Source organism: Microtus oregoni, unplaced genomic scaffold, assembly GCF_018167655.1.
Source record: "Microtus oregoni isolate MIOR12 unplaced genomic scaffold, Mior012 000006F_ref0000085, whole genome shotgun sequence".
NCBI classification, from domain to species: Eukaryota; Metazoa; Chordata; class Mammalia; order Rodentia; family Cricetidae; genus Microtus; species Microtus oregoni.
In genome coordinates this window covers 41,176,303-41,320,481 of record NW_024543065.1, presented here as the reverse complement: position 1 = coordinate 41,320,481, position 144,179 = coordinate 41,176,303, and the positions used below count along the sequence as shown (strand labels likewise).

Genomic DNA, 144,179 nt, shown 5'->3' with positions numbered 1-144,179 from the left:
ATACTATTAGGAGTATTTTTTTCTATGTATAAACAATGGTATTCAGTTTCCCCTATGTCTCCAGCCGTTGGGGACCCTACCCCAACCTCCTCAGTTATGGATGACCCTAGGTAGTGCCGCAGAAATCAGGACACAGGGGATGCAGAGTAGGAGATACAACAGCATACTTTATTGCAAAGCCAGTGTTCTTTTATAATACTCAAATCACAATTCAAACTAGGTTTCCATAAACATAAAAATAGTTTCATAGACTAGTCCCTTGGTTGCAACTAATTTCGAGGGCTTCATGCCCTAGCTAATCTAAACAAAAAGCTCAGTGTTATGGGAATAACTCTTGTTGTAATATAATATGTAAAAACACCTCATCAGAAGACAAACCACAACCTAATCAGAGCCTTTGAACTACAGTGCACATCTGTGTTCTCAAGGACTCTCCCTCTACTGATGGGAGAGGTTTGCCTCCTCCCAACTTGCTTTGCCAAGCCTATCAGCAAGAATGCTACCTCAAGTCTCCCTTGCACAGAGTTTCTATGCAATTCAAAACCAGCCCTCTACATCCGGCCTATGTACTCTTAGGTTCTTGGTCACCAGAGCAGTGTTGGGGACGGTTTTCATTTCATGGAGTGGGCCTCAAATCCAATCAGATATTGATTGATACCTTCACAAGCTTTGTTATTATTGCACTAGTACATCTTACAGGCAGGATACCGCTGTAAGTAGAAGGGTTTGTAGCTGCATTTATGTTTACCTATTGATAGTCACCTTTCTCCTTTGGTAATGTGAATAGTATCTCCCGGTGCCATGAACACTAGGCCATAGGGGTAAAGCTTTACGTAGGCACCAGCTCAACTTCTCCATATGCAAGGAATTTTGTATGTGTTGTCTTCAACAACAGGGCCTTACCATCAATGTGTGGAGAACAACCAATAGCATTGAAAATAGTGTGGTTTGTGCTGGTGTTCCCATAGGACCCCTTTTGCCAACAACTTGATTAGATGTAACACATTTTTGGAACTAGAGGTTTCAGTTGGTTTCGAGAGACATCCAGTTGAAGCTCCAGAAGAAAACCACGATAATTTTAGTCAAAAAGACTGATGAAATCATCAAAACTGAGAAATGGGAAAATTAACAGCTATCAACAGGGGATCAATATGTGTCAGTGGATAAAGACAATCCAGTCAAAGCATTCAATCCCTTCCACACAACCGAAGGAGGGAACCAATACTTGCAAGTCATTTTATGACACCATCCCACACATATAGTCACACATAAATAAATAACTAAATAAATGTCACTTAAAAATTTAACAAACCATAAGTGAAGACAGATATGGTAGTTTACACCTATAATCCCAGAACTTGGGAAGATGAACTAGGAAAACTACATTTGTTTCATGGACATTCTGGATTATCTAGTGAGTTCCATTGCAGCCTGATGTGCAACAAGGGCCAGATGTAGTAGCATACTCCTATAGTTACACAGCTTTGGAGGAGGTAGAGCCAAGAGTACCAGCAGTTCAATACTTTCTTCAATTCCAGACGATAAGAGCTAGCCTGGAGAACACAAGACCCTCTCTCAAAATAAATAAATAAATAAATAAATAAATAAGTAAATAAATGTGAAATTCAGGAATGGTAGTAAGGGCCTGATATACCAACAGAGCTAGCCTCAAATTCTTGTCCTTCCTACTTCTGCGTCCAGGCATGTATTGAGCCACAGTGATTTTCTGAAAGTCTTTTTTTTTAAAATATATGTGTGTATCTGCTTCAGTTTATGTCACTTTTGTGTAGATGCCTACAGTGGCCAGAAGAAGGCGCTCATTTCTGGAGCTGCATTTCCAGGTGGTTATGAACTACCCAATGTGGTTATAGGCACAATTTCTCAGGAAGAGCTGTACTCACTCTTAATGACTTAGCCATCTTTCCAGTCACCTGATATTTACACTTTAAAAATAAAGCATGGTGTCTGGAAGGATGGCTCAATGGTTAAGAGCACAGACTACTATTCTAGGGGGCCTGGGTGTGGTTTCTAGCTTCCACATCAGGGAGTTCACAGCCGCCTGTAATTCAGGACCAGGGATATCTGCACCTCTAGCCTCAGAGGATGACTGCACTCTCTTACGTACACATCCACACCCATATGTGTAACTGAAAATAATAAAAAAATATTTAAAAAGTAGCAACAGAATAGTATGAAGAATTTCATACCAGTGCACAAGGAGATGTAGATAGAAGTGCAGATGCCTCAATGATACTGAAAGTTATTTTTGTTGCTTAATAAATGTAATGTCTGAATTATTTTCCACACACTATCACTAGAAATGTTTCCCATTTGGAAATTCTATTTTTAGAAGTTTTGCTGATGACTTCTTCCAAACATCTGTACAGTTATGAGATTAAACTTTTCAAAGCTAGAGAAAGAAGAAGCACAGTCCGATACAGTTTATCAGACCAGGAAATAAAGTGATAAATAGTTCAAGGAAACCAGAAAATGGCAAAGAAAAAAGATATCTCACATCAGCCTAGATGTTATCTCTTTAAAAAATGAAGTCAACAACATGGAACTTGGAAGATTCTATTTTAGCTGGATGGAGTCTGATAGCCTCCTTCTAGCAATCTAGGTTTCTTTTTTATTTTTAAACTGAAGATACATTTTTTCTCATACTGTATATACTATTTACTCTTTCCCCTCCCTACTGTTCCCACATTCCTCCCCATATTTCTTCCCATTCAGATTCACTTCCTTTCTGTCTCTCGTTAGAAAATGTTACCACATGCTACCAGAGGAAGACTCTCTGATGATGACTGGATAAGACAGTGACCTGCCAGAGTTTGCCCTAGCAGTTCCACAGAGGAGGCAAGGAGTAGATGATGGAGGACTGAATCATGCCATTGGTGGTTGGGACAATCTTGCAGCCTCACTGACTAGCGGTCATGGTGTTTCTTTATTTATACAGGACCTGGTAATCAGGAAAAGATTCATGTTGTTTCAAAACATAGACCATATCATTTCTGTCCCTGGGCACATATTTCATCTGTTCTTGCCCATCTGGGGTAATAAATTTAGTCATCATTGATAAACCATTATAGAACAGGATATCTTTTAAAGTCATTCTTCCTCATCAACCCCATAACCCATATTTTAATTATCTACAAGCATATTTTGCCGAAGCATGACAGCTTGTTGACAGGCTCAAAGCTCTTGCAACTTCAAGGACAGAAAGAAAATCTCCAAACTAGCCGAGGCAAATTAACTGTTAATTGCCAGGGTGTCAGTTGGAAATAGGCCTAAGAAAATCCCCTGGTCAAAGCTGCTGCAGTTATTATTCAATTCCTGGAATAATGCAATGCTTACATTGTATATCTTTATAGAATTTATTTATATGTCTAATCGGGGAATTCTTCTGTTTCTTGGTCACATCATACCATAGTGTCCCTACAGAAGCTAACTTTTCTATGAAAGGGAGGTTCTGATATCTCAATATTTTATCATTTTTCTACACCATTTTGTTCATCAATCTAAGTCCCTGTGGAGGGCAGACGTAACTAAGTCAATCTAACTTTGTTGTTGTATCTTTCCTTCAGGGGGAGTATCATATGCTCAATCTTATGTGCCATGTAATCACCCAAGTGTATAGTAGGAATCTGATCTGTTGCCAGTTTCTCTAGCCCACCGAATTTTGTTTACTTGTACTGACTGTCTTGTTCCTGAGTAAGTACAGGGAAAGATGTTCCAAGAATATCTTGGAGTCAGAGCCTCACGAAGAGATCTCTGGTATCTTTATTCGCACCACAACCTTCAGGGCATAAAGAAGACCTTTGACTAGAGTCAGCTAAGAATATCTCCTACAAGAGTGGGGGGTAATATGCTCAGGACTTTCCTGGGGATGCTTAGAAGCACTATTCTTTGGAGAAGGCACAAATGATTCATAAGAAACTTTTCATCTATTCAATATCCCCAAGTTGTTCAAATATTAAAAGACCCCCAAGCATGCAACATGTGGAGATAAAAAACAAACACTAGCATAGCAGTGATCATTAGGTTCTGCTTTGCTGGATCTTTGTCAAGCAGCTGTGCCGGCTTTATGGCTTTTGCATTTTCCATCAGATGTACCTGTACCACTGATATTGGAGTATAGAAGACTATCATTAAGAAATATTTTATTGATTTGTTTTAGACTCATCATGTTCAGTCTTATCCTAGCTTTCTGGATTATCTAGTCTCTGGTTCTTGATTACCGAAGCAGTATCTGCTATGGGTTCTATCTTGTGGAGTGAACCTATGTCAAATCAGACATTGCTGAGCTAATACCACAAGTTCTGTGCCACCATTGTCATAGCATATTTTGCTGGCAGACAGGTCAAAGTTTGGCTGTTTTGGTGTCCATGTATCTGTTTCAGTATCCTGAAGAGTCCCTTCCCACACTAAAGAGACTAGAACCTGGGCTAAAGTCTCCATTTGGGCACCAGATCAACTGCTCAATGTTCAATGAGTTATAGGGCCCTGCTATCAGTTTGGAGAGAGCAACTCTTAGTCTTAGCAATAGACTGGGTGTTTGGGGATTTCCATGGGAGCACATTGGCCAACAGCTCAACTAGAATGAATCCCACTGCTGCCAATAGAAGGCTTGAGTGATGGATATTCTTGGTTGTCAACTTGACTATTTCTGGAATTAACTGGAAAAATACAGAAATGGATGACACACTTGTAATCCAGATATCGAGGCATAAAGACAGAGGGTTTTGTTGGCAAATTTTGAGGTGAGAAAACAAACACCTTTACTCCAAATCTTGAGGTGGGAAGGCACACCTTTAATCTGGGTCACACGTTCTGCTGGAAGCTTATATAAGGGCAATGGAAGAAGGAAGGGATTGTTCATTTGTCACCTGCTTACCCTCACCTTGTGAGTAGATCTATACCTTCACTGGCATTGGAGCCTATTTCATCAGGATTGCAACATTTACAGAAGAGCAGCTGAAATGCCCAGTCTTACGGGGCCAAGCAACTACTAGATTCTTGGATTTTCCATTCACGGTTAGTCATTATTGGACTGCAGCCTGCAAGTCATGTATGAATACATTGAATATACATTCATTCCATAAGTTCTATTGCTCTAGAGAGCTCTGCCTAATATACCTGTGTGTCTGGAAGAGGCATCCTGTTGGGGCATCATATCCCCCATTACTATGAGTCCTCATTGGGATCACCACTCTCATACTCCCCCCAGTTCCTCCCATCTCTCCATGTACTTTCTTTCTCAATTCCATTGTCTCCCATATTTGATCCCTCTTGATACTGTTGGCACCCACTCCCTATTCACCTATAAAATCTAGTCTACTTTCCCTTCCAAGGGAGATTCATGCATCCCCTCTAGACCTCTTCTCTTTACCTAACATGTCTGCGTCTATTGCTGAAATTTTATTATCCTTTACTTAACAACTAACATCCACTTACACATGAATACATGCCAACTTTGTCTTTCTGGCCATAATTTTTTTCTAGTTAGATTAATGCAAATTTTAAGTCATTTTTTTCTATAGATGTTTATGGTGTTTATAAAATGGCAATTTGAAAAAAAGCCTTTGTTTAGAGTATTAAGATTATTAATGAAATGGAAGAAAATATGAGGCAAACACCTTTATGGACAGGTGTTTCATTAAGTGATTTGTAGAAAGTCCTTAATATATGTCTGTTCTTACAGCAATGTAATGATAATGATTATTTCTATTACTCACTCTAGATATTCTCAGCTAAATTAGGCCACTAAAAATGTTATATATTTATTCTAGTGTTGTCTCCATTGGTTATAAAATTTTGAAGTTACTCTCTTAGAACAGGCTTTGTAGTTAGGTCATGCTCTGAGCACAAATATTACTCTAATTACTTTATAGCTGCTTATCCCTTCAGATAGCAAATAATTATACATTAAGCTTGATAAAATACATCTTTAATTAGACTTCATTCAGTTAAATTTCTCCCGAAGAATGCTGATTGGCAGTTATTAAAACATTCAAATTCTTTTTCTTTGTTTTAAAACTTGATGATAACTAAGGTTAAAAAATTATGTTCAAGTATTAAACTATCTGGAGTAAGTGTTCTTCTTTCTAAGATGAATAATTTGGAATAAAATAATACTAATTTGATGTTGTCAATTCTGCTGCCTTTATTTAAAACTGAATTATTTTAAGGATACCTCTTCATTCTCTTTTAAATCAATTAATTGCTAAATGTAATCCAAAATTACAATGTCATGCAAACACCACTGAAATGACAATAAAGTTTATGTTTTTAAAAAAGTTCAAAATAACATAGACAACAATGAGGACTCTAAGAGAGACATACATGGATCTAATCTACATTAGACGTAGAAAAATGACATGATCTCCTGAGTAAATTGAGAGTATGAGAACCATGGGAGAGGGTAGAAGGGGCAGGGAGAGGAAGGAAGGGAAGCAGAGAAAAATATACAGCTCAATAAAGCAATAAAAAATTTAAAAAAGATTGGAATGAAATAACTGTGTTTGCATCAGCTGGGATTGTCAAAGAAAGCAGGGATATGTGGCAAACTGCTGCCACTGAAACCACACTTTGTGAATTTGTTGTTGGTCAATAAATTCTGACACTGTAGGCAGATGAAAAAAAAGCTCAAAATAATTTTTCCACTATCCTGAAAATGAACTGAAGACTGACAACAAGGAAAGCATGGGATTTCTGAAAGAGTGATTTTTGTGGGATTCTTAACTTGCCTTATTCCCATCCCTTTTTCCTTAGGTTCGTAGTGACTTTACAAATCAATGTCCTGCAACCATAGTAGCTGTATAATTGTCAGGGTTTTTTAGAGGAACAAAAATCAATATATAGTATAAAAGAGGATTTGCTAACCTGTCTCACATGATAGAGGTTCGGAAGTTCAACAATGGCCATTTGGAAACTGGAGAGACTGAGAACTTGGTAAGCTGCCCAGTCCATGAAGTTGGATGCTTCAGCAGTTCCACTCTGGCACTGAAGGTCTGGAAGTCTTTTATGGAGAGCTGCTGGCATTTAATGTATTGAAAGACTGAAGAAATTGGGTCCTGATGGCAGTGGCAGTAGCAAGAGCAATGAAGAGGTCCATGCACTTGCTATGAAGAAGGTGGGCAAGCAGTTCTGCTCCCTCCTTAGACCTCTTTGTGTCCGGGCTACTACTGGGAAGTGTCACCCACTCTGGAGAAGTGTCTTTCTTTCTCGGTTAATTCCTACTGGAAATTCCCACCAGGGCTTGTCTTAGTTGACTCTAGAACACTTGTCACACTGTGACTGAAACACCTGAGCCGTCCTAGAGAGTACGGAACAGATTTATAATTGTCCCCTGTTTCCATAAAGTAATAATCATAAAATTGTGCCTGCTAGATCATGTAACTGTGACTGACCATTGATATGAAAGGTGGAGTATAAAATGGAAGAACTTCAGAAATAGGAGTACTATGTTACTAAATTTCTTAGGTCCAACCACAAGTGTGCAAATAATAAAAAAAATTAGATTTTACCATGATTAAAAGCTTGTTTTTTTTCACATGATACCACCAAGACAGTGACATGAAAGCCCATAAAATGGAAGAAAAACAACCAGTAGACTTGGGGGCAGTTCTTTTTCTATTTATTCTTTTCTTTATATCCCAAATGAAGTTTACCCTCCCCCCTCTTTTCCTGGTCACCCATTTCTTTCATATTCACTCCTCTTCTTCATTTTGCCTTCAGAATACATCAGCTCTACCAGGAATATCAACCAAACATGGCATAAAAAGTGGCAATAAGACTAGGCACATATCCTCATATGAAGGCTAGACCCAGTAGGAGGACAAGGGTCCCAAAAACAGGCCAGGCAAGTGTGTGAGAGTCTGCTCCTTTTCCTGCTGTTAAGAGTCCCACAAGAATACCAAGTTACACAACTATAACACATGCAGACAACCAAGGGATACCTATACAGATTCCCTTATTGTCAGCTCAGGCTCTGTGCACCTTGTGAGCTCTGGTTAGTTGATTCTGTGGGCTGTGTTCTTGTGGTGTCCTTGAGCCCTCTGCTTCCTACAGTCCTTCCTTTCCCTCTTCTGCAGGATTTCTGAGTTTGGTCTAATGTTTGCCTGTGGGTCTCTGCAGCTGCTTCTATCAGTTTCTGGATGAAGTTTTTCTTATAGTTATTGTGTTAGGCTATGGACAATGAGTATAGCAGAATATTAGAATGTTATTAGTAATTATTTCATTCACTTTTTAATTTTTTTTTATTTTAATCTTTTATTTTTTGCAGGTCTTGTTTGGTTCTATCCTAGGTCTCTGGGCTATCCATCCTCTGGTTTCTGACCCTCCAGGCAGTGTTAGGCATGGGCTCCCTCTAGTGGCATGAGTATCTGTAGTTGGAGGCCGCTCGTTCCTTCTGGGCTGCTCAGACTAGAAATAACTACTCAGAAACTATATTAACTAAATCACTGCTTGGCCAATTACTTGAGTGTATTGTTAGCTAACTTATATCTTAAATTAACCCATCTCCATTAATCTGTGTGTGGCCACGTGGTTGCGGCCTACTGGTAAGGTTTAGTCTGGTGTCCAGCATCTGTCTGCTGATGCGGCTGCATGGTTTCACACTAATCCACCTACTTTCTCCCAGCAATCAGTTTAATTTTTCTGCCTAGCTCTATTCTGCCCTATGACAGGCTAAAACAGTTTCTTTATCCATTAACCAATAAAAACAACACATATACAAAAGAACTTCTTACACCAGGTCTCAAATGGTGGGCCACTCCTACAAGTCTGTGCCATTATTACTCCAGCACACCTTGAAGGCAGGACAAAATGTAGGTTAACGTTTTTGTGGCTGAGTTAGTGTCCCAGTCCTTCCACTGGAAACCTTACCTGGTTACAGAAGATGACAGGTTCAGGATCTATATTCCCAATTACTAGGAGACTTTGCTAAGGTCACCGTTGTAAATTCCAGGGAGCTTCCATTGTTTCTATCCCATCCCTCTAAATGCATCCCTAATTCCAGTCATCTTTTCCAGTACTCTCCCCATCCACACTCCACCAGATCTCTCCCATTCCCATCTTTACCTGCCTTCAGTCCATCCACAAAATCTATTCTATTTCTCCTCTTGAGCTCTCCTTGTTACTTAGCGTCTCCGGGCCTGTGAATTGTAGCATGATTATCTCTTATTTTGTAAATAACACCGACTTATAAGTGAGTAAACACCATGCTTGTCTTTCTGGGCCCAGGTTACCCCAGTCAGGATGGCTTTTTCTGTAGTACTATCCATCAATTTGCCTTCAAATTGCATGATGTCATGTTTTTAATAACTGAGTAATATTTGACTCTGTAAATATAGCTTTAAATTTTACTAGAAAGTGCTACATTTGCTGACAAGAGAGGAAAGCAATGAATAGCCCTACCAAGCTGTAGCGATGAAGCACAACGATAACTAACATGGTAAGAAAACTCTAGAGGTGCAATAGCACCACTCATACTAGAGTGGCAGCCAATGACAGCCTACCAGGATTTAAAGCTCACTTAACAGGAGGAAAATCATACCTTGTACTAAACAACTACCCTGGTCTAGCAAGGTAATGCATGTAAGAGGAGAACCTTGTACTTTGATATTTATCAGACCAGCATAATTCCTATCTGCATTCTAAGATGCATCCTTGCATTCACAAATAAGTGGAGCTTTTACCCCTTATCACAGAAACTTCTCTTTGTAGCAAACCTGAAACCATTTCAGAAAACCACAATGAGTCATAATGCACACATCAGTTGATCATGGGGAACCAGACTCATTGTGTCGTGTACAGCACAACTTCTGCACCCAAGGCTCAGGAAAAACCATGAAAGGAAAGGACAGAAAGATTATAAGAGCCAGAGGACTAGAAAATTTGCTGGGATATTGTGTCTCTCAAATTATGATCTGCACTCATGATACCTCAAAACAAAACCAAGTTGTGAACAATGACATTCTAATTCTAAGGAAGAAAATTTCATGGGTCTTGTCTTGGTTAGGGTTTCTATTGTTTTGAAAAAAATCATGACCAGATATTCAGTTTTTTCCTTCATTCTTTTTTTTTTATTTTTTTTTTTTTTGAGATAGGGTTTCTCTGTAGCTTTTTGTGCCTGTTCTGGAACCAGTTCTATGTGTTTGTAAAGCACTGTCCCCCTAAAAGAACACACAAAATGATGTAAGAGGATCAAACACCTGCTTGGGCTTCCTGAAGACCTCTTCTCAAAAAAGGTAACAACAGCAACAATAAAAGACACTGATTTCCCACTTATGGATGAGTTTTCCACAGTCATTTTACCTCTGAATTTTGACAAGTTGCTATTTTCAGTGTTAACTGCTACCCACTGAGCAATGGAGGCTGAAAAGCCTTACTGATACACAGATACAAAGATGAATTTGCAGAGGGCAATTTCAAACTATTTTTATTTAGTTAAGTAATATTAATAGATCCCTCCATAAGATCTATAAACACCTCAGGTATGAGTTCTTGTCCAGATTTATAGTACTAGGCATGAGTTTCCTCTTGTGAAGCTGGCCTTAAATCCAATCAGAAAGCTGTCGGTTGCACTAATAACATCCATGCCATAATTGCATCAATGGGCATATCCTGCCAACCTGAGACTTAATGTTATTCATCTGGCTCACAACTAGCTAGTGAGTGACATGTGACTACCCACTAGTTGCCTGCATTGTACCTTCTGATACTGTGAAACATAGCTGATAGAGAATAAACATTCAGATCATTCATTACCAGTTTGATTTATTCAAGTCTTGTGGCTAAAGTGTCATGTTATCTTAGGGATAAAGTCTTGTGTGATGATTTGAATAAGGATGACCCTCATATGCTTGAGGACTTACTTCCCAGTTGGTGGAACTTTTGGGGAAGGGTTAGCTGGTGTGACCTTCTAAGAATGTGTATGTTACCAGGGACAGGTTATAATGTTTCAGAAGACTCTCAATATTCCCAGTTATCTTTCTCTGGCTTGGTACTTATCTCAAGATGATAGCTCTCAGCTACTGTTCCTGCCCCATGCCTGCCTGCTGCCATGTTCCCTGACATAATTGTCATAGACCAACCCTTTGGAACTATAAACTGCAAGTTAAATGCTTTCTTTTATGAATTGTCAACAGCAATAGCAAAGTTGCTAAGGCATCTTCCTGTCGAGTTATTCTGGAAACCCAAAAGCTATTTTAGTAGTCTGTATTGTCTTGGAAGTCTTTGATATCTGTCTGCCAAATAACTTAAAGGGAGGTATCACATACCTGTGACCATGATTTTTCTTGACAAGCTGTAGCTTCTGGAAGGAACATTATGCCATGTGTTGACTAATTCCATTCAAATTACACACACACACACACACACACACACACACACATTAACCATTATTTTTTTAGAATTTTACATATATACACAATGAAATATGATCAGATCATACATAATCCTGACTTTCCCCTTCCCATTCCTCAGCATATGAAACAGTAGGTTTCCATGAGACTTTTTACAATCTCCTTAATGCTTAGTGTTTTTTACTCTTCCTCACACCCCCATCCTACCCTCCTCATTTTAATCTTCCCCATTATTCTCCTCTACACTTCATACCACCTTTAAACTATCACTTATCCCTTAAGATACTTTACCTTTCTCCTCCCTACATCTGTCCCTTCCTAGTTTTCTAGGCTTTTTAAATCAGGATTTTAAAAAAAAATTATCCATGGTCTTTTGTGCTTTCACATAAAATTTTAAATTATTGTATCTACCTATGTCTGTGATGTGTCACACCCCATGGCCCCCACACGCAGAGAACCTCTCAGGAAAGGTGCATAGGAAGATTGTAAGAGTCAGAATTCAGACTGCTGCATCTCACAGACCTCACAGGGCTGTTGTACTCGGGAACTCACAACTGCTGGAGCTGCCTACAGGAGACTTGAATGAAATTATGCCCATCAATTACCCAGCATTAAGGATAAAGAAGCTGACCAGCTTCATTCCTAGCTCAGGATCTACTGGCATTTAATGACTTCTGAAGGTGGAAGAGTCCTACTTTGTTTAGAGATGTGGCTCCCTGTATTCTGACAAAGCTTCAATGGATAGTTCCGTAACATTTGGATAGCACTAATTTTAGTTTGTCTTTAAAGAATAAATGAAAACATTATTTTTGAATTTTTTTAAACCCAGAGAGCTTGAGGTGACAGAATCTGGAGCCACCAAAGCCACAGTACTGTGGAAACAAGGTGTTACCAGGGGATGCCAGTTTCCTTTCCTGTGGGGCTGTTGAAATGACTAGCTCATGACAAGAAAGAGGACTTACTCTTCAAAGGCAATGTTCTGTGTGTCTATGTGTTTGTAAAGCACTGTCCCCCTAAAAGCTACAATGTTTTAGATATAGAGAAAGGTGACAAGACACTTACCCTCACACCCTTTCTCTGTCTTGTGAGATGTGAAGAGAGGGAGGGGACAACCTTAGTGTTGGAGGAAGCCCTCCCACACAGTCAGGTCCTGACACTTCAGAATAACCTTCAGTAATTCAAAAGGTACTCAATAGGGTAATACATTTGCATATTAAAGGACAACCCTGTCACAAAAAAAAAAAAAAAAAAAAAAAAAAAAACTCTCCAGAGCTGAGCCTGACACTTGAAACAACAGTTCAGGAAAGTGGGCATATATCATGTGTTATCACAGGGGACAAGGTGGCACCTTTGGGAAGAGGAGATAGAAAGGGGACTGGTGTTTGATTGGTCCAGGTCTCATAGCTGGCATGTGATAGGGAATGTCCTAAGACCCAGATGTTGATTTCCTTACAAGAACTTTCCTCAAAGCCACCCTCAGGGATAATCCATAAATTCTGGTCCTCTTAAGGACCCATGTAATCACCTTGTATGAGGGGACCATAGGGATACTGAAGAGTTCCCTCAGTAAAAGTGAAGACTATATCTCTGACACAGCAGATTCACCTGGAGTCTAGGAATAAGGCCATGTAACTGTGTGATAGACCAAAGGAAGCAGGACTCTGGAGTTCATTGACATAGAGCATGACATGCAAAGCAAAGGCAGATGATAATTGCAAACCCCAGGAGATCCAAGACAGATATGTCTTCACCTGGCTCTACTAGTCCTTCTATTCAGGGATCAGTTTAAGTGCAACCTTTACATGATGTGACTTTCTCTGTGCCACTGTTCAAACAGAGCCACTTCGTTTTCACCTGCTTCCTTAGAGGGACCCACCCCAAACCCATCATCTGGGATGAACCCAGTTCTGATTTCATCAGAAAGCCAAGTGGCATGTGATGTTATGGAACTTTATATGTGAAATATATATTCCGCATAAAGAAGAGAGCCCACAATCCTAGGGAAAAAGTGATCTCATTCGATCTTGGGAACAAAACCAAGTTCTTCATGCTATCCATGACATAGCAGCATGCAGGGAGATGCCACGGTTGCTGTTGAGGTCCTGTTGAGTGGTGACAGCACAGTGATGCTCTGGCTCTTGTGCTGTCCTGTGAAAGAAGACTAAGAGGTTTCTATCCAAGGGTCTACCTTCAGGAAATAATTCCCAAGGAAGTGCTCCTCCTGCAACCCATTTCAATGGAAGCAAGTGGGCTGTGTGAGCCCATTTAATAAGCTTACTATTCTCTCTTTGGTGTCTACAGCAAACCTAGCCTGCCTGTCAAGTGCAACCCTACAGCAGCCTGAGGGGAGAATATGACCCTCAAGTGTTCTCACATCAGAAATATAACAAGTTTATTCAAGCCAAAGAAAAATAATCAAACCTCTCTAGGACATTGGAATCACAGGTGACATCCAATGGGCAGTTCTAGGCCCTGTTTCCTGTGGAACCCATGACCCTCAGCTACAGGGGTATATTAAAATATTATGGTTAGTAAAATACAAATCCAGAGCTATGATCGGTACTCACTGACTCTTTCTAAGTCTCAGTTAAAGATTCCATATCATTAACAAAAACATTATTGAGACCCCAAATTCTTTGCCATGGACCCTGATCCCAGAGAAGCTCCAGGAGAGTGTGTATCTGAAGTATGGCACTATAAGAGTCCCAGAGTGAGAGAGAGAGACAGAGACAGAGACAAAAAAATGACACATGTAAGATAGAATTTGAATGAATGAATGAATGAATGAATGTCAGGAACCATCTATCTCCTAAGTCACTGGCAACTTTTCACTATAGAGCTGTTCAGAAAGCCCTCTGTACTAACCCGTCAAGGTCCTATCCTAATCCTCTAAGATAACCTGACCATCCAGTGTTGTTTTCTCTGACATAGGCTACATTGAATTCATTGTTTTTTTTAAAAGGGCAACAGGAATCTCATAATGATTTGGCAAGAATCTCTCTCCGACTGGAATTTTCCTAGGCTCAGCTATGCTATGGACAAATGTGTCCTTCTTGGAGTGAGTTTGGTAATATCAGGGGAAGTATGTCACTGGGGGTAGGCTTTGAGGTATTAGAAGCTCAAGCCAGACCTAGTGGCTTCCTGCTGCCTGCAGATTTAGATACGCAACTCTCAGTTACTTCTCCAGCACCATGCCTGACTGTATGCTGCCATGCTTCCCTCCATGACAATAATGGATTAAACCTCTGAAACTATAAACCATCCCCAGTTAAATGTTTTCCTTTATTAGAGTTGCTATGGGTATGGTATATCTTCACAGCAATAAAAACCCTGAGAGAGAAATTGGCAAAATGAACTGGAGTATTTTGGTTTTTATTACTTTATAAATATTACAAATCAAAATTCCCACTTCCTCCCCTCCTCCCGCTTCCCTCCTACTCCCCCCACCCCCAATAAGGGCAAGGCACCCTGCCCTGTGGGAAGTCCATGGCCCTCTCCTCTATATCCAGGCTTAGGAAGGTGAGCATCCAAAGAGAATAAGATCCCAAAAAGCCAGTACATGCAGTAGAGACAAATCCCAGTGGCATTATCATTGGCCCCTCAGTCTGCCCCAATTGTCACCCACACTCAGGGGGTCAAGTTTGATCCCATGCTTGTTCAGTCTCAGTCCAGCTGGAGTTGGTGAGCTCCCATTAGCTCAGGCACACTGTCTCAGTGGGTGAACCATCCCCTAGTGGTCCTGACTTCCTTGCTCATATTCTCCCTCCTTCTACTCTTCACCTGGACCTAGGGAGCTCAGTCCAGTGCTCTGATGTGGGTCTCTGTCTCTGCCTCCATCCGCCGCCAGACAAAGGTTCTATGGTGATATTCAAGATAGTCATCAGTCTGACTATATTGGGCAAGGTTAGTTCAGGCACCCTCTCCTCCACTGTCCAGGGTCTAACTGTGGATATCCCTGTGGGCTCCTGGGAACCCCTCTAGAGCCAAGCCTCTTGCCAACTCCAAAATTGCTCCCTCAATTAAGATATCTCCTTCCCTGCTCCCATATCCATCCTTACTCCATATCAAACATCCCACTTTCCCAAGCTTTCCCCATCCCCCTTCCCCCCTCTATCTCCCCTTCTCCCTTTCCTTCTACCCCTCCCCTGATATGGGAGGGTCTTCTGTTTTGAGTTGATTTTATTGGTTAATAAAGAAACTGCCTTGGCCTTTTGATAGGACAGAAAATTAGGTATGCGGAGTAAACAGAACAGAATGCTGGGAAGAAGTGAGGCAATCACCATGCCTCTCCTCTCTGGGTCAGACGCCATGGAGCCAGCCACCAGGTCAGACATGCTGAATCTTTCCCGATAAGACACCACCTCATGGTGCTACACAGATTATTAGACATGGGTTAAACAAGATGTGAGAATTAGCTGATAAGAGGCTAGAGCTAATGGGCCAGGCAGTGTTTAAAAGAATACAGTTTCTGTGTTATTATTTCTGTGCCTAAGCTAGCCATGTGGGAGCCGGGCAGGATGAAAAGCAGGCTGGCCCACAGCTCACTGCACTCCTCCACCCCAATGCTCCCAACTTTTGCCTGGTGATCTTGTCTGCTTCCAATTTCTAGGAGGATCTATATATTTTTTAATTTGGATTTACCTTATTACTTAGCTTCTCTGGGATCATGAACTATAGGCTCAATGTCTTTGTTTATGGCTAGAATCCACTAATGAGTGAGTACATATCATATTCATATTTTTGGATCTGGGTTATCTCACTCAGGATAGTGTTTCTACTTCCATCCATTTCCATGTCAAACTCAAGATGTCATTGTTTTTTACTGTTGAGTAGTTCTCTAATGTGTAGATGTGCCACACTTTCTTTATCCATTCTTCCATTGAAGGGCATCTAGGTTGTTTCCAGGTTCTGGCTATTACAAATAATACTGCTATGAACATAGTTGAACAAATGCTTTTGTAGTGTGATTGGGCATCTTTTGGGTATATTCCCAAGAGTGGTAGTGCTGGATCCTGAGGTAGGTTGACTCCCAATTTTATGAGAAACTGCCACACTGATTTCTGGGATTGGAGTATTTCTGTGATAGGCCAGACCTTTTTTTTTTTTTTTTTTTTTTTTGAGGAATGTGTACTTTGAGTTAGGAAAGAAATGGAGTGTTTTCAGAGGAGCTTAATGGGCTGAAAAGGGTGATTTGAACCTGCAGAGGTCTGGCTCAAGCAGTGTTGGAGAAGAATGCTAATATGTGACTTAGAGACTGTTCTTGCAATAATTTGGTGAAGAATGTGGCTGATTTCTGTCTTTGTTCAAAAATATCTGCCTGAGGCTAAACTGAAGAGTTATTGATTAACATCTCTGACAGAGGAAATTTTAAGATAGCCTGATATTGACTTTGTTTCTTGGTTATTAGTGACTATATTTATGCATATTTATAATGAAAAGTAGCAAGAAGAGCAAGGGAAAATACAAAGCATACCATTGAGAAGATAGTGTGTACAAGGAAGTATAAACTAATTAAAGAAAAGCCTTAGGGTTAAGTGAAATTAAGGGGGTGGTGGCCTCAGTGGAAGACCCCACCTTTCTAAACCCTGAAGCACAAGTGCTGAGCTGCTTCTAGACCTGGGACACAGACACAGATGCCCTGCTGAGATGACCTGACCATGGTGACTACAATTTTCTGCAGTTTGAATTCTGTTTGCTTTGGAACTAACATGCAGACTAAACATCCTGTTAGGAATATTTCCTAAGCGAGCTCTCTGATGATGCAAAAATTCCCAATCAAGCCAAATCAAAACAAGCTGACTTAAGAAATATCCAGGTTTAATGGTAGATCTGTGCTCTCGGGTGGCCCCAAGGGGGAAACTGGGAAGCTGCAGGAACACGACCCCCAGGGAGGAAGAAAGGGGGACCACGTGTTCTTCTTTTGGGGGATCACTTAAGTACCCTGGGGAGTGGTCCTGACCCCACCCCCAGGGAGAGGTCAGGATCTGGCCTGCTGGGATTTGAAGTCCAGACCAGGCCTGGGGGCTGAGGTTGATGTCCAGAGGTATTGATATAAAAACCTAGACCCTCTCCTCCCCAAAAAGACATCTGTAACTCTAAAAAGAAAATTCTTCTATCAAGTTGGAAAGAATTTTCCCCCATCAATTAGACATGGGAGGATCAGGCCTCTGTTCCCCTACACACACTGGTTAATGCCTGCTCATCAACCAGATGACCTTTAACTCGCCTCATTCTAATACTTAAAAAGGGCAGACATCTCGAAAGCAAAGGCCTGTATTTTGAAATTTGCATTTTGTTTACAGCCATCTTAAGCTCACAAGTTAAGAAAAGCATTTACCTCTATCCCCTCTGCAGGGTCTACAAAATCAACCTAGCAGAGACTGCAGGAACCAGACTCTGGAACTCATTAGCATTTTCCTTTGTTCGTCGTCAACAATTACAGACCCTCAGTATTTACTTATCAGATAGGGAGGTCTCTAGACCTGAATTCCAGCAGACCTAAGTTTCCTGAAGTCCTTCCCTTCCTCCTGACACCTTTCCCTTCCTCCCTTTGCCCGTTTGCTATATAACAGCTTCTGAGGAAATAATAAACTGGAGGGCTTTATCAGAAATCTTGTCTTGCAGTCATTTCTCATGAAAAAAGAAAAAGAAATCACAATAATATTCAAAAAGCTTTACCAGATTGCACTCCGACACGTAATGCAGGAGTGTTCCCTTTACCCTACAACCTCTTCAGCATAAGTTGATATCAGTGTTTTTTTATTTTGGCCATTCTTACAAGTGTAAGATGGAATCTCAGAGTTGTTTGATTTGTATTTCTCTGATGACTACGGATGTTGAACATTTCCTTAAGTGGTTTTCAGTCATTTTAGATTCCTCTGTTGAGAGTTCTCTGTTTAGATCTGTATTCCATTTTTTTATTGGATTATTTGTTCTTTTGATGTCCAATTTCTTGAGTTCTTTATATATTTTGGAGAACAGACCTTTGTCTGGTGTGGGGTTAGTGAAGATCTTTTCCCAATCTGTAGGCTGATGTTTTGTCTTGTTGAACATTTCCTTTGCTTTACAGAAGCTTTTCAGTTTCATTTATTGTTTCTCTCAGTGTCTGTGCTGCTGGGGTCTATTTATGAAGTGATCTCCTGTGCCAATGAGTTCAAATGTACTTCCCACTTTCTCTTCTATAAGGTTCAGTGTAGCTGGCTTTATGTTAAAGTCTTTGATCCATTTGGACTTGAGTTTTGTGCATGGTGATAGATATGGGTCTCTTTTCATTCTTCTACGGGTTGACATCCAGTTATGCCAGCACCATTTGTTAAATATGCTTTCTTTATTCCATTTGATATTTTTTTGCTCTTTTGTCAAAAATTAGGTGCTCAAAGGTGTGTGGATTCATATACAGGTCTTCAATTCGGTTCCATTGGTCCTCCTGTCTGTTTTTATGACAACACCAGGCTGTTTTCAGTACTGTAGCTCTGTAGTAGAGTTTGAAGTCAGGGATTGTGATGCCTCCAGAAGTTCTTTTATTGTACAGGATTGTTTTGGCTACCCTGGGTTTTTTGCTTTTTCATATGAAGTTGAGTGATGGAGGAAGGTCATTGGTTAAATAAAAAGAAACTGCTTGGCCCATTTCTATCTAGCCTCTTCTAGGCTAATTTTCACATATTAATTTAGCCCATTTCTAATCATCTGTGTAGCGCCCCTAGGTGCACTTACCGGAAAGATTCTAGCCTATGTCCATCCTGGGTCAGAGCTTCATCGCGTGCGTCTGCCTGGGAGCTGGGAGCATGGCATCTGTCTGAGGCGTCTGTCCCCGAGAGGAGAGCTGTGGAGTCTGAGCTCACTTCCTCTTCCTCCCAGCATTCTGTTCTGTTTACTCCTCCCACCTATCTTCTAACCAATGAGGGCCAAGCAGTTTCTTTTTATTTAACCAATGACCTTCCTCCACCAGTTGAGTACTATTCTTTTGAGGTCTGTGATGAATTTTGCTGGGATTTTTCTTGGCATTGCATTAAATCTGTAGATTGCTCTTGGTAAGATTGCCATTTTTACTATGTTAATTTTGCCTACCCAAGAGCATGGGAGAGCTTTCCACTTTCTGTTATCTTCTTCAATTTCTTTTTTCAAAGATTTAAAGTTCTTGTCATACAAATCTTACACTAGTTTGGTTAAAGTTCCTTAAAGATATTTTGTGCTATTCATGGCTATTGTGAAGGGTATTGCTTCTCTGATTTCTTTCCCAGCCCTTTTATCATCTGTGTACAGAAGGGCTACTGATTTTTTTGATTTAATCTTGTATCCTGCTACATTACTGAAAGTGTTTATGAATTGTAGAAGTTCCATGGTAGAATTTTGGGATCTCTTATATAAACTGTCATATCATCAGCAAACAGAGTTTGACTTCTTTATTTCCAATTTGTATCCTCTTGATCTCCTTTTGGTGTCTTATTGCTCTAGCTAGAACCTCAAGAACTATATATTGAATAGATATGGAGAGAGTAGACAACCTTGTCTTGTTCCTGATTTCAGTGGCATTGCTGGAAGTTTCTCTCTATTTAGTTTGATGTTGGCTGTTGGATTTTTGTATACTGCCATTACAGAATCTTTACCTTCTTTCCCTCATGGGATTCGCATATATAAACATTTAAACAACACATGCATGCAGATTCAGTATTCGATATTTACTGAGCTGTCCTCCCAGTGCTATATTGTATCTCTGTATTTCTTTTGTATCTCTGTCTATTCTGCCTAACATTTCTAATCCACATGCCCCTACCTTGGAGTGTATGAATCTATGGAGGCTGGACCCTGACAACTTACTTGGCTTAATTCATCGATCTTCAGTTGTACCTATTTTCTTGCATACCCTGTCTTTTGCTTAAATATGTGTCTGTAATTACTATACAGTAAGTGAACATACATATGTCCACCTGTAAATTCAACACACTATACTTTGATATTATTTTATATTGCAAACCCTCATCCAAATTATTATATCAAGCTAACATGTTTTGATATGTTTATTATTTAGCATTTTTATAGATATATGTTACCAATCATTGGGACAAGACTTTTTTGTGTTATGTGTGTATCTGTGTGTCTTTGTGAGTTGCATTTCCTGTATTGTAGTATTTTAGTTAGTGGATGATGAAGTATTAAGGGAGATAGCTGTGAGGTCAGGGAACAAAGTCCCACTATCACACCTATATTCGCCTGACACTGATGAGCCACTTAGAAGTAGCCTTCACCCAGGTGAACATTTGTAGATTGTCCCTCCTTTCTTCTCTTCCCATGACACAAAGGAATATCCTGTCCTATTAATGAGGTTTGGTTTTTCATCTATTTGCACCTTCTGTTTTGTCTTTACTTCCATGCAGCTTTTTCCTTTATTTTGTCTTACTTTAGTTTTTCTAGAAGGGCTTCTTCATGTAGTTTAGGCTATCTTAGAATTCAATCTGTAGGTGAGGGTAGCCTTAACCTTAGAGATCTGCCTGTCTCTGTCTCACAACTGCTGCTATTAAAGATATTGGTCACCATGCTGAACTTCCTTTATTTTAAATTTTCACATTGCCCTAATATATTAAGATATCTCTCTTTAAAAAATAACAAAAATAAAGAATTTGACTCAAATAAGAAAAACAGTGAGTAAAAATCATATTCTGAATTGCAAAATATCTGAGTGGAGGTGATATCACAAAATGTTCTTTGGGGCAAGCAAACTCTCCACTCTTCAATGTATGTTCCTTGTGGGTTTCTCCTGAAATAAAAAGGCATCTTGATAATACACTTGTCCTAGAAGAAACTATCTGTGGATCTGGCTTTGAAAATATTTTCCTTGAAGACATGATTTTGAATGTTTTCTGGTCACTAATTGTATTTTTCTCATGTTTCCCTCTTAATGTCAGTGTAATACCAAAAGTAAGAAATGTGGAAGTCATATAGGATACATATACACATTTAATGTCAAATTTCACTAGCAATTACTGGTATGCACAAAAGAAATTCAAAAACATGTTACTAGATCTTTTTCTGTGTTCTAATCACTTGTATGTTATAATGGATTGGTTTAATAAAGTTATATTTGAAAATGAATTCAGAATTTCTACATTAACATACATGTTATCTGAAAACATCAAAAGTTCTTCTTTCTATATATGAACTTTGTGTTTACTTTACCGATCTTTCTACTTTAGTTAGAACTTCAAGTACCAATATGAAATTTCATGGAGTAAGGAGACACTGCTGCATTGATCCTATTTTAATGGGAAAGTTTCTGGTTACTCAGCATCAAATGTGTAGTTAATTTCAGTTTTCTTTAAACATAATCTTATTCTGACTAAGGTTGTTCTCTGTTACTATTTACTGTGAGTTCACATGATGAATGGGTGTGGGATACCGACAAATGTATATTCCCATAAATGCTGTTTCTTCATCTACACAAATACCGTCACCATGCATATCATAAAATTACATTGTTGCTGTAATGAATGGGTAAATCCAACTTGTTTGTAGAATATCGACTTTTTGATACATTAAATTAAATTTGTATCACTGGCAACATTATCTTTTCTGATAAATGAACACATAGGCAATACTTTTAATGTGAAAACATCCCATAATGTTCTTATACAAAGTGACAGGTAATGTAGTCTTTTGCAACCATCATCATATATGTGTTCATATGGCAAAGTTAAATTTGTGGAGGACTTTACAGCTATGCTCAAGGCAGATGCTTGTTCACACGTGTTCTGTTACAATACCTTTGTCAGATGTGCTTGGACGATGCTGGTCTTGTAGCTTGGGTAAAGTTGAGGGGCTCATTTTTAAGACCTGAGTTTCCAGCTGCCTAGGAAAGTCCCACTTTCCCTCTAGCATGTAAACAGGGTTGTCTAAGAGAAAGAGAATTCCCCCACACACTCACCCAAACCCCATCACTGGCATGTGAGAAGGTATCTTTTCCAGTTTTGTCATGATATCATCAGTGTTAGGATGATTTGTGCTTTGGCCCCAGAGATGGAGGAGAATTCTGAATTCCTCTAAACTGGGGTCTAGCAAAAACTGAATATTCTGGAGTTCTGAAAATTACATTTCTGGGGAGTTTATGCCAAGAAATGAAGTGGGTCTTTGATTCCACATGAAACCCTACCAACTTAAATAAATGGATCCTGCAGTCTCATTCATAACATTCTTGGAAACATAATCAATCCATGTTGGATCTAAAAACCCAAAATTTCAGGAAGAGGAATCTGACCTTACAAACAGAACAAAGATGTTCCTGACTCTCCAGTGGTGAATTCTCTTTATCCCTTTGGCACAGGTAGAAAGAATGCCTGAAGTGGGGAACTGAGTTCCTAAAAGGAATTTGTTCTGTCTGAAAAGAGAAATGTGCATCTTATTGTTACCACTGCAGAGGCTGAGTTGTGAAATATATGTTTTACTTCCTGCATAGAGTTTTGTATTAAAAAGAAGGAAGTACAAGAGACACCCACACACAGCATCCTCTTAAGCAATGTAACCTCTGAGATCTTTAGTCATCCCCCAACAGTAGTGCAGGCTGGAAAATTGTTGATTCCTGAAACTTAACACTCAGAGTCTATTCCATGGAAAAGGATAACAGGTCACATTTTTCTTCTTGCTTTGAACTTTAGGAGTGTTCCCATATTTTACAGTAATATCTACTCTTAATTATTAGCATAGTACTAAACTGTATTTTAATAATTATTTTAAACTAAAAATTAGCCTTGTTGTATGACAACCAATTGCAAGTCTCCATGAAACCAAAGAAAGAATCAGAATCAGCCTGGGCTGCACAAAGTGTTGTTTTTCTGCCCTGCAGTTCTGAAGTCTGAGCTCACAGGTTTACACAAACTAGGTAGATGCTCAGTCACTGAGCTGTTTACCTATCTTTGACTAAGTGTCATTTCCTGGGAACTTGCTGACAGATATATAACCATGCTCAAGACCGGCAGACCAGCAGACTCCATTGTTTTGGTTTGGTTTTTGTTAGTCAGATATATCAGACGAAGGGGCTTGCGTAGTGGTCAGGACACAAGTAATTCTGTCAAAGATAAATCAACTTGATTTATCTCCTGATAACGTCAAAGATGTTAATTAAATTTCTGGCTATAACTGCCACGTATTCCAGATGTAAAGATACATGTAATTCTCCCCTGCTTCTCTTTATGAAGAAAACATGCAAAGAAAAAAGGCAATGGTCATTCAAGAAGTAATTGTAGTCTTAACTATCCAATATAGCAGCAGTCAAGGAGAGTACCAACTACATTTTCAGATTCATCAACAATCACCAGTTTCCTCTGTGAGTTCGAGACCAGCCTGGTCTACAGAGCTAGTTCCAGGACAGGCTCCAAAGCCACAGAGAAACCCTGTCTCGAAAAACCAAAAAAAAAAAAAAAAAAAAAAAAAAAAAAAAAAATCACCAGTTTCAATACTAAAGCAGTATCATGCTAATTAGTCCTCTTTTTGCTTTTTGGCCAGTGTTTTTCTCATAAACATGTGAGAAACATTTCTACTAAAGTGCTAGTGATAGTTTAATCAATATTAATCATAGTATTACTAACTTATTTATATTTGCCTCCTGTATTGGAACAATGTGAGAGGAAGTGTTGAGTTGTGTCAGCAATGAGAAAGATGTAACTTATGGTCAATATGAAATTTTGTTTTTAAATTACTCCTAATTATCTACAAAAGCCTAAAAATATAGTCTGAGGTAGTCTTTCTTCCCTGTAAAGCATGATGATTTGTTTCCTAAAAAGAAGCATGTGGTTTGCTGTGAACACACTCATAAGATTGTTTTGATTAATCATTTCCTTAGAAATCTTGGCTGCCATTATCTTGTTGGATTTTTTTTTAAAGACATTGTGTCTCCGATCTATTTTTTATTTTCAGTATATGTTTTATGATTTGGTTAAATAGACCTCAGAATCATTGTGGTCTCAGGTGTCCAGATACTGTGGAGATGTGAGAAAAGGTTTTTTTTTTTTTTATTCTGTCAAAGGCCACCTTACCAAGTACCACTATTCCTCACTTTATAAATCCTTTGTGCAAAGAAATTCAAGTATTTTAATCTCCTGGCTTGATAAGGCCTTTGTTTATGCAAAGACTCCCAAGTACATTTCTAGAACTCAGACCCCTTCTCTTTTCCTTTATTTCCTGACAATGGTTGTGACAGCATGCACAAGTCTAATGCAAGCTCAAACATTTCCAAATACTAACATGGGAGGGGAGACGGACATGGAGGCCCACTCCTCGTTTGGGAGCTTCTGGCAATTGATAGCCACTGGGAGAGGAGGGCCAGTTTTATTTGAGAGTGTGGGTTCTGATGGGCTATCTAATACTAAGTGGTCAGCCCTAAAATCAAGTACATGCAAACAACCTAATATGGACTAGGAAGGTTGTGTTTATATATTTAAATATGTGCATGCACACACACATGTATATACATACACATATAAATATACATATTTATGTAATAATTGCTAAAAAAAAGTAGAGGCTATGAATTGGAGAGAAAGCAAAGAACGGTACATGGGAAGAGTTGAAGGGAAGAAAAGGAAAAACAATGTAATTATATTTTAATTTCAAAAAATTAAAAAAGACAGTCTAGCCCTTGTCTTGTCAACCATACTCCAGTGGAGGACCACACTTCCATGAATATATGACCAGGTGAAATTGAACTTGATAGTTGAAAAACAGAGAGATGACACAAAGTTGGATAAGTAGAGAAGTGGTTCGTGTATCCAGGTGGAGTAAGGAGAAGTGTGAACATGGTCAAAATACATTGTTCAAAATTAAAAGAAAAAATTTAAAATATATATAAAAACAATTCACATATTTTCAACAATCTTTCATCAAGGAAGAAGCAAAAGTTACAATCAGTTTGGAGACCAGCAAGTTAGAAGCCAAAGGAGGAGGGATGGGACCATATGAAAATAATTTAATTAAATGTATATAGAATAGTGTCACAATGAAACTCACAAACACAGAAAAAGATAAGGAAGAAAAATATAAAACAGGCAAAAAAGTATTAAGTTTGCTGAGAAAAAACTGGAAATACAACATAAAAAAACATGGGCTAAAGCAGAGGTAAGGTGGGGCTCACTGACAGAAGAGTTGCTAAGAATGCCACCTGGGCATGGTGGCACACAGCACTATCCGCATCAGTCCAGAGTTAGGAGGCAGATTTCTGCAATTTAGAGACTTGCCTGTTCTATACAGCAAGTCCTGGGACATGCAGGGCTTCACAGTAAGACCATGTCTCAAAACAAAGCAGAGAAGTGGTGGTACATACCTTAATCCAGCACTCAGGAGGCAGAAGCAGGTGAATTTCTGAGTTCAAGGCCAGCTTGGTCTACAGAGTGAGTTCCAGGATAGCCAGAGCTACACAGAGAAACCCTGTCTCAGAAGTAACCACAACAAAATGAGAATGCTAGAGGCCCTGAGTTCCATCCCTAGAATAGGACAGATGGTAATAGCAAATCTTTCTTTAAAAAAGAAAATTGAGGGGGTGGGAGGGAGAACTGTGGTTGGAATGTAAAATAAAATTAAAAAAATAAAAATATGGGTGAGTATATATTATATTTGTCTTTCTGAGTCTGGGTTACCTCACCCAATATGGTTTCTTCTAGATTCATCCATTTGCATTTGCATGCAAACTTCAAGATGTCATTGCTTTTTTCCCCGACTGTGTAGTACTTTATTGTGTAAATGTACCACATTTTCTCTATCCATTCTTCAGTTGAAGGACATTTAGGTTGTTTCCAGGTTCTGACTATGACAAACAATGCTGGTATGAACATAGTTGAGCACATGTCCTTGTGGTATAATTGAGCATCCTTTGGGTATATACCCAACAGTGGTATTATTGGGTCTTGATGTAGATTGCTTCCTAATTTTCTACTCACTCATAAGTGGTTTGAAGACATAAAGCAATGGAAATCCATCCTACAGTCCAAAACCCCAGAGAACTTACACAACAAAGAGGACCCTAAGAGAGACATATATGAATCTACATAGGAAGGAGAAAACGACAAGATCTCCCGAGTAAATTGGGAGCGTCAGTCACAATCACAGGAGGGGACAGAATGGGAGAGAGGAGGAAGGGAGGGGAGCGGAAAAAAATGTATAGTGCAATAAAAACAATAAAAAAGTGGCACTGAAGGTTGATCATAGGGAGATGTGGATGAATGAAGTTGCTAAGAATAAAAGGGGGGTCACTCTCTTCAGGGGATTATTCGTCAATCTAAAAATCATGATAACTACACTGTTTCTCTCTCAGTATCCATCCTTCCTCTGTGCTTATTCCCAAGATGAAACTGCACATGAACCTCACAGTCAGGTGTTCTGCTTGTCTCTTCCGCTCTGCATCCACTTTGAAGTATTAACATCTCTCTTGTTCAATACTCCTCGAGGACTGGAGAGACAATTGGTCCTCATAAGGATCCCATGCTGTCGTACAGTTGGACTGATTGAAGCCATGACGGAGATTTCATAAGCAGACTCACTGAGGGAAGATGACTACTCAGGCACCCAAATCGTGAAATGGAGAGTTAAGGTCTACGGATATTTCCTCCTGGATATTGGCATGATGAGGACCAATTGAGCAGAGGTGAATGGAGTCGGGAAATAACACCATCTTTGAAGAAATGACTAGAGAATCTGGAGCCTGTCCAAGCCATAACATTGGGGAAATGAGAGCCAGGCCCTTAGGAAGGGCAGTTCCCCTTCCTGTGGCGATCCTGAAGTGTGTAACCACTTGACGTGGAGCCCCGAGTCTCCAAAAATCACATCACGTGTTCCAGTCCATCTGACCAGGCACTGTGGCCCTCTCCACGCACACAGTTGCCGTCACCGAGAAACTATGCCATGACTTTCACCTTTGCGGTCCTGCTCTGCTTGGGTGAGATGAGAAGAGTGGGAGGAAACTGTGATCCCGAAGGGACTGTATAGCACAGCCCAAGACTTTCCCAGCAGAAAGGTCGAGGGGCACGGGAGGTTCTCTGGAGGGAAGATCTTTCTGAGAGGTCAGGGTGAAATCCTGAACAGGGAACTTTCTTCCAGGATTGAGTCTGAGACCCAGGAGCCCAGTGCTGGGAGGTAAGTGTGTCCACGACTTTCCTAAGACATTCCTCCTTCCTTACGCTAGGCAGTAAGAATAGAGAGCAGCAGATACGGGCTAATCTTTGGAAATGGGAATTGTGCAGGGCTGAGTGCTAGGATCTAATGCAGCATGTCCCAGGACACCTATCTACTGATTCTTTGTAGGAGTCTTACCAAAGCCGACCATCAAAGCTGAGCCAGGCTCTCTGGTCACTAGGGGAATGCAAGTGAACATCTCATGTATGGGGACTTCAGAGGCACAGAAGTACCTTCTTTTTATTAAGAAATTTAAAAATGTCCAACATAGACAATCCTCAACAATACGTGGGGAGAAAGCTGTATTCTCCATAAACTCGATTGGACAATATGATGGAGGCCAATATTACTGTTTCTATGTGACCACTTCTGGCTGGTCAGCACAGAGTGACAAGCTTGAGCTGGTAGTGACAGGTAAGAGGTACCTCCCCAGGCTCTATCTTCAGAAGGCCGGGACTGCTCTCAGGATGTCCCTTTCTTGCAGCCTAGCCTTGCTTGACAAGGTGGGCTTTGTGAGAATGTGAAAATTCTGTTTCTCTCCAAGGGATCTTTGAGAATAAACCCCGCCTATCAGTCCTGCCCAGATGTGTGGTGACCCCAGGAGAGAATGCGACCTTCAAGTGTTTCTCACAGGAGGAATATGACAGGTTCATTGTGATCAAGGAAGGAGAACAGAAGCACTCCATGATCATGGAGTCACAAAAGACATCGGCTGGGCAGTTCCAGGCCCTGTTCTTTGTGGGCCCTATGACTTCTAGCAGCAGTGGAACATTCAAATGTTATGGCTACTACAAGGCAAACCCACAGGTTTGGTCAGAACCCAGTGACCACCTGGAAATACAAGTCTTAGGTGAGTTAGTTCCACGATTGTCCCAATCATATTTGAAACGCTAATCTTTCTTTGAACCGTGCTGGGAGGATTTCTGAACCTTGAGGCAGAGTACCAGAGTGTGAGAGGCAGTTGCACCAACAAGGTAAACTGGGAGAGAGAAAATTTTGGGGATGAACTAGCTCCTTATTCACCTGCCTATGTTTCTTCCAGGGCTATCAAGAAAGCCAGTCCATATCCCAAACCATATCCTGGCCCCTTTAGAGACACTGATCATCCACTGTTGTCCTGATGCTGGCTGTGACAGACTTGTCCTGGACAATGAAGGGGGAAATAACCTCTCCCAGCATTGTGGCCTGCACAGCCAGACTGAGCTCTCTCAGACTAACTATACCCTGGCCCCTAAGAACAGCTTCTGTGAGTGCCAGTAAAGAGACTATGGTATACAGATGACCCCTCATCTGAGTGGTGGGTACCATAGACATCTGTTTGCAGGTTAGAAGCCCTAGAAACCAATTCAGGGACTCAGTCATTATAGGACCTTGTGAAAATCTAAGAAATGATAGACAGGATGAAAGGAAAAGGTCTCAGAAAGGAATAGACTCTGAGACAGGAGAAGGAGGGAGGAAAAAAAAACGACAGAAAGAGACCAGGTCCTTACAGACAACAGAACATGGTAGATTGCTCCTCTGTAGCAAGATCTCGCATCACACAATCCCTCTCAGAGCAGCCTGGTTCAACACAACTCCCAGGAGCAAATGCTGCCCTGGTGTGTTGGTTGATGAACAGAGGACGCTTTCATTCTGTACAAGAAGGGAGCAGTCCATCCACTCCTGCTCATTAGCTCCAGGAAGAATTCTCCATGAGTGATGTGACCTCAGCACTTGAGGGTATCTAGAGATGCTACAGTTGTCAATTTTTTTTTGTCATAACTGTTGTCACTCACTAATGCTCCTGTGGAACTCCTGGATTCAAGTGAAGTAAGCCAGAACTCTATGAGGTGAAAGTGTCACTTGGGATCCTGCTTTAGAAGAATTACTGACGGGGATCAAAATGAGAGACTCTAGTGGGTGGTTGGTTAGTCAGTGGGATATTCATCCTTGATGAGGGTGGAGGCCAATAGGAGGATCGATCAAGGAATACTCACTTACTTTCCCAGCTCCCCAATGAAATCTAGAAGGTTTCAGGTACTCAACAGGAGTTGTTACAGTCTTAGGGCAGTGAGTGACAACAGTTCCAGCCTCTCTCCAGGTCTTTACTGAAAGTTACCACTACACAACATTCTACATGACATTTCACATTGATCTTATATTTTCCACATTAACTATGATAAGAAAAGGGATAGAGAACAACCTATGTCAGAAGGATCTGCTTCCTACCTGACCTAGAGAGAGAGAAAAAAAGAGAAAGAGAAAGAGAGAGAGAGAGAGAGAGAGAGAGAGAGAGAGAGAGAGTAATAGGGATCTAGGGAGCATGTGATATTTGGCAATTCTTAGCCTGATTGATTTGCGTTACTGCAATAATCTCTAGGTACATCCATTTCTTTTTCCAGCTTCAAATACATGTCAGATACTGTATACAGTATACAAATCTATACATGTGCATATATGTATACATATATATTTACATGTCTTTATATTAACAATACTTCAGCCTATTACTATTAGCCAAGTAGTAGTTTTGGAAGTTTATTTTTTTCTTTGTAGATTCACAGCACTACACCTTACAGCATGCAAGCATGGATGGGTATTTTTGAGTCTTGGGTTTCTTTGTAGGTGTTTCTAATCATGTGATAAGAAGTTAATAGGGTATTAACAAATATAAAAAATAAAAAATAGAGAACTAGCTGTGATACAGACAAAAGAGGGGGATCTAGAATGTCCGTTCTATGTGCTATAGACTTCAATAGCCTCCAATGTGCAGATTTCACCTTGGGATCTTGGATACTCAATAGGAAAACCTATTTCATGGGATTATTTTGACATAATCTGGTCTGGTAGTTTGAGCAGAGGACTCAGAAAGTTTTCATTTATTCTGAACTGTGATTTTTCTGACTAATCTTTATCCCTTGGAATTCAGATTAAATTTTTATTCTAAACAGATTTCACAATATACTTTGACCTTAAAGAGCACAGTAAGGATGAGGATTTTTCATAAGAATACCAGAGGGATTCCTATATATCTGATTCAGCAAGAAAAAGACTCATCACAGACCTTCATGAACTTATATAATAAGAACAGCTGGCATTTACAGGAAATGGGAACATGGATCCCAAAGAAAACACTTGGGCCTGTTAAGCACTTCACAATTCTACATCTCTTCTTTCTTAGGATCAGCTATGAACATCAAACTATCAAAGGATGCATGCAAACCTAAAACAGGTAAATCAAAGTTCTAGTACTGGACACAGAAGGTCCAAGTCCTACCCAGGAAAGGCAGGTACCCCAGGTAGACAACTTGTTATTGGGGGGGAATTTTTATTTACCTAATGTCTGTGACTTCTTTACCCAAACCACAGCCTCAGACACCCAGGATCACACAGTGGAAAATCTCATCAGGATGGGACTGGCTGGCTTGGTCTTCATAATTCTTGGGACTCTGCTGTTTGAGCACTGGCGCAACAAGAGTTGGACCTATCATGAAGCTGGGAAGTAATCAGAAGAGATAGAAGTACATCTTTTAAGGTTCTAAGGTTTAAAAAATAAATATGATAATCCAAAATTTCTGTAATAAATCCCTTTCCTTTTATTGAGGAATTGTTCTGAGAAGGTCCAAGGAGAAAATGTGTTTTGGGATGCAGGGGAAGGTGTGGGTGTGGTGATGAGATCCTCTTTCACTAAAAGAATTTCTGTCCCTCCAACTACTGTGGGTATTTCCTGACTGATCCAACTCTATTTTGAATCTATCATATGAGGGAGCATCCTACCTCATCTGTCTGGGTCATGCCCTGACTTCAGAGCATCCTCTGCTTTTCATCCTTTTATGTGCCATTTTCTATTATTATAAATGACCACACTCAATATGGCAATAGCCTCTGTCTTTTGGGCTAGAAATACCTCAATTAAAAAATAATAAATAAAGTCATAGTCTAGACTGCAACATCACTCCATGCCTATGATGATCCAAATCTCACTATTTGAACTCTCAACCTTTAAATCACAAAATCAAAAGATGCCTGTCTGTTCCCTCAGTGGACCACTTATTCTATCACCATGAGAAGGTATTCCTGAACTTGTCATACTTTTTATCAGTCTGGAAGGCCTATGGATAGAGGAGACATCTCTTGGTCTTGATCTATCAAGTCTAGTCCTGAAGGTCTAGACCTGAAGCTCTGACAATGGCATGGGAGGTCAATGAAGAGGACTAATTGATCTTGATTCCCACATGTTGCCACTCACTCAAGGCGTTCTAGATTTTTACCCACTATGTACTCAACACTAGGTCCCAGGATGCCATGCACTATATTGCACTCGGGGGTAGTTGATGGGAAACACGAGCAGTACTCATTGTCCTTGCATCAGCAAACTGATATCCTGGCATTACCCATTGCCAGTGTTTTCCTATAGTCCAGAGGCTGTTGTTGAAGCTCCTGAACCTATGAGAGAAATGGTGGGAACAACAAAGGGAACCAGAAAGAGAAGGGCTGTCTGGATCAAGGTGTGATATTCAGTATTCTGGGAGCCCCAGATCTATCTCCTATAACTTAGATTAACCAACTATATGCTAGGATAGAAGGATGATAGTGCCATGAATCCAAGTTTTTGCAGCCCTGCCTTGTTCTTTGTTATGGAACTTAGACAGCAACCATTTATTGAGGTCTCTCTGTGTCATTAATTGAAAACATCCCGCACTGTCCTATAAGTAAATCTGATAGAAGCAATTTCTCAGGGGAGAGTCTCTCTTCCCAGATGGCACTAACTTGTGTACAGTTGCCAAAAACTAAGTGGCACACTCTTCTTAATCTCAGGAATTATAAACTAGAGTCCATGTACCTGAAATGTTCATCATGCTAACCTGGAAAGGAAAGTCATTGTCATTGTCTTTATATTATACTGATATTTTATATGGAATCAGTTGAATTTCCTCCACGGAGCATTGGTATCTGTGGCATTGAGACACACATAAAACGTCAGATTGAAGATTTGGGAAGGAGAGGACAGAGACTGAGGAAAGGGAATCTAAAAGGAATTAGATGCAGAGATGGCATGGGGAGGGGCTGTCCCTTACAGATGTTGAAGAATTCAGAAGAAAATAACAATTAAGGAAATACAAATCCAGGATGGAAGGAAGATCAGCGTCTCTCAGTGCATCACTTATAGCACTTACAGCGTTAGCACTCTCCCTAAACTTTCCCTGGTACTGGCTGTGTGGCAGTGAGGAGCGAGCCTCAGTTTTTCCTCCTTCTCTTCACATTCCGATATTAACTCCAGATTTCACTGACATGATTTACTCTGTGCTTCAGTCAAGTCAAGGTTCAGTCAAGACTCGATGCATCTATACTGTCACACCACCCACTTCTTTCAGAATTCAAGGTTTCTCACCCATCTCCTTGTCTTCCTTTCAACCCTCCAGATGCCATTCTAATAGTCTATTGTTGTCCATACCCAACTCCATGCTACAGGACTCTGCTTCCTGCATTATCCCGATGTTCACAGTCAACAGATAATCTCTTTCCCAACAAACCTGCATCTTCCTACAGCAAACTCATTCCAGGACACAAGCTACCTCTATCAAACAGACAGAAAGAGAGAGGGGAAGAAAGGAAGGAAAGTGCAGAATCAGTTCCTATCCTAAAACACCTATGTCTTTCACAGTTGCTTCACAGAGACAATAGAGAACAGAAGACATCTATGCACACCCTTCACTCTGATAAGCCTAGAGAAATAGTCATAAATTAACCCTCCCAACTGCATATACATTCATGAACTCAGTTCTATGCTGGAACAATTTGGAAACCCACATATACAATCACATATAGTGATGGGTGCATTGTTTAGGTTTGGATTACTGCCAGAAATTTATTGGTTTTCAATCAGTAAGACCTTCTTCCAGCATCACTCCATAATAGTAATCTACCTAAAGCAGCAACATAGTCATATATTCCTTTGCCTAGAGATCTCCTACTGTTTCGAGATGAAGGTTAACAGCACATTCATTGTGAAAGAGTGAGATGGGGTCACTACACCCTGTTAGAGTTTTACTTCTCAAAAAAGTTGCTGTTCCTCCTAAGTCTGTCTCATGCTCCATTGGGGGTGGGGGGGGGTCATTACCTGACCTTTCTTCAATACAGCCTCAACTCAGAACTCACTAAATTTTCAGTTTTAGGATTACTTAACTTCCCCTTTTCTTTCTTTCTTTTTTTTTTCTTTTTCGAGACAGGGTTTCTCTGTGGTTTTGGAGACTGTGCTGGAACTAGCTCTTGTAGACCAGGCTGGTCTCGAACTCACAGAGATCCGCCTGCCTCTGCCTCCCAAGTGCTGGAATTAATACCAAGCTTCATCTGACTTACCTATCATTTCTACCTTTGCATGTGTTGTCTTTCTCAGTTCAGGGAATGAACCAGTTGGTAAGACCAGTAATTTCCCTGCTTGGCACCAAGTGGATGTAACCTGGGCTCAGTGGACAGTGTTGCCTGTTGGACTGATAGAAGAAATGACTCTTGCATTAAAAAAAAAGTTTGAGAGAAAGGATTTGGCACCACATGAACTGCAGTCAGATGCTCAGCGGGTCTCCAATGCTTTGCCAGCTCTTTGCATGGCTGGCCTCCAACTTCCCTCCACAAAATGTTTAAGGCTAGAACAATAACCAGTTATACAACAAACTGAGTAGCCAGGAGGAGATTTGAGAGAGCAGGAGCAACCCTCACTCATGACATGACTGGCTTGTAAAGACAAAAGTTATGTCTGCAGCTGTTTACGGACAGAGAGAAATGAGACAGATATGTATTGGTTGTAGGAAGACCTTGCTACTGTCTGTAGTGTCAGTAAATGCCTGGTGTTTGTCTCAACCACAATACAGAATAAATAAAAGCCTGTGTACTGAAGGAGAGATTTTCCCTGCCTGAGCAAACAGTCCCATGATATGGAACAAATGTGAATACATTAAGCAGGAAGGACAGGAAACAGTGTGGAGGCATGAAGCAGAAATGTTACTTATGTTCATGCTTATTGTGAAAAAGAAGAAGCTGAGGCTTTTTAACAATAGGACCTATAGGTTTATTATCAGCACTTTTCTTCCCTTTTGCTGGGAGACTCTGAGCATACATTCCCTCAATTGCTATGGGGTTTTTAAGTTCCCTTAGATCAGGAAGGAGACACTTGGTTCAGAATGTGTTCTAATTGTGGGAGTGTCTGGACCACCTTGGCCTTCACCTGCTTCAGATTACATCGGAGTCTTGAACTGAGTTCTTGTACTCAGGACACCTTATTTTTCACATCAAATTACGTCAGTGCAATTTGCATTTGTTAGAAATGAACACTCGGTAGACTAACTACAGATTTTACCTGTCTCATCAGTCTTCCTAGACCAATCTCCCAGTCACATCTCCAGCTCTCGACAAGACCTGTTGCTATTCCTCACTCCCTGGCCCCATGTCAAGGGGACTAACAAAGCAAAGCCTGGTGAAACACCCAGCTTTCCTCTCATTTGCAATGCCATTGAATGCCACCAGCACATCTCTATTTGTAGGTGTTAGCTCCCAATGCCCAGAAACACAATTTACCTGTAACTCCCCACATGCATACCACTCAAGATCCCAGAAGGTTTTCCTACAATCAATATACAGCCACCAAATATAAGTCTCCTAGGAACCAGAGAGGAAATAGAAGCCAAGAAACAAAACACTGACCTAACAAAAACAAGAACAGATATCAGTACCTAGAAGTATAGTCTTGGCACAGAGCACACCAAGAGGTGAGTGATCAGCAACCCAGATGGTCACCACACTCTCTAGGCCCTTGGTACCAGAGCAAAACCTTAGGTCCCTACACCACCTGCCTCAGCTTCATTAGCCAGCCAGCAGGCAAGCTTCTTGCAGGCAGGCTTCTCCAACACCCCCCATTAATCAGACCTCGTAAGCTACAAGTCCCATTCTGCCCCCAAACCCACCCATTCCCCATGACCTCAGAGAAACTCTGTAGCACAGACTGTGACTTCACAGAGCAGACCAAGAGAGCAGGCCAAGAGAGACCTCAGAAGCTCCCTGAGACAAAGACAACAACTTCACAAAGCAGACAAAGAGCAGACACAGACAGCAACTACAAGGATTAGACCAAGAGGCAAAGACACTGCCAGCACCAATTGGACGAAGAGACTGGTAGGTACTCATTCAGCAACCTAAAAAGCAGCATGCTAACACCAGAACCCAGTGATAATAAAACAGGAAAACCTGATCATCTTAACACAGAGAAAGCAGAGTAAAATGACCTTAAATATAACTTTTTAAAGATGGTAGAGACTCTTAAAGAGGAGATAACAAAAACCCCTTAAAGAAATGGAGGAAAACACAAACAAAACATTGGAAGAAATCATTAAACCCCAAAGAAAACCAAGAAAACATGATCAGATAGATGAAGCAAACAGTTCAAATGGTTCAAGACTTGGAACCAAAAAGAAGCAGTAAAGAAAACAAAAACTGAGAGAATTTTGGAAATGGAAAATCTTGGTAAATGAGCAGGAGCTACAAACACATGCATAACCAACAAAATACAAGAGAGGGAAGAAAAAAATCAGGCATTGAGGATATGATACAAGATTCATGGGTCAAAGAAAATGTTAAATCCAACAAATTCTTAACACAAAACATCCAGAAAATCTGGCACACCATGAAAAGACCAAACCAAAAAATAATAGGCATAGGAGAAGGAGAAGAACTCCAGCTAAAAGGCACAGAAAATATATTCAACAAAACCATAGAAAAAAACTTTCCCAACCTAAAGAAGGATATACCTATTAAGGTACAAGAAGATTACTGAACACCAAATAGACTGGACCAAAAAAATTTCCCTTGCCATATAATCAAAACACAAAACATACAGAATAAAGAAAGAATATTAAGAGCTGCAAATGAAAAAGGTTAAGGAACATATAAAGGCAGACCTATCAGAATTAGACCTGACTTCTCAATGGAAACCATGAAAGCCTGAAGGTCCTGGACAGATGTGCTACAGACACTAAGAGACCATGGATGCAAGCCCAGACTACTATACCCAGCCAAGCTTTCAATCACCATCAATGGAAAAAGCAAGATATTCCTTGCAAAACCAGATTTAAACAATACCTGCCCACAAGTCTAGCCCTACATAAATTACTGGAAGGAAAACTCCAACCCAAGGAAGCTAACTGCACCAACAAAAACACAGACAACAGAATACCTCATACCAGCAAACCTTAAAGAAGGGAAACACACAAATATTATCACTGAAAAATAACAGAAATTAAAAATCACTGGTCATTAATATTTCTTAATATTAGTGTACTCAATTTAACTATAAAAAGACACAGGAAAAGAGAATTGGTACAAAAACAGGATGCATCCTTCTGCTATACACAAGAAACACATCTCAACCTCAAACACAGAATAAGGGGTTCGGAAAAGAAAAATGAACCTAAGAAACAAGCAGGGATAGCTATTCTAATATCTAACAAAATATATTTCAAACTAAAATTAATCAGAAGAGATGGAAAAGGACACATAACAGAAACAATCCATCAAGATGAAGTCTCAATCCTGAACATCTATGCCCCAAATACAAGAACAACCTCATATGTAAAGAAACATTACCAAAGGTTAACTCACATATCAAATCCTAAATAAATCACACATCAAACCACTGAAGAGAAGACTTGAATAGAAGACTTCAACACCCCACTCTCTCCAATGTACAGATCAGCCAGATAAAAACTTAACAGAGAAATAAGAGAATTAACAGATGTCATGACTCAAATGGACTTAACAGACATCTGTAGAATATTTCACCCAAACAAAAAGAATATACATTCTTTTCAGTACCTCATGGAACCTTCTCTAAAATTGACCACATAGTTGGTAACAGCAAACTTCAACAGACACAAAAACTGTTGCATGAGGAGGGTGGCCCTTTGTTCCCTCCCAGCTGCCTGGCTAGCTTACACCCAAAATAATCACACAGAAACTGTATTCATTTAAACACTGCCTGGCCCATTAGCTCTAATTTCTTATTGTCTAACTCTTACATATTAGTTTAACCCATCTCCATTAATGTGTATTGCTATGTGACTGGGGCTTACCCACAAGATTCTAACCAGCGTCCGTCTCAGGCAAGAGATCCATAGCGTCTGACACTCTGCCCTTCTTCCTAGCATTCAGTTCTGTCTACTCTGCCTTCCTAAATTCTGTCCTATCAACTAGGCAAAGGCAGTTTCTTTATTTATTATACTATGAAAGCAACACACAAACAGAAGGAACTCCTACATAAAAAACATCGGAATAACCCCTGTATCTTATTGAATCACCATGGTTTAAAGTTAGACTTTAACACTAACTGTGGAAAGCCTACAAACTCATAGAAATTGAACAGTGCTCAACTGAATCATCCCTGGGTCAAGGAAGAAATAAAGGAAAAAATTAAAGACTTCCTAGAATTCAGCAAAAATGAAGTACCCAAACCTATGGGACACTATGAAAGCAGTGCTAAGAAGAAAGTTCAGAGCACTAAGTACCTACATAAAGAAAGTGGAGAAATCTCACACTAGTGACTTATCAGCACACCTGAAAGCTCTAAAACAAAAGAAACAGACTCACCCAGGAGCAGAAGACAGAAAATAATAAAATTGAGGGCTGAAATCAATAAAATAGAAACAAAAAATACAAACAATCAATGAAACAAAGAGCTCATTCTTTGAGAAAATCAACAAAATAGACAAACCTTTATTGAAACTAATCTAAAAACAGAGAGAGACTATCCAAATTAGCATAATCAGAAATAAAAAGGGAACATAACAACAGACACTGAGGAAATACAGAGAGTCAATGGGTCATATTACAAAAACCTGTACTCCACAAAATTGGAAAATGTAAAAGAAATGGACAGTTCTGCGGACAGGTACCACATACCAAAATTAAATCAAGACCAGGTGAACAGTTTAAATAGATTTATAACATGTAAGGAAATAGAAGCAGTCATCAAAAACCTTTCAACAAAAAATGTCAAGGGCCTAATGGTTTAAGCACAGAATTTTACCAGTCTTGGACAAACCAGGAATATAAGAGATATGCCTAAACACAATAAAAGAAATATGCAGGAAGTTGATTGCTAACATCAAATTAATTGGAAAGAAACTCATAGCAATTCCACTAAAATAGGAACAAGACAAGGTTGTCCACTCTTTCCATATCTATTCCATATAGTACTTGAAGCTCTAGCTAGAACAATAGGACAAGTAAAGGAAATCAAGGCATGCAAATTGGAAAAGAAGAAGTCAAAGTATCATTATTTCCAGATGATATGATAGTATACAAAAGCAACCACAGAAACTCTATCAGGTAGCTTCTATGGCCAATAAACCCCTTTAGTTAAGTGGCTGGATACAAGATCAACTTTAAAAAAATCTGTATTCCTCCTATGTTCAAATGGTAAAGGGGCTGAGAAATAAATTATGGATTAATATCCCTTACAATTGTCTCAAATAATAAAAATATACCTTGGAGTAACTCTAATCACGTAAGTCACCTATATGACAATAACTTCAAATTTTGAAGAAATAAATTGGAGAAGATATCAGAAGATGGAAATATCTCCCATGTTCATAGAGCGGTAGGGTTAACATGTAAATGGACATTTTACCAAAAGCAATTTACAGATTCAGTGCAATTCCCATTAAAATCTTAACAAAATTCTTAAAAGAACTTGAAAGAAAAATACTCATCATCATATGGAAAAATCCCAGGGCAACAAAAACAATCCTGTACAAGTAAAAGAACCCCTAGAGGTATTAGCATCTCTGATTTTAAGCTCTACTACAGAGCTAAAGTAACAAAAACTGCAAACTATTAGCATGAGAACAGACAGGTGGAACAATAGAATTAAATCGAAGACCCAGATGTAAATCCACAACCCTATGGACACCCAATTTTCAAAAAAAAAATCCAAAATTATACAATGAAATAAAGAAATCACTTTAACAAATGTTCTGATCTAGCTGAATGTCAATATGTAGAAGAATGCAAATAAAGGCATATCTTTCACCATGCACAAAGCTGAAGATTAAGTGGATAAATAAATATAAATCCAAATACTTTGAGAGTAATAGAGGAGAAAGTTGGGAATAGCCTTGAGTGCATTGGCACAGTAAACAGCTTCCTGGACGGGACACCAAAACTCAGAAACTATGATCAACATTTAATAAATAGGACATTATTAAACTCAAGTTTCTCTAAGGTGAGTGAAAGACACTGTCAATAGGACAAAAAGGCAGTCTATGGGATGGAAAAATATCTTCACTAATCCCACATCCAACAGAGAGCTGATTTCCAAAATACATAAAAAACTCTAGAAACGAGACATCAAAAAAAATTATGAAACGAAAAAAATTACAGACATGGTTACAGAGATACATAATCCCAATCCCTGGGAGGCTGGGAGAGGAGAATTGTTTTTGTTTTCCTGCCAGCCTGGGCTACAGAGGGAGATGTATTTCAAAGGCCAGATGTGATGGTACATACCCCAAATCCTAGCACTTTAGGTTGTAGGCATGAGAATCCGCAGGTTGTCAAGGTCATCTTCAGTTATATAGCATATGAGTAAGAGGCCAGCCTGGAACATACTAGTCTCTGTTTAAAAATAAATCAATAGGTCAGGATTGGTGGATCATGTCTTTTATATCAGTTTTCAGACATACGATCAGCATAAATCTGTCACTCTGAGACCAGCCTGGTCTGCATAGTAAGTTCCAGGTCAGCCAAGGTTATATAGAGAAACCTGTCCCAAAAATAAATAAATGAGATAGGGGTAGTGCTTTGTCTCAGCAGGTAGAAGAACTTGCCACCAAGCCTGATATCTTAAGCTCAATCAGGAGGACACCAATAGAGGCAGGAGAAAACTGAGTCCCATTTCCAGGAGTTGTTCTTTGATCTCTGCCTAAGTCCTTGGTTTTTCTCCCCACACTCAATAAGTAAATAAAGCACCTAAAAATTTCCAAGAAAAACACAATTGACAACTGTGTATGGTGGTGTAGGCTTTTAATCCCAACAACTCTGACCTCATACTTGTCTTCCTAACTCTGCTCCTGGCATGTATAACAGTATATTCACTATGTTTTCTTAAGGAGTTATTTCCTTTTATCTATATGCATTTATGTGTATCTGTGTGAGTATATCCCATGCATATGTGGGTGCCGATAGAAGCCAGTGTGGACGCTGCTGGGAACTGAGCTCAGGTCCTCAGCAAGAACAGTGCAATTTCTTAATCACAGAACCATCTTTCCAACCTCCTCATAAGAATTTGAAAAGTGGTAACTGCAGAACACAATAAACAACTTTATACCAACATATTAAGGGCTGTACATAAAACCCTTTGTTGTTATTAAAAGTTATTTATACTTCTTAATAAATCCAAATCTGAGTGGCTTTTCATACATTGAACACAATGTCACTAGATAACTTCCCCTCTGGAAATTCTCATTCTAAATGCTTCCCTGGTGAATTTTTCCAAATGTTTGTGTATTTGAAATAAAGACTCAGTGATCACTAAGTAAAAAAGTAAGATAATTCAAGATCAGAAGAGAAAATAATCATTAACAAAATGTGACAAGGAAACACGAAATATTAGGAAGAAAGCTCTCTCTCATCACTCTAGATCTGATCCCTTTAAATTAATTAAAAATAAGGCTCAATAATAATTTTAATAGAATATTACCACCATACTAGTGGTTTTATTCTGTTTTCATCTTTTTTATTTTGGTTTCAAAGATAGTGAGTGCCTAAAATTTAAAAATTTTCAGGACCTAGACTCGCACATTCCTGATATCCCAGCTATCTTGGAAACTAAGACTAAGGATAGACAGTGCTAAATCCTACTCATCTACTGAGTGAATTAAAGACCATTCCATACAGCTTTGTCAGGAGCCAATTTCCTCCTAAAATCATTACAGGAACCATCACCCTGGGGAGTCACAGAGAACCCCACACCCATAATTGTGTTAGGAATCGTTCTATTGACAGAGCCTACCCCACACCCAAATTGGCTGTTAATGGAGAGCTATCTGTTAGCGGAACCCATCCCACATTCCAAACTATTTAGAGAACTAGGTGAGTCATCTCCTAGTTGTGACTTCCTGGCCTACGTGACCAGTGAGGACCATGTGACCAAGGTGAACCACCCGGCAAGAGCCCAGGTCCCTGTGCCCACCCCCCAACTCCTTACCTTATATAAACTGTACCCCATCTCTAATAAACGGAGGCTTTGACAGGAACCCCAGCTTAGTCTCCTTCTTGTCTCCTAGCCCATTATCTTCCAGATAGTGCCTCTCCGTGACCCTGGAATAACTGACTGCAGGGTGGGTTACAACCCCTAGATTGAGTAGCCCACCCAAAAGTGATTTACACAACTTAGTGAGATCCTATCCTAAAAATAAAAGTTAAAAGAAGATCAGGGATGTAGCTCAGTGGTAGAGCACTAACCTGGTATTCAGGACTCTAAATTCATCCTTGGTATGTTCCTTTCTGAGTCCTCTGTTTTTTCTTCTTTCTTTTTTGTTTATTTCATAGTTATATGTGCTGTAATTATAGATCTGCTGGCCTTCACTGTCTCCTGGGTATCCAAGTTCTTTCTGCATGGCGTATCTGCCTGTCTCCCACCCGCTGTGGCCCCTTGTGCGACTAGCCTCAGTTCACCTGCTCCATAAATCATATCATTGGTGCATGACTTGGCCAGGCTCTCTCCATGTTCCTTCCCACCCATGGGTGGTCAGGCTAAAGCACACAGGAATTTTGGACTCGAACTTGATACTCCACACAACACTGACTAAATGGTAAGGTCCCCTTCTCCAAGTCAGCGTTTGCTGACATTCATCTCTGGTAATTCCCCATGACTAAGGACTGGGATTTCATTTTTTATCTTGGACTGTTGTCCTTTGGGCTACTTGGAGTGGTGCTAGTCACCATCCTCTGTGCTGACTAGTCTTAGGATAGTTTGAACCAATCATTTGACCCTTGCTCTGTCTCAAAGACATTTGCGGATAGCTTAGCCTTTGGGTCTTGTCTTTTTCTTATCCTTGGCCATGGGAAGCAAACCTTCCAATACTATCCGTCCAATCTCCTCCCGGCATGTCTTTTTTTGGCCCTAAAACCTCAAAGCTTGATGCTTTCCTTATAGATTCCTAAGCTTATCTGCCTTTGCACTAAAAATGGCCTACATACCGCTTAAATAACAACCTAAATCGGCCATCTACCAGCAGACACCAACATGGCAGTTTTCTAATTTCTATCAGTGACCAGGCAGATGGAAAAGTTTCTATCCAGCCACGCTAAGCTCTCTCCAGCCAGCATCTCACACCTGTCTGCTTTTCCCTCTACTGGGCTGCCTCCCACTACTGCTGAGTCTGTCTGGTGCAGGTCCCACAGGAACCAGATACTGCCATGGGTCCTGCAGGAACTGAAAAAAACAGGTCGGATGGCGAGGATCCAGTACCAGCCCTCACTGCCCATGGCCGCTGTTGTTCTTAATTCCTGCGGGTTAGACGAGGGTTACGCTAGAAAAGACACAGACATGCGGCGGTACCACGTGGTACACTTTTTAATGGGAGGGGAAAACACACTAGGAAAAGTAAAAGGAAGGGACAAAGGGAAGGGACAAGAAAGGGAAGGGAAGGGAAGGGGCGAACTCGTGGCTTGTCCTTGCTTTTAAAGGAGGATGCAAAGGCTTCTGGGAAATGTGTCCCGCGCTTACATGTGCTGGAGTCCAGAGGGATGCTGGGAGTTGTAGTGTTGCAAGGGAACAACAGCCGCTGCCACTGGGTTGGCAATGCTGAGTCATTTTTCTGTCTACTTCATGTACAAAAGAATGTGTGAATGGTTTGGCCACATGGATGTGATTCTGATTTAAATGTATTTTCTACGAGTCCTCTATTTCTTGTTATTTGTATCTGTTTGAAATTCCTGCTGCAGCTCTGAAAAACATGTGATTTCTCCATGTAACACATGACTGCCATTGTCTCGACTAAGGGTAAAAAGGGTAGGTCAGATGACCACCACCATCTTGGCTAAAAACAGGCCATGTAACTTAGTCATCATCTTGGCTTCTTCTTGGCATTTACTTAGGTTTTTGTCTCTAAGTTCCTCTTCCTTACTCTGTTACATGTGTGTTTTTTGCAGTGGCATGCTTTACCCAACTCCTGTTTAACACATGTGTGTGTGCATGCATGTAACTTTTGATTTAACTTTTTGTGTAAACAGCTTTAACTCTGTGTGTGTATATTGCATGAAACTAAATTCAGCTGCATATATTTGTGAATGTATTTACTGTTAAAACTGTTTCAAGCAGTCCTAGTGAGCTCTGTTCATTGTATCATTCTAGACTAAGAAGACAATAAATCTCAAATATTTTAAATTGGTATGTACTTTTAAATCTGTTACAACATACTGTATATGAAATCCAACTCTGCTTTAAAATATACTGAGATTTTCTTCACTATTGTCGGTTTTACTGCTAAACTTCTATTGCAAACAATTTTTTCTTCTTTGTCTTTTACAAGTATAAATTTCACCTGTTAAGTTAAAAACCAGTACAGTCAAGCTTGGAACAGCTCTCCAGGCAGATCCTATACTGTAGCTGTAACTTATCTATAACCAATAAACAGCCCTCAAGTGTTCAGAGATCTGGGGAATGTGGCATTTAAATGTTTGTTTGCTAAAAGGCTTCTTGTGACAGAAAGAAGGGTTGGTTCTAGTAGCAGTACCCTATTTTCTCTGGGGAGAACGGAAGACAGATGGACACAGAACAATATTCATCTGCAACTTACTTCATCAGGTGAGGGTATTAACCACTGGGCAGGACTGCCTTTCATCTAAACTCGTGAAGATCTCCAGACAGAGGACAGAATCAACTGTAATGGGTGGCCTGGATGCTAAGAGAAGGGTAGGCTTATCTTCCCACAGATTCCTAACACATAGGAACATTCCTAACATTCTGGAGCCTGGCATTCCACACCTGACACTAGGATTTTAGTTGTCACCTATGGCTTCTGGGAGAAAGATTATCCCATGTGTAATATAATTGCACTCAAATTATTTTAGATACATATATACATTCATACATATATATGCAATATATACCACCGAATATTAATATATAGAATTTCATAGATGTACACAATGAAATATAATTATATCATATATTATCTTGATTTCCCCACTCCCAATTCTCAGAATATGAAATAGTACGTTTCCACAACACTTTTTGAAAAATCACTAGGAGTTTTAATCTTCCTGCTTCCATCCAACCCTCTTTATTTAACACCTCCGTTATTCACCTTTAAGATCTTTCTTTCATTCTTCTTCCCTGCATTTGAAAATTTCTAGTTACCTGAGCTTCTGAGGGTACTCTAAATGTACAAATCTACTGATTCAAAACTAGGTTCTATATATGAGAAAGCAAGGCAGTTTTGTCTTTCTGAGTATGGATACATAATTCAGTATATTTTTCCAGTTCCATCTATTTAACTACAAATGTCATAATTAAGCTATATATATAAATAATATATACATGTATATATGCATATATATTCATATATATAAACAGGTTTTCATTATTTATAAATTTATGAACATCTGGCCTGGGTTCAATTTTCTAGCTAATATGAATACACACAAAGGCTGTTGCCTAGGCAACCAGGTGCCTGGGCTCAGGTCCCGCCCGCAATCTGGCAGTCAGGTAGGCCATGAATTAGCATCTCTATAAGACATCCTCCAAATTACAAAAGGAAGGAAGCACCAAACATCTAAACTCTTAAGACATCAGCTTCAGTCAACATCTCTTCTCAGGTCATCTACATTCTAACAAAAGAAAGCTAGGAGCAGCACATCCTGGCTTTTGTTAAGGCAGAGACAGTTTGTCTGCAAAGCTACGTGATCAGCTCAGACCGAGCTAATAGCTTTTGTGTCATATCGAAATATGGGCCCACAATCCATTCTCTCTTATTAATTTTAATAAACCCTGTGCTTCTGCAACAGGACAGATAAGTCGTGCCTGTTTTGGGCAAAGTCCTCTTCATTTACCCAAATTTTCCTGTCATTGGAACAGGCATCTTTTATGCAAGCCCCTGTCTTAGGCATCTGGGGAGAAGAAGCTTTAAACCCGTCATTGACTGCCGACCTCTGTAAAGAGAAGAGATTAGTGGAGAGAAATATACTTTTTAGGCCCTGTGTATCAGCCATATCTTGTCAGGATGCATCATAATGCTTTATGTATAATTATGCTCCCAAAGACTATATTCTCCTATCTTAAAGGAGAGTGGAATCACCTGAGTTGAAAATGTTTCTTCTGCTGGTACAGAACATCATTCAGAGTTTACATTCTCAGCATGAGTATCAACTCTCAACATTCATCGTCACAACCTCTCTTTCAGCCAACTGTCAATCGCAGCAACTCACAATCGTGATTTTTCCACATTATCGGTCAATACCGATCTTTAAATTTTTAATACCATAATTACAAAGAGTGTAAAAGCCAAAGGGGATGGAGGATATCAAGAAAATAAGGCCCTCTAAATCGACATGAGCAAAGCTCATATGAAGTCAATGAAACCGAAGCAGCATGCACACGGCCTGCACGGATCTGCATCATGTCTTCTGCACTTATATTATGGATTCTACTTTAGTGTTTCTATGGGACTTCTGAGTGGTGGATAAATGGCTCTCTGATTCTTTTGCCTTCGATTGGGATCACTTCTTGCTGTTGTTGTTCAGTTCTGTCTGACTTTGAAATGAAAATTGTTTAATCTTTTATATACTACTTTGTGTATTTTATCTAATAAATGAATGAAAGAATGTAAATCTAGCCACTAGGGTAAAAGTTAGCAACAAAATCTACCATCATTTATACCTACTAAGGGGGAAAAAATCAGTTTTCTTCATCAGATTGAACCTGGGTGTATCAACTACACCAGGGTAGGTCTGATTTAAGAGATGACCAATGATTATTTTGTTATAGTTTGGTGAGTTTTTCTGTTATTGCTGTTGTTTAGGTGATACATATTTTTTTCTACATTTGGGGCTTTTATTATTTTATTGGCTTGTTGATTTGATTTTTGTCAAAGATCATAAAAGTGCATGGGTAGGGAGCAGAAGACAATCTGGAAATGCTTGGCAGAAGAAGGTCATGATCAAAATATATTTAAATAAGCATATTGTTTTAAACAAGAAAAAGTGTTTAGAAAAACAAAAAGACATCTTACTGCCACCTACTGAACATGTACTGTAATAAACATACAAACCCGAATTCTTTTTTTATTACATTTAAAAAAATACCAATCAAAATTTCTACTTCCTCCCCTCCTCCCATCCCCCCCCATACACACACCTCACCTCCTCCATTCCCAAGAGAGGGCAAGGAAGCTTGCCCTGTGTATGGTCCAAGGCCCTCCCTACTATATCTAGGCTGAGTAAGGTATACATCCAAAGAGAATAGGATCCCAAAAAGCCGGTACATGCAGTAGAGATAAATCCCAGTGCCACTGCCAGTGGCCCCTCAGTCTGCCCCAACCATACACTTGTCAACCACATTCAGAGTGACCAGTCTGGTCCTATGCTTGTTCCTTCCCAATGCAGCTGGAGTTGCTGAGCTGCATTAGCTCAGGAAAACTGCTTCGGTGGATGAACCCTTGTGGGTCTTTGTTCCATCTGTTGTTGGACACAGGTTCTATGGTGATATTTAAGATAATCATCAGTCTGACTACAGGGCAAGGCCAGGTAGGCCCCCCTCTCCTCTATTCCTTAGGGTCTTAGCTGGGGTCATCCTTGTGAATTCCTGGGAATTTTTCTAGATCCAGGTTTCTTGCTAAACCCATAATGGCTCCCTATATCAAGATATTTCTTTCCCTGCTCTCATATCTGTCCTTCCTCCATCTCGGCCTTCCCAATCCCTCAAATTTTCCTCAACCTCTCCTTCTCCTCAACCTCTCCACTTCCTTCTGCTCCTCGCCCCCACGTTCCCAATTCTGTCAGGTGATCATGCCTGTTTCCAATTTCAAGGTGGGTTTATATATGCTTTTCTTTGGGTTCACCTTATTACTTAGCTTCTCTAGGATCACAAACCACAGGCTCAATGTCCTTCATTTACAGCTAGTATCCACTTATGAGTGAGTACATACCATATTCATTTTTTTGGGGTCTGGGTTACCTCACTCAGGATAATGTTTTCTAATTCCATCTATTTGCATGCAAAATTCAAGATGTCATTGTTTTTCACTGCTGAGTACTCTATTGTGTACATGTACAACACTTTCTTTATCCATTCTTCAGTTGAGGGGCATCTAGGTTGTTTCCAGGTTCTGGCTGTTGTTCTTAATTCCTGCGGGTTAGACGAGGGTTACACGAGGAAAGACACAGACACGCGGCGGTCCCACGTGGTACACTTTTAATGGAGGAGGGGCAACAAACAGGTGGGGAGGGGCGTGCAAACACAGAAGGAAAAAGGGGCAAGAAGGGAAGGGAAGGGGCGAACTCGTGGCTTGTCCTTGCTTTTAACGGAGGATGCAAAGGCTTCTGGGAAATGTGTCCCGCGCTTGCGTGCGCTGGAGTCCAGAGGGATGCTGGGAGTTGTAGTGTTGCAAGAGAACAACATTTCACCCTTTTGGTTACACCTAAGGATATCAGGCTCCTAAAAGCTACAGCAGCCTCCTGTCAGATCTGCCAAAAGTCACACTCTCCCATTGTTACAGCAGCCTCCTGTCAGATCTGCCAAAAGTCAGATCCCAGGACCAAATATTCACTTAACCGTTTGTCTCCACAGCTCAAGATAATCCTTCATACACGGTGACCCAAACCGGACCCTGTTCTCTTAGCTTCCAAAGGACGCCGGATTCAGTTCCCTCTGCTACAGTCTAAGGAAAACAATGGTCCCGATCCGTCGCTGTGTTAACATACCCTCCCTTCTTTAAATTCATAAATAACCATCTAGCTGTCGTTACAGGTACCCCCATCAAATACGAAGTCAAGTGGTAAGCAGATTCTCCTCTACAAAGCTCTTTAACGTAACAGGCCAGCCGCTGACTGCAGCAGTGGCCCCTGAAATGTTAAGAGATGTATGGTTAGAATCTATTTCTTTTAAGACAGTTTCCTTAAGCTTCAAGATGCCAGCCCAATGGATCAAACACAGAAGGAAAAAGGGGCAAGAAGGGAAGGGAAGGGGGCGAACTCGTGGCTTGTCCTTGCTTTTAACGGAGGATGCAAAGGCTTCTGGGAAATGTGTCCTGCGATTGCGTGCGCTGGAGTCCAGAGGGATGTTGGGAGTTGTAGTGTTGCAAGAGAACAACACTGGCTATTACAAATAATGCTGCTATAAACATAGTTGAACAAATGGCTTTGTAGTATGATTGAGCATCTTTTGGGTATATGCCTAAGAGTGCTATTGCTGGATCCTGAGGTAGGTTGATTTCCAGTTTTCTGAGAAACCACCATACCGATTTCCCAAGTGGTTGTACAAGGTCGCATTTCCACCAGTAATGGATGAGTGTTCTCCTTACTCCACATACTCTCCAGAAAAAGCTATCATTAGTGTTCTTGATCTTAGCCATTCTGACAGGTGTATGATGGTATCTCAGAGTTCTTTTGATTTGCATTATCCTGGTAGCTAAGGAAATTGAACATTTCCTTAAGGATCTTTTGGCCATTTAAAATTCTTCTGTTGAGAATTTTCTGCTTAGTTCAGTACCCCATTTTTTAATTGGGTTATTTAGAATTTTAATGTCGAATTTCTTGAGTTCTTCATATATTTTGAAGATCAGTCCTTTGTCTGATGTGGAATTGGTGAAGATTTTTTCCCATTCAGTAGGCTGCCTTTTTGTCTTATTGACTGTGTCCTTTCATGATAAAGGTATTGGAGAGATTGGTGATACAAGGATCATATCTAAATATAATAAAAGCAATATTCAGCAAGCCGACAGCTAACATCAAATTACATGGAGAAAAACTCAAAGTGATTCCACTAAAATCAGGAACAAGTGGAGAACGCTGTCCACTCTCTTCATATCTCTTCAACATAGTTTTTGAGGTTTAAGCAGCAGCAATAAGAAAACAAAAAAAAAAATCAAGGGGATTCGAATTGGAAAGGAAGAAATCAAATTTTCATTATTTGCAGATGATATGATAGTTTACATAAATGACCCCAAAAACTCTACCAGAGAACTCCTATAGATGATAAATACCTTCAGCGATGTGGCAGGATACAAGATCAACTCCAAAAAATTAATCGTTCTCCTATATACAAATGATAAAGAAGCTCAGAGGGAAAACAGAGAAACATCACCTTTCATGATAGCCACAAATCACATAAAGTATCTTGGGGTAATACTAACAAAGGATGTGAAAGACCTATTTGAGAAGAACTTTAAGTCTTTGAAGAAAGAAATTGAAGAAGACACCAGAAAATGGAAAGATCTTTCATACTCTTAGATAAAAAGGATCAACATAATAAAAATGGCAATACTACCAAAAGCAATCTATAGATTCAATGCAATCCTCATCAAAATATCAACACAATTCTTCACAGACCTTGAAAGAACAATAATCAACTTCATATGGAAAAACAAAAAACCCTGGATAGCCAAAACAATCCTATACAATAAAGGAACTTCTGGAGGCATTTCCATCACTGATATCAAGCTTTATTACAGACCTACAGTAAGGAAAACAGCTTGGTATTGGAATCAAAACAGAGAGGTTGATCAATGGAATCGAATTGAAGATCCAGATATTAATCCACACACCTATGAACACCTGATTTTTGACAAAGAAGCTAAAAGTATACAATGGAAAAAAGAAAGCATCTTCAACAAATGGTGCTGGTTTAACTGGATGTCAACCTGTAGAAGAATGAAAATAGATCCATATCTATCGCCATGCACAAAACTCGAGTCCAAATGGATGTAAGACTTCAATATAAATTCGACCACACTGAGCCTGATAGAAGAGAAAGTGGGAAGTATTCTTCAATGCATTGGCACAGGAGACCACTTCCTAAATATAACACCAGTAGCACAGATACTAAGAGCAACAATAAATATATTGGACCTCCTGAAACAAACCCTAATTCTCAAATTAGTTTTCCTCAACTGGCAACATCCGCATAGACTTCCGGGTTTTTGTTTGTTTGTTTGCTTATTTGTTTGTTTGTTTTTTGAGACAAGATTTCTCTATGTTGCTTTGGAACCTGTCCTGAAACTCACTCTGTAGATAGGTTGGCCTCGAACTCACAGAGATTCACCTACCTCTGCCTCCCAAGGGTTGGGATTAAAGGCATGCGTCACCACCACCTGGCTAGGTTTAACACAGAATTCACAATATTAAAGGACCTAGGCCATGTTCCTTGTAAATCTGTCTCACCATGGACCTCTGTTGACAGTGTTTGTCTACTTCATTAACTTCACTTTCCCAGTGAGCACCCAGGATTTTAGGCTATCATAAATAAATCATGCTGTCAAGGTGACCAGATCCTCATCCTACATACTCAGACCTCATTCAGGGTAAAGAGGTATATGGAACAAGATGGAAGAAGACACAAATTCAACATAACAGTAATTATGAAGATACTCCATGATAGAGATCCTGATCAGGAATCTGAAATCCATGCCAACACAGAATACTTTTACTCTGTGTTTAGACTAAAAGAGATAATGGATCTACTTTATAAAGTGTTAGGAGCCAATTTCTCCTAAAATCATTACAGGAACCATCACCCTGGGGAGTCTGCAGAGAACCCTGCACCCCTAATTGTGTTAAGAATCGTTCTATTGACAGAGCCTACCCCACACCCAAATTGGCTGTTAGTTGAGAGCTATCTGTTAGCGGAATCCACCCCACATTCCAAACTATCTAGAGAACTAGGTGTGTCATCCTAGTTGTGACTTCCTGGCCTACGTGACCAGCAAGGACCAGTTGGTCATGTAGGCAGGAGGTTATCTTCGGTCAGGTCACTGTAGGCCAAGAAGTCACGAGTTGACACACCTAGCTCCCTAGATAGTTTGGAATGTGGGGTGGGTTCAGCTAACAGATAGCTCTCAACTAACAGCCAATTTGGGTGTGGGGTAGGCTCTGTCAATAGAACGATTCTTAACACAATTAGGGGTGCGGGGTTCTCTGCAGACTCCCCAGGGTGATGGTTCCTGTAATGATTTTAGGAGGAAATTGGCTCCTGACACTGAGTAGCGCTTGAAGCTTAAAAGAATCTAAGTGAGGAGGGACAAAACTTCATGGAGTTCACAGATAAAGAGGGATATGGTCATGATCTTGATCTCCACGAGTGCTACCTCAACTACATTAACCAGATGGCATCTGAGAAACTGGATTGCATCATATACTTGGTAAATTTGACAAGTTATTTGACATTCCTAAAGGAAGAAAGGCTGCAGAGAATAGGAAATACCTGGAGACGCTGTTGGAGTACATCCATTATTGCGCAGAAAGGGAGAAACCCCTTCGGGATATAAATTTGCTCTTTGGGAAGATTAAGACTGACCCTGAGAATTTTGGGATAATGGTACCTCTCAAGGATGGCTTAAAGAGACAAATAGTGTCTTGACCCATGCTAGAACCTATCTTGCCCTCTCTAAATTCTCCTTCTAGGGGGAGTAGTTGCTTTCCTGGGTCTGGAAAAGTTGAAATCTGCACCGGTAACTTTATGTATGAATTGCAGTGAGACCTTAGAAGAGCCAGTTCAGGCTAAGCAGCACCAATAAGAAGTCACTGGAGTCACTCTATACCACTCTTGAGAGCCAAAAGTCCCAAACCAAAGGGCACAAAAAAGACACTGAAAGGAACAAAGACACTGCTTTTCTGGAAGTTCAAATTATGGATACGTGGAGATTTGGGGGGAATAGTGACAGCTCATTCATGAAAATGTACAGCAAAAGTAAGCCGAGAAAGAAGAAGAGCAAGAAGAAAAAGAAGAAGCCACTGAGAACTGAAGAGAAGATGAAGACAAAGAAATCATTTACAACATCCCAAACCTGCCCTAGGCTGGAATGTCAAACCCATCCCCCACTGTCTATATAATCTTCATGGCCCGAATATCAATTACAACTCTGAGATTTGTGGAAACTACACCTACCAAGTTCCAAAGGCCTTCCAGGGGCACTTTGCTGAATAGTGTCATGCTCTAGGCATGAGGTGTGTGGGTAGCCCAAACATGGCTCTCTTTGCAAATATGACAAGGAGATCCTGTCTCCTTAGGGGCAAAGCTGAACCTGTAAAAGACTTCAGAAGAATGGCAGGCTGAGACGTAGGAAGAATATGAAGACTCCAGAGGATATCTTGTGAACAGGAAGCCATACTAGAATCTGAAATGACAAAACTCTAGTGGTTGGCTTACACAGGCTTCTCTGAGATTTCCTGTTTTCTATTTACCCCAACCAAAGACTCATAAAGACATTTTACTATGTAATCAGTCTAATGTTCATCTTGTAGAAACATGACATGTTGGCATATTTCAGAATTGAGATGTATTAAAAAGAACTGTGAGAAAATAAAACTAGCCTTTAGTCTGGAAAAAATAAAGACACATACACGGAGAGACACACACAGACACATATATTCTATAACAAAGTGTCTTACTCAATTCTAGGAAGAAGCATTGTATGCTCTCTAAATTTGCATCATAGTAGTAATGTATTAATGTTGTGTATGCAATTCATCTTCTCTTTTCTTGGGTTCTGAGGGAAGTTATTTTATCCTAATTTCCAAAGGAATTCATTGGCTCACTACTGACAGGAGAAGATACTCCGGGAAGGAAAGCAGTGACTTAGGAGAACCAACACTGACAAGTGAGACGACACTCAGTGGTCCCATAGGACCCCCAGGGGGAAATGCATCATTTTCTCAGGATTTCCCTGTTAGGAGCCAATAGTCACGAGTTGACACACCTAGATCTTTAGATAGTTTGGAATGTGGGATGGGTTCCGCTAACAGATAGCTCTCCATAAACAGCCAATTTGGGTGTGGGGTAGGCTCTGTCAATAGACCGATTCCTAACACAATTAGGGGTGTGGGGGTTCTCTGCAGACTCCCTAGGGTGATGGTTCCTGTAATGATTTTAGGAGGAAATTGGCTCCTAACATTTCCCAAACTGCCAAGGTAGACTGTAAGGACAAACATGGCCAGGCCTGGCGGTGGTGGCTCATGCCTTTAATCCCAGCACTCGGGAGGCAGAGGCAGGCGGATCTCTATGAGTTCGAGACCAGCCTGGTCTACAAGAGCTAGTTCCAGGACAGGCTCCAAAACCACAGAGAAACCCTGTCTCGAAAAAGAAAAAAAAAAAAAAAAAAAAAAAGAACAAACATAGCCATCATAGCCAGTATCAAAGAGAGTTTCCAGAGAGTTTTACACACCCTGGGTGACTCACTGTGGATATCTGACCTACTTTTGATCGAAGGTTTGTAATTCATAAGTTGGTAATTTGCTATTTTCTCTGAATTCTTCTTTTCTGTAAGGGACAGCCTCTCTCCCTCCAATCTCTGCAGCTAAACCACTTCAGAAATTCTCTTTCCTCGACTTTCACCCTTTCCAGCCACAGACCCTCATCTTACACTTCAGATTCTCTCTTAATGACTTAGACACCAGTGCTCAAGGGAGGAAATTGAACTGATTTCATATAAGATAGCAGAATATTTATCATTGTTCATCCCAAGCAGGTAGTAATACTCCCTGAAGTATAGAAAGCTGCAGTTGATGTGCTGCCAGTGTGTCTTGCTCAGTCCGGTCAAGGAACCAGTGGGCAACATTAGTCAGTCTCTGGTCTGGGACCAAGTGGCTGTGATAAGGACCCAGTGGACAGTGATGTCTGCATGGATGATGAAGGAAGGGACAATGCCTGTGCTGAAAAGAAGTATGAGCAAAAGAACTTACTGCTCTGTGAGCTTCAGTCATGCGCTCAGTGTGTATCTGCTGCTCTGAAAGCTCTGTGAAGCATCAGTCTGCATCATCCACAAGGTACCTTCAAGTCAGAAAGATGACAAGTCATGGAAAGGACCCAAGTGCTTTGTAAATAGACAGGATGAAAAAATAAAGGAGACCCATGAGGAGGCTCTGAGAGTGTAGGAACAGCCCTCCCTCATACTCACTAGAAGTTACTGGCTGAGAAAAAGAGTTTCATTTGCAGCTATTTTTGGCCTCCATAGAGTAAAAAATAATGAACAGAGAGTGCATGGATTTTAATGATATTTGTTACTGTCTATTATGCCAGTTAATACCCGATTCTTGGTTCAGAACCAAGGTAAAGCAAATCCTGTCACCTGGAGGAGAGATTTGCCCAGTCTGACAGAACAGTCCTGTGACACAGAACAAATGTGAGGACAGCACTGGTGTGATTGGTGTCCTTGCATGAACTGGAATGTGGCTCATGACCAGGCTTACTGTGGAAATAGAGAAGCTGGGCCATTTTGCAACAGGATCTAAGTTGCATTACCAGCACATATCTTCCCTTTTGCTGAAAGGCCTTAAGCATGTACCCCTCACCTACACAAAGAGTTACTAAGTCACCTCAGATCAGGAAGGAGACTTTCAGGTCGGAGTAGTTGCTGTACAATACTGTCCTGCAAACTTAGTTTTCAAGATGGTTGTGATACTGTATTCCTGTAATACCAGCACTCAGGACTCAGACAGTGTTGTAAAGTAGGATCATGCTAGAGGCATTTCTTTCTGATATTATTATAACTTAGGTATTATTATAACTTGGGTATCTTAAAACGTTGAGCTAAGAATGCAGCCCAAATGTCTCTGCTTTAAAGTTGTGAGCACATTCAGAAGTGGATTTATTCAATGAGGAAGCTGAGAAATAGGCAGATCTCCCAAGTATCATGTCCAGAAATCCCCTTTGCTCCGCTGTTTAGGGAAAACATTCCCTTGGAAATGGCTCCCATGTTCTCCATGCCCACCACAGGTAAGAGATCTCTCTCAGCTCTTTAGTCTTGGATGTTGCTATAGCTATTCAACTTGACCATATACGGAAACAACTAAAATCCTGACATTAGAATTTAACTCTCAGAGATTTTTGAAAATTAAATCATGTGAAGTAAGAAAATCCACCATCAATCCAGGTTTGTCACGGTGAAAAGATACATTTTTTTTTAAATCAGGGCCCCAACTTCTTCTGGCAACCTAAATATATAAAGGACATTGAAAAAGTAATCTCTCAATCTCTCTCTCTCTCTCTCTTTCTTTCTCTCTCTCTCTCTCTCTCTCTCTCTCTCTCTCTCTCTCTCTCTCCCTACTTGGCCTAGATCTGACTAGCAGTTCTGTCCTTTACTGGCATTAGATGCTATTTCTTAGGAATTCCTGGGAATACCTTTGCACACAGAAACATCTGCTGACTAACAATAGGGCTCCTCACCTTATTTGTCTCTATGTACTCTGGTAACTTGGAGACTATACTCTGCATTAGTATTCATTTTCAAGAGAGTGACTTGGATTTCAGGAAGGAAACTCCTACGGGAATGGAGCCATCATCCAGCCCAGACTAATCACAGTGTTGTGCTCTGGCTCCTACTTTTTTCTCAGTGTATTCTGAAGACCCTGCACCTGCTAGGTAAAAAGTAAGGACAGTTTGCCTAAACTCAGCATGAAGCCACTCTTGTTTGGAGTCCTAAAATCTCTTTTAATTGTTAATATTCCAGGCACATTAATACCTGTGGTACAGAAAAAAACACTCCACTGCACATTTTGCAGTGAGCTGTACAAACTAACCACCAGGAGGAAAGAGGCAAAGTGCTTAAGGAAAGCTGGAAGAGGAAAGTGTCAGCAATTGGAGGCCCCAAGTAAGTACAAATGAAATGCAAATCACTGCAGTTTGGGAAAGGTCTGGGCCTTTCCAGAACCCAGTTTGCTTAGTCCTAGAGTACAATCTAACACTAAGGGAGGTGCTCTTGTCACTCAGACATCAATAGCCAATCAGGATCTCGAGGCAGACCGCCAGTCAGAAGGTGAGCGGGTGGGCTCTTCCAGACTTCCGGTGCAGGCTAGTATCCGTACCTGAGCAAGCGCGTGCGCTGTGGTGTTGTGCTGAGAGCAGTGCTGCAGGGAGCTGTGTGGGGCCAGGGAGAGCTCGGAAGCTGCGACATGGTGAGTGAGGTGCTGCTCTGTTCAGGCGGGGAGGAGTGGATGCCTGAGCCTTGGGAGCCACGTGGTTAGCTTCTGCCCCTTCCCCCAGCGGGCAGAGGCAGGCAGCCAAAAATGGCATTCTATAAAGTCCTTGCATCTCGCTGGCCAGGGTTGTAGCCTCTGAATAACATTCCATCTGGGTCTCCATCTGCTTAGAGCAGTTGGAGCAGGGTGAATGAAAGCGGGTGCAGTTGTGAAATTGAAATTGCTGCTGTTTGGGGAGAAAGGGAAAAGTTTATTTGAAACTGGTGTCAAGAATAAAAAGGTAGATGCACGCATTACAACAAAAGTTGTATTTTATTATGCTAGGGTGCTCATACAAGGTTCACGTTCTAAATTCCCAACTGAAGGACAAAACCTTTCTCCCAAAGTCTGCTATCCTCTGCCATTTTTCTAACCTGAAAGTCAGGTCCTGTCTTCACACAAGTCTCTGATCTGAAAAAGGAAGCATCAGGATCCAGGGGTAGACTCTCCAGCCCTGAGACAGATCAAGGTGACCTCTCACCAGATGACCAGAGCATAGCATTGCTCTTGACCTCTGCTTATATACTGTCCAGTGGGTGTCATGGGGTTCAAGGACTATCTTGTTATCCCAAGTGAATGGGTCTCTGAATTCTGTTTGTCTGGTAAAGCCTTCCATGCAGTGGGGCTCTTGACTAAGCTGTTTTTACATGTCAGAAAGCCAGTTTTTACTATGCTCATTAGAGATGGGTGTTTCCAGAGTTAGATAGGAGCAGAAAAAGAGGGTTGTTAGCTGAAGTGGGCCTTGTAAGCAGGGAGCCTAGAGGCTAACATTGGCCTTGACAAGTTAATAGGCACACAATCACCGTTCTGGCAGAGCCATAGACCCTCTAGCCAGAGAGGAGTTGTGTGATTTGAATTTTTGTTTCAGGTAGGCACTTTCTTCAATCCCCTGAGGAAATGACGGCATTTGTCTAGGTGACTGACCTTGGCAAAAAGAATTTCTTGGGGTACCAGACACAGGGGACTGAGTATTGACACAACCTGGTTATTAATGTCACCATGCTTTGGGTATCTAAAAATCAAGTTGCCATACTCAGAAACGCCTAGTTTCTCTAAGAACTTCTAGAAGCGATTCACATTTAAAATATACTTGTAAAATCCATTTGGAGTTATTTTATGGATGTTATACACATGTCCTGGGTTGGATAAGGCTCCACTATTGTGCTGTGATGTAGAGAAGTGAAACTGAAGATAGAAGGGATTTACCAAAGCTTAGAAGAAAGAAAGTCACACTAAATAGGATCGATTCGTAACAGGTCTGCTTCCAATCTGTGGCAAAGTTAAGTCATATGCTAACCAGGCCTGTTAGAGATTAGGATGTTAAGATGTAAGTATAAATACACCAGGATGTAACTGTATGTTCACTAGGATGAACCAGGCATGTGATTGCAAACTGTAACAAAATAGAAAACTCTGGTTTATTACCAGCCACTAGTTCCATCCTATATCCAAGAGCAAGCCTATGAAAAGCCTCTCAGAAGAGCATTACAGGGTTAGAACACCCATTAAGGTGTTCCTTATACCTCCATTCATGCAAAAAAGCATAGTTGTGCCGATGGGGAACAACACTGTGCATAACAATATTAGAAATGGATGAAGTGGTGTGTTGAGGGCTGGCCTGCTCGGTTGCTGCTTTCCACTATGTAGAGAAGGAACATAACTTCTCAAACTTTGGACCATACCTCCTAGAGCCAATAACAGCCTGAGGCCTAGCCCTTTCAGCTTTGCATAAGTCCCCAAGGTGTAGAGCAAAAAACAGTTCCTGCTTTTAAACCAGGAATGTGCTTAGGAGATCTGATAAAGGTCTTTAGCCAGGGCCTTAGGAGAGAGGCTGCTTCAGATCCTCCGAATCTTAACTCTCCCTAGCACATGAGTCTGATTATGAATTCCATGACTGCTGTGGACTTGATCAGAATACATTTGAGACACCCTAGGTATCCCTTATGCCACCTTGTTTGCTCTAGCTCTTCCTGAAGGAATTCCATTGTGTTAGAGTTCCTGTTGCTTCATGGAAGCTTCCCATTTCCTAAGGTTTCTGCTCTGGAAGTAGTTGACAAATGCTGTTCTTTTTAAGAAGCTTCCTTGGCCTAAGATTGATTGTGCAAGACCTCCTACCCCAGATTTTATCTTTTCTATCATCCCGTCTTCCTGGCATCTCCCCATCAGGACACAGTCATTGAAGAAAGGCCTGCTGTTTCAGCTAACTGGAGGACTTAAGAAATCCTTCTGGGAATATCTTTGCTGTGTAAATCTAACATCTGCCTGAGTGGCAGCCTCCTTACAGTTCCTGTCCCTGTTTAACATGCTCCAAATATCACTTGGGACCTGAACCTAAAGGAGCTTTAAGGAGGACAGCATAGGTGAAGCGCACAATCTGATCCAGGCTGGCTCCTTGTTGAGCAGTAGTCAGAAGGCCATGCACAGTATTATTACAGAGATTCTACATTATTATCTCTGAAGTATGCGCAGTGTTTTCTTCCTGTAAGCACATGTTAATCTAGCACAGTTGCAACTCGAGCCTTGTAGAAAGATATTTCTGAGACAAGCTCTGTTACATTGACTTATGTGATCTTGAACCCAGTCTGTTGCTCCTCAAGGACCAACCTTGCTGTCTGCGCATTTAAATTTCTCAATTCTTCAAGAAAAAGGCTGTCCTCTTATATTTGTAAAATTACCAATTTGAATCATGTAGTGGAGTGTCCCTTGAAGAAATAGGAAAAGGGCTTTCATGTGGAGCATGGTTTCTGCCTTCAGAGCAGAATAGAAGGAATCATTTGTTGTGTGGACTACAGGAGGCGACAGGTTAGGTAATTGCGAGAGCACAGAGTGAAGGTTAAGGCAGTCCACTACGGACTCACCATTGTGAAGAAGGATCTCATTGGGTCAGACTGAATGATCTTCTGTGTAATTTTTCAACATTTGTTAATTCGTGCCCTGTGAATGAAAGCAGACCAGATTGAGGGGTGTACAATTTGATGAGAGTAGCTTGAGCTAATGAATATAGTTTCCAGTTATACATCTCTCTGATGGGGGGTATGAGCAATTCAGGTTGAAACAGTTAACCAGGCTGAGAGGTTTGAGACACAAGTCGCCCATTGGCTATTCCTATGTGTTAGGAAACAGATCACAGCAGCCAACATTGCAAATAGCAGCAAGGTCAATCAGAAGGTCCAGTACCTATAGGTTACTCACATGGGGAAGCTCACCTCCCTCCTGCCCTGAACATATTCTCCTGTCACTGGTATTTTCTTCTTCCTGAGTTCTTCATTTTTATAAGTGGCAGAAACTCCTACTTCCTACTCTGCAACCAAACCTCCACAGAGGTTATCCTACCTCAGTTTTTCTCATCTCTAGCTGAAACTTTCTCATAACATACTACAGACCCAGTCTCAATGACCCCAGACTAATGGTCAGGGTGGCCAAGCCACAGTTTTTTATTTACGGTGCTAACACAGCCAAACTGCTGATAATAACTATCTTTTCAGGGTTAGTGTGAGGATCATACAGTCCAGTGACATAGAAACATTGAAGTCTATATTATAATTTCTGAGAATGAGAAAGAGAGGTGGAAAGTGTATTGTCTTGTAGGCATATTCCAAAATTTTGGTACACTTAAAGTTAGATTAACAGCATTATTCCTCATTTAATGTCCATAAGCCTGTAGTGGCCTGAATTAGAATGTAGTCACTTGATTGAAAATCCTTACAGGTATATGAAGCACTTTATTTCTTATCTCACTGGTGGGTTACTATAGGGTGCTTATTGATATTTTAGTGTTAGGAGCCATTTTCGACGATGTTCCTCAGTAGGGATCTGATTTTTTTGTGTCTGTAGCCTCACCCCATAGCCTTTTCTTAGTGTCTACTTTCTTGTGGTCAACATTTATCACAATCCTTTTTTCTTGTGTTCTTATGTGTACACCACCATTATAGACGATATCTGTGAATTACCAAAGATACCCCCGGAACAATTACTTTTTATTCGTAAGTCATTTTGCTAGCTTGATTTTTTTTTTAATCATTTTTTTATTCTTAAAGTACATACTTTTTTTGATCACAAGGATTCTTTTGTAGTCTTGTCTTTGTGTTTTTTGAGGCAGTGTTTCCTTGCACAGCCTATACTGTCCTTGAAATCAATTTGTAGACCAGGCTGGATGTGAACTCACTGAGATCCACTTGCCTCTTTAAAAGTATCTCTGTAGTCTAGGCTGTCCTGGAACCCAAAGGTCTAACTGCCTCTGCCTCCACAGGGCTGGGATTAAAGGTATGCTCCAGCACACCTTGCTTTTTCATTTTTAAATTATTGGCAGATTGGCCTAGAATGTATGGTTTTGTATATGTGAAGCACATACTGTTCTGCTGTGCTTTACCAATATCTTGACCTTGAACATTCTCAGAGTGTGTAATTCTTTATTCCAGCGTGTCTTACATAAATGACCTTAAGACTGTAGGAGCCTCCAGAGTCTTGGGATGACAGGTGTGTGACAGTCTTACCACCATTCGTGAATTTTTTTTTTAAATTATTTATTTACTTATTATGTATACAATATTCTGTCTGTGTGTATTCCTGCAGGCCAGAAGAGGGCACCAGACCCCATTACAGATGGTTGTGAGCCACCATGTGGTTGCTGGGAATTGAACTCAGGACCTTTGGAAGAGCAGGCAATGCTCTTAACCACTGAGCCATCTCTCCAGCCCCCATTCGTGAATTTTTAATTTTGTTTTAGTAAATATGAATCAATGCCTGCATGCACAGATATACATGACACTGCTGACTGATACAACAATCAGAAGATGTCCGCAGAATCCCTAGACTTGGAATTATGAATACTTGGGAACACCCATGTAAGCACTGGCTATTGAAACTCCCTCTTCTGAAAGACCAACAAGCACTCTTAGCTGCTGACCCCATCTCTCCTGTACTGTGCTATTTTTTCATGTTCAATGTTTGCATTGCTTACATTGGAAACTGTAACTGTTTAAGCATGTACGCAGTTTTAGCTAGATCTTATTATTCTTACAGTTTATTTCTTTTAGATTAGCCTTTTTTTATAAAAAGAGATTTTAAAAAAATACCAATCCAAGTTCCCACTCCCTTCCTGCCTCTCATTCCCTCCACGCACTCACCCACCCCACCCCCATCCAATCCTAAGAGAGGATAAGGTACCCTGCACTGCGGAGGGTTCAAGGCCCTCCCTACTTTATCAGGCAGACCAAGGTATACATCCAAAGAGAATAGGTTCCCAAAAAGCCATTACAGGTAGTAGGGATAAATCCTGGTGCCACTGCGAGTGGCCCCTCTGTCTACCCCAGTCATGCAGCTGTCAATGCATTCAAGTGTACTTCCCACTTTGTTTTCTATAAGGTTCAGTGTGGCTGGCTTTACGTTAAAGTCTTTGATTCATTTGGACTTGAGTTTTGTGCATGGTGATAGATATGGGTCTATTTTTATCCTTCTACATGTTGATATCCTGTTATGCAAGCACTACTCGTTAAATATGCTTTTTCCCCCCTTTTGATATTTTTTGCTTATTTGTCAAAAATCAGGTATTTGAAGGTTTATGGATTAGTATCCGGGTCTTCTATTCAGTTCCATTGGTCCTCCTGTCTGTTCTTATGCTAATACCAGGCTGTTTTCAGTACTATAGCTCTGTAGTAGAGTTTGAAGTCAGGGATTGTGATGCTCCAGAAGTCCTTTTACTGTACAGGATTATTTTGGCTATACTTTTTTTTTTGTTTTTCCATATGAAGTTAAGTACCATTCTTTCAAGGTCTGTGAAGAATTTCTCTGGGATTTTGCTGGGCATTGCATTGAATCTGTAGATTGCTTTGGGTAAGATTGCCATTTTTACTATGTTAATTCTGCCTACCCAAAAGCTTGGTAAATCATTCCAGTTTCTGTTATCTTCTTCAATTTCTTGCTTTAAAGATTTAAAGTTCTTGTCCTATAAGTCTTCCACTTGTTTGTTTAGAGTTACTCCGAGATATTTTATAGTATTTGTGGCTATTGCGAAGGGTGTTGTTTCTCTGATTTCTTTCCCAGACCTTTTATCATCTGTGTACAAGAGAGTACTGATTTTTTGTTTTTGAGTCAATCTTTCATCCTGCTACATTACTGAAAGTGTTTTTGAGCCGTAGAAGTTCCTTGGTAGAATTTTTGTGATTGCTTATATAAACTATCATATCAGCAAACAGTGAGAGTTTGACTTCTTTTCCGATTTGTATCCCCTTGATCTCCTTTTGGCATCTTATTGCTTTAGTTTGGACCTCAAGAACTATATTGAATAGATGTAGAGAGAGTGGACAACCTTGTCTTCTTCCTGATTTCAGTGGGATCACTGTGAGTTTCTCTCCATTTAGTTTTATGTTGGCTGTTGGCTTGCTGTATATTGCCTTTATTATGTTTAGGTATGTTCCTTGTATCCCTGCTCTCTCCAAGACCTTTATCATTAAGGGATGTCGTATTTTGTCAAAAGATTCTTTAGCATCGAATGAGATGATTACATGGATTTATATTTCAGTTTGTTTCTATGTTAGATTATGTTGACATATTTTCATATGTTGAACCGTCCCTAAATCTCTGGGATGAAGCCAACTTGATCATGGTGATTTTGTTGATTTCAGTTCTCAATTTGATTATTTCCTGCCATCTTGTTCTCTTAGGTGAGTTTGCTTCTTTTTGTTCTAAAGTTTCTACATGTTCTGTTAATTCACTAGTTTTGGATTTTTACAGCTTCTTTATGTAAGCATTTAGTGCTGTGAACTTTACTCTTAACACTGCTTTCAATGTGTCCCATGAATTTGGTTATATTGTATGGTTATTTTCATTGAATTTTAGGAAATTTCTTTCTCAATCCATTGAACATTGTTTAATTTCCATGTGTTTGTGCATTTTCTGGTATTAGGATTGCTGTTGACTTCTAGTTTTAAACCATGGTTATTTGATAAATTAGATTGAGTTATTCCAATTTTTTGTATTTGTTGAGATTTGTTTTGTTACCGAGTATGTGGTCAATGTTTGAGAAGGTTCCATGAGGTGCTGAGAAGAAGGTATATTCTTTGTTGTTTGGATGGAATAGTCTATAGATGTCTGCTAAGTCCATTTGGGTTATAACATCTGTTAGTTCTCTTATTTCCCTGTTCATTTTTTGTCTGACTGACCTGTCTAGTGGTGAGAGTGGACTGTTAAAATCTCCCACTGTTAGCGTGTGAGATTTAATGTATGATTTAAGCTTTAGAAGTGTTTCTTTTACATATGAGGGTACCTTTGTATTTGGGGCATAGATGTTAAATATTGAGATTTCCTCTTTGCAGATTTTTCCTGTGACTAATATAAAATTACTTTCTTTGTCTTTTTGACTGATTTTAGCTTGAAGTCTATTTTGTTAGATATTAGGATAGCTACACCCACTTGTTTCTTAGGTCCATTTGATTGATACATTTTTTCCCAACCCTTTATTCTGAGACAATGTCTGTCTTTGAGGTTGAGATGTGCTTCCTGTATGCAGAAGAAGGATAGATTCTGTTTTGATATCCAATCTGTTAGCCTGTGCCCTTTTATAGGTGAGTTGAGTCCATTTACAATAAGGGGTATTAACAGTGGTTGCTATCTTCTGTTAATTTAGTTTTCATTGTTGGTGATGTTAATTTGTGCATTTTTCCCTTCTTTGGGATTTGCTGCTATGAGACCATCAATTGTCTCTGTTTTTGTTGCTGTAGCCAACTTCCTTGGGTTGGAGTTTTCCTTCTAGTATTTTGTGTAGGGTTGGGTTTTTGGCTGGGTATTGATGAAATCTAGATTTGTCATGGAATATCTTGTTTTGTCTTTCTATGGTGATTGAAAGTTTTGCTGGGTATAGTAGTCTGGGCTGGTCTCTTAATGTTTGCATATCGCTTGACCACCACCTTCTGGCTTTCATTGTCTCCTATTAGAAATCAGGTTTAATTCTGATAGGTCTACCTCCATATGTTACTGGCCTTTTTCTTTTGCAGCTCTTAATATTCTTTCTTTACTCTGTATGTTTAGTGTTTTGATTATTATGTGGTGAGTGGATTTTTTTTATCCAGTTTATTTGGTGTTATGTAAGCTTCCAAACATTCTCTTGAAATTATTTTTTGGTCGTTTTCTTTTGTTTCATCTATATTTGGTTGTTCAGGTCTTGCTGTTGTAGCGTCTTTAAGTTTTACTGGTGTTGTGTTGCTCTTTGTGGCGTTGTATGTGTTCTTACCTTCTTATCCTTTCCTCTAATAGATGTGGTTGGAGCTATCTGAGATTCTGTTGATTAATATTCTAGGTGCCAGTGTATCCAAAGCCCAGATGGTTGTTCCTTGTGATACAGTCAGTGCCACAGTTCTAGTTACCCCATTGGTTACTCTATGTTCCTGGAGATAGCTCAGTGCTCCTGTGCTCTGCTGCTCCCTTGGAGTTTGCTGTCTCAGGCTTACTTTGGTTTAGGTTCCTGGATTTGACCTGTTTCTGTAAATCTTGCTCTGTTTCCACTCTTGCAGAGAGGTCCCTGGCTTGGAGTTGGTCCTGCAAAGGTCTCTTGCTCTGGTCTACTGCCTCAGATTTTCCAGGCTCTGGTGTACCCATAACTGCAGAGGGCTTGGCTCAGGTATACTCCCTGGAGGTCCCAGACTCATGCTCAGACCTGCAGAGGTTCCAGGTTTCTGCCTGTTCCCTTTGATGTCCCAGATCAATGCCTGGACCCACAGAGGTCCTGGCTCAGTCCTACTCCCTCTGAGGTCCCAGATTCGTGCCTGGCATTGCAGAGATCTCTGGTTTTTGCCTACTCCCTCGGATGTCACAGATTCACACCCAGACTGGCAGAGGTCCTGGCTCAGGCCTAGCTCCTGGGAGGTCCTAGACTCACACCCAGACCCACAGGGGTCCTTGCTTAGGTCTATTCCCTGGAAAATTCTAGATTCAAGTCTGGACCCTCAGCAGTCTCTGGCTCTGGCTCACTCGCTCAGTGTACCTGTTCCAGTGGAGATCACTGTCTCTGGCAACTCTATAACTTATATTCGGCATAATCTTATCTCTGTTAGCTACGTAGCTTAGTACCTTTTTCAGCTAGTCAGTGACATCTTGCGCCCTCTGCGTTTGGGTGGCAACTGCAGACTGAATTCTTGCTCTTTCCAGGATTCTCCTCGTTCTTGTTGCCCCACCTCTACTTTCTACATTTGCCATGCCTCTACTTCCTGCCTGGTTACTGGCAAATCAGCATTTTACTAAATACATACAAGAAACAAGTCTTCACAGGTTAAACCATTGTCCCACAGCACGTTGTACCTTCATTTTCATGGAATTCAAGAAAGTCTTTAATTTCTTTCTTGACCCAGGGTTGTTCAGTAATTCACTGTTCAATTTCCATGAGAGTAGTCTTATTGTGAAATTCTAAGTTTAAACCGTATGATGAAATACAAGGGATTACTCCTTTTTTTTTTTTTTTTGTATCTGTGGAGGTTTGCTTTGTTACCAAGTATGTGATCAATTTTAGAGAAGGTTCCATGAGGTGCTGAGAAGAAGGTATATTCTTCTGTGTTTGGGTGGAATGTTCTATAGATGTCTGTTAAGTCTATTTGATTCATAACATCTATTAGTTCTCTTATTTCTCTGTTAAGTTTCTGTCTGGTTGACCAGTCCATTGGCAAAAGAGGAGTGTTAAAGTCTCCTACTCTTAGTGTGTGGGGTTTGATGTGCAATTTAAGTTTGAATAATCTTTCTTTTACAAATGTGGATGCTCTTGTATTAGGGGTATAGATGTTCAGGGTTGAGACTTCATCGTGGTGGATTGTTCCTGTTATGAGTTAAAGTGTCCTTTTCCATCTGTCCTGATTGATTTTAGTTTGAAATCTATTTAGTTAGATATTAGCATAGCTACACCTGCTTGTTCCATAGGTCCATTTGATTGTAAAACCTTTTCCCAACCCTGAGTTAGTCTCTGTCTTTAAGGTTGAGATGTGTTCTTGTATACAGCAGAGGGCAGGATCCTTTTCAATGTTTCTTTGACCAATTAGTCTATTTCCTCTATAATATCTTCAGCACCTGAGATTCTTTCTTCTATCTGTTGTATTCCGTTGGTTATACTTGTCTCTGTAGTTCCTGTTTACCCAGATTTTCCATATCCAGAATTCCCTTGGTTTGTGTTGTTTTTATTACCTCTCTTTCAGTCTTGAAATGTTTGCTTTACCTGTTTGTTTTTTCTTTCTTCGTTTCTTTCTTTCTTTTTTTTGGTTTCTTTGAGGGATTTATTATTTGTTTTCAATTTTTTGTTTGTTTTTCCCTCCATTTCTTTAAGGGAGTTTTTCATTTCCCCTTTAAAGGTCTCCATCTTTTTCATAAAGTTATGTTTAAAGTCATTTTCTTCTGTTTTTTCTAAGTCAGGATGATCAAGTCTTCCTGCTGTGTGACCACTGGGTTCTGGTGTTACCATGTTGCTTTTTAGGTTGTTGGAGGAATTCTTGTATTGGCGCTTATCCATCTCTTCCTTCAAATGAGGCTGGCAGTGTCTTTGCACCTTTGTTCAATCCTTGCAGTGACTGAGTATTTGGGAGTTTTTCTTGGTCTGCTCTGTACTGTCAATATCTGTCTCAGAAAGCCTCTGAGGTCTCTATAAGCCTGCTCTCTTAGTCTTCTCTTCTGGTTTGCTTACTTGGTCTTCTTTCTTGTTCCCCTCAGTGTTGTAGCATGCTCTTGGTCCCCTTACTATTGCAGCAAGCTCTCAGCTCTTAGGCATGGTGTGACTAGTAGCTTGGAGTGCCCAGTGGATGAGGCTGGATTTTGGGGGAGCCTTCCCACAAGAAATTCTCTGCTGACTGGCTAGAAAAGCGAAGGGAATTGCAGGAAGGGCCTGGGGTTTTGGCCCACTGTCGAGGTCCTAGAGAGTCTCCCATTGTGTGCTGTTCACTCACCTCTTAAGTCTTCTCAGTATTGGAGCAAGCTGTGTTTCAGAGTTCCACCAATATTGCAGGTGAATAGGTGGGTTTGGGGCAGAAACTTTAGAGAGACTTGAGTTTTGTCTATTTCATTTCTATGTTCATTTATTTTATTTTTGTTATAGACATGCTCTTACTATGTAACTTTGACTTTCATGAAATTAATTGCAGTCTTAATGACTCACCTGCCTCTGTCTCCTGTGCTGGAATTAAAGGCTTGAGCCAATACACTCTGCTTACCCATTCTTTTTTTTTTTTTTGTAGTTAGCAATTATTAATACAATTATCTCATAGAAACTAATTCTGTTGATCTCTTTGCTTCTTTTCTCCTTTTAGCACACACACACAACACTTTCTCTCTCTCTGTCTCTCTGTCTCTCTCTCTCTCTCTCTCTCTCTCTCTCTCTCCATGCCTATCTGTGTGTTGATATTTTTCTTGCAAATATAAATATTGTTCAGTGGGCTCAGAAATGGCAGGGGTAAACCTTATTTTTAGATTCCTTCTAATTGACTCAGTGATTAGATTAAAACTTCTGTTTCATGTAATCACTCAGATTTATGTGGAAATCACTCAGATTTATGTGAGTATGATGTCAATGAAGAATACAAATCCAATGCTGTCATTACTAGAATTTCTGTAACACACACTTATGGAATATTTTAGGATGCAGTGACCTATGAGGATGTGCATGTGAACTTCACTAGGGAAGAGTGGACTTTGCTTGCTCCTTCCCAGAAGAGTCTCTACAAAGATGTGATGGTAGAAACCTACAGAAATCTCACGGCTATAGGTAATACTGAGTATTTTTTCAATTTTTAAGATAAATGGACAATTTTTTCTGGTTTTTTGATGCTGCGCAGTGATCTTGATCATGAAAGAGGAAGAATGTAAATAAGTCAGGCATTGTTCTAAGGTTTGCCAAGGATTGTATTATATTTTGCGTGTATTCCAATAGTATATCATAAAATTTCTGTTGGTCTATTTTAGGCTACAAATGGGAAGATGAGAATATGGAAGAATATTATCAGCATTTTAGAAGAAATGGATGGTAATTTTCATGGGAAAATTGATATAAAAATATGTATCTGACTTCATGTTGATGTGTTATTCAGTTTTAATGAAAAACAAGGAGGGAAATAAGCATAGTCTTTTTAAAAGATTTATTATTTATTTATTATGTATACAACATTCTGCCTCCATGTATGCCCTCACGCCAGAAGAGGGCGCCAGATCTCATTACAGATGGTTGTGAGCCACCATGTGGTTGCTGGGAATTGAACTCAGGACCTCTGGGAGAGCAGACAGTGCTCTTAACCACTGAGCCACCTCTCCAGCCCCAATAAGCATAGTTTTGTTTATAAATTATTATTAAATTTTCATAACACTATTTACTTTAATGTCAGGTAGCTTATCCATGCTTTCAAAGAAGTATTCTAAGTAACAAGTAATGGAAGCAATGGATTAACAGATATAATTATTTATTATGTCATTTGAATGCTATGTCATAAAACTGTCCACTCGTTCGGTTTTATATCATGCAGGTGTTAAAAAATGATTGGATATTGATCAGGTCATCACTGTATATACAAAAAATTCCAAGAAGGAAGTAGTCTATCAAAAGCTACTGTTATATAGCTACTCATGTAGTGACTTACAAAAATATTGAGAATTCAGAATATGAGAGTCAAGAGGGTTGTTGTCTGCTGGAAGTTTAATCTCTATAGTTCATCTCAATGAGGAGCAAAACTAATGTTTATAAATGAAATGTATTTCATTTATATTTCATTTGTTGTTTACTTATAGGCATATCATATGCCAGTCTGGATACAAGCCTCGTGATCCTTAGGGATATGGACGGCAGTAAAGTATCTATATCTCCCAATCATTTAGAAGTTCTGTAATCCCCTCTATGAGCAGCCTTATTGAATGTGATAATTTGGTTTCCTGACTTCTTTTGGGATTCATCAAAGACCATACACTAGTGTAAATCCATATGAGCACAAGAAATGTGGAAACGGCTGTGTTTGTCTTGATTCACACTGCAAATGTATCGTGACTCCTACTATAGGATTACATTATTAATGCAGTCAGGGTAGTAAAGGTGTGAATTCTTACAGTTTACTTCAAGGATGTAAAGAAACTCACCTGGGAGAGGGACACAATAATAAATGTGAATAATGTACTAAATGCCTGAACTACCACAGGTATCTTAGCACACAGAAAACAGCCCATATTAAAGTTGAACCCAGTGAATCAAAAAATTTAATAATTTAATAAAATTTAATAATACCCATAGTTCTGATTCCTGTTTACACTTGCAGTAAAGAACTTACATGGAAGGTAAGCCCTGTGGTAAATCTCCAGCATATGAAACTTATTGATTATATGGTAGACTTCAAAAGAAAAAAACGATGCATCAGTGTAATGATTGTAGTAAGGAATTTACTCATGCCAGCTTTCTTCACAGGCACAAAAGAAGTCATCCTGTAGAGAATCACTATGAATGCAAGCAGTGTGGTAAAACCTTTTCATGTCACCATGAGGATTATTATAATCTTCCGTTTCAAGACTCAAGTCATACGGGACAGACATCCTATGAAGGTATTCAATGTGGCAAAGACTTTGCACATCGCAGTTATCACCAAATACCTGAAAGAACAAAAAGTGGAGAGAATCACAATGAATATAAGCAGTGTGGTAAAACTTTTAGACATAACAATCATCTTCAAAAGTATGAAAGCACTCATACTGTAGAGAGACGCTTCAAATGTAAACAATGTAGCAAATCCTTTACACTTAATTTTAATCTGAAAATGCACGAAAGAATTCATACTGTTGAGAAACCCTATGAATGTGAGCAATGTGGTAAAGCCTTTATACATGTCAGTCATCTGAAACTACATGAACGAAATCATACTGGCGATAAACCCTACGAATGTAAGCAATGTGGTAAAGCCTTTACATGTAACAGTCGTCTAAAAATACATGAAAGAATTCATACTAGAGGGAAACCCTTTGAATGTAAGCAATGTGGTAAAGCATTTACATGTAACAGTCATCTGAAAATACATGAAGTAATTCATACTAGAGTGAAACCCTATGAATGTGAGCAATGTGGTAAAGCCTTTAGAAATAGAAGCTACCTAAAAATACATGAACGAAATCACACTGGAGAGAAACCCTATGAATGTAAGCAATGTGGTAAAGCCTTTACATGTAGCAGTTATCTCAAAACACATGAAAGAATTCATACTGGAGAGAGACCCTATGAATGTAAGCAATGTGGTAAAGCATTTACATGTAATGGTAATCTGAAAATACACGAAAAAACTCATACTGGAGGGAAACCCTATGAATGTAAGCAATGTGGTAAAGCCTTTGTATGTAACAGGTTTCTGAAAATACATGAACGAAATCATACTGGAGAGAAACCCTATGAATGTAAGCAATGTGGTAAAGCCTTTGTATGTATCAATTATCTGAAAATACATGAAAGAAATCATACTGGGGAGAAACTCTATGAATGTAAGCAATGTTATAAAACCTTTTTTTGTAATAGCCATCTGAAAAGACATGAAAGAATACATATAGGGGAGAAACCGTATGAATGTAAGCATTGTGGTAAAGCATTTACATGTAATGGTATTCTGAAAGTACATGAAAGAATTCATACTGGGGAGAAACCCTATGAATGTAAGCTATGTGATAAAGCCTTTTCATGTACCAGTCATCTGAAGAGACATGAAAGAATCCATACTGGAGAGAAACCCTATGAATGTAAGCAATGTAATAAAGCCTTTTCATGTAAAAGTCATCTGAAAAGACATGAAAGAATTCATACTGGAGAGAACCATTATAAATGCAAACAATGTGATAAAATCTTTAAATGCAGTAGTTACCTGAAAAAACATGAAAGAAAGCATACTGCATAGAATCCCTATTAATGTTAGCAATGTGGTAAAACCTTTATAAATAGCAGTCATCTGAAATTTCATGAAAGAAATCCTACTGGGGAGAAACCCTATGAATCTAAGTGATGTGGTAAAAAAACCTTTTTATGTTTCCATAATCTGAAAAGATATGAAAGAGCTCATCCTGGAGAGAAACCCTATGAATGTAAGCAATGTTGGAAAGCCTTTTTAAGTAACAGTCATCTGAAAAGACGTGAAATAATTCATACTGGAAAGACATACTATTGTTGTAGGGTGTTCGAAGGTGTGTGGATTAATATCTGGGCCTTTTATTGGGTTCCATTGGTCCTCCTGTTTGTTGGTCTGCCAATACCAGGCTGTTTTCAGTACTCTAGCTCTGTAGTAAAGTTTGAGGTCAGGGATTGTGATGCCTCCAGAAATTCTTCTATTGTACAGGATTGTTTTGGCTATACTGGTTTTTTGCTTTTCCATATGAAGTTGAGTACTGTTCTTTCAAGGTCTGTGAAGAATTTTTCTGGGATTTTGAGAGCATTGCATTGAATCTGTATATTGCTTTTGGTAAGATCGCCATTTTTACTATGTTAATTCTGCCTACCCAAGAGCTTGGGAGATCTTTCACTTTCTGGTGTCTTCTTCAATTTCTTTCTTCAAAGATTTAAAGTTCTTGTTATAGAAGTCTTCCACTTGTTTGTTTAAGACTTTCTCCGAGATATTTTATGTTATTTATAGCTATTGTGAAGGAAAATCAGGTATGTTTTTGGAGTTTTTTCTACCATCCTTTTCTGGATTCTGTGGTCATGTACAAGTTAATGGCCTTTTCTTCGTGAATTTTTCCCTTTGTACCATCTCACCTGTGCAGTGATAAGAATTGTAATAATATTGTATCAATAAGAGTTTAAAATAATTAACAGTATTTTCATCTAAATATATTGGTACACAGGACAACCGAAAGAATATGTCTATTTACATGTGAAAATGATAGTCATGTACGTTGTGTTTTATTTCCTGTTCATTCTGAAGTATAAATGTAAACACTTGTTGATAACAGTTTCATTAACATTGTCTCAGAAATAAAGTATATTTCAGAGAGATGACAGTATGTTAATGGTGTTTGCTACTAAGCCTGGTGTATTGAGTTTAATACTCGAGACTCTTGCTACTAAGCCTGGTGTATTGAGTTTAATACTCGAGACTCTCTTGAGTCCCACGAGTTTTTCTCTGACTTCTACCTACTCTTAGATTATGGCATATGTGTGCCATACTCCACCACTTAAAATTTAAATACATCCTTTTAAACCCAAAGAAGTGACAGTATGTTCTCTTACTGAGGTTTTGTTGCCGAAGTGCTTGCTTCCTCTTTAGACATCCCTAAAACTTAGGTCCCTAAAACTGAAATGCAGGATAGAGTGAACAGATACCTGATCTTTCGCTTCTACATGTACACCATTGCACATGTGTATACTAATAAGCACACATGTCCTTTAAAGAAACAAATTAGCAAATCACAGAAAACAAATGATGACCTGATATTCAAGTTAGAATTTGTCTATGAGGCAATGACAAAACATTGTTAGTGTTTGAAAAACAATATGGTTCCTGTGTAAAACTTATATTGCCCTTTTTCTCTTTGAATCAAAGCTCATTTTAGGAGCACATTTTAGAATATTGAACTTTCCTCACTGTAATCTGAACATTCTAAAGAATCTGAGTAATTTTGAGTATTGTTTTGTGATGTTTGCTATATAGTGATATGTCTCTCTGAGATAATAGTTATGGAGCTTTTTCGCTAATGTTTCAGTTTCTAGGAACAAACCATGATATTTTCAGAGACTGTGCCAATAATACTTCATATCTGTTATCTCTGTGAGAAAATATGTGATCTAAGAAATGCAAGACATGTATTGCCCCCTGGTTTCACAAATTTCATTTCATTCTATAAGATAAAATTTTTCTCTGCTTTGTTTTATTTTTCTAATTTGTATGTATACATTCATATACATATGTCAGCTTCCTCACGTTTCCTATTTATTTGCATCCTTGTGTGAAGATATGTGCTTAGTGAAAGCAGGAGATGGTATTACACCATTAGAGCTAGAGTTATAAACATTTGTGACCTTGAGGGCTGATTTCAAACCGATGTCCCTGTGATTTCACCAAATGTGTTTATCTGTTAGCCATCTCTAGCCATAACATTAGTTTCTAGTGTCTTGGCAATTTCTGCAACTGATTTCCCTGCTATATGACAACTCCAATGCCTGCGGAAAGTCCTTTTATTGTGCTGCAAACAGATAAAATCTCTGGAAGAAGGATCTATTCAATGATCATTCTGATATGTTTATTGATGAAATCATGGAAATTTGCTTTATACTCCAAAAATTAGTGAATTATAGTATATTTATATCTATAGTTACTTGTAGAATGATTTAAAATGCATAGTGATCTCATAAATTTAGAGATGTTAGAAATTCTAGAGCTCAGATTATGAAAACTTTGGTTGACAATCTTTGCTGTTGCAGTCATACAACTAAGATGTGTGGAAAACAGAATCCCTAATCATATAATTGACTGATCATTAATTCACTTTTAAACTTTAATCTGGATATTATTCAGGAAGGCAGTGTCACTCTTGAGTTGAATTTGAACTAAAAATTTAACTTCCATCTTATCAACCAAGAAAGGCATCACTGAGCCTACTTTGTCCATCTAGAGTTGGCAGATATTTCCTCCAGCAAAGAATGAACACCAATCACATAAAAGGATTAAAAGTATAGATTGATAAGTATGGTGGAACATCCCTTTAGTCCACGTACTATGGAGGCAAAAGCAGGTATGTCTCTGAGTTTGAGGCCAGTCTTGTCTATGTAGTTAATTTCAGGCAATCCGGTGAAAACTGGGAGCAGCACTGATGCTAGGAGTCTGGGCTATCCAGTATCTGCTCCCTAGAGCTTTTAAAGGATGAAATTTCTAAAATCTATGGAATTTAGGGAATTGAAAGTGTTTGATATTAAATTTAACATGAGCATTGGTGACCAGGAATAGACAGGTATGATCTGTTAGAGATTTTTCTGGTTGTGTGTCAAGGACCAAATTATGGAATTTGCTAGTTAATTTTAAATGTCTTTTTGACACAAAGTGACATCACTTGGAGGTTGAAAGATATATGTAAATCTGGGTGCCCTGTATTCACATTGTGGTACATTCTCTTAAATGTTAACTTATATATAATAATTAGGCACATCTGGGTATCACCATGTCATAAGCTCGTCTTAGAGAGGCTGTATAATAGTAAAGAATGCAGAAGAGAGGAAAGGAAGTATGTGTTTATTCTCTTTATTCATTTGACTGTGTGAATGTCTGTGAGTGAGTGAGTGAGTGTGTGTGTGTGTGTGTGTGTGTGTGTATGATGCGATTAGTCCCTTGAGTTTCAATGTTTAGTAAAATAAATGTGTTTCCCCAATGTTGCATTGGGTCACATTCTTTGATCAGCTTAATGTGACTAAGGCAGTCCCTGAGAGTTGCTCAAAATGAAAAGATTCAGGATGTTATTTTATGGGACATCTTTAAGGTATCCTATTGAAACATACTTTGGACAGTTATCCTTGACTTTTGAGGCTGAGTGCTCTTCTGTGTCACTAATTTATAATTCCCATAATGCTTTCTAGTGCCTTTTCATTCTCATGTTTTTAACTCTGCCAGTGCACATGACTCTCAATCAGCAGGTATTGAGAGAAAAACAAGAGGTTGTAGATTTAATATCTTTCAGTAAATATGATGAAATAGAACAGGAAAATGACTTTAGTTGAATGGAATTATCGATATCAAGAGTTCAGAAGAGGGTAGTTCTATAATTGAAGTAGAAAAAAAATGAGCACAAAATTGTACCATTAGTACTTTCAGTACATCTCAGTTACAATAAGTTTCATCAAAGATAAAACTATTCTAAAGGTCATGTATGCAATAAATGGATATCATATTTGATGTGAAGATGGAGAATTTTTCTTATGTCACTTCCTTTAGTAAATCTAATCCAGGATTTCAAAGGAAATGACCACATCATGCTACAAAACACAAATACTGTCAGTAAATTCCTAAATTTGACTTCAGATATTCAACTAAAAAACCAACATAAATCCTGAAAGTTAGAAGTAATAATATTATAACTACAAGAACAAAGATAACTCATAATCTGAGACATAGGAAATAATACATCTTCCTATACAGGTTTAGTATTTATTAATGTACTGAACCCCAAAGCTAAAGAGAGGATTCAGTAGGGGCAGTGTTGAGAACTATAGCAATCATATCTTTCAAAATATAGTACCCATAATGGAATACTAACACAGAAATGGAATTCTCCCTCTGCAGGAAGGGAGAACAGTAATTAAGGAAAGTGTTGGAGAATATTATTTTAAGGTAAGTTACTTTTGTTTATGTTGTTTTTGTTTAACTCTATAAAACTGTGTTAAGTTGCCTGTTTAAAACCCAATTTTACTACAGCACTGCATGGCCAATAGAAAAGCAAGAGAAAGTATAGGCGGGACTGGAAAACAATATATAGAAGGAGAAAGCTGGGAGAAGAGAAAAGAATAGCCAGAAAAGAAGGATCCAGCAGCCAAAGACCTAGCTACACAGCAGGCCAAGGAGTAAGAAACAGGTATAGAGGAAAAGGAAAGGAAATGCCCAGAGGCAAAAGGTAGGTGGGATAATTAAATTAATAAAAGCTGGAAAGAAACAAGATGAGCTAAGGCATGGCATTTGTAAGCACTAATAAGCCTCCATGTGCGATTTATTTGTGAGCAGGGTTACAGACCCCCAAATAGACTTAAAGCAGTCAATAATAGTAATGTCTTAACTAATGTACAGGGAGGAATAACCTTCATGTTGAATTACAGCTCCCTTCCAAAAGGATTTTTCCAAGATTGGTAGATGGCATACCCATCAAGCAGTTATAGATGGGCAACAAATACACTTTGTGTGTGTGTGTGTGTATTTATAATATATATAAAACATGCCTCTGTATGTTTTATATTGAGTGGGAGCAATATCTCACAAGTGAAGTTCAGAGCACATTTTGTTGGATTCAATTTTCTTCCATAGTATGAAGACCCTTTTAAAAAACTTAGTTTAATCAATCTGGGTGGTGAGTATGTTTACCAACAAAGCTATCTGATGACCTCAGAAGTGACTCAACATTAAAGGCAAAATGAGTGACTTTATTTTTAAATTGGATTCTGTTCTCTGATATAACTGATAAACCAGATTCCTCTCTAAGCAAACGTATGTTGCAACCAGGGTTGAGAGGTATAACCCATCAGCTGGCACAACTGTTATAGTCAGGGATAACCATAATAATCTGACATAGAGCAGCTCTCTCAGTATACGTAGCAGAAAGACATGATGTGACGGCAGAGGTTTCACTTGAAGTCACCAAGTAGAATTCAGGATGATAAAATCAATTCTTTCCAATCTGTAGCACCTTACAGACCAGCACTTTGGATATTCATGTGGTTCTGAAACCTTTTCCTCGAGATGGAATGCAAGGCTCTAGGGGTTTAATGGTGTATGACTTCTAGAAAAAGTGTTTTTCATTCTTGTTATTTGTCTTTATGAAAATTCATCAAGGTCTGCTACTTTGTTAATCAAGATGTGAGAATTAGCCAATAAGAGGCTAGAACTAATGGGCCCAGGCAGTGTTTAAAAGAATACAATTTGTGTGTTGTTATTTCGGGTATAAAGCTAGCCGTGTGGGAGCCGGGTGGGACGAAAAGCAGGCCTGCTTGCCTCACCACTACAGTTAAAGCCTTAATTATAATATTCCTATAGGAGACTTTGAGCCACTAAGTAAAATTCTTAAAGGGAACAATGAGCTAATTTCCAATAGATGGCTCATAGAAGCTGCCAAACTCAGCAGGTAGAGTATATTGATTATGTTTTAGCTATTATATATATATATATATTATATATATATATATAATATATATATATATAACAAAACTTATTCTATAACAGTTTTATGGAAAAGTGGTACACTTCATATGGCTACTCCTTCCCATTTTTCCAGGTAAAATATTAAACTCTTAATTTGAAGCAGTAGCTTGTTTAATACAAAAGAACAGTATGGAATCTAGGAGATGTTTTAACAGAGTTTTGACTATGGTCAGTGTTTCTTAAACTAAGCAATAAATTAATTGATAATTTTAAGATGGTAATTCTTGGATAATTGTGTTTTACTCAATTTAAAGGCCAGAGTAATAACATTTTTCCCAGCTGATCATTGCTGCTATTTGCACAACTATATTATGCTAATGTCACAACTAAAGATTCTTTAAAGTATGTTAGGCTAAATTTTACAAATGGCTCTTCCAATGGAAGGACTGTATATATGGTTAATAATGGAAAGGAATTGTGAGTGTGCCATGGCTCATTAAAAGCAACTTAAAATGATGACAGCCGCAGACAGGTCTGCCATAAACATGGTGACATGGTGGCACTAAGGTGAACTTTCTTAAGACAAGGTGAAAAAGACTTAGCACTGGATATAAAAAGACATAGCCCTATATTAATTTGGAGTTGAGGATGTGTTTGTGCTTTTTTCATTAAAAAAAAAAGCTGGATGAGGTGACGACATGTACAAAAATGGAGTGGCTGTCCCAATGATATTGGAGCTGCAAATGACCCCAATGAGGAGCAGGAGAGATAACCCTGGTCCAGTCTTCCCTGCTCCTATGGAGAGGAGTGCTTGATCTGCAGGACCTGCTGCCACCACGCTTTGCTGCAGGATGCCATTCTGCTCTGTGGGATGCTGAACTGCTTCCAGATACTTGGGATACACAGTCCTAGAGGCCCTGCTGCACAATGACTATAGCTTGTTTGCAGCCTAAATCCAGTTTACTTTGGATCCAAATTAGAAATGCAGACTGAGCATCTGACTGTTTTAATTTTTGGGACACTGTACTCATTTTGATTAAAATATTGGACCTGAGAACTAACACCTAAGTATCCCCTCAGGGGAAGAAAAAGTCAAAATAAGAAATGATTAAACCGCTCTTCACTTAAGAGGTTTTAACTACCGCTCACAAACTGAAATTGGTATTTGATAACAGTAATGTCATTATACGCTCACGTATCAGAAAAAAGCTTTTCTTGTCTTTTGATTAATACAGATTTAAGAAGATTGTGATATATTAAATTGTGGGTTTATTGTTAGTTCCCATTCTAGAATTACGGTATTGACCTAATGTTTGTAACTGCTTATAAGATGTTGAGAAAATTTTGACATGCCCTGCAAATATTTGGATTTAATGCAAGTGTAGTATAGGAGGCCCTTTTGTATTTATGTTGCTTTTATTGGTTATTAAAGAAACTGCCTTGGCCTAGTTGATAGGGCAAAACTCAGGTAGGCAGGGAAGACAGAACAGAATTCTGGGAAGAAGAGCAGTGTGGCAGATACCATAAATCTCTGGCCTGAGATGGACGTAGGTTAAAAACTTGCCGGTATGCCACAATCATGTGGTGATACACAGATTTAATAAAAATGGGTTAGTCAAGATGTGAGAGTTAGCCAATAAGAGGCTAGAGATAATGGGTCAGGCAGTAGTTTAGTTAATACAATTTCTGTGTGGTTATTTCGGGTGTAAACTAGTGGAGCGGCCGGGACCAAAAGCAGGCCCTCTCTCCCTACTACAGATGTGTTAAGAACTCTAGATTTTGATGCAATATAAAATTGTTAAGTGGTTCTCTAGAGCAGCAGAAGAAACATTTTCAACTCAGGTGACCCTCATCTTTTTTTTAAATAGGAAATTATAGCCTTTAGGAGCATGATTATTCATAAAATATTTTGATCTCTCCTGACTAGAAAGTATAGCTCCAGGACACAGAACCCAAAGGTATTTCTCTCCCTTAATCTCTTTTGTTCACAGAGGTCAGCAGTCAGAGACAGGTTTGAAGTTTCTTCTCCCCAGGTGCCTAAGACAGGAGCTTGCATAATTATCATACTTGTGTCTAATGACAGGTAAATTTGGGTACATGAAGAAATCTTTGCCTATAGCAGATATGATCATTTGTCCTATTGCAAAGCATATGTTTTATTAAAATTAATAAGAGAAAGTGGATTGTAGGGTCCATATCATACCGGCCCATATTTCTACATTGCATGGTGGCCAGAATGCTAAGCAAACTTCAGGGCATAATTGTACCTGCTAAAAGGTGATGACCTATCCTTTTGAGATAACCTGATGCCAACCTAAGAAAAGGGCCAGGATATATTAATGTTGTTTTGCTCCTTCTACTGTAATTTAGGAGGTCACCTAGGGAAGAAGTGTTAATTCAGTCTAGATGACAGAGCAGCCATAGTTGTGTATATGACATAAGTCATTCTCCTCTGTTACCCAGGAAACAGAATGTTAATGAACATCCACACTCAGTTTACATTTTGATATAAAAACTTTAAATAATAAATGGGTAATCTTCAGAATTAGAATAAAACCTGAGATGCCTTCCTCATAGTGCCATGTGATCTATGCCTCAATTATACCCATGCCTCCACTCTGGTTTGGGAAATAATTTATGTTGGTTCTGTACCTCAAGCCCCATGAATGTAACCAATGTGGGAAAGTCTTTACATTTAACAGTTTTCCAGAACCATAAAAGAATGCATCATGTAGAAAAGCCTTTCAGATTTAATCTATGTGATAAAGGCTTTTTTAAAGTTAATTCTTATTACTTAGCATTTTTAAATGGATAGTTTATCAATTTTTCTTTCTATTTTTATTACATTTTTATTTTTCTAAAAGAGAAAGCAAACTATCTTATTTATCATTATGAATACCAATCCAAATTCCCACTACTTCCCTTCTTCCCATTCCCTCCACAAGCCCTCCCACCCCATCCATTCCTCAGAGAGTGGAAGGCACATTGCTTTGGGGAAGGTCCAAGGCCCTCCCTCCTGTATCTAGGCTGAGCAAGGTATCCATCCAAAGAGAAGTAGAGATAAATCAAGCAGTAGAAATAAACCTTGGCATCACTGCCTATGACCCCTCAGTGTGCCCCAGTCATGCAACGGTCAATTACATTTAGAGGGATGAGGTTGATCCTATGCTTGTTCCTTCTCAGTCTGGCTGGTGTTGGTGAGCTACATAACCTCAGGTAGACTGTTTGAGTGGGTGGACCCATCATGGTCTTGACCTCTTTGCTTATATTCTCATTTCTCCAACTCTTCAACTGGACTTCGGAATCTCAGTTTAGTGCTCCAATGTGGGTCTCTGCCTGTTTCCATCAGATGCTTGATGAAGATTAATTGTAACACCCGATTTTGTGTTACCCCCCCTCGGGGCCTGGAGGTTGAAAGAACACACAAAGAGACCTGGGTCATTCGAAAGGAGATCAGCCGAATGCCATTTATTCAACCTTGGGGAAATCCTTATGTACCTAGCTGCTGTACAAGGATTTCTGCCCAGGCAGATTGGAAATTACTACATCAAAGATGGAGTCAACAATGCCCTACAGCTAATCACCAGGTGGGGCAGAGGGAGCACAGGAACAAACAGATGTTTTAGCTGGCTGACCAGAAACTGTCCTTAAGATACACCCCAGGAACAACGGTAGACCTGGGCCCTTCAAAGATTCTATGATGATATTTATGATATTCATCTGTCTGACTACAGGACAAGACTTAAGAAACAAGCAAATGGAGCTATCCTAATATCTAACAAAATAGTTTTCAAACTAAAATCAATCAGAAGAGATGGAGGAAGATACTTAATAGTCATAACAGGAATAATCCATCAAGATGAAGTCTCAATCCTGAACATCTTTTCCCCTAATATAAGAGCATCCACATATGTAAAAGAAAAATTATTAAAGCTTAAATCACACATCAAACCCCACACACTTCAACACTCCAATCTCACTTATGGACAGGTTAGCCAGACTGAAACTTAAGAGAGAAACGAGAGAACTAACAAATGCCATGACTCAAATGGACTTAACAGACATCTATAGAACATTCCACCCAAACCCAAAAGAATATACCTTCTTTTTAGCACCTCATGGAACCTTCTCTAAAATTTGCCACATACTAAGTTACAAAACAAAACCTCCACAAATACAAACAAACAAACAAAAAACTGGAGCAACTCCCTGTGTCTTTTTAGAAAACCATGGTTTAAAGTTAGAATTTAACAACAACACTGCTTCCAGAAAGTATATAAACTCATGGAAATTTAGCATTGAAATATTTAACCACCCCTGGGTCAAGGAATAAATAAGCAAAGAATATAAAGACTTTCTATAATTCAACAAAAATGAAGGCACAATGTACCCAAACCTATGGGACACTATGATAGCAGTGCTAAGAGTAAAGTTTATAGCATTAAGTGCCCACATAAAGAAAGTTGAGAAAGCTCACACCAGTTGCTTATCTTCATACCTGAAAGTAGACGAAAAAGAAGCAGATGCACTCAAGAGGAGTAGAAGACAGGAATTAATCAAATTCAGGGCTGAAATCAACAAAATAGAAACAAACAAAACAATACAAAGAATCCATGAAACAAAGAGCTGGTTCTTTGAGAAAATCAACAAGATAGACAAACCCTTAACTAATCAAAAGGCAAAGAGAGAACATCCAAATTTACAAAATCAGAATAGAAAAGGGGTACATAACCAAAGACTCTGCGGAAATCCAGAGAATCATTAGATCATACTACAGAAACCTGTACTCCACAAAATTGGAAAACAAAAAATGAAATGGACAATTTTTGAATTAGATACTGTATACCAAAATTAAATCAAGATCAGGTAAACAAATTAAATAGGCCTGTAAACTGCAGAGAAATAGAAGGTATTATCAAAAGCCTGCCAAACAAAAAAAGTCAGGAATTGTAAGGTTTATTGCAGAATTCTACGAGAACTTTCAAAGAGAGCAAGTACCTATATTCCCTCAGGAGGCTGGGGCAGGTAGATCTCTGTGAGTTTGAGACCAGCCTGGTCTAGAAGAACTAGTTCCAGGACAGGCTCCAAAAGCTACAGAGAAACCCTGTCTTGAACCCCCCCTCCCACAAAAAGGAACATTGCCAAAGTCTTGTTATGAGGCTACAGTTACTCTGATACTAAAACCACACAAAGACTCAACCACGAACGAGAATTATAGACCAGTCTCCATCATGAACAAAATGCAAAAATACTCAATAAATACTACAAACTGAATCCAAGAACCCATCAAAAATATCATTCACTATGATCCAGTTGGCTTCACTCCAAAGATGCAGGAATGGTTCAACATCTGAAAATCTACCAAGTTAATCCATCATATAAATAAACTGAAAGAACAAAACCACATGATCACTTTATTAGATGCTGAAAATCCAACACCTCTTTATGGTAATGGTCTTGGAGAGATCAGATATACAAGGAACATATCTAAATATAAAAAAAAGCAATATAAAGCAAGAGAGAAACTCAAAACGATTCCACTAAAATTAGGAACAAGACAAGGCTGTCCACTGTCCATAACTCTTCAACTTAGTTCTTAAAGTTCTGGTATAGCAGTAAAACAACAAAAGGAGATTAAGGGGATGCAAGTTGGAAAGAAAGTAGTCAAACTTTTGTTATTTGAAGATGATGTGATAGTTTATATACAAGACCAGAAAACCTCTGACAGAGAACCTCTACAGCTGATAAATACCTTCAGTAATGTGGCAGGATACAAGATCAACTCAAAAAAATTCAGTAGCCATCCTATATACAAATGATAAAGAAACTGAGAAAGAAATCAGAGAAATGACACCGTTAATTAATTTTAATTAGTGTTTCAGTTTCAATTACCAAACCATGACATTTTCTGGGATTATACCAAAAATAATTAATATCTGTTATCTTGGTGAAACATATATGATCTACTGAATGTAAGATATATAGATATTATTCCTTGGTTTCAGAGATTTTATTTCATTCTATTAGCTAAATTTCTTCTCTGCTTTTTTATTTGTATATGTACATTCATATATACCTGTGATAGCATCTTTGTGTGAAATTATGTGCTTAAGGAAGCCAGGAGATACTATTAGACCACTAGAGCTAGAGTTATAGACATTTTTTACTGATTGCCTTGAGGATACCAACCAGAATTACAAACAGAATATACAATATCAAGCAAGAAACATGTTAAATGTTTCAATAATTATCCTAAAGTGTCTAAATATTTAATAAATAGCTTGACCAAGTCATGAGAAGAAGTATCTACAAGTATCTAATCTTCAACCACATCAAGACCTGAGAAGGAAAATAAGACTACTTGAGTAGAAATGAAGTGCAATCAAGCAACTTCCAAAATGGGCAACAAATGACAAAGACAACTGGCTACCTAGGCAATCACCCAAAATTTCATTTGCAATCTTGGAGCAGCCAACATTGGCTGAGGCCTTCAGTCACTGACAGACCAGTTTCAGAAGCAGGGCTGTTTTTAAAATTGTCTTACCTTGTCTTGGCAAAGTTTGGCAGTCTTTTTTCTTATGTCCTGTTTGTCCTGTCTAGGCATCATGCATTTTTTCAGTGGTCAAGGCATGGTCAGTTCATTGCCAAAAGGCCTGTTTTGCCAAGAAGAATATAAGTTCCAAGTGGAGTGTGTTTGGTGCTCAACATTCTCTCCAGATTAGATTGGTGCTGCTAGAGGCAATTGTCTATCACCTCAACAGAACCCTCAGTTATTTAAATGCCATAGTCTACAGTACTTTGAAGTGATTGAGGATTACCTGTCTATGTAGAATACTATCTCTATGTATCTAAAGAACCTGAGTATTCTAACAATAAGTACGAGAAACATGATTGGGATGAAATCTACTTGATTGTAATGGATTATTTTTTTATGTGTTCATGGATTTGGTTTGCCAATATTTTATTGAGAATTTTTGCATCGATGTTCATGAGCGAGATTGGTCTGTAATTTTCTCTCTTGGTTGAGTCTTTGTATGGTTTTGGAATTAAGGTAACTGTAGCTTCATAAAAAGAGTTTGGCATCTCTTACTTAGTAAAGTGTTTCCTATTTCCACCCATTTGCATGCAAAATTCAAGATGTCATTGTTTTTTACTGCTGAGTAGAACTCTAAAGTGTATATGTGCCACATCTTTATCCATTCTTCTATTGAGGGGGCTCCTAAGTTATTTCCAAGTTCTGGCTATTATAAATAGTGCTGTTATGAACATAGGTGAACCCAGACCCAAAAAGAGGAATATGGTATGTACTCACTCAAAAGTGAATTCTAGCCATAATCAAAGGACATTGAGCCTATAGTTCATAATCCTATAGAAGCTAAATAAGAAGGTGAACCCAAAGAAAAATATATATCTATCCTCCTGGATATTGGAAGTAAACAAGATCCCCGGGCAAAAGTTGAAAGCAAGGGGGTGGGGCAGATGGGAGAAGGGGAGATGGGGAGAGAGAAGGGAGAAGGGGAGGATTGGGGAGAGCTTGGGGGAGCATGGTTGAGATGGAGGAAGGGTGGATATGGGTGGATGGGAGCAGGGAAGAAGGTATCTTAATTAAGGGAGCCATTTTAGGGTTGGCAAGAGACTTGACTCTAGCGGGGTTCCAAGGTATCCAAGGGGATTTCCCCAGCTAGGTCCTTGGGCAGCAGAGGATAGGATGCCTGAACTGGCCTTATCCCATAGCCACACTGATGAATATCTTGCATATCATCATAGAACCTTCATCTGGTGATGGATGGAGATAGAGACAGAGACCCACATTGGAGCACTGGACTGAGCTCTCAAGGCCCCAGATGAAAAGCAAGAGGGAGAATATGAGCAAGGAAGTCAAGACCACGAGGTGGTCCACCCACAGAGACAGTGTGACTGATCTAATGGGAGCTCACCAAGGCCAGCTGGACTGGGACTGAATGTGCATGTGATCAAACCAGACTCTGAATGTGGCTGACAATGAGGGTGGACTAAGAAGCCATGATAATGACACCGGGTTTTGATTCTGCTGCATGTACTGGCTTTTGGGGAGCCTAGTCTGTTTGGATTCATACCTTCCTAGACCTGGATGGAGGGGGGAGGGCCTTGGACTTTCCACAGGGCAGGGCACCCTAACTTCTTTTAAAACTGGAGAGGGAGGTGGAGTGGCATGGGGGGAGTGGGAGAGAAATGGGGGGATGGGAGGAGGCAGAAATTTTAAATAAATAAATAAATAAATAAATGATTTTGGCAATGACTCTTCTTTTTCTATTATGTGAAAAACATTAAGGAGTATAGGTATCAGTTCTTCTTGAAAGTACTGGTAAAATTATGCATTAAAAACATCTGGTCCTGGGCTTTTTTTGGTTGGGAGGTTTTTGATGACAGCTTCTAATTCCTCATGACTTACAGGTCTATTTAAATTGTTCACTTGTCTTGATTTAATTTTGGCATATGGTATTTATCTAAAAACCAGACTGTTTTAATTACTGTAGCTCTATAGTGTAGTTTGAAGTCATGGATGATGATGCCTCCAGAAGTTGCTTTATTGTTCAGGATTGTTTTGGCTACTCTGCATTTTTTTGTTTTCCCACATGAAGTTAAGTATTGTTCTTTCAATGTCTGTAAATAATTTTTCTGGAATTTTGATGTGCATTGCACTGAATCTGAAGATTGTTTTTGGCAAGATTACAATTTTTACTTTGTTAATCTTGCCAATCCAAGATTGTAGGAGTTTTATGGTGTTCCATTTTATTTCTTATTTGATTTCTTTCTTCCAAGATTTAATGTGGTAATCATATAGGTCCTTTACTTGTTTGCTTAGACTTACCCCAAAGTACTTTATACTATTTATGTTGATTGTGAAGGGTAATGTTTCTCAGATTTATTTTTTTTTCTCGGATTTATTTTTATCCCCATTTGTCATTGCTTATATGATGGCTACTGATTGTTTTAGTGAATTGTGTATCCTGCTATGTTACTGAAGATGTTTATGTATACTGTGTATGTTTAGTATGGGCTGAAGAGATGGATAAGTAGTTAAAAGCACTGCCTACTCTTCCTAAGTTCCTAATTTCAATTCCCAGCAATCATATGTTGGCTTACAACCATCTTTAGTAAAATCTGGTGCTCTTTTGAGGAAGAGTTTTGGTCAGTCATATTCATCAACTTAGACCATGAAATCCAATAGGTACAAGTTCAACTGAACTGCCATATATGGGCTGCCTACGCATAATAAAAATACATATTTACTATACTTATGTATACTGTCATATCATCCGACATAGTGAAAGCTTGACTCTTTCCAATTTGAATCCCCTTGATGTCCTTTTGTTGTCTTATTGCTCTATCTAGAACATCCAGTACTATATTGGACAGATAGAGAGAGAGTGGACAGCCTTGTCTTATTCTTGATTTCAGTGGAATCACTTTGAGTTTCTCTCCATTTAGTTTGATGTTGATTGTTGGCTTGCTGTATGTTGTTTTTATTAAGTGTAGACATGCTTTTTGTATCCATGATCTCTCAAAGACCTTCATCATAAACAAGTGCTGAATTTTGTCAAAAGCATTTCCAGCAATTAATGAGCTGATCATGTGTCTTTTTCTTTTAGTTTGTTTATATGGTGGATTACATTGATGAATTTTAGTATGTTGCACTATGCCTGCATCCCTGGGATGAAGCTGACTTGGTCATGGTGAATGATTTTTCTGATGTGTTCTGAGACTTGCTTTGTCAATTTTATTGAATATTTTGCATCAATGTTCATGAGGGAGATTGATCTGTAATTCTATTTCTTAGTTATGTCTTTCTATGGTTTGGATATTAATGTAACTGTAGCATTGTAAAAAGAAGTTTGGTTGGCAATGTTTCTTCTGTTTTGTTTGGAACAATTTGAGGAGTATTGGTATAAATTCTTCATTGAAGTTCGTTGAAATTCTGCATGGAAACCATCTGGCCTTGGAATTTTATTTTTATTTTTTTAGGTTGGGAAAGTTTTAATGACTGTTTATATTTCCTTAGTGTTTATAGGTTTACTTAATTTGTATATTTGGTCTTGATTTAGTTTTGGCTTATGGTTCTTATCCAGAAAACTGTCTACTTCTTTTTTCCCAATAATGTGGAGTACAGGTTTCTAAAGAATGACCTGATGTTTGGCTGGATTTCCTCCATGTCTATGTTATGTTCCCCTTCTTATTTCAGATTTTGTTAATTTACATTTTCTCTCTCTACCATTTGGTTAGTTTAGATACAGGTTTGTCTATTTTGTTGATTTTTCTCTAAGAACTAACTTGTTGTCTCATTGATTCTTGTATTGTTTTCTTTGTTTTTATTTTGTTAATTTCAGCTCTCTAATTGATTATTTTATGTCATCTAGTCCTCCTAGGTGAGTTTGCTTCTTTATGTTTTAGAACTTTCAGGTGTTCTTTTAATTTGCTAATGTGGGTTTTTTCCAGTTTCTTTATGTGGGCATTTGGTGTTGTAAAATTTCCTATTAGCACTGCTTTCATTGTGTTCCATAAGTTTGGGCATGTTGTATGTTTAGTTTCATTGAATTATAGAAAGTCTTTAATTTTTTTCTTTATTTCTTCCTTGACCAAGTGATGATTCAGTTGAACATTATTCTGTTTCCATGATTTTGTAGGCTTTTTGCAATTACTTTTGTTGAACTCTAACTTGAAGCCTTGATGCTCTGATAAGACACAGGGGGTTATGGGTTATTCCAATTTTTCGCATCTTTTGATATTTGCTTTATTACTGAGAATGTGATCTATTTTAGTGAAGGATTCATGAGCTGCAGAGAAGGTATATTCAGGCTGTGTGACTAAAAATGCAAGCCTTCAAGGATCAGCATGTCAGAGTCATGAGGTAGAGGTACCCAACAGCCAAGAAGAAAAGCAGGAAGCAGTCACATAAGCTAGTAAGGGTCCTTGTCTGTAGGTACATCCTGGTAACATCCCTTCTGGAAGCAACTTTCCTTTCTCTCCCTCCATGTTCTAGCTTTTTAACCTCACTCCATTGTAAAGTACACAATCAGAATGCAAGTTACCCTACATGAAAGTTTTTTTTTTTAAAAAAGAGTATAAAGGTAGAAATGATTTTGTTTCAAATATTTGGTTTTCGGACTTTGAAGAGAAATATCACAGATTATTCTAGCACACAATGAAGACTGCTTCATGCAAAGAAAGCATCTCTCTTTTCAAAATAATTCAAAATTTCTTGGGTGCTCTGAACAGAGATGGTAATTAATCATATCCCTATTAAGTGGCACACTGGATTCTCCAGGATGCCAGGAGTAGTGACTCACCTGGTGCCTTCAGATTGATTAATCCATAGAAGATTACTCTTTTCAAAAATCATGCAAAATTTGTTGGATGCTCTGAACAGAGATGGCAATTAATCACATCTCTATTAAGTGACACACTGGATTCTTCAAAGTACCAGGAGTAATGATTCATCTGTTGCCTGCAGATTGATTAATCAATAGGAGATTTCTCTTTCTGACATCCGTTGGCAAGAACCCCAGGAGCAAAGAGATCCTAGCTAGGCACAAGAATGAGTTCAGAGTGTGTTGCACATTAGATCGTCCAGGAGTGAGGCTTATTTTGGTTTCAATCTGCCTACCCTGTAGATGAAAGTGAAGGTTTATCACATTCCAATGTCTTAGACCTTTGGTGCGGGAGAATTGTCTGTATTCTGTCAATCATATTTTAAATAAACGCTGATTGGCCAGGCAGGAAGTATAGGTGGGTCAACCAGACAAGAAGTAAAGGTGGGTAGATGAAAGCAGGAGAATGCTGGAAAGGAGGAAGCCCATTCCTCCTATTCCAGCCCAGACCACCAAGAAGCAAGATGTAACCTGCCTGGCTGAAAGGTACCGAGCCATGTGGCTAACATAGATAAGAATAATGGGTTAATATAAGCTACAAGAGCTAACAAGAATACTGAGCTAATGGGCCAATCAGTTTTATAACTTATGGAGATCTCTGTGTGATTTTCTTTGGAGCATGCCAGCTGTGGGGTACTGGGTGGGACAGAAACCCCAACAAGCAGGCCCTCATTGTTACAGACCTTGAGTAGCCTCAAGGCTAGCAATGGTGTGGAACTGGGCTGAATAGAATCACACATAAATATAAATAATAAGTATGACAAAGAAGCTAGGCAGTTATAGTGCATGACTTTAATCTCCATAGTTGGGAGGCAGAAGCTGGTGGATCTCTGTGAATTGTCCAGCCTGTTCTATAGATAGCACCAATTTGAAAAAAACAAATAAACAAAAAGATGTTTTACAAGAAAGACTCATATATGAATCATGAGTATATCCAATTCTCTTTGTCATTCTTTGTGGCATATCATGTTATAGTAAGAATAAGCACCTCACTTTGTATTAAGGCTAGGCAAGGCAAGTCAATGTGTTGAATAGGATCCCAACAGCAAAAGAATAAGGGACAGTCCTGCTCCCACTACTAGGAGCCCCTTAAAAAGAACAAACTACACAACTGTCTCATAAGCAGAGAATCTAGGTCAGTCACAAGCAAGCTCCCTGGTTCTCGATTCAGTCTCTGTAAACTACTAGGAGCCCAGGTTAGTTGATTCTGTCTGTTTTCTTGTGAAGTTCTTGCCTCTCCTGGCTCCTACAATCCTTCCTTTTACCCTACGTAAGAATTCTCTGAGCTTGGCCTAATGTTTCAGTGTGGGTCTCTGCACCTGTTTCCTTCAGTTGCAAGATGAAGCATCTCTGATGAATATTGGGCTAGGCTCTAATCTATGAATATAGAATATCTTTAGGCATCATTACATTGACATTTTTTCCTCTGGTTTGTTTGCTTCTATTCTAGGTCTGTGAACCACTCTGTGAACTCACTCTGTGAACTCACTCCCTCCAGACATTGTCAGTGGTGGCCTCACTCTTGGGGCAATGTGTTTCAGTCTGGACCATTCACTGTTTAGACACTGTGACAATCTCTGCCATACCCTTATTCCAGCACAAACCATGTGAAGGTCAGACCCGAAATTGGAAGTTATGTGGCTGGGCTTGTGTGCCAATCTTTCTCCTGGTAGATTTGCCTGATCAAAGGAGGTGGCTGGTTTAGGCTATTTATCCCCTATTGATACAAGTCTTAGCAGTGTTCATCTTCGTTGGTTCTTGGGAGTTTTTCTGTACCAGTTTTTTATCTGTCCCTAAAATGAACCCTTTCAAGTTGACATTTTCAGAACTCCCACCCCTCCTCACCCATACCTAATTCCTCCCTTTCTCCAATGAAGTCCCTTATATTTCTCCTTCATCTCAATATCCCCTTTGAGTCCTCCTTCTTGCTTAGTGTGTTAGTTAGGGTTTTATTTCTGTGAAAGGACACTATGACCATGACAACAGTTATAAATAGAAATATTTAGATCGGATGATAGCCTGCAGTTTCAGAATTTCAGTCCATTATTTTCATGCCGGGGCACATGAAAGCATGCAGGCTGATGTGGGAATGAAGGAGTAGCTGAGTGCCTGCATCTTGTATGTAATAAGAAATCAACCAACACACGGGACAATATCCTAGCATAGTAAACATTAAATCCATCCCAACAGGAGATACTTTCTCCAGCAAGGCCATACTCTCTCCAAAAAGGCATATCTTTTAATCGTACCACTCCCTATGATATTATGGAGGACAATTGCATTCAGACTACCACATGTAGACTCTCTGTGTCTATGGATTTTCACACGGTTTTTCTTTACTTTACAGCTAATATCTACTTAAAAGTGAATACATACCAATTTTGTCTTTATGGGTCTTTGTTACTTCACTTAGGATAATTTTTTTATACTTCCTTCCATTTGCCCGCTAATTTCAAGATGTCATTGTTTTTTACTGTTGAGTAAAAAACATTTTACTCATTTACTCAACATAAAATTGCCATATTTTCTTTATCCGTTCTTTGGTTAAGAGGCGTCTGTGTTGTTTCCAGGTTCTGAATATTAAGAATAAATCTGCTATGAATGTAATTGAGAAAGTGTCCTTGTGGTATGATTGAGCATTCTTTGGGTTTAAGAGTGTTATAGCTGGGTCTTGATTTAGATAAATTCCCAGTTTTCTGAGAAACTGCCATATTGATTTCCAAAATTGTTATACAAGTTTACACTCCATCAGCAATGGAGGGGTGTTTTCTTTGCTCCACATCCTCTGTAGCATAAGTTGTCACTTGTGTTTTTGATCTTAGACATTGTGACAGGTGTAAGGTAGATTCTCAGAGTCTCTGAGATTTGCATTTTCCGGATGGCCTAGGATGTTGAACATTTCTTTAAGTGTTTTTTAATCATTTGAGATTGTTCTCTTGAGAATTCTGTTTAGATCCATACCATATTTTTAATCAAATTATTTTTTGTTATGTCCACTTTTATTGAGTTGTTTCTGTTCTTTATTTGGATGTTAGCTCTCCGTCAAATGTGGGAATGGTAAATATCTTTTCCATTCATTAGGCTACCATTTTGTCATATTGAGGGCATTCTCTGCCTTCCAAAAGCTTTTCAGTTTTATACAATCCTATTAATTAATTGTTAATCCTAGTGTCTTCATTCTTTGTGTTCTATCCAGGAATTTGTCTCCTGTACCAATTCATTCAAGGCTATTTTTCACTTTCTTTTCTGTCTGGTTTAATCCATCTGGATTTATGCTGAAGTTTTTAATATATTTGTACTTGAGGATATTGCAGGGTCCTAGATACATATATATTTGAATTCTTCTTCATGTCAACATATAATTATGCCTGCACCATTTGTTGAAGATATTTTTCTTTTTTTTTCCATTGCATAATTTCTGTCTTCTTTGTTGAAAATCACATATCACTAGGTGTGTGGATTTAAGTATTGGTATTTGCTTTAATTTCATTGTTCCACCTGCCTGTTTCTACGCCCATACTTTTCAATATTTATTAATATGGCCCTGCAGTAGAACTTGAAATCTGAGATGGAACTCTGAAAGGTCTTTTTTTTTTTTTTTTTTTTTTTTTTTTTTTTTTTTTTTTTTGTACAGGATGATATTATCTATCCTGGGTTTTTGTTTATCCATGCCAAGTTTAATATTTTCTTTCAAGGTATCTAAAGAATTGTGTTGGAATTTCAATAAGGATTACATTTTATCTCTAGATTGCTTTTAGTAAGATGGCAGTTTTTGCCATGTTTATACTACTGATCCTTGAGTATGGGAGATCTTTCCATCTTCTAGTATCTTCTCCAATTTCTTTCTTCAGAAACATGAAGTTCTTGTCGTACAGTTCTTTCACTTGCTTTGTTAGAGTTACACCAAAGTATTTTGTTTTATTTGTAGCTATTGTGAATGGCTATTCAGTGGTAACAGGAACCACGGAAATCAGTATGGTCTCAAACAGGAGGCTAGACCATTGACACACAAATACCCTCCGGCATAAGCACAGACAACAAATACCATTATGGCCCTCAGTTGCAGTAGAGTTCACAGATAATAATGTACCCTCTGGCATCACAAACCAGTCATCATATCTCAGTACCATGTGAAGCTTATGGTTTTCAGAAGCGCAAGTCTGGCTCAGTGACCCCCTGACTCCTTCTGCTCCATTCAGACCTAAATGTAGAACTCTCGCTGGAAGCTACCATGATTCCAACCATGTTTATAATGGACAAGACATCCAAACTGTAAGCCAGTCCCAATTAAATGCTTTCTTTTATAAGAGTTGCTGTGGTTATGGTGTATCTTTATAACAATAGAAACCCTAATAAAGACAACAACCTTGTGTTTGGAACTATAAGAACCCCCTGGGCTCACTGGTTGTAGCACAACTGAAGACAAATCTCCACCCGGAATTTATCACTAGTAAATAACTCACGATAAAACCCTGTGAACCCTTACCTGACCCTTTGTTGCCTAGTGGGTAGACCCAGTCTTTTATAACCCCAGTGCAGGCTCCATAGTTAATGCTTAAAATGGCCACATATGCAAAAGATGACATTTGACTTTCTTTCCCAATGTTCTTGCTCTTATAGTCTTTCTTCTTCATCTTCCATGATGTAAATATATTGAAAACCCACTGTAGACCTCAATTCATGCCTGTAATGTCATCACTCATAAGGTCATTTATCATACTGTCATTTGTTCCTTCATGTCTTCATACGATTGCCACTAATAAACAATTCAAATGTTTTTTGAAAGCATACATCTCATCAAATTCTGGTACATGTACCATAGTATACACAGAGATAAGCATTATTCATTCATGGTGAGGGATTACTTTGTATTTTTCTAAAATACATTTTAATTGAAAGAATTAAATAACTTCTCATCACTTTCTACGCTTTAGACCCTCCCAGACAGCCTTCCACCAAGTTTTTACATGCCTCCACTCTCAAGTTTGTAATAGATTTTACTTTGGTTATTATTGTTACTATATATTTGAGCATGTGAGTTCTCATATATAGAAGAACAGCCTGCTGAGTCAGTCTACTTTTTCTGTGTATATGTATTTCTTTTCAGAGTACAAAAGTCTCATCTAGAAAGCTTCATATTACAGTCACTGGAGATCTTAGCAGAAAACCACACTTTGACATAATGCAGTGATCAATAGATCACAGAGATTCCAGCCCCAAAAGATACATCTACATCATGCTCCTGAATCTATGACCCAAGGGACATAGCAAAAGAAGAAAGAGGAAGAATATAAGAGCAAAATATCAGGATGTCACCAAGAAATGGCTTGACCATATTTCCATAAATGAACAAGTTCATAACAATGCAGTTTCAAAGAACATATTAATATGGAAAAGAAAACTTTTCATGGTGTCCCTTGCTTAGACAAATAACTACTGTCAACTAATGACCACTAGAATTAGTCTCTCTAAGGAAAATTAATTTCTCTAAAGCATGAGCCTCTGGAATTCTTTAAACACATTACCATTGAATATGCTATGCTAGTCATCATCTTACTACTACAGGAAAAAGTATTATCTCTTAACCTATTAAATTCTGTCATCAATGTAATATTATATTTTCTTATTTTTTGTGGTCAGAATAGTTGGGATTAAAGGTCTACATCAACATAACTAGATTTTATTTGTGGTTATTTATTGGTTCTTAAATTAGTTTATTCACTTATTGGATGTAGGGAGCTAACACTTAGGAGTTAGGTGGAGGTCAGAGAAAAACTCATGGAAGTCAATTCTCTACTTCCACTATGTATGTCCTGCTTACCATACTTAGGATAATGAACTTTGTGGCAAGTAATTTTATCTTTTGAGACATCTTATTGGCCCTAGTTTATTCATTTTTTGAGATAGGTTTTTCTTTATAGTCCGGGCTTCCCTTAAGCTAACTATGTTGGCCAGGTTGGCCTCAGACTCACAGAATTATGCAGTTACTATCTTTTAAGTGCTTAGATAAAAGGCCAACTTCCCCCTCTGCCATGTTGCCCCATGGCTGCAGGAAGTAGCCAGACTTAAGCCAACACCCCTTTATCCAAGGAGTATGGAATGTTTGATTGGAAGCATCACCTCAGACCCTAACATCTTTATCCCCCAAAAATCTGGAATGTTTGACTGGGAACTTCATCCCAGCTCCTGGCTTCCATTTTGGAATGTTGAGTGGAAAGCTGCACTTCAAACCCCATCCCATGGGAGTTGCCTCAGTCCAAACTCCACCTCCAAGAAAGCCTCCCAAATTGTGACCCCTTTCCAGAGACGGTCAAGACCACTCCCACAGGATATTTAAACTGCCCCCCCCCCAACAAACACGTTGTATTTCCGGTTCTCTATTCTTCTCGCTGGTGGTTTCCAGGCCTTCCTCCCTGGGGGGTCTGAAGGGCCTCCTGGAAGCGCTGGCATTCATTAAATTCATTAAATTTATTAAATTCATTAAACCTTGCCTTTAAAATATTTTTTTCTGCTCCTCATTTGGACCTTGGGAGCTCAGTCCAGTACTCCACTGTGGGTCTCTATCTCTACCTCCATCCATTGCCAGATGAAGGTTCTATGGTAATATGCAAGATATTCATCAGTGTGGATATAGAATAGGGTCAGTTCAGGTACCCTCTCCTCAGCTGCCCTAGAACCAAACTAGGGACATCTCTTTGGACATCTGGGAATGCCTCTAGAGTCAAGTCTCTTGCTAACCCTAAAATGGCTCCCTTAATTAAGATATATACTTCCTTGCTCCAATATCCACCCTTCCTCCATCCCAACCGTCCCATTTCCCCAAGCTCTCCCCATCCTCCCCTTCTCACTTCTCTCTCCCCATCTCCCCTTACCCCCACCCCACCCCACCCCCCAAGATTCCAATTTTTGCCTGACAATCTTGTTTACTTCCAATATCCAGGAGGATAACTATATGTTTTTCTTTGGGTTCACCTTTTTATTTAGCTTCTCTAGGATCACGAATTATAGGCTCAATGTCCTTTATTTATGGCTAGAATCCACTTGTGAGTGAGTACATACCATATTCATCTTTTTGGGTCTGGGTTACCTCACTCAAGATAGTGTTTTTGTTGGACTCTAGCGTCCAAACACCGAGGAGGAGTTGCTCCCAGAGACCACCTCTCACACCACAGCCAATGCAAAAGCATGAGGATTTTATTAATTCTGTCATGACAGGGTCCCTCAGCATTTCGGAAGCAGAGAGACCTCAAATAGCTGGTATTGGCTTCTTTTAAAGGAGAAGGCCACAGAATCAAGGGGGGTTGTTCTTTGACTGTTATGATTGGCTTATTCAAAAGGGCTATTACCAATAATTGGCTGGAGAGCTGTTGCCAGATCAGATGAGGTTAAGAGGTCATTTTGACTCCGTTTCCCAGGGGACTGAATCAAAACATACGTACATGGGTGTAGGGATAAGTCCCGCCCCTTAGGGGGCATGTTCACCTCGGGCTAATGTTTACCTATAAATCTGGCAAGCGTGCTTGCAGCACTTGCTTCTGCTTTCCTGGTCTCCGTGGGAACGGTGATTCTATAAGTCTATTTCTCCATTAAAGATATATATATATATATATATATATATATATATTTACAATCTGTCTGCATTCGTTTACGCCGTTACACATGGGTAATTGTTCAGGAACTGAGCACATGCATGTGTAGCTATTAGGTCCTTGGTTCCCAGGGGAGGAGGGGAAGCACTATGGCATGGAGGCTGAGAGGGTTCAGAATTGTCATAAATGGCTTCAGAATTGTCTTAAAGTCTTACATTCCCTCCTCTTATTTGGTCAAATATCTCAATCTTGAGATATTAGTAAATTTGGAGGACTAATTGGGTCTGTACACAGAAATTAACAAACCAGTGTTGTAGGCCCATCATAGAGAGCACCAGGTCCTGTTGTCCTGGGACTTGGGAGAGTTAGGTTTGTTCCCAATTACAGGACATATAATAGCTGATATGGTTGCTTAGGACTAGGAGTAGGGCCCAGGGCCCTGGCAAGGGGGGCTACCTTGGCAGGGGCTAGCTGGCCCTGGTCAGCTAATACTGGATTGGGCCCTAGTACTATGGTTATGGGAGGTGTTACAACTCACAGGGTGAACAGAATCTCTATGTCTTCCCTTCCTGGATCATACAACCCTAAACCCCAAGTATTGCCAGTTAACCAGTTAGCTCTTTTTTCTCCTTTTCAGTGAAAATGATTGTGATTTCAGATTCCCCTGGTGTGGTGTGGGTGAAAGAGACTAGGTCCTTTTTGCTATTTCCCAACCAGGAGACATTGACATGGGTTTCACATCCCCAGGCAGCATAATAAAATACTTTAGGCCCCCCATACTGCAGAGTTTGCTCCCCCCCCCAGACAAATATATCATTCAGAAAAGTTTCTGGGGGTTTTCTTAGTATCCTCCCAAGAGTCTTTTGCTAAAACACACAGGTCAAAAGTTAGCTGGAGGAGGTAGGCGGATCTCTGTGAGTTCGAGACCACCCTGGTCTACAGAGCTAGTTCCAGGACAGGCTCCAAAGCCACAGAGAAACCCTGTCTCGAAAAAACCAAAAAAAAAAAAAAAAAGTTAGCTGGAGGAACCAGGTATCCAGGGGACGAACTCCAGTGGCTAGCCTTAAGGCTTGTTCAGTCTCAAAGTTAGTCAGAGTCCAGGTTAAGTCCTAAGGTATAAACATCAGGGCAAAGATCAGCAAGCCTGACAGAATCAGGCCTCCTTGAGAGGATTTTGGGTACACTGAAGCTTTCATTTGGAAGGTCCTGGGTTATCCTGTGGAGGTGTAGGCTTGACATGAGATGCGTGGATCCAGGCTGCAATACCGTCCACTGGAACAGGTGCAAGATTTCCGGGTGCCCAGGCTTAATGGTGAAGGTGGCACCTAAATCTTGCTGCTGTATTCTGTTTGGGAAATACTATTGCATGCCCCAAGTCCTTCCTGACACCCATGGAGACAGTCCTGCTGCTCGCCCCTAGGAGACAAGTGGTGGAGATGTCACAGGTCCCTATGATCCACATGGAGCATTGTTTTGGGGAAGTATAATGTTTTACGGACAGTTTTCAAGTGGCATATGTGTTCTGGACCCCTGCACCGAAATATCTCCTCCAGGGGAAAATCTTCTGCCAGCCTCCAGGGGCAGCTGTGGGGGATATGTATCTCAGATAACCCAGGAGGCTAACCCGGCCACTAGTTGACATAAATCAGGGGTGAAGGCAGGGGTATCAAAGCAAGGGCTTGAGGAGGCGTGGATTGCAGGTATGAGTGGGCAGCTGCTGTTCTGGCTGTGGGGTGCTGCAGCTTTCCTTATGTCCCTCTGGATATACCCCAGGTGTCAATTCTGGAACGAATGTGAGACTTCCAGGTGCCAGGGTGGCCAGGGGTCTCTATGCCTGGGCTTGGAGATCTGGAGAGCCTTCAACCGCGCCTGCAGATCAGGTTTGTGAGAAAGTGGGTCAGGAGGGGCCCTAAAGGAGGCCAATGGGGGAGGCCCCCCATATAGGATCTCATAGGGGGTAAGTCCAAGCCGAGATGGGGTGTTCTGCACTCAGAACAAGGCTAGAGGAAGAAGCTGTACCCAGTCTCCAGTGCCAGATTCTAAAGGCTAATTTGTTTAGGGTTTTTATTTATCCTTTTTATCTGTCCTGAACTCTGGGGTCTGTATGCACAATATAATTTTCCTCAGTCTTACCCATGCCCTGACTTTTCTGGGCAACAGTGCAGTTTTACCATCAACCCTGATTAACTTGGGCAGGCCAAACCTCAAGAAGATTTCTTCTTTGATCTTTTTAGTCCTGGTAAGAAAAAGCTTCTTAAAAGGGCATGTGTCCCTTTAAGGTCAGCCACTGTTGTTACCCTGCCTTCTTCAGCAAATCCTACTGGCATGTACCACCAAAACCAGCTCTGCTTGGGCATTGCTGTACCCCAAGCTTCCCACAGCTGCAGTCTGGGAGCTGGGGGCAGTTGTTCTCTGTGAAACTTGCAAGCAGCTCAGGAAGGCTGCTTGGAATTGGGCTCCAGCATCTCCCAGCCCCTCCTCGCTTCAGTCAGTCGCTACCTTGGGGGCGGGCAGCTGTCAGCAGAGTTCCCAGGCTTGGGCTGTGACCAAGGCAGCTGGGAGGAGGATTCAGCTGGCAGTGGCTGCAAAGCCTTCCTCAGGGAGGTGGGCGTGGCAAAGGCAGAGAGAAGCCTGCTTGCTTTACAGCCCTGGAGAACAGTAGGGGAGTCAAAGTCTCCAACAGGTCTTTTTCTAATAAAAGTGTGGGACACTCAGGAATAATCAGCAGTCCTTGTGTCCATAGTCAAATGCTTTAGACACAGCAAGGGGGAACCCTTCCCCCTTTATCCCGTACACCCCAGAATCAGACACCTGGGTACACAGCATAAGCAAGGGGGGGATTTCAGTACTGTCTCTGTGTCCACTGTGTAGGCCTCTCAGGTGGGCAGAGTGCCGCTTCAGTAGCCGGCTGTGCTCGGCGCCATTCTCCGACCCACTTCTGCTCAGCAGCTGCTTTGGGAGGTGTCTCAATCCCAAAGTCCTGTCAGGCCATTCCTCCTCACTAAAGTCCACATTCAGCTACTCAGGGGCTGCTCTGTCTGAGGTGTGCAGCTGTCGTCTTCTGTTGCCTCCCTATCTGTCTATTTTTTTTTCCCTTTACTAAGTCCTAGAGGGAGCATCTCTGCAGTCCCTCCATTCTCTGCAACTTGCTATGAATGTCTGATGCTGACTGGCCTATAAAAGACATTGGTTTGGTGATCTGCTGCCATGGGATCAAAAGGGGTGTACATGCTGTACCCCTCCAATAGTCTTTTTTAAATCCTGCAGGAGTACTATCAGACCTTTGTACTCCTGCTCTTACCTTAGCCAAATTATCAAATTAGTGGGGTGCTTTGCAACCCCACTGTTTTTAGACCCGCCAATCAGAATCTGGCAATAAAGATGGAGCTGCTCCCTACCAGCTGGAGTATTGAAGTCCCATTCGGGTCAAGTCAAAGGGAAGGTGTCCCATCCTCTATCTCGTTCGGTGATTGGGTTGGCCTGCTGTCAGCTCCTGGGACATTCATTTGAGCTTCAAAGAGAACTCACTGTTTTTCCTCTGTGGTTAGGAGCACCTGTAAGAGCTACTGACAATATCCCAAGTAGGCTGATGGGTAACCAGAACAGAATCTATAAGCCCGGTCACGGCCTAAGAGTCCCAAGAGAAGGAAGGGTTATAAGTAAAGATTAGAGGCAGAAAAAGGCAGTATTGTAATTGGCCTGCTACTGAGCAAAGGGGAAATGCTTGGGAGATCATTCTCTCCCTAGGGGATGTCCCTCCCCTGTCCCAGCTTAGACACTGAGTGCTGAAGTTTTCAGGGCTAGGGCCTGACCAGCGGGGCTCCTCAGGAACGAAGTGCTTCCTCTGGGGGAGGAGGAGGGAGAAGTCTGCCATGCCTGAACGCTCGCCTGGATATTGGCTGGATATCAGGAAGAACCGGAGGTGCCTGGATTCTGGGTATCTTTTGCCCCTGTACAGGAGAGAAGACAAAAAGGCTAGGGGAGGAGCAGCCACCGCCTCCTCCAGCGGTGGGGCTGCTTTCGGAATCAGGGAAACTGATGATGGCCAGGGGACTGGTGCCAGGTTCTGAATCTGCAGGTGGATTTTAACAAAGACAAACCGACATACAAAAACAAAAAGACAAAGAGACAGACACAAACTCAAAACCAGAAGCTGGTGCTCTCACCACCGCTCTGGTGTAGAACTGAAAATACACAAGAACAAAAAGACAAGGACTGCTGAGAAGTCAAGAAGAATGGCACTGAGTTTTGATCCTACTGCACGTATTGGCTTTGTGGGAGCCTAGGCAGTTTGGATGGTCACCTTACTAGACCTGGATGGAGGGGGAAGGTCCTTGGACTTCCCACAGGGCAGCGAACCCTCACTGCTCTTTGGGCTGATGAGGGAGGGGGAGGGGGAGGGAAATGGGAGGCAGTGGAGGGGAGGAGGCAGAAGTCTTTAATAAATAAATTAATTAATTAAAAAAAAGAAAAGAAAAGAAAAAAAACAAAAAGACAGACATGGACTCAAAATCAGAAGCCGCACGGCAGTAGATCTGAAAATACAGATGGAGGATCATGCCTCCCCTGGAGAATAGGGCGAAGTGGTTGCCCCTCCCTCCCATAAATGCATCTTTCAGGACTAGGGCAAGGGATCTCAGGACACATCTGCCTCCTCCCTTAGCCCCGTTTTAATACTGACCCTGTGCAGGTACAATTCTCAAATTACTGATTCACAATTACACAAAAACAGAAACACAATACACAAACAGACAGACATAAAAATGAGCTCATTTCTTTATACCTCCAACTGGGTTTAGAGTGTTTCTGGGAATGACTCGTTTCCCAGTCAGGGAACCAAATGTTGAACTCTAGCGTCCCAACACCGAGGAGGAGTCACTCCCAGAGACCACCTCTCACACCACAGCCAATGCAAAAGCATGAGGATTTTATTAATTCTGTCATGACAGGGTCCCTCAGCATTCGGGAAGCCAAGAGACCTCAAATAGCTGGTATAGGCTACTTTTAAAGGAGAAGGCCACAGAATCAAGGGGGGTTGTTCTTTGACTATTATGATTAGCTTATTACCAATAATTGGCTGGAGAGCTGTTGCCAGATCAGATGAGGTTAAGAGGTCATTTTGACTCCGTTTCCCAGGGGACTGAATCAAAACATATGTATATGGGTAATTGTTCAGGAATTGAGTACGTGCATGTGTAGCTGTTAGGTCCAGGGGAGGAGGGGAAGCACTATGGCACGGAGGCTGGGAAGGTTCAGAATTGTCAGAAATGGCTTCAGAATTGTCTTAAAGTCTTACATTTTCTATTTCCATCTGGCTGTGCCCTCCTACTGAGACCGTGGGGCTGATCTAATGGGAGCTCACCAAAGCAAGCTGGACTGAAACTGATGGAGCATATGTGATCAGACCGGACTCTCTGAACGTGGCGGACAATGAGAGCTGATTGAGAAGCCAAGGACAATGGCACTGCCTTTTGATTCTACCGCATGGACTGGCTTTGTGGGAGCCTAGTCTGTTTGGATGCTCACCTTCCTAGACCTGGATGGAGGGGGGAGGACCTCGGACTTCCCACAGGGCAGGGAACCCTGACTGCTCTTCGAACTGGAGAGGAAGGGGGAGAAGAATAGAGGGAGGGGTAAGGAAATGGGAGGCGGGGAAGAGGCGGAAAATTTTAATAATTTTTAATAAAATTTTTAATTAAACTTTTTATTTAATTTCATCTGGTTTGGATTATTATGTCAATGGAGAGACTTGTCAGGCTGGAAAAACTTTATACCCCTTATATTTAATCTCATTTCACTTGATAATTGAGAAATCTCCTGCTTTATTTCCAAAATGTGTAAATTTATTTAAAGTGCAGACAGGTTCCAAAAAACTGCCACCATTCTTAAGAGGTCTCTGTTAAGCATGCTTGCGTGCAGAGGGTCATGCATTCTTGTTCTTGGGAATAGCCTATGGATTAGTAGCTACGAGAGCATCACGTACACTGGCTCCTCTGACATCTGCCCTGCCTGAGAGGGAGGAAGTGCAGCTGTCTCCTGTCTGAATGTCCTGAGTGGCTGGGCATAGGCCATATCCTGAGGTTCTTCAGATGGTACGACCTGGAGTGGGAAAAAGTAAGACGGAAGTATATGGCTTGGAAGAACCTTCAGGGCTAGGGAGAAACAGGATGGACCTGAGTGTCCATCTTCCTGCCCTCTTCTGCTTGCCCTTTACTGTCAAATAATTCTCTTGACATCAGAGAAGGTAAGATAGCTCCTACCCTCCTGAGCCTAGAGGATTTCGTCTTGGTGGATATATCTCCCAGGTGGCCTACTCCATTGGCCTCTGTAGCACAGTAAACAGTGAGATATAGTGCCTCTCTGTTCTGCTGTAGATCTTCTCTGGACAGTTTTCACTGCACGGCCAGATTGAACTGTTTTGACTTCCTTTCTACAGTTCTGGTCTCTTATTCTGACACTCTAACCCTTGCTGTCTTGCCTCCAGCCACACAGTCAAACTTCTTAGAACAGAAGCTTCTTGGGGCTGGAGAGGTGGCTCAGTGGTTAAGAGCACTGGCTACTCTTGCAGAGTAACCAGGTTCAGTTCCTACTACCCACATCATTACCTAAAATCATTTGTAATTCCAGTTCTTAGGAGTCTGATATGATCCTCTGATCTCTTCAATAACAGTAAGACATGTGGCATACAAATATATATATATATATATATATATATATATATATATATATATGCAGGCCAAATACCCTTACACATAAAATGTACTACAAAACAAAACCCCATGTTCCTGCTCAGTTTCCTTTGTCCCACTGTGTCCCTTGCTGAAGTTGCTGGTTCCTTAGATATATTTATGAACTTGTCCATGTGAATTTTCTCCTCAAAAGACACCTTTCAGAGTTCTCCATTGTAATTCACACTGGCCCTTTCTGCTCTCACCTTCTTGTTTTGCTTTGTTTTTCTGAAACAGTTTGCACCTCTGCATTTATTACCACATGGCCTAATTCTGATTGGGAGTGCGCTCTTTGCTCTAACTCTGATCCATGCAGGAAGACCCGGTTAAAAAAGGGATTTCATGTCACAGCTGGGTGAGTGGATGTAATGGGGCCATCTGGATTCATTTAGTCCGGTGATCTCTGAGCTCCCAGTGCATGCTAACAACCAGAGAGCTGCTGAGGAGCCAGAAAGCGGACATGAGGGAGGAACCAGGTGGTCCCAAGAGAGTCAGGGGAGAGTGAGGCCAGAGCATATAGGAAACAGAGTGCTCGCTGAAGGGAGTGGTCAGCTGTGGATGTTGCTGAGAGCTGAGAGAGGAAAAACAGGGACTGCTGGAACAATCTGGGCCCTAATTTCTTAGCACTGTAGATAGGGAGAGGGACCTCACCCAACTTCGCAGTTCCACACCATCCTCAAGTTGTATGTCCTCCACTGAAGCATCTGTCACAGAAGAACAAACAGAATATCTTCAGAACTGAGTCTAGGGATGACTCAGGCCCTAGTTTCCTGCATTGCCCCAGTTGGGAAGAGAGAAAACAGGGCATGTTTCGATATCTTTGGGTTCATAGTGTGAAGTTCAGACCAATCAGCAAAGACCCCAGAGCCTCTCCACCACCCCTACAATGCTGAGTCTTCAGATGTCTCCCTCCCTAGGACCCTCTTTCTCTCACAAAGGCTTTCTTCCTGGGTGGCAGCGGCTCTGTTTGATCTGTAGAGACAAGAAAATGTGAGTTGGCAGTGAGTTGTGTCAGACAGGTGTGGGTCTATCTATGCCTCTGACCATGAGTTACCTCTCCTGGGGGCCCCTATCTCTGGTTACTAGCTCTGCAGCCTCTGCAGGAATGTGGGATTCTGTTCCTTTCTTGGCTGAAAGAAAAAAAAAATGTGTCTGAGATAAGAGTGTAGTAAGTTCCTCACCCCAGGCATTTTCAGACAAGGAAGAAATGGGACGTTATAACACATGGATGAGTTAGCAAATGTCCCAGGACACAATAATGTCCACAGAACAAGTAAAATCCCATACATTCTGATATCAAGTGCTATCTGATCTGAGATCTACAAGTATTTCTAAACTTCTCTCCTTGAATGGTCTATAGGGGAACCTACAATTCCCTGAGACCCAGGTCAGCCACACCCTACTTACCTTTCTTTCTGAATTTTCCCTGTTGCCTTTGTAGGAGAAGGAGGAAGATGAGGAAGAATGGTAACAAGAGGAAGGCCACAGACACTCCAGCCAGAGCCATTAGGCAGTTTTCCAGTCCTGAGGCACAAGTGACATCATGAGTGGAGAATGTTGGTGCTTATCTGAGCACCTATTGTGTGACAGGCCCATGCTGGATCTTTAACCTGTCATCTCCCATTTCCACAGTGCTGTAACATGGACTTGTCAGTTTTCCTATCCAGTCAGTTCTCCTGCCTCAGAACCCCTACTTGAAACTGACAAAGCTGGGGTTTGAACCCAGGACTCTGACTCACAGCCCGGTTCTCCCCACCAGAGTTGAGCCTCATGAGATGGAGGGAAGGAGGCTAAATGTGCTGTCATGGTCCTGTGCCCCACCCTTTCACATACCATTACCATTGTGGAACAGACACACTGGACGAGCAGCTTTGCGAGAGGCCTCCTCTGTCAAGAGGGGCCATAACCAAAGCCAGAACTGGGGAAAAAAAACAATGCTTGTGGGCAAGGCTTTTCCCCTTTGTACTTAGAAAAACAGCAGCCAGGTCAGAAAGGGAAGGACTTTTCCAAGTCAGCATCTATATATAGTATCTCCTGTATCAAGTCCATAATTAGCAGTTTCCAACTGGGATCCCCACCTTCCAACACAGTGTTTATTAGGCTTCTGGGGCCTGACTCCATGCAGGTGAGTGGTTTGTTCTTAGAGCCTTTGAGGTAGAATGTGGAGGTGAGTGTCTGGGTTCCCTGTTCTCCATCTTACTCTCTTCCCTCATTCTCTAGACTGAGCATAAACATCTCTCTCTGGATGTCACCTTCAAACTAAACTCTGGGATTATGGGGTCTCTGTTGTTTGCCTCCCACACTCACAAGCTGAAGTGACAGAGAAATGAGGTCTTCAGTGGAGTAAGAGTAGTGATGCAGCCTGGGGATGAAGCATACTTTCTAAGAGAGGTGCCCGACACTCACCAGGTGTTGGCATGGGCTGCGATGGTGGCAGGGACTTCGATGGTGGCAGGCTGGATGCTTCAGTGGGTTCTAGGAAACAGAACAAGGAAAGGATGAGGGTTAGATGCTAACCCAGAGATCCTGTGTTTAGTGTCTTACATCTGCCCTGTAACCTCCCCATGATCCTCATGCTGTCTACCCCAATTCTAGATTTTAATAGATTATGAAGTGGAAATTAACTTGAGGGAATACCTCTGGTATTCACTTCCCTACTAGGGAAAGTGCCTTCTGACTAACACCTCCTATTGACCAGCAAGTCAAAGGTTCTCCTAGTGTTTGGATTGTGTGTCAGTCCAACAGTTCAGGGTCACCTCACCTGAAATGATGAGCTCCACAGGGGCACTGGCATATGACAACAGGTATAGCGATGAGTTTTGAGAACCATAGCACCTGTAGCTTCCTGAGACAGCAGAGGTCACAGTACTCAGGGTGAATTCTGCCTGGTACTGCGAATCTTGGAACATTGCTTTTTGTCGCTGAGGTTGATGGACTTTTCCCTCCTTGTACAAAATGAAAGTGTCCATGGGGTTTCTTGACCAACACAGAAGTGTCACATAGTATCCTGGGTGTACTGTTGAGTTAAGTTTCACTGAGAGAACAGGAGTGACAGGAAAGTTTCCTAAAGAGGAGAAGGATGAAGAGAGGTTGCCTTCATGGTTCTGAACTGAAACTGCACCTGGATATTCACTGAGCATTTTGTAACTCTGTCTCTTCTCTGACTGAGCATCTCTCCTGTTCCCCTGCATCTGCACCTGTTCCTGTGTTAGTTCTCTGTCCCTTGTCCCAGCCATCACCTCTCAGGCTCCCTAAGAAAGCCTATGGAGAGACTTCCATCTAAGAAATCTCATTGGTTCCTCACCTGTGATCAGAATGTCCAAAGGGTCACTGGAGGCTGACCACTCAGAAGAGAGGTTGTGTGCACCGTAGCATCTGTACTGGCCTCCAGTAGAGTTAGTCACGGAACCCAGTGTGAAGTTGGCAAAGGAGAGACCATCCTGAGTCCACTGGCCATGGTGCTGGGTGAAGTCATTTCCCCCCACCTTGTACAAAGCAAATCTGTCATAGTTGATATCGGAGCAACACTGCAGGGTGAGACTCTTTGAAAGATCCAGGATATGGCCTTGGTGAGTCAGCAAGGTGGGCTTCTTGGACAGCCCTAAAAGAAAGATGAGAAGATCAAGATAAGGACTGTTGAGCAGGTTTTAACCAAATGCACAATTATCACCTCCCTTCCTGCCCTACACACGTCACTGTTTCTCCTCTGCTGTGGGGCTCTGGTTTAGTAAGCAGATTATTCCTTTAGTCACCTCTCCTAGCAACATTCCAGGACTTTAAGGTCCTGGTAAAGGCTTAGGGCTTCCACAAGTTTGGACAATGATGGGAATGGCTCACCTGATATGTTTATTTCTAGGGGCTCACTGGTACTGACCACAACTGTGGGGTATCCTTGTAGTAACCATAACATCTGAATATTCCTCTGTGGACTAGGGTCACTGGACAAATAGAGAACAAGGCTTGGTAGTGTGCATTAGTGTAAAGATACTGTGAGTCCAGGGAGATGGAGAACTCATCTTCCTTGATGAGAATGAGCTAGTCATATCTCACAAATGAAACACACTGCAGAGTCATGTTCCCTCCTGAGGTTGCTACAGAGCCTGGTATGGATGACAGGCTGGGGTTATCTTTTTAGATTCCTAGGAGGGGAGAAAAACACCTTCTATTACACGGGCACATATAGCAAAATTATTCCTCAGGGATAGGCTGTGGGAAGGCAATACTCCTGAGAGCAGAGCCTGACCCTGAGACCCTGACTATCCCCTCACCTGTAACCACAATCTCCAAGGTGTCACTGTGATCTGACCAGCCTGCCATGCTGTAAAAGTAACATTGATATATTCCCACATGTTTCTCTGTCAGAGAAGGGATGGAGAAATTGGTCTTTTTGTCTAGGCTTCTCTGGGGACCTTGTGACCCAGGGCTTTGGGATTCCCTGTTTATGAAGAGCATACAATTCTGCATCCAGGCTCCCCTGACACAAGATGGTCATGGCACTTTTGTAGGCAATCACAGTACCTGGCTCAACCTTGATGGTGGGTTTGTGGAGGGTCCTTGCAAAGAAGTAGGAAAGAAGGAGAAGGTTCTGTTTGAAGGTGGCACAGAGAAGTTCACACTTGTAGGTGGTACTTCAGCTGATACTGTGTAGCGTAATATCCCATGGAGATTAACCTCTCCCCTAGACCACCTGTGATTTTCTGTTAGTTTCTCTCTTGGACTCTGTATCTTGGATCCCTCTGTCTCCAGTGATCTGTGTCAATGAACTAAAGAGCCGGATCTGCTCACATACACACACACCAAGGCCTCCCTCAGCACCAGTATCCTCAACACTATTCTGTGGAATGTTTTTGGTTCCTCACCTGAAACCAGGAGTTCCAGTGGATCACTGGGTTCTGACCACACCAGTGGTCTGTTTCTGTCAAAGCTGTAGCATCTGAATGTCCACCTTTGGTTGGAGGTCACAGGACCCACAAAGAACAGGGCCTGGTATTGTCTAGCAGAGAAGTTATACTGTGAGTCCAGTATCCACGAGAGCTTCTGTGGTCCTTCCTTAATCAGAACAAACCTGTCATGTCGCTGCCGTGAGTCACACTGGAGGGTGACATTTCCTTCTGAGGTCACCACTGGGCTGGGCTGGGCTGACAGACTGGGTTTACTGTGTTCTCCTAGTAGAAAAAGGAATCAGAAACATTTTCTTCCAGAGCTGTAAAGTACAGGGTACCCCTAAGAGCAGGCTCGCACTTGACAGAGAAACCTGAGGATAGCAACATTTTTGTCCTCTCACCTGTCACCACCAGCTCCAAGATGTCACTGTGGTCTGACCATCCATCATGGGTCTGATAGCAGCACTGATATCTCCCTGCATGGTTCTGGTCAATGTTTGAGATCGAGAATTCAGCCTTGTTCTCAGGCTTTAGTAGAATCTGTGTGAACTGAGTATACCGAACTCCATCTCTGTAGATATGGAACTCTTTGGCTCCTTTCATACCCTCACATAAGAAGGTCACATTAGTCTGCTTAGAGACCACAGTATCTGGCTGTGCTCTTAGTATAGACTTAGGCAGGGTTCCTGGAAGAAAATGAACAGCTAGAACAAAAGGCTTCCATTCTCAGATTGAAAGTGTCAACCCCACAACCTTCCATCCAAACCCTGGATCAGCACTCAGGATTTGTTTTCCATCCTCATTTCCAAGGACTGGTTCCTGGGTATGCCAGGCATGGCATGTCATGACAGCTGCATTTACTCACCTGTCAGCACTGGCGTCCCAGGGCACAGAGTCATTCCTGGAAGAGAGTTACTGTGTGATGTCCGTCCCAAACCTTGAGCAAGTCCTTCCCCTCCACAGAACCTCCCGAGACCCTGGGTTTTCCTGATGGGACAGTGGTAGGCTTGCGGCAGGGCCATTCCCAGGTCACAATGTATCTTTCCCCATCTTCATATCTTACCCAGACAGAGCAGGGCTATGAAGGTAGACATCCTTTCATCTCTTCCCACAGGTTGCATCTGCTCTTATAGGCAGAACTACTGAGACTGGAGGGACAGGAAACACAGGGTGTGGCCTCTGGAGGCAAACACTCCTCCTGACAAGGGTGGACTTCAGCAGCCCCACAATAAGGAGAACCACCCTCTCGGGCATCTAGCTTTGACTTCTGCAGAATTATGTCTAGCCCAGGAACTAGACCTGTTGTAATCAATTCTCACACAGATAGCGTTTCCACATCACTTTCAATGTCTGCCTCATCTGTCCTCATAATTCTCAAGTCCATATTGTAGCAGACATGTATGAATATTTCAAATAGCAATTACAAAATTTAAGTGTGTTTTTGTTTTCTTAATTTCACATTTTTACTTAAAATTCTTCCCTTTCAATATTTTTAATGTCTTTTAAAATGGTGTCAATAATACCTAAACTTGCATAGAATAAAATTTATAATCCTCTTCTTCATAGACTCTTGTGCTGGGCAGAAAAGGTGCACCTCTAATTCTGGTTCTTTGCTTTTTTTTTTGGAAAGTATACATACCATTACAACTTTTAAATTACATTGGTCAATTTTCTATTCATTCGTGTGTTGTAGTGATATTTGATTTGTATTTTAATAAATAAAGCTTGCCTGAGCATCAGAGAGTAAAACAGACACACTAGTCAGCCATAAAGTACAGGAAGTGGTGACATGCACAGTTGATTCCAATAGCCACATTGGCTGATCATAGAAGCCAGGCCATAGTGGTGCGTGTCTTTTATTTCAGAACTAAAGAGGAATATAAGATGCAAAAAGACAGGTCTCAGCAGAGTCTCATTCTGAGGATTCCTGGAAGCAGGATTGCCACTTTGGTTGAGGTAGAAGTAACAATCAGTGGCTGGTTGCTTTTTTTTTCTGATCTTCAGGTTGAACCTCACTATTTGTCTCTGGGATTTATTACTCGTGCTATAGTGTGTGTGTGTTCTCATGAATTTGTGTCACAGGTCATGTATGGAGTTCAGAAATCAGTTTTCTCCTTACATAATGTGGATCCTGTCAATAAGAATCAGGTCTTAATGTTGCCAGCAAGCAGCTATGCACTGAGCCATCTCACTGGCCCAACACTGACCATGTCAACTTTTTTCAGTCTTTTGCACTTGATCAAAAAATTTATATCATCCCAGGAGGCCTAGGCCAAACAGGGGTCAGAATTACTTGACTTTTTTAGGGTGCAGGTTGTTGGTGTGGACTGTCAACCATACAATGGTCCAGGGATGGGCAGCACTTATGAGCAGCATTGCATCATCTTGTCACAGCTGTATGCTTGGAGAAGCTGGGGAAGGGATGGCTGCATGACGTCACCACACAGTCACAGCACTGGGTGCGTGGTGGAGCCCCCCAAGTTGTAGTAGGTCAAGGGGAAGCCGCCTCCCTCTGCTAGGGGCAAATATCTGCAGCTCCTGCTTTCTTAATCCTGGAGTTTGGCTTTCTGCTTCTCAGGGTGTTCCTTAGTTCCACCTCAAAGGTAATGAGCTAGCTCTTCAGTGTCTTGCTGAAGATCTGTATCATAATTCCTGTTCAGTGGTCCGCTTTCAGAGAAAGACACCTCGGTAAAAACAATTTACTTCGCTTTATCTTTGGTGGCAGGGATAAATGACACGGCCGCCAGTATTCTCAGAATATACTTTACTTGTGAGTCACACCCAGTTTTGTTTTCTGATTTTTTTTTTGTTTTTTTTTTTGTTTTTTGTTTTTTGTTTTTTCGAGACAGGGTTTCTCTGTGGCTTTGGAGCCTCTCCTGGAACTAGCTCTGTAGACCAGGCTGGTCTCGAACTCACAGAGATCCGCCTACCTCTGCCTCCCGAGTGCTGGGATTAAAGGCGTGCGCCACCACCGCCCGGCTGTTTTCTGATTTTTAATTTCAGGATTTTTTTCCTCTGTTATCTTTTATTTATGCCTTTGGATGTGTTTCTATTGTTATTTTGAGACAGGCTCTGTTTATATAGTCCTGGCTCTCCTGGAGCTGGTTATATAGATCAGTCTGTGCTGGACCTCATAGAGATCCTCCTGCCTCTGTTCCCAAACCGTGGGATTAGAAGTATGCGGTATCACACAGAGGCTTGGGTTTACATTTTTAAGTGTTTGGATATCATACCTGTATATATTGTATTTTGAGTGAGTCTTCCCTCTCACCCCTCCACTCACCCTCTCTTGCTAGTTTACCCCATTCCTGACAAGAGCTTCTTTTTGATCCCTTCTCTGACCCGATGGCTGTTTTAAATGTGCTTATTTTTCCCGTGAACTTGTGACAGCTACCATTTCTCCTTTCATTTTTTGAATTTGAGTTTCATGCCACTGTTTTTGAGCTCATCTCTGTAATGCTGAGACCTGATCTGTGACCAGTAGTCACATATCCCGGACATCCTTGTGGGTCAATCTGGATTGTAATATTGTTACATGTTTTGAGGCATTTGGTCTGCATTATTGCTTTTGCCTGCTCCTTGTTCACTGATATTCTTTCTGAATGTTGTGCCCATATTAAAGTGACCAGAAAGGAATGTGTATTTCTTGTTCTCTGTCTCTTCCTGAATGCTATTCAATGTGTGGTTTTATGTGGTGGTTATGTCTTCAAGATTGAATTTTAGATTTATTTATTTTTCAGATATGAGTATTTTACTTGTACGTATATCTGCGTCCCATGTTTGTGCCTTGTGCCTGTAGCATTCAGAAGAGAATATTAACTTCCCTGGTACAGGAGTTACTTGTGATTGATAACATTATGGGTCCTAGGAGCTGATCTTGGGTCCTGTGTAAGAGTAATATATTCTCTCAAACACTGAGCCATTTGCCCATTGATTAATAAATCCAAAGTTTTTATTTGTCAGTTGGTTGAATTTTTGTCCTTACCAAGAGTGGTAGATTAAAAGAAAATGGCCCCAAAGAATTGCACCTTTTGGAATTGTGCTCTTATCGAAGTAAGTATGGTTTTGTTTGAGGAAGTGTGTCACTTTGTGGGAGAGCTTTGAAGTCTGATGTATCCTCAAGCCAAGAGCAGTGACACAGTTTAGTTCCTTTTGCCTAAATATCAAATTTGGAGCAGCTACATATCCAGCACCATGTCTTGATTGCATGTCCCCATGTCCCATAGTGATTATAATGGACTGAACCTCTGAACTGTAAGTGAGCCACCACAGTTAAACACTTCATTAAGAGTTACAGAGCTCATGGAGTCTCTTCACAGCAATAGAAAACCTTATTAAGACACTGAGTACATTCTTCTGATGTAACAAGAGTGTTACTCCAAATTCTTACTCAAATCAAGTTTATACTTAGCTTCAGTCTTTTGCTACAATATCAGCTGCATCTCTTCCTCCCTTTTATAAATTAGTTCTCTGAGAATTTTAAACAATGTGTTTTTTTTAACCCTCTCTCAAACACTTCCTGAATCTACTGCACTTCCTTATACACCTAAGATTCTGCTCTCACCTCCTTCTATACGGTTCTAATTTTGCTTTCCTTTTATGGTTGGGCATCCTATCCATACCTACACAATTAAATAAAGCTGACTCTCCCTCTCCCAGGACCTATCAGATGCCAATAGCTGGATTTTGTCTGTAATGAGCTTTTGTCAAGGCTTATAGATTCTGTCTCAACACTCTGCTCTCAGATGTGTAACTGCTTGGCAGTGTTCAATAGAGTTTTCTTGTAGTTACCCAGCACCTGAGTGTCTTACAATTTTTATCAACTTCTCCTGTAATGATTCAATGCTAGGAACGTTTCACATCAGGAAAATTCTCTAACTCCGCAACACTTCAAAGGATAGGCCCATGGCACATGCATGTCTAGTGTACCACATGGAGAATGACGTAAAGGTCACAGATTCCAAAAAGAAATCATTCTGAATAGACCCAGTTTACAGAATTTGGCCAGGTAACATGAGGATGTATGTTTTTTCATCTATGGACAGAGTTAATTAGTAATAACTGATATCAGAAAGACCCTTGAGTGGCAATTTCTCAAGTGGCCAGGACAGATCCTTTCTGGGATGCTAGTGATAAATTCTTAGATAGCACTGTTGGAATAATGGAAAAGGGCCAGTAAGTTCATTCTTTCTCTACACCTGACCTCTCTGATACAAGAATATCTTCCACTCACACTCAGAAAAAGAAGAACTCAGTTATAATTCTGTGACATTCCATCTGTAGCTCTCCTCAGTACATGGTTCATGGGAAGATATTCAGGTCTTAACATGATTCTTAATCATTGAGACTTCCTTATCTTCAACCTGGAGTTTCAGGGTATTACTGGGTTTTGACCATGTCTGTGGTTGTATTTTCACAGTAGGAGGAGCATCTTCATGTGGCTATGTTGGTCAGAATTTGTGGTCCCAGGATGAATAAGCAATGCGTATATGGTTTTAGTGTGGGTCTAAAGTGCAAAAACACTTATGATGTATTATCCTTTTTTTGGACAGAATGAGGTTCTCCAGACTGTATGTAAGCAACACCAGAAGGTCACAGTCTTTCTCCAGGTCACCAATTTGCTGGACAAGTCAGGCAGGCTCAGTGTACTGTGGAGTTTTAGAAGGAAGCAACATCATCCTGGATTGAAGTGTGATGGTGACTCCTAGAAACAGGACCCTTTTTCTCTTGATGGTAGAGTTGGTGATGGTACCCATGAGTGTGTTCTCATTTGTCCTCTTCAGCAACAGGTGTCAGTGCTCTGTGATAAGACTAAGTGTTTCTATGATGGAACATTAATGTATAATCATGTCTTGTGAAAAAGACTATAAAGTAACTTTTGGTCCTAAGATTCTTTTGTGGTAGTCTTGTGCAAACTCTTGAATTCCTTCTCTAAGGAGTGAATGTCTGTGACCTGCACAGATCCCTGACATGACATGATCATCATTTTCATCCAGGGTATCACTGCAGGTGGCTAAAGCAGAATGATGGGTTTGGAAGTTGTCTGATATGAACTCATATGTGGGCTCCTTGGACCTTCTCAAATCACATTCATTATCTTAAGTTTTCCTTAACTGCTCTTTTATCTGGCTGCCATATGAAGTTCCTGCCTACACTTATAGTAGATCTTCACATTTTAAATCCTGATAAATGGCTGGAGAGTCATATAAGCAGTTTAAAGTGTTTGCTGCTCTTCCAGAAGACATGGTTTCAGTTTCTACCACCTGCACATTGTCATACTACCATCCATAGCAAGAGCTTCAGTGGATCTGAAGTCCATTTCTTAACTTCATGAACACCAGAACGTACATTGTGCAGGATATACATTGAAGTAAGTCACCAGTGTATGTAATATGAAATAAATTAGTGTTTAAAAAATCTGATGAATATTCAGCATAGATGCACCCAGCTTAATTTATTCCAGACCCAGTCAAAATATTAACCTTGATGAGCCATCATATCTGGCCAGTATTCTGTTCAAAATTTTATTGACTTTGGAATAGTGATACATCATTGCAAATTCTCCCTGAAGGCCTCTTGTTGAATAGGAGAAATTCAAATAATAAATTGTTTTTCAAAATAAATGTACGGTTTTATTTGCTAACACAAAATATTTTAAGAAGTCACAGCTACTTGTCACACTGAAAAGGTTTCAAGTCTTGGCATTAATGTCAGTTGTCCTATCCTACAGCTCTCCTACACAGAGCACCTTTTCCTACCTATAATTGGCCCTGGATTCCCTTTGTAAAATAAGGCAAGGAGCTTCTCTGGGCACCCACAAAAGCAGAAAAAGTAAAGTGCACATGACCTTAATATATTATTATAATGATACAAATTTAGCAAGCACCAAATGTTACTTGCTGAAACTGAGTAAGAACCTTGCTAATATTAATTCGTTCCTTATAATATATGGAGTTTAAGGGGCACAAACCAGATATCACTGAAACTGAGATGCACGCATGGAGCTGTCCTGGGTCTAACAATGAAGCATTCAGATTATCTTTATGTCATTTATGTGTCATGTGAAGTTGAAACTTCATATAGGAAGCTTTTGCATCAGAATTTCATAATGCTAATCTTCCATAGTTAAAGATAAATTCTACAGATGGTAATAGCTTAAAGAAGAGTGAATATTAGACAAGGATAAGCAATGAGTAAATTTGGATCAAACTTTTAGATGAGAGAAATATAGGGAATAATGTGTTTGTGATCTAGAGAAGCCCCAAAGTGAAGACACCACGGGAGGGACTACATAATAGTGGAGTGAAGTGTCAACCATATAAATCTGAGAATTTCAGGTAAAGAATGAAAATTATGACTTTAAATTTTTAATGATGAAAGTAACTTTATATCTCCCCAAACATTCCAGTTTTTCTTCCCACAATTGTCATTGAATTTTCTCAAACAATCCTATTATCCACAATCAACTTATAATCTACATAAGACTTCCAACTCCAAATGGTTTTGAAAGCAGATACATCTTTTGCTTGAACAACCATTAGGTTGAGGACAAGTTTACAACAATCTGTGTTTGGCTGGACGTTGACTGATGGTTGGAATTTCTGTCAATGAGTGGCCTCAGGTCTACAAGTGGGTTGGATGAGTGCCTTCTTCCATTTTCTCTTCTTCATCTGCCTGAATTCTGCACTGTCCTTGCTGCAACCAGAATGAGGATCTGATTACCTTGACAATGTGTTTCTCCCACAATTGCCTACACCTCTCCTTGCCTACTGGTTATACAGTGTTAATGAGTGAATAGAGTCTGTCATCAGAGGCCAGTTGTGTGGATGGAATCATAATGAATGTGGATAGGATCTGTGAGTCCCTGTAAATTCCCTGCTAAAAGGTAGAACTTGCCGAAAAACTATAAAGATTATGTACTGCTGAGGAGAACCACATCAAGAGCCTTGTAACTTTTGTATTTTTGATAGTTTAAATTAGTGTTTCCCCACTTGAAGGTCATGACCCTTTGGGGGGAACCAACAACTACTATAGTCACCTGAGACCAGAAATATCAGATATTTATATTATAATTTATCTTTTTATCTTCATTCTGACCATAATTGTCTGTCCCTCCTCCCCACCTTCATTTTCCCTCCCTATAACTCTTGTTTGCTTTTCCCATTCATTCTGCTCAGAATTCATTCATTCTGCTCAGAATTCTGTTCAGAAAAGTGCAGGTATCCCACAGATATCAGCAAAACATGACATATCAATTTACTGAGTAACTCCTCTTGTGTTGAGGCTTGGTATGATACTCCTGTATGATGAATAGAGTCCCAAAAGCCAGCTAAAGGGTTAGAGATAGCTCCTGATCACATTATTAGGAGTCCCTCAAGAGAACTAAACTACAAAACTGCCCCAAATATGCAGATGACGAGTTCAATCCCAAACAGGTTCCCTGATTGTCCTTTCAGAATCTGTGATTTCCTATGAGTTCACATTAGTTGACTCTCATGGTTTTCTTGTGATGTCCTAGATCCCTGTTCTTCCTATGATCCCACTTCCTTCTCTCAGTAGTTTCTTCAAAGCTAGGCCTAATGTTTGGTTGTGGGACTCTGCATCTTTGTTGTTGGGGGGAGCCTTTCTGATTACAATTGGACTAGGCACCAATATATAGCAGAATATTATTAGGCATCATTACATTGACAATTTTTTTATTCAGTGACATTTAGCTCTATCTAAATGTGGTATCTGAGCCATCCAGACCACTCCTTAAAACTCTGCACCACACTTACACAAGCACATCCCATAGGCAAGGACAGTCTGTAGACTGAAGGTTATGTGGATGGTTTGGTGTACCAATCATTCCACTGTAAGTCTTGCATGGTCACAGGAGATGGTCAGATAAGGCTGTGTATTTGTTCTGTCTCTGATTCTTAGTTGGGGTCATCCTTGTAGATTCCTGCTGTTTTTGCTCCCACTGGGTTTCTAACTTCCCCAGGTGCCCCCTATTTCTAGTCTTCTCCTTGAGTATTTTCCCCCTTCATCAGTGACTCCCAACTAGACCTTCATGTGCCCATTCATAACCACTCCTAGTTCCCCAACAAATTCTCTCCTACTTCTCCTTCACAGGGAGATCCAAGCATTCTCGCCTTGAGTCCTCTTTGTTACCTAACTTCTCTGGGATTGTGGATTGTAGCATAGATATCCTTTACTTTAGAGGATAATATCGACTTACAAATGTGTATATTCCATGTCTTTTTTTGGGGGGGGTCTGAATTGTATCAGGCAAGATTATTTTCCCTAGTTCTATCTATCTGCCTACACATTTCATTATTCCATTGCTGAGTAATACACCATGGTGTACATGAATGACATTTTATCATTTCTTTAGTTGAGGGACATCAGCATAGTTTCCAGGTTCTGATTATAATAAATAATATTGCTAGGAACATAGTTGAGCAAGTAATCTTGTGGTATGATTGAGCATCCTTTGGATATCTGCCCAAGAGTCGTATATCATTGTCTTAAGGTAGATCAATTTCCAATTTTCTGAGAAGTCACCATATTGATTTCCAAAGTGACTTTACAATTTTTGCTCCCAACAGTAATGGAGGATGGCTCCCGTGTTCCACATTCTCTCCAACATAATGTCTCACTTTTGTTTTCAATCTTAGCCATTTTGACAGATGTAAGATGGAATTTCAGACTTGTTTGATTTGTATTTCCCTATGACTAAGGATGTAGAACATTTCTCTTTTCTGTTTTTTATTTATTTTGTTTTGATTGAGCTATATATTTTTTCCACTCCTTTCACTTCCTCTCCATCTCCCTCTATGCTCCGCTATGATACCCATGCTCCCAGTTTACTCAGGAGATCTTGTCCTTTTTCCATGTATATTATATCCATGTATATCTCGATTAAGGTCCTCTTTGTTGTTTAGATTCTCTGGGGTTGTAAATTACAGGCTGGTTTTTCTTTGCTTTATGTCTAAACATCACTTATGAGTGAGTACATATTGTATTTGTCTTTCTGGGTCTGTGTTACCTCTCTCAATATGATGTTTCCTAGATCCATTCATTTTCCTGCAAATTTCAAGGTGCCATTTTTCCCACATTTTAGTACTCTATTGTGTAAATGAACCACAATTTCTTCATCTGTTTCTTGGACAAAGGGCATTTAGGCTGTTTTTAGGTTCTGGATATTTCAAACAATGCTGCTATGAACATAGTTGAGTACATGTCCTTGTGGCACAATTGACCATCTTTTGGATATATACCCAAAAGTATAGGGTTTCAAGGAATGTTGTTTCTTAATTTTCTGAGAAATTGCCACACTGACATCCAAAGGGGTTGTACCAGCTTGCATTTCAACCAGTAATGCAGGAGTGTTCCCTTTTCTCCACAACCTCTCCAGCATAAGTTGTCATCAGTGTTTTTGATCTTGGCCATTCTTACAGGTGTAAGATGGAATCTCAGAGTTGTTTTGATTTGCATTTCTCTGATGACTAAGCATGTTGAACATTTCCTTATGTGTCTTTCAGTCATTTTAGATTCCTCTGTTGAGAGTTCTCTGTTTAGGTCTGTACCCTATTTTTATTGGATTATTTCTTCTTTTGATAACCCATTTCTTGAGTTCTTTGTATATTTTGAAGATCAGCCCTCTGTCTGATGTGGGGTTAGTGAAGGTCTTTTCCAATTCTGTGGGCTCTTGGTCTGTCTTGTTGACCATGTCCTTTGCTTTACAGAAGGTTTTCAGTTTCAGGAGGTCCCATTTATTAATTGTTTCTCTCAGTGTCTGTGCTGCTGGGGTTATATTTAGGAAGTGGTCTCCTGTGCCAATGAGTTCAAGTGTACTTCCCACTTTCTCTTCTATAAGGTTCAGTGTGGCTGGCTTTATGTTGGGGTCTTTGATCCACCTGTAACTGAGTTTTGTGCATGGTGATAGATATGGGTCTATTTTAATTCTTCTACATGTTGATATCCAGTTATGCCAGCACAATTTGTTAAATATGCATCCTTATTTCCATTTGATTTTTTTGCTTATTTGTCAATTATCAAGTATTTGAAGATGTGTGGATTAATAGCCGGGTCTTGGATTCAGTTCTATTGGTCCTCCTGTCTGTTTTTATGCCAGTACCAGGTTGTTTTCAGTACTCTAGCTCTGTAGTAGAGTTTGAAGTCAAGGATTGTGATACCTCCAGAAGTTCTTTTATCATACAGGATTGTTTTGGTTAGCCTGGGTTTTTGCTGTTTCATATGAAGATGAGTACCATTCTTTCGAGGTCTGTGAAGAATTTTGCTGGGATTTTGATGGGCATTGCTGTAAATCTTTAGATTGCTTTTGGTAAGATTGACATTTTTACTATGCTAATTCTACCTACCAAAGAGCATAGGAGATCTTTCCACTTTCTGGTGTCTTCTTCAATTTGTTTCTTCAAAGATTTAAAGTTCTTGTCATACAAGTCTCCCATTTTTTTTTGGTTAGAGCTACTTTGAGATATTTTATGCAGTTTGTGGCTATTGTGAAGAGTGATATTTTTCTGATTTCTTTCCAAGACCTGTTATTATCTGTGTACAGGAGGGCTACTGATTTTTTGAGTTAATCTTGTATCCTGCTACATTATTGAAAGTGTTTATGAGTTGTAGAAATTCATTGGTAGAATTTTGGGGGCCTTTTATATAAACTATCATATCATCAGCAAATAGTGAGAGTTTGACTTCTTTTCCGATTTGTATCTGCTTGATCTCTTTTTGGTGTCTTATTGCTTTAGCTAGGACCTCAAGAATTATATTGAATAGATAGAGAGAGAGTAGACAACCTTGTATTGTTCCAGATTTCAGTGGGATCACTGGGAGTTTCTCTCCATTTAGTTTGATGTTGTCTGTTGACTTGCTGTGTATTGACTATATTATGTTTAGGTATGTTTCTTGTGTCTCTGTTGTCTCTAAGACCTTTATCATGAAGGGATGCTGTATTTTGTCGAAAGCATTTTTGTCATCTAATGAAATGATCATGTAGTTTTTATTTTTCAGTTTACTTATATGGTGGATTACGTTGACAGATTTACATATGTTGAACCATCCCTGCATCTCTGGGATGAAGCCGGCTTGATCATGGTGGATGATGGTTCTGATATGTTCTTGGATTCGATTTGCCAGTATTTTATTTAGTATTTGTTCATGAGTGAGATTGGTCTGTAATTCTTTTTCTTAGTAATGTCTTTCTGTGGTTTCAGTATCAGGGTAATTGTAGCCTCATAAAAAGAGTTTGCAGTGTTTCTTCTGTTTCTATTGTGTGGAACAATTTGAGGAGTATATTGGTATTAGTTCTTCTTTTAAAATTTGTAGGATTCTTGGATGAAACTATCTGGTACTGGGCTTTTTTTTTTTGGTTGAGAGACTTTTGGTGACAGTTTCTATTTATTTAGCAGTTATTGGATCATTTAATTTGCTTATATGGTCTTGATTTAATTTTGGTAAGTGATATTTATCCAGAAAGCTGTTCATTTACTTTAAGTTTTCCAATTTTGTGGAGTACAGGATTTTGAAATATGACCTGATGATTCTTCGTATTTCTTCAGGATCACATATCTGAGAGAGTGGTGATTTTCAAAATATATAGAGAACTCAAGAAACTATACATCAAAAATCAAATAATCTAACTAAAAATGGTGTATAGATCTAAACAGAATTCTCAAAAATTATGAAAAATCATAAATAGTGAAGAAACACTTAAAAATGTTCAACATACTTAGCAATCAGGGAAATGCAAATCAAAACAACTCTGATATTACATCTTACACATGTCTGAGTGGCTATGATGAAAAACAAAAGTGACAGCTTATGCTGGAGAAGATGTGGAGCAAGGTGAATACTTCTCCATTGCTGGTGGTAGCACAGACTTGTCAAGTCATTTTGCAAATAAATATACAGGATTCTCAAAAATTTGTGAATCAATCTACCTCAAGAAACAGATATACCACTCCTTAGCAGATATCCAAATGATGCTCAATTATACCATAAGGACATTTGCACAACTGTGTTCATAGTAGCTTGCTTTGTAGTAGTAAGAAGCTGGGAGCAACTTAGATATCCCTCAAGTAAAGAGTGGATAAAGAAAATGTGTTACATTTACTCAGTGAAGTATTACTCACCTGTTAAAAAAATAACATCACAAAATTTGCAGGCAAATGAATGGAAAGTTAAAAACTTATTCTGAGTGAGGTAACCCAAACACAGGAAAACAAACATGGTATGAACTCACTTATAAGTGGGTATCACCTATAAAGTAAAGGGTAATCATGCGGCAATCTAAAACTCACAGATTCTAAATAACAAGAGTGATCAAAATAGGGGCACATAAATTTCTCTGAGTGGTGGAAACAGAAGAGATTTCAAAGGTGTACCAGGGCAGGTGGGAATGGGAACAGGATAGATTTTGTAAGGAATGGAGGGAAAGAGTACTGGCAGAGGTTACAGAAATGTGGGGATATTTGTGTGGTAAAGTAGAAATGTACTCCTGGGAATCCACGAGGGTGACAATTGGAAAGTCTTCTAGCAGTGGAGCATCTGGAATTTAAACCAGATGTTTCATGTAACCAGAATGGTGACTTACAAACATAACCAGATCATCACCAGAGATACTTGAACTAGCAACTGATGTGAGCAGAAACAGACCCACAAAAATATATCATTAGGTAGAGGTCTGGAAAGTGAGCAGAAGAGACCAAGAAGAATTGCATGAGCCAGAGGGGTGACGACACCTAATAAAATGACTCAAAGAATCAACTTAACAGGGCCCCCAGAGAATTACAGAGACTGAACCAACAATCAGGGAGCCAGTATGGGTCTAACCTATGTACTCTGCAAATATATTATGGTTGTGTAGCTTGAGAAGAAAGACTAATAATAGTGGGAAGAGGTGTTGTTTCTGATTATTTTGCCTGCCTTGGGGAACCTTTCATCCTACTGGGTTGCCTTGTTCAGCTTTAATACGAGGGAATGTGCTTCATTATATTATAACTTGATACACCCTGTTTAGTTGATATCACAGGTCTTTGTGTTGTATCAGCTCAGAACAAAGTTGGCCTGCCTTTACCTATCCTATGTAGCACAGTTCCCTGGCACTGCCAGTCAGTGCAACCAGGACTTATGGAATCTTCAGGTATGTAACCATGCAGTTTCAGTCATGGCATCTGGTAGACACTACTTATGTCCAAATAGGCAACACCCTAACTTCTTTGTATCTAAGAACAGAATCATAATATTCAGGTCATGAACTTGGGACCTAGGACCTCAAATGGACCAACAGATACTCTAGTTTTCAAGGTTCATACACAAACCAATTTTTATATCTAAGTGCCACATGAAGCTGATTGTCTCTTAAAAGGTGCCCATGTCCTTTTCTCTCTGAACTCAGATGTCACTTGGCATACTTCCTACCAAGATTTTCTTATTCTGGAAATAGTGGGTGATCTTTAGGGATGGTCATTCAGAAAGGTATTCACAATTCATTGAGGTGAAGGCTAATGAGTTTGTATTCAGAAATGCCCATTCAAACAAGGTCATTGGAATCAGGAAAATGACAGAAGAATGTTGTTTGGAGCATAAATATTCGTGTGCTTACTGATAGCACTAGAGAAACTAAGACTATTATAACTGCAAGGGTGTCTTTTCAAAGATAGAATGCATTGCTGATTTTCCACCCAGAAGTCTAGCAATGGAGGTGGCTAATAACCTGGTGATTTATTCTAACTTTTGTCCAGGCCATATCAAGCTCCCACAAACAGGATGAATGTGGCTAAGGGCCTAGGTGACCTTTGCATTATCTGTGTATCCAGGACTTTCCACAAGCTCCCACAACAAAGACCACTGGTGACTAATAGCTCAAGTGACTCTGTGCTAGGTGTATGACTGAAACTATACCAAGTCCTTCCCTAGACCCTAATACAATACATGCTAGAATCTATCTTCTTGAAAAAAGTGACTTACACTTTGATTTCAGTTTCAATATGAAGATGCCACCTTCTGAATAGAGGATTATACTACACCAGAGAGTTTGTTTTTCCAAATTGTACTGTGCTTAAAATGTTTACAGTGAGGCACCAGCCTGGTCTACAAAAGCCAGTTCCAGGACAGGCTCCAAAGCTACAGAGAAACCCTGTTTCAAAAACAAACAAACAAACAAAAACAAAACAAAACAAAAACCGCTTAGAGTAAACAGCTTAGCGTCAGGCTCTAGAGATGTGAAAAAGCACTCGTCAGCTAAGCGATGATGAGCAGGACTTCCTTCTTTCCCCATGCCAATAGCTCCTCTGCTGGACATAGCAGTTTCAGGGACCCACACAGAATAGCAACATGTTTTGAGTATGCTGCAGTGGAAATGAAGGGAAAAAAAAGAGCACATACCAGTTTTCCTCCCTACTGTCCCCACTCTCAAGAATTTTAGTACAGGTCTCTCTCGGTGTAGCCACATCCCAGAGGATCCCTTGTGGAAAATGTGCCTGAATCTGTTAATCAGCAATCCTTGTGGACAGCATCCTTACACAGAATAGTGAAGTAGTTTACCACCCCTCACCATGAGTAAAACACAGAATTTTAGTTCAACCATATCAGCAAGAATTCTCTGTGAGTTTTATGAGCTCAGCCTTCAGAGTGAGGTGAGAGTCATGGGTGCCTCTTTCCTCCTGTTCTGGATGTCTGCTCCCACTTAAATAAGAAGGGTTTTATGGATGTGACCTCTAAAGAATCTTTATTGCTGGCATTTGGAAATTCTGGATTGACCAGATCCTAGACCATGAGAGTCACTAGACCTCTCAGTCTTGTCACACATCTCTCATAGCTTTGACTTAGGAGAGTTACAAATGTGGTAAGAGAAAGAACATTGAAATTACCCATTGACCTTGGGGCCTGAGTTAAGTATGAGGAAAGAATATTGCTGAAAAAGCAAATATATGAAATCCTAGCAAGTTAGAATCTATTCATAAACCCTTTTGCTTTAATCAGCCTTTCCAAGTTTCTATATAAAAAGTACTTGGAAGCTGGGTGGTGGCACACGCCTTTAATCCCAGCACTGGGGAGGTAGAGGCAGGTGGATCTCTGTGAGTTCGAGACCAGCCAGGCCTACAGGAGCTAGTTCCAGGACAGGTTCCAAAGCCACAGAGAAACCCTGTCTCGAAAATCCAAAAAAAAAAAAAAAAAAAAAAACCCCAAAAACACTACTTGGGAAAAAAAGAACAGACTTTGTCAGTTAATTTTAATAACTATCATTTGGACATGGGAAGATTCTGGGTTTGATCATTGCGAGATGTGACTGGGTCTAATAGAGACAAGAAAGAGGGACTCTCCCTGAACAAGTGTGTCTTTTTTGAGAGCCTCTGAGCATGGAGCCTCATACTCACAGCTGCATGGTTCCTGATTTCTCCCCAAACAGGGAGAGAGACTGCTGAGATCAGAGAGGAGTCTGAATTTTAGGAAGCTGGTGCCCTTAGCAGCCACACTCCTTTAGAAAGAAGTATCCTAGGCTGTGAGTACCCATCCACATGGCCTCCTGAGATCACTTGGGCATGCATATTCAGTGCATTTTGAGAGGGGTAGCTATGTGCCTGCTTACTACAGCGACTCTGAGCATGACTGGCTGAAAAGTCTCCAGCAAACCAATCTGCTGCCACTCTGAAATTCTTGGTTATGCTGTTTATTGTTGCTTTTTTGAAATTTTCCCTTTTAAAATTTCCCCACAAACAATAATTCCAAAATATATATTCATTTGTTTTTATATTATATGCATTTCAATAGAAAGTTTTCCTGCCATCAATATTTTTCAAATGTATATACATTTAATTGCATAAATATATAGAGGTTCATCTCTAATTCCACATATTATGTATGAATGTGTTCTTAGAATTGCAAACCTTACCTGCTTCAATATATCAAGGTAAAATATTTTATACATGTTTATTATTTACTAATTATCATAGGCATACACTATAATGCATTAGAACAAGTGTGTGTGTGTGTGTATGTGTGTGTGCTGTAAGTGTAACTCCATGTCTCTGTGATGTGCACAGTGGGTATTTTACTTTAGGAGATGGAAAATGAATTGTGACACATTTTGAAACTAGCTTTGGTGAATGCAAGCAAGAATGTCCCAGAATGTCATGCCTTTGTGTTTCTGACATTCAGGTGCTCCTGGGAGGAAGCCATTCCTCCTCTATTCTAGATCCTCAGCTGGTGAATCAAGGAAAGTCATGTCTAGGAGAATCATCTCCCATCATCCTGTATCCAAGGCTGAGCAACCAGAAAGGAGGCTCTGTTATTTATGAACTCAGAGAACAGTCTCTCACCCTGAGTTCTCAGATCTAAGATAGCTACATTCAAAGAAATCCAGACATAAACTCTGAACTCACATGGCATCATAGATTTGAAAAATACATCAAGAAGACTGGAGCGAGTTGTATTGCAGCAGAAAAGTGGGTTGTTTTGGGTTTTGTGAAGTTACATGATGATAAAAATATACATTCACATGTAAGAAATTAAGTGACTAAGACTGTACAACCCAGGAGGAAGTTTAGGACCTCTTAATTACTTCACATTCCCTACGTCTCTCTTGTTTCTTTGAGCATCTGACAACTTCAGTCTGTCAGAAGCCAAGAGAAGTGATAAGGAGAATCTTAGATTTTGGGCTGGATAGAGAGAGTCAATTGCCCTGGGTTGAGATCTAGTATCTCTAGGTGACTTTGATCTGTTTTAACATTTTTGGCACAACACCTGCCTCCAAACCCCAGAATGACACATTGGAGAATCTCACCAAGTTAGGTGTAGCTGGTTTATTTTTTGTGGTCCTCAGGATTCTCCTATTTGAGTCTTGGCACAACCAAAAAGGACACTATGTGGAGCCCTTGTGTGAACATAAGAGGCAGCAGTAGACTCTTCATAGCAACAATATCTGAGAAATGAATATAAGTGTTTCATGTGTTTAACAAGTACAGTACCAGTATTAGGAAACTACTGTCAAAGAGTATCCAGAGAGTATATGTGATTTAGGTATAAGGTCCAGTTTCTAATAACCAATAAGTTAGAGAAGTAAATTGCACAATGAGCAGGTGTATTCTAGGTTTAAAATCACACATCAGTGTATGCACATGGCACTCTTACAGTCACCCCACACACATATATACATAAAGTTGTATAACCATATGCCTTTTAAATAACTCCCCAAACTGAAGGTGACAGGTAAATTCAAGCCGAAAATATACGTTTTGCAAAGAAATGCATAGGGATAATTAATAATTCAGTCCTGAATTACTTAAAAAGAAAATGATTTTGAGAAAGGCAGACATAAGTTAACAACAATGTTAGAAAAAAACCTATAATTTTGAGAAAAAAATGAAGCATTTTATCTATAAAATTTGTACCTGAAGTTTTAATAGAAAGCTTTGCCTGAAGGTGAGTGTTGTATGCTGATCTATAATCCCAGAATTTAGCTAAGGAATAAGGGGATCATAAATTTGTAGTCCATGTAGGCTACATTATTGCGTTTCATGCCAGCCTGTGCTAAAAAGAGAGCTCCGATCATCTTAGGGAACTCAAATGGAACAAGTTCTAAATAGAAACTTTTAAATGGGTTGAGATGCAGTGCAAAACATTCATAGATGGGCATGCCCAATACACTGTCTGTGAGGATGTGCAATTCTCATTATGTTTCCAATTCATTTAGACAACAAAAAAGTCTTGATAACTCTAATAATAAATTTTATGTAATACTGGTAATGCTTACCCAGAGACACACCCATTCACAAAAATAATAAATCAAAATTTTCAGGGCTAACTCCTTGTTTTAACTAGAATCTCAATATCTCATTACATGAGGAAAACAGTACAGGCATGAACCTCAGGATGCAATAGAGATACTGTCCAAAAGTTTGTCATACTGAGCTATTTGTGAATGCCATAAATACATCATGAGACTGAAAAGCTCAACTCTACTAGAGATGTGTGAGAAGCCTCCCCACCTTATTTTCTGCTGAGAACCACCTTGGCTGCACAAAACATAGATTTTTAAAGTCACGCACAACCCAGCAGTTTTCAGGAAGCAGTTCAGGGCTAAGGAAACTACAAAAATAGCACACAATTCCTACTACCTCAGAGACATCACCTCGTATAACACCAACGCCATCTGAAATCTGCACCCACGGGGAAATGAACAGCAATAACTATTCCAACCAGGCTTGAACACAGAGTACTCTGTAAGTGCGGCCAAGAGAGGAGTCACACAAACCTTGTGAAAGCACCACCTTTAATACCTATATACCCAGAACCTGTCCAAATTAATGCTAATTCACTAAAGAGACTGTGTCTTCCCATCATGGTCAGCAAGAGCCGTCCTCAGCTGGGTGAACACAAGTAGATACATAGGCTTGCAGAATTAGCTGAATAGGAGTCATCTAGCTATATCTCAATTGACAATAATGCTTGAAGAATGAACCATGAGGTAACACATGTTGAACAGAAACATTTCTAATTCTAAGTGGGATATGCCAGAAGATATAACTCACTTATGGACAAATCAGCTTGTCTGCAACTTCATTAGTATAAATGTTTTTCATAATGTTAAAAAACGGCTCTGGTTACATATGTTTGTATATATATGCATGTACTTACTGAACACTTATCTATCAATAGGTGAAGCTCAGTCTACTTAACATTCAAGTAATAAACAGTGTTCACTGTAACAATAGAATCTTCATGTTTTCATTCATTTAAATTCTCCTGGCACTGTATGTCTCTGTGTGGAGTAAGTTCCCTATGTGTTACCCCGTGAATGTAAACCAAGGACATAGTACTAAACCGTGCACTGTTTTCCGGGGGGCACAGCTTTCAAACTATGACAACATAACTGAACATGGGGATTTTGAAAAATTTTGCAACCGTAAAATTTTTTGGAATATGCAATGACTTGGAAAATTAATTCCAATTACGTAATGAAGTGTGTTTCTGACAGTCTATACCTGAGTGACAGCTGATGATTTCACCTCAGCCTCAGTTCTGAGCCCCAAACCTGTGCATTTTGCACTATGAATGTTGCCACACAGGGTCAATAAGATCTGCCTGAAGCAGCTTAGCCCAGACTCGAGACCACACATATTATAAATTGTAGTGGGTTCACTATATATACTATTTTATGATCTTTTTAAAAATTTTTTTATTGAAGAAAAAAAATTCTGCCTCCTCTCAGCCTCCCTATTTTATGATCTTATAGAAACAAAATGATTCAATTATGGAAAGCAAGTATATCGAATCAGTATGTCTTTGTATTGTATTAGAATGTTTGATTTTAAAATTTGTCCCAGCACCTGAGTTGAGTTTCACAAAAACAAACAAACAAAAAAAAAAAAACCTTAAGTGAACTTTGGTTTTGGATTATGACAGAATTTTCAGCAACTACTGAGATAGGCCGAAACATACTTCTGCCATTTTGTACTATGCATACATATGCATTAGCACATATATGTGTATGTGTATGTGCAAAATGATACCCTCAGTATTTATATTTCTAAAATTAAAGTATCAGTCCATTCAGGAAGACTATAAAGATGTTCTACCTCCTTGTACTAAATTTTTAGCAAAGAACTAATTCTTCATGTAAAGATCAGCAAACACATCCGTCTCATGACCATGCAAATTTGCTGTCATTTTAAATGAATGACAGATTATAAAGAAATTCTTGGAAATAAACGTGTTTATGATTTCTGATCAGGAAAAAAAAAAGAATGAACCCTGAATGAGGTGGACAATAGGCATTATTAGGGGTTAAACATGGAGTCAAGTTCCTGGAGTGTTTCTCTCTCACTAAGGACATGTTGCTACTTCTGTGGTTGAACATCCAGTGTATTGCATCAGAGAAGGCAAGGTGGGATGCCATCTGTTGAGACCACAGGCCATCCGAGGGAAATTCATCTCATGGAGCTCATTCCACCAGCAGGGGCCAGCACCTTTCTTGCAGAGAATGATTTCTCTGGGGAAGATGGTGTTAGGAGCACAAAGCACTGAGTGCAAGTTTGACTGGTTCACAGGGTTAGCCCATCACATTGTCTCAGGTCAGAGAAAATAAATATCCATGAAATAATAAGGAAGGAAAACTCTGTGTCATACTGTGTAAGACAGGACACTAGGATAAATAAGATGCAAGGACTTGAGTGCTGTTGTGTCTGAAGGAGAATATCTCTCTAAAACTAGATACAAGGGAAAGTTTGGGATTTTCTGTGCAGTACAGATGTCTGATTGCTCCCCCACTTGTTTGTTTTGAGACAGAGTCTGATCTATCCCAGGTTGATATTGAACTCACTGTGTGGCATGAATGGTTGTTTTGTCTCCATAATCTGAATGCTGAGATCATAGGCATAAATGCACAGTTTAGTGCTGGATCATAACAAGAGGTTCATGAATGCACAAATAATCAATTGAGCCATAGTGTGGTTCCATGGAGCAATATTTTGGTGGAACAAAGTAGGTACAAATAAATACTTAGACATATAAAATAAGAATAATTGGCAAAAAAGACAATATAGGGAAATATGGGGAAATATGGGGCACCAAGGATAGGTAATAAAACTGCTTCTTGGGACACTAGACATGGTTTAGATGTCATAATATTGTTAACATGGTCTAAATAAATGGGTGAAGGAGATGTGGTGTGAAGGTTTTGCAAGGGAATGACCACTTCTAGATCACTCTCAAGTGAAAGTCACTTATCAAGAAAACACTAGGACAATTTATGCTAAGTCTTAGCCATTGATGACACAAACATAGAAACAGATATAGAGAAATTCAATGGAATTGGTGATTCTTTAAGAAAGACTAGCTCATCACTGATCTATACTCCCATCACACAGAAAGCTGATGGATGAGGATCAGAAATTTGACAGTTGCCTGGGTTTAATGGGGGTCTTTCTAAACATAAATAATCTAGATGATAAATGAGCTAAAGTATTTGGGAAACCAAAGACAGTTGGCTGAAGATGGCAATTTCTTTCCCTGTGAGGGTGAAGAAATGACAGCTTTGTGATAAGAGGGAAGACCTTCCATCTAAAGACCACACCCTGTATGTCCTCCCATCTGGATGCTCTGTACCTAACCATTGCAAGGTTGGAGCAAAAGGAGGAGATGTCATGACTGCAATCATCACAAGTTTCCTCTGCCATGGTGAAATGTGAAGATGGTGCTCAGGTATACTACTGTGGGGGTGGAGGATTTCCTATCCACAGACAGGCCCTGTTTCATCAAGACACCTAAGGAGCCCCGAAGGCATTTGTGGAAATGAGGATCTCCTCAGTCCTCAGGAACAAATCTCTCAGAGAGAACTCTATTCTAAGGCTGAGTTTGGGCACCAGGAACCTAGTCCTTGTGTGTAAGCACACCCTAAGGTGTCTGATCCTTTCTGCTCACTGAGGACAAGGGGGCACATCTTGACCCTGGAAATGGAGAGTGGAAAATGCTGACTGATGCTGTGATCCTGGGACAGGGTTCTGCAATCTGAAGCCTGATGTCCTATGACAGAGCAGTTGAGTTTCATCTGGGGATCCACCCAAAGCCTGCCTTAAAAGGACTTCCCAAGGGAGACAGGTGACCCTCTCATGTGAGGAAATCTCACGTGTCTGGGATTACTCTTTGTACAATGAAGAGTAATGTGCCCCCTGGCACAGAGGTACCCAAATATTGCCTGAATTGAAGGCTGCATTTCTCATCCTGTTTATTAAATGGGCCCATGTCAGGCAACCTCTCTGTTTCTGTCAGAAGGCTCCTAGTTGATCATAGAACAGTGATACTCTGGAGATGGTGGTGACAGGTAAGATGACACTCAAGGTTCCCAGCTCAAGTCCCTAACTTCAGGAAAGGGGTCCGTTATCTAGCGTGTTTCTGTCCCATAGAAGTGGGGACAAGTTGGGCTCTGTAAGCCCATGTAGCATGCTGCTTTCTTGTGTATAGGGTGCTTCTTCAGTCCTGTCAGCCAGGCTGTCAGCCCTTCCAGCCCAGTGGTGACCTCATGAAAGAACACAAAACTTCAGTGTGTACAATGGGAGAAATATGGCAGGTTCATGCTGACAGAGGAAGATGAGGGATTCTCCAGGTCATTGGACTCATACCATGTAAATTCTAATGGGCAGTTTTAGGTTCTTCCACCTGAGTCCTGTAACAACCAGTCTTAATAAACAGTTTGGATGTTATGGCTATAGTCCCCAGGTTTGTCACTGCCAGCAAGGAGATCTGAAAATTGGTAGGCGGCGGTCAATGAATTCACGTCACATGATTATTACAGTGGCAGATGATAAATGAAAAGATCCAGAATGAGTCTTGTTCATATTCGTTGTTCAGTTATTCATTCATTATGTCAGTTGTGTGCCAGGACTGCACAGAATTTAAAGGTCCTCATCAGAATATCTGTGACTTTTCTCTTATTGCTTTCATGCCTCATACTCCTCCTTCTCTAGTTCAGAAATCAAGGCAAACTCAAGAAGGAAGTTTGGTGGTTGGGTATGAGTATAGGTGAACAGGGTCTCAGCAGGTGGTGAGCTCCCCATCTGCATTAATATCAGAGACTCAGTGACCAGGGAAACCATCCATATGGGAACAGATAAACTTAGAAATACTTTTGTAAAACCTCAGAGGAGCAAATGTTACCTCATTACCTGTGCAGAAGTCAGGCATTCGGAGCAATTTTCAAACTCCCGAAACTTATCCCACTTTATTTCTCTGCAGGTGCCTCAACTTATTGGGACTTCATTCTCCCGGCTGAGATTCTTCCCTCTATTTCAGTCCAGAGAGAGACAACAGGCTCACAGCATTTTGTAGAATCCATGGTGCAAGTGAAAAGTGACAGAGGTCCTCAGAAGAAGTAATTCTTCCCCAGGTAAGATGCTCTTACCTGCTGGAGAGTGATCACTTCCAAAGACACCCTTTGTTTTACCAGTTCCCGGTTAGTGACTGCCATCCATGTAGGAAACCTTTGTCAGAGGGCAAAGGGAAGACGAAAGTGGGGAGTTCAAGATCTCAGTATCAAAGTGGTTGTGGAGAGGTTCTGGGTTCAGCACTCTGAAGAAAGAAATTCTCACTGAGGTCAGCAATGTGAGGAACTAAACTCAAAACTGCACCACTCTCCCTGATTTCCTGCCCTCATCTCATGCTTCATTTGGAGAAAGAGACTGAGGACAAAATGGAACTTTCAAGTTGAGTGATGTCCCTGTCCCATCTACCGTGCTAAGAACTAGGGCCCCTATTTAGATAAGAGAGTTTTCTTTATTCTACCTCTCTAGCCCTTCGATAGCTGACCTCTCCCTTCTGCAAACACCTGCCTCCTGTATGCTATGGTCTCTTTCTAACCTGGTTTTCTCAGAGCCCCAATGTCTCTACCTTCATGTTACCTTTCTGATTTCTTGGAATGTGTTGGGTTGTTGACATGCTCCTGGGATCTCAGAAGATGTCAAAGAAGTACAAAAGGTTTTGGTACAGTTATTTGTCTCCCTGACATTGTGGAGAAATCCAACATACTCTGCTAGCACACAATACAGAACATTTCATGCAAAAGAGCCTCAGTGTCTCATTTCTCTGTTCTGAAAGCCTGTATCATTTCTTGGGGATTCTGTCCAGAGATGGTAATTATTAACAGCCCTGGACACTGGTGTGTGGCACTCCCCATGAATGCCAGGAATAATGCCTCACCTGGTACCAGCAGAATGTTTAATCCAGAGGAGATTGCTGTTCCTTGTATCCTTAGGCAAGAACCTCAGTAACACAACACAACAAAGTGACAACCAGAAACCATTTCAGGGGCTCTGCATATCAGACTATGTAGATCCCAGGTAAAGTTTGGTTTTAGCTTACCTTAGAGGGTTTAGGGGAGTCTGATCACTTTACAGTGTCCCATTCCTTGATAGTCCCATGGGTAGGAGTGATGTGGAACTCTAGAGAATCCAGAACAATGGGCAAGAGCTTAAAGACGTTAAATGGATGCATCTAAATAAGATGAATGACAGAAAAGAACTCACCTATAAATCTAGAGTTTACCTCACTCCTTTATCATCTGTGTGGTTATTGTCTTTTAAGAGGGTATGGTGGCTTTGAGAGGGTATGGTGGCCAATAAAGTAAACTTTACTGTGTAGTAATAAGGGGCGGCGGGGCTGCGTTCCCAGCACCCCAGCTGCCTGCTCAGCTAGCTTATGCCCCGAAATAACAACACACAAACTGTATTCATTTAAACACTGCTTGGCCCTTTAAGCTCTAGCCCTTACTGGCTAATTGTGATATCCTGATCAACCCATCTCTAATAATCGGTGAGCACCGGTCATACCGGGAAAGATTCAGCATGTCTAACCTGGCAGCTTACTTCATGGCGTGTGTCTGCCCGGGAGCAGGGCATGGCGTCTCTCTCAGGCGTCTGCTCCAGAGAGGAGAGCTGAGGAGTCTCTGAGCTCACTTCCTCTTCCTCCCAGTATCCTGTTCTGTTTACTCCTCCCACCTATCTTCTAACCAATAAAATGGGCCAAGGCAGTTCCTTTATTAGCCAATGACCTTCTTCCATCATTACTGCATAATAATTAAAACCAGACACTTGGTAGATTATGATATTAAATTGCTTTGTGGAAATCTCCAGATACTCTGTGAAATACATTGGCTATCTTTTTGGAGAGATGGCACTCTGAAGGACCATCTCTAAGGAAATATATTTGTTAATTTTCAATTGCTCTGGTAAAACACCACATCTAAAAGCAACTTTGGAAGGAAAAGTTTTATTTCATTTATACCATGTAGTCCAGCAGCCAGAGAGGTCAAGGTAGGAACTCAAGGAATGGACCTGGAGGCAGGAAACTGAAGCAGGGATCATGAAGGAATGCTACATAAAGACTTTCCCCCCATAGCTTGTTCAGTCTGCTTTCTCATACATGCCCGAAGCACCAGCCCAATTCTGGCACCATCCACAATGAGCTGAGTCCTACATCATCAATCATCAACCAAGAAAATGCCTGTCAGACTTTATACAGGTTAATCTGGTGGGGGCATTTTCCTTAATTGAGCTTCCCTCTTTCTAAAGGGCTCTAATGTGTCAGGCTGAAATAAAAACATCCACCACAAGAAGTAATGAATAAGGTGCTTAAGGTTTTCATGGGAGAACCAGAGCACGTTGACCATTTTCCTCCCGTGATGTGAAAAACATGGCTGGATTGATGTCTTTAGTGCATGATGGCTAGGCTGGCGAGATGGCTCGGAGGAGAAGAGCACTGGCTGCTCTTCCAGAGGTCCTGAGTTTAATTTCCAGCAACCACATGGTAGCTCACTTCACAACCATCTGTAATGAATCTGATGCCCTCTTCTGGCCCACAGGTATACATGCAGGCAGAATATTGTATATATAGTAAATAAATAAATCTTTATTTTTTTAAAGGGCACACAGAAACTGAAAAGGCCTCATGATCAAAGAAAAAGGGCCTGCAATGTTCCCAGAAAGGCTAAAGGACAATATGAAAAAGTACTTGGGATTAGACATTTTGAAAAGCTAAAATTACACTTTCTAACCAGACATAGTAAAACTATTGCAAAGAACTGAGTAACCAAAGGACAGAAATCTGAAAAAAAGTTACTCAGTGAGGCCCAAAATGTCTATGTAAGAAAACAAAGAAAAACAAGCAAAGGATAAATGTTAACTAAATGTTAACAATGATAAACCAGACCAATGGGGGTGAACAAGGATCTGGGAAATCAAGGCTCAGATATAAAGAAAACAAATACTGTAGTTGTAGGGAAATGGAAAATTTTCCCATCTTAACGTTAAAGCAAAAAACTGTATTCCTCATGACTTTTAGCAAGGACTAAGAGACCCGAACAATGTCTTTTGTCGTCTAACCTGCAATCACACTGTGAAGCTGTTTGTCTCTGTGCTTTGCTTCCTGTCTTTTCCCTTAGGTGGATTGTTCCCACATATCATAGTCATTTTGATAATGTGCCACATGTCTTGTTAAAATGTAAACTTTTTTCTAACCACAGGTAGGGAGAAAACAGAGATGTGACATTTCAAGTGGGAAAAGGTTTATTTCTGAATTACCACAAAAAAAAAAGTTTGTGGTGAGAGGGGAGCTGGAGAGTAAGAGGACATTGTGTCCCTACAAGAGGACCCAGGTTCATTCCCCAGGCTATAAATGGTGGTGGTTCATAAGCATCTATACTTCCAAGTCTGGGAGATGTGCTGTCTCTTCAGCACATCTGTATATGTATTTAAAAGTCTCACACATAAAATAAAAAGAATAAGTCTAATTCTGTGTATGTGGCTTCCAGGTTTCTTTTGTAGGATTGCTGAGTGTTCAAATGAGTGGGTTTCTAATGCTTGTGCTCTTTCCCTTCTCTTGGTTTGTCCATCCAAATTTAATGTGATAGTTTTTTTAATCTTATCCTATTTTATTTTGTTATATGTTAATACTACCTCTTATAATCCTCCCATTTTCTAATGAGGTACAGAAGAGGAGTGGATAAAGATAGAGGGGAAGTAGAAAGTATTAGAAAGAAGTAAGGGAGAGGAAACCATAACCAAGGTTATATTAGGTGGGAAAAATCTATTGTTGATAAAAGGCCTGTAATAGATTCCTGGTAGAGATCTCTATCACAGACTTCCCTCATATTTGTCATGGGGTCTGATCAGCATCTTCTTCCTTGTTATTTCAGACACCTTCTTCTTCTTGCTGCATGAGATCTGAGCTGTACTTGATGAATGCAGGATGAGGATTTGGTCACCTTAGCAACATGCCCCACCTACAATAGTCTCAAAACACTCACAGGAATGTGGGACCGATGAGAGGATAGGGCCTGTCATCAGAAAACTGTGATCTGCACTTTTTCACAGGTAACATGGGCCACATCCTGAAATTCCTGAGAATTCCCTATTAAAAGGAACAAACTTATGCTGGTGGGGAGCAGCTGAAGAAAACTACATCGAGAGTTGAGGGTTTATTATGAGTCCCGTTCAGTGGGTGGCTGCAAATGTAACTCATGCTGATGTGTGAAGTGGAAATAAAGCGTCCTAATGAAAGAAACTAAATGCTGTCATTCTGACTCCTTCTGAAGTAGGGGGAAAGCAAGGACACCTCCAGATGTTCTCACAATCAGAACCTACTCTGACCTGAGTGTCTCCTATCATCTTCTGGTGGGGAGAGGGGACTCAAATATCTCCAGTGTAGGAGACTTGGTTGGTCTTTCTCTCTCAAAAGGTCTGCACATATTTAATTCCTTCAACCTGTTCATGGTTTCTTACGACAACTAGTCATCTTCCTTGTTTTGAAGATGCTTTGATGAAAATACAGTCTGATGCTTTCCTGGGGCCTTGTAAAGCAGCAGAGATGCACTGAGCACATGACTCCAGTTCTTGTGGAGCCAAACCCTTTGTCCAATTCCTCTATTTTTGCAAGAACTTCTCCGTTTTTCTAATAATATCCATGCAGTGATTCCTAAACACTGAGGGCATGTTGCAGCCTCCTAGTTCCAGGCCAGAAGGCAGTTGGTGCTACCAACTCATTCCTTCCTGGGACTGAAAGGGAAATATTTGCAAAAGTGCAAATGATGAGTAAATTAGTAATAGCTTTGTATACATCAAGGGGCTACACTGAAGGGAAGCTATGTGCCTCTAACTGTGGAAATCAAGTGCATCAAGAATTTAAGCTTCATTGGAGATGGGTGCAGTCTGGGCTTAATAACAGAGTAAAACACACTTAGGAGTACTTACACAACAAAGAAGACCATCAGCTGTTCTGGAAACTGAACTCTCAACAGGGTACCGTGGCTCCCCATGCCACTCTTATGCAATGAATATAATCTATGGTTTTGTCTATAAATAAGGGAAATGTTTAGCCAAATGAATATTTGGCCTTCTTTTTCCCTAAGGAGATCACTGTTATAGAAGGATGATGGCAGAAGGAAGCCATTTGCACTAAATTGTGTTAAATATACAGTAGAAATCTGAACCCAGATAATGTGTGCATCATTATAATAAGTTGTCTGTGGGTTTCCAGTCTACCTCTAGTAACTGTGCTCATATATATATATATATATATATATATATATATATATATATATATTCCTATAGCACTGTACAGCCGCTGCAATGGCATTCTCTGGTTTCTCATTATCATTGCTGTAAAGGAAGTGTGAGAGACAAGGGTATTTTGGGATAGAAAGGAAATCTTGCTCTCTTCCTCTGTCTGTATCTCTCTCCTCTCTCTCTTTCTGTTTGTCTCTATAGGCCTATCTCAGTCTCTCTCTGTTTCTGTGTCTGTTTTTCTGCCGCCTGCCTACCTCTCTCTGCAAGTGTGTGTGTGTGTGTGTGTGTGTGTGTGTGTGTGTGTGTGTGTGTGTTAGGCAGCCTGTGTCCTCAAAGGAATTTGTCTTGCTGGAAGAGCGGGTTTGATGGGCAAAAGATTAGCTCTACTGATTGTGAACATCAGGAAAGGATTCTGGTACTGGCAGAGGCATAGCCCTGAGGAAAGATTCAGTATGGAGAAGGGTTGGAACCAGTATAGAAAAAGGACTCCAGTATATCGAGGAATGGATGAAGTGGGGACAGGGGCCTGGAGTGCTGCAGAAAGTGAATGAATAGAGAGTATAGACAAATGTCTTGAGTTTTCATGGAACCTGTACTGTTTTGATGTTCATGGGACAGCAACAAAAACAGTTCAGTTCAGGACTGTTTGAGGTTAATATCAGAATGAAAGAGAAAGATGGAGGAACAGATGAAGGTTCTTTACTTCTGGGGTTGATTGGAATATCAAACACGGCTTTCACAGATAGTGACAGAGAAGATTTAGAGACAGTTATACAAGGGAAGTTGACCTCTCTCCTGTCCTAGCCTTGTATGTTGTGAGTGGTAATTTCTTTATTTTTCTACCTTCTTCATTTCTTTCAGTCAAAGGCCCTCTTACTGCCACCTCTGCTTCCAAACCTTCTCACTATGTTTTCCCCTTCTACTCTTTTTCTTTCTGGACCAGAGTTACTGATATAAAACTGCAGATTCTGTCTCAATGCCATCAGTACTAATTGAGTTTGGCAGAGCAAAAGTGTGTGTGAATGTCTTTTCCCTTTACCCCCTCAGAGTATGTACTAAATCCATGGAATACCTTCTAACCCTGTACTGCTGGAGGGTGATCTTCCAGGCAACAGAAATATACCCAAAGAATGCTTGGGCATACCACAGAGACACTTGCTCATGTTAATAGCAACTGAATTTGTAATAGCCAGAACTTGGATGTAACCTAGAAGACCCTTAACTGAGGAATGGATAAAGAAAATGTGGTATATTTAACCAACGATGTTATTACTCAGCTCTTAAAAACAAGGATGCCAGGAAATGTAAAACAAATGGATGGAACTAGAAAAAAATCATCCTGAGGGAAGTAACTCCGACCAATAAAGACAAACATAAACTTACTCATAAGTGGATATGAGCTGTTAAAAAAAAAAAAAGGATTACTGTGGTACAATCCATAGACCCGTAGAGACTAGATGACAAGGAGAGTTAATGTGGATTCCTGAGTGTTACTGGGAAAGGGAAATAGAAGAGATTTCATGAGTGGACTCTTGGAGGTTGTGGATGGGATCATGAGTGATCAGGTTAAAGGGAAACAGAGAAGGAGAGTAGTGAAAGAGACTACTGGAAAGGGTGAGCATTTCACTGTCAGGTAAAAACTTGGCACAAGGGAATCTCCCACAAATCTACGACAATATCTCTGTCAGAAACTCCCCATGATGTTTCTTTCACTCTCTCGTCTGCAGAACATGCTGGGGTCTTTTTAATGACTAGCAGTCTCCTTATCACTAGAGATGCTTCAGGATGATAGCAGCGACAAAAATGACCCGGTGCCTGTACCATTCACATGGAGATGAGCACAGAGAATTCAGACATGGAGACAGGTCAGCAAAGGACTCTTCTCACAGCTACAGGTATGTATAGTCTTCTCTGTTGGACCATCTACTTCTCAAAAAATTGTGACAGGGTCTCTTTATGTAGCTCTTTGCCAGTGTAGAATTCACTGTGTAGATGAGGTCTGCCTATCTCTGTGCCTTGAGTGCTAAGATCAAGGATTAAGGATAGGTACTACCAACCAAGATAATGTCTCTTCATTTCTTACCATGTTGCCTTAAAACTCCTTGTTCTAATTGCATAGATAATCACATTATACTTGAGTCTATGCTATTTTGCTTTTCAAAAAATGGGACACTGATTTTTCTTTGTTCTGAATTTATCAAGTTTTGTTTTAAAAATTATTAATTTTACTTCATGTTCCAAAATATTATGTTAGTGTGTATGTTTTTTTTATTGAGAAAAGGAAGAAAAAGTATCTGCCTCCTCCCAGCCTCCCATTTCCCTCCCCCTCCTCCCACCCTTCTCCCCCCGCCACTCTTCTCCCCCTCCCTCTCCAGTCTAAAGAGCAGGGTTCCCTGCCCTGTGGGAAGTCCAAGGTCGGCCCCCCTCTGTCCATGTCTAGGAAGGTGAACATCCAAACTGGCCAGGCTGCCACAAAGCCAGAACATGAAGTAGGGTCAAAACCCCGTGCCAGTGTCCTTGGCTTCTCATCAGCCCTCATTGTTCGCCATGTTCAGAGAGTCCGGTTTTATCCCATGCTTCCTCAGTCACAGTCCAGCTGGCCTTGCTGAGCTCCCAATAGATCAGCCCCATTCTAATGATAGAATCCATTATTCTAAGCCCTGAGATATTTCCAAATTTTATCCTGTAAATTTCAAATTCTGCTCTTGCCTTTGTTTTTTTTTCTGCTGTTACCTATTTTGTTCTTGTGGTTTTAACTCGTTTTATTGTTAAATTTTTAATGACAGCTCTCTCTATGTATCCCTGCCTGTCGTGGACCTATTATGTAAGTCAGGCTGGGCCGGAATTTGGAAATGTCCTTATGCCCCTTTCTAGCCATCCCAGTGTTATGATTAAAGTTGTGTGTAGTGATATTTCATTTGTATTTTTAATAAATAAAGCGTGCCTGAAGGTCAGAGAGCAAAAGAGATGCCCTGGTCAGCCTTACAGGTCAAGCAGTGGGTGACACACACATTTAATCCCAGTAGCCACACTAGTTTGCCATAGAAACTGGGAGGTAATGATGCACACCTTTAATCCCAGCACTAGAGAGGAATATAAGACAGAAGGAGACAGCTCTCAGTGAGTCTCATTCTGAGGATTGCTGGAGGAAGGATCACCATTTCATACTGAAGTAGAGTAAGAGTCAGTGGCTGGCCAGGTGTTGGTGGTGCATGTCTTTAATCCCCGCACTTGGGAGGCAGAATGATTTCAGGGAGATCAAGGCCAGCCCAGTCTACAAGGTGAGTTCCAGAACAGTCAGAGCTGTTACACAGAGAAACCCAGTCTTGAAAAACAAAAGGGAAAAAACAAGAGCCAGTGGTTAGCTTTTTGCTTTTCTGACCTTCAGGTTGAACCCCAATATCTGTCTCTGGGTTTTTAATTAATCAAGTTACAGTTGTGGGACATGACATACATGCATCAGTTTAATATATTAATTGTTTGAAATTTTCATAGGTGTGCTTGTTGGGTTTTAATAGAGTCCACTTCTTCCTCACTTTCTCCAGCTGGTTCCCTCTCCACTGACTTGATTTTCTTTTTGATTTCTTTGCTTGTTGAAAATGTGCTGTTTTATTCACATGCACCCATGAGTGTATCCAATTCACACTTAATTTATTGAACTTGAGTTACATTTCATTGGGGTCTCAGCTGATTCTTGACGTGAGTTCTGGCTTTCTAATGCTGAAACCTACTCTGTGACTCACAGTGACATGTCCTGGAGACTGATGTGAGATGGAAAGTTCTTCCAAGTTTGGGTACAATTAATGAGCAGTGTTGCTTGGTTTTGGTAGATTTCTTTTTCTATCTCTCTTTTTTATTGTTTTTATTGAGCTATATATTTTTCTCTGCTCCCCTCCATCCCTCCCCAACTTCTACCTTCTCCCATGATCCCATGTATCTAATTTACTCAGGAGATCTTGTCATTTTCTACTTCTCATGTAGATTAGAACCATGTATGTCTCTCTTAGGGTCCCTTTATTGACTAAGTTCTCTAAGGTTGTGAATTGTAGGCTTTTTTTTTTCTTTGCTTTATGTCTAAAAGTCACTTATAAGTGAGTACATATTATATTTGTCTTTCTGTGTCTGGGTTACTTCACTCAATATGATCTTTTCTAGATTGAATCATTTGACTGCAAGTTGGCTGATTTCTTACTGCTATTCTGTTTGAATTTGTGTCCAATGTTAAAGTGATGGGAAGGATCTGTTTTATCTTGTTGTTTTGTGTCTCTCTCCAAATCTGTAGCAGTATATGCTTTTACATGAGAGTTTACATCTTAAAATTTTAATTTTCAATGCATTTTTTATTTTTCTTGTATGAGTATTTTTCCTTCCTGTATGTATATGTACCATACCTATCCTTTGTGTGTGGTGTTCAGAAGAGAACACTGGATTGTCTAGGACTAGAATTACTTGTGGTTGAGAAGCACAATGTGGATGCTAAGACCTGATCTTGGTCTTAACCATTCTTAACCACTTAATTCTCTTAGCCACTGATGTATCTCAACAACTCTGAACAAAACATATAATGTTTTACTTGATGTTTGACTGATCTTTTTCTCATTATTAGGAAGCAATCTTTTACTTCTGGTTTAACAAATGCACTACCATAAATTCTCACTGAAATTGAAGTCTTTGTCTCATATTACTTTTTTAATGGAAATATCAACTCTCTATTTTTCTTCCTTACTTTTAAGAATGAGTTCTTCAATTATTTCATATAACACATTTTGATTTATGCCTCTCAAATTCACTGCCCTTCCTTAAACACCAGGCTTTATGTTATCTCTCCTCCCACTCATTGCAAATATTGTTGCCCTTAGATTCTACAACATCCTAGCAGTGACTTCACGTTTAAAGAGACCTGACTCACCTCTCACAGTAGGTATCAGATGCCAATAGCTCTTCATTTATTTTTAGGATGTCTTATCCATTGCCCATTCCCATTCTGGATTTGGTCTGTATTGAGATCATATGAGGCTTGTAAATGTTATCCCGATCATTTGGGGCTGCCATCAGCATTCAGAAAATAGTTTTCTTGTAGTCATCAAGTACCTCTGGGTCTTACAAGTATTTTAGTATCCTCTTCTATAATATCCCATACTAGGAATGCTTAACTTGAGGAAAGTTCCGTAACTCATCATAATTTCAAAGGATTGGCTAAGAAAGAATAGATGTCTTGCTTGTCACATGAAGAATGAGATAGAGGTTACTAAGTATTTCCCCTTGCTTTCCCAAGCTCAAAAAGCATCATTGATTGCCTTTTTTATCAATTTCATTATCAATAATCACCATCTTGTATGTCCCTGCATATATGTCCTTTTCCATATCAAAAAGTAAGAAAAAAAAAGTAAGAGGTGGAATTGGGGGAAGAAAAATAATCAGTTGTTAGAGTATTTGTCTGATGTCCTCAAAGGACTGGGTTTGATCCCCTAGCATTGCATAAATCTGATGTAGTGGCTCAAGTCTGTGATGTCAGCACTCATTAGTTGGAGGTATAAATATCAGGAGTTTAAATGATCAGTCCTTAAGCAGTGAGTTTGAGGTCATTCAGGGCTATTTCAGCACTATATCATAAAAGAAAGGGGCTCAATCTTGACTTGCCCTGTAATCAGACTAATGATTATCTTAAATATCACCATAGAACCTTCATCCAGCAACTGATGGAAACAGAGGCAGAGACCCACATCAGAGCACTGGACTGAGCTCCCAAAGTCCAGTTGAAGAGTGGAAGGAATGAGAATATGAGCAAATAGGTCAAGACCATGATGTGTTCACCCACTGAGTTTACCTGATACTCTCATTAATGAGCTCACTAACTCTAGTCAGACTGGGAAGGAACAAGCATTGGACCAAACAAGTCCCTTTGAATGGGGTTGACAGTTGCATGGCTGGGGCAGACTGAGGAGCCACTAGCAGTTACACCAGGATTTATCCCTACTGCATATACTGGCTTTTGGGGGATCCTAGTCTCGTTGGATGTATACCTTGTTCAGCCTAGATATAGTAGGGAGGGCCTCAGACCTTCCACAAAGCAATGTTCTTTACTCTTTCTGAGGATTAGATAGGGGTGGGATAGGAGGGTATGTGGAGGGAATGGGAGGAGGGAAGGGAGTGGGAACTTGGATTGGTATTTTTAAAATAAAATTAGATTTTTTTTTAAAAAAGGTAAAAAAGCAGGGAGTAGTTGAGATGTAGTGTTTCCTTTATGGTATTAATATTAGAAAGAACTATACTGTAAATCCTTCAAGGGTAGCATAGGTGTCAGTTGATTCTACAAATGAGACTATGGTCAAATTTATAATCAATGACTGAGCAGCTGACACTATTTTCCAAGTCATGGTTGCCTAATCTCACTGTATACAGTCTGTGGAAGAGTTTATCAAAGAGTTGATATACATCCTCTTCACTGAGAATTAAAACTTGGAACAAAAATATTAAAGGCCTGAATCATATCCCACAAAAAAAGAAAAAAGAAAGAAAGAATGAGTTTCCCGGGGGTGTGTGGTGAACATGACCATTAAGTTCTTTAGGATTATATGGTGAACAACTACATTTTAAGCATGTATTTATCTTCAAAGAATTATTTAAAATGTATTTCAGCATAAAGCTTCCACACTGGGAATATATTTATCACATGCTTTTCATTATATTCATGAATAAGGGGACTTTTCTATTCTAGCCTCTGCAACTTATGCACCTCTGTGACTTGTCCTGCATAGTCTATAACATGCCTGTGGCCTCTCTTACCCTGGTGTTATGGCCATGCATTTTGCCTGACCGGAGAATAAGTGATGGGACATGTTCTGTGAACTAGTAGGATCTGCCCTCAATGCTATGAGGTCACTCACATCAGCCTCCCCACTGGGGTCATTCTAAGGGAATAGGTGCTGCCACATCCTGGTAAGATAAGCTTCGTGTAAAGAACATAACCCCAGATAACTGATAGCCACAGATAATATCTCA

General features: G+C 40.1%; 1 protein-coding gene and 2 pseudogenes across 2 annotated transcripts; 2 read left to right on the top strand and 1 right to left on the bottom strand.

The window, feature by feature from the left end:
* The first annotated feature begins 27,700 nt into the window (after nt 1-27,700).
* On the top strand, nt 27,701-52,882 carry LOC121449809 (annotated as a pseudogene).
* A 3,669-nt stretch (nt 52,883-56,551) lies between these two features.
* On the top strand, nt 56,552-71,966 carry LOC121450055 (zinc finger protein 709-like). 2 transcript variants are annotated; one of them, XM_041654736.1, is made up of 5 exons: nt 56,620-56,648; nt 61,130-61,187; nt 68,313-68,439; nt 68,637-68,697; nt 70,117-71,966. In XM_041654736.1, exons 3-5 carry the CDS (start codon nt 68,406-68,408, stop codon nt 71,579-71,581), a joined length of 1,560 nt encoding a protein of 519 aa, XP_041510670.1. In that variant the 5' UTR covers nt 56,620-56,648; nt 61,130-61,187; nt 68,313-68,405; the 3' UTR covers nt 71,582-71,966. The 2 variants fall into 2 exon arrangements, with proteins under 2 accessions (XP_041510668.1, XP_041510670.1); XM_041654734.1 differs by lacking the exon at nt 61,130-61,187 and having other exon boundaries at nt 56,552-56,648.
* Nucleotides 71,967-81,982: 10,016 nt separating this feature from the next.
* LOC121449808 lies at nt 81,983-109,211 on the bottom strand (annotated as a pseudogene).
* Between the last annotated feature and the right edge of the window lie 34,968 nt (nt 109,212-144,179).

Bases quoted from the DNA above. Each gene is read 5' to 3' on its own strand.
- LOC121450055 (XM_041654734.1), top strand. The intron at 68,440-68,636 runs GTAATACTGAGT...GGTCTATTTTAG, and splicing joins CAGAAATCTCACGGCTATAG to GCTACAAATGGGAAGATGAG. The intron at 68,698-70,116 runs GTAATTTTCATG...CTTTCTTCACAG, and splicing joins CATTTTAGAAGAAATGGATG to GCACAAAAGAAGTCATCCTG.